Source organism: Cetorhinus maximus, chromosome 2 (assembly GCF_964194155.1).
Source record: "Cetorhinus maximus chromosome 2, sCetMax3.hap1.1, whole genome shotgun sequence".
Lineage (NCBI taxonomy): Eukaryota > Metazoa > Chordata > Chondrichthyes > Lamniformes > Cetorhinidae > Cetorhinus > Cetorhinus maximus.
Window position 1 is genome coordinate 99,746,258 of NC_135880.1, and position 144,179 is coordinate 99,890,436.

At 42.6% G+C, this 144,179-nt stretch overlaps 1 protein-coding gene and 1 long non-coding RNA gene across 2 annotated transcripts; both read left to right on the forward strand.

The window, feature by feature from the left end:
* Positions 1-22,935: 22,935 nt before the first annotated feature.
* cep78 (centrosomal protein 78) lies at positions 22,936-90,163 on the forward strand. The gene is made up of 16 exons (XM_078567532.1): positions 22,936-23,159; positions 27,108-27,373; positions 29,250-29,425; positions 32,946-33,018; positions 33,107-33,210; positions 33,359-33,533; positions 42,133-42,246; positions 53,574-53,638; positions 58,462-58,570; positions 66,671-66,800; positions 70,666-70,708; positions 73,141-73,287; positions 77,257-77,334; positions 83,460-83,626; positions 87,156-87,312; positions 89,470-90,163. The coding sequence occupies exons 2-16, from the start codon at positions 27,121-27,123 to the stop codon at positions 89,806-89,808; spliced, it is 2,130 nt and encodes a 709-aa protein (XP_078423658.1). The 5' UTR covers positions 22,936-23,159; positions 27,108-27,120; the 3' UTR covers positions 89,809-90,163.
* A 321-nt stretch (positions 90,164-90,484) lies between these two features.
* LOC144696273 (uncharacterized) lies at positions 90,485-98,685 on the forward strand. The gene is made up of 3 exons (XR_013580145.1): positions 90,485-90,591; positions 95,074-95,220; positions 95,414-98,685. It is a non-coding gene; the product is annotated as an uncharacterized LOC144696273 (long non-coding RNA).
* The last annotated feature ends 45,494 nt before the right edge of the window (positions 98,686-144,179 follow it).

Genomic DNA, 144,179 nt, shown 5'->3' on the forward strand with positions numbered 1-144,179 from the left:
ACCAGAGGACAAGCTTCCATCGGCATTCTGTCTAGTAGTCAACAGAGAGCATTCTTTTCCATTCTGCTTACAACAGCTGTTGATCTCCCTTCTTCCTGTCTGGGACTCTCTCTATCACTCTCTAGTGAAATTGCCTGGGAGTCTGTAAATCTACACAACATATGAACATATGAATTAGGAGCAGGAGTAGGCCACTCGGCCCCTTGAGCCTGCTCCGCCATTCAATAAGATCATGATTGATCTGAATGTAACCTCAATTCCACATTCTTGCCTACCTCTGATAACCTTTCACCCCCTTGTTAATTAAGAATCTATCTAGCCCTGCCTTAAAAATATTCAAAGACTCTGCTTCCACTGCCTTTTGAGGAAGAGAGTTCCAAAGACTAACAACACTCTGAGAGAAAAAAATTCCCCTCATCTGTCTTAAATGAGTGATCCCTTATTTTTAAACAGCGACCCCTAGTTCTAGATTCTTCCACAAGAAGAAACATTCTCTCCACATCCATCCTGTCAAGACCCCTCAGAATCTTAAAGGTTTCAATTAAGTCACCTCTCACTCTTCTAAATTCCAGTGGATACAAGCCTAGCCTGTCCATCCTTTCCTCAAGCCAAGCCACCCATTCCTGTTAGTATTAGTCTAATAAACCTTTCCTGAACTGCTTCTAATGCATTTACATCTTTCTTTAAATAAGGAGACCAGTACCGCCCGGCGAACACAATATTCTGCCCATAGTGTACCAAAGCAGGGAGGTTATGGCGAACCTTTATAAAACACTGATTCAGCCCCAACTGAAGTATTGTGTCCAATTCTGGACACCCTACTTTTGGAAGGATGTGAAGGCATTAGAGAGAGTGCAGAAAAGGTTTGCATGAATGGTTTCAAGAACGAGGGATTTCAATTACGAGGATAAATTAAAGAAACAGGGGCTGTTCTTTTTTAGGGAAGAGAATGTTGAGAGGAACTTTTATAGATATGTTCGAAGTCATGAGGAGTCTGGACAGAGAATATAGGGAGAAACTGTTTCCATTTGCAGAAGGGTCAAGAACCAGAGGACATAGGTTTAAGGTGAAAGGCAAAAGAGCCAGAAGTGATATGAGGAAAAACCTTTTTAAATCGTTGAGTGGTTAGGGTTTGCAAATCACTGGCTGAAAGTGTGGTGGAGACAGGTTCAATCCCTTTCAAAAAATATCTGAAGAGAAAATAATTTGCAGTGCTGTGGAGAAAAGATGGGTATGGGAATTAACTGAGTTGCTCTTCTAGAGAGCAGCACAGACATGATGGGCTAAATGGCCTCCTTCAGTGCTGTAACCTTTCTATTATTCTAGTTATAGTATCACTTATGTGTGCATGAGAAGTTGTTTGGGTGTAAAATGGCTCAAAAGTAGCAATATAATTCAGGAAACTACTAAGTCTATTAAAAGCCAAGAGGTGTTTGACCCAAACCACCTCTAGGAACATTGGTTTGAGATCAAACTAAGCAGTATAATTTCTTTTAGCTGCTTTTATCCAAAGACACATCAATTTTCACATGCACACTGATGACACCCACCTCTCTTGACTCCTCTGTTGTGGCTAAGTTGTCAGACTCCTCGTCTGATGCCCAATGCTGGATGAACAGAAATTTCCTCTGGTTAAATGTTGGGAAGACCAAAGGCATTGTTTGCGGTCCCAGCCACAAACTCCGTTCCCTAGCTACTCTTCCTGGCAACTATCTGAGTGTGAACAAGACGTTTTCAACTGTGGTATCATAACTGAATAAGAGATGGGCTCCAGACCACATGTATGTATGATCACTAAGACCACCCGTTTTCCATAATGTTTCCTGACTCCGCCTCTGTCTTAGTTCATCTGCTGCTAAAACCCTCATCCATACCTTTACCTCTAGACTTGACTATTCCAATTCACTCCTGGCCAGTCTCCTATGTTCTATAAATTTGAGATCATCCACAATTCTGATGCCCGGGTCTGAATTCACATCAAGTCCTGTTCGCTCATCACCCCAAGTCAATCATCACTGTCTTATATTGGCTCCTGATAAAGCAACACATCCATTTTAAAATTCTCATCTTTGTTTTAAAACACTCTAACTCCTGACGCTGATTGGGTGGGAAGTGCTCCCCCTCGAGTTGTGGCATCAATAAGGCAGCCATTTTCAAACCCCTTCAAGTCTCATCCCTCCATATTCCCTGTAATCTACTCCAGCCCACAACAACCCTCTGAGATATCTACAATCCTCTAATTTTGGCCTCTTGAGCATTGCAGATTTTAATCTCTCCGTGCCTTCAGCTATCAAAGCCCTGAGCTCTGCAATTCTCTCCCTAAGACTTTCCGCACCTCTACTTCCCTTTCTCCTTTAAGATTCTGCTTAAAACCTTCCTCTCTGACGGTCATCTGCCCAAAATCTCTTTATATGGTTCAGTGTCAAATTTTGCTTTATAATGCTCCTATGAAGCACCTTGGATCATCTTTCAGGTGAGATGTTAAACTGGGGCCCATCTGCCCTCTCAGGGGGGATGTAAAAGATTTCATGGCACTGTATTGAAAAAGACAAGGGAAATTAGCCCTGGTGTCCTGGCCAATATCTTTTCCTGAATCAATATCACAAAGACTATCTGATTAGTATCACATTGTTATTTATGGGTTGGCACAGTGATTAGAGCTGCTGCTTCACAGCTGCAGGGACCTGGGTTCAATCCTGACCTTGGGTGTCTGTGTGGAGTGTGCATGTTCTCCCTGTGTCTGTGTGAGTTTTCTCCGGCTGCTCCTGTTTCCTCCCACTATCAAAAGATGTGCTGGTTAGATGGATTGACTATGGTAAATTGCCCCTCAGTGTGTGTGTGTGCGTGTGTGCCCTGTGTTGGACCTGTGTCCTGTCCTGGGTGTACCCTGCCTCGTGCCCATTGCCAGTCAGGATAGACTCCGACTCCCTGCAACCCTGAATTGGATGAAACGGTTCTGGAAAAATGAGTGAGTGCTATTTGTGGGAGCTTGCTGTGCACAAATTGGCTACCACATTTCCTACATTATCACAGTCATTACACCTCAAAAGTATCTCATTGAATGTATAGGATTCTGGAACATCTTGTGATCATGAAAATCTCTATAGAAATGCAGGTCATAGAGTCATTTATGGGATAAAAGAAGGCCATTTGGCTCACCAAGTCCATGCCAGTTTCCTGTGGAACAATTCAGTCAGTTCCATTCCCCCGCTCGATCCCTGTAGCCCTGCAAATTAATTTCTTGCAAGTGCCCACCTAATTTCCTTTTGAAATCATTGATTGTTTCTGCATCCACCACCCTCATGGGCAGCGAGTTCCAGGTCATTCTGTATCAAAAGGTTCTTCCTCATATTCCCTCCACACATCTTGCCCAAAATCTTAAATCTGTGTCCTCTAGTCCTTGTATAATCAGCTAATATGAAGAAATTTTCTTTGTCTACCTTATCTAAGATTATTTGCACAATCTTGCACACCTCTAATAATTCTCCCCTCAATCTCCTTTGCTCCAAGGAGAACAACCCCAGCCTTTTCAACCTAACCTTGTAGCTAAACCCCCTCAACCCTAGAACAATGCTGGTAAATCTCCTCTCCACCCTCTCAAGGATCTTTACATCTTACCTAAAGTGTGGTGAGCAGAACTGGATGCAAAACTCTAGTTGGGGCCTAATCAGAAAGTCTTGTTGTTTTTAAAATTATGCTATATAAATACAGCTGTTATTGTTGATTTAGGTTGTGACTCTTGTAATTTCCGATAAATATTTCCTGCTATCATTTTGAGTATTTAACTGGTGATTCATCCTGTTGCTGTTTGTGGGAATATTCTATGTGGAAAATGGTTGCTAAATTGCATAGATAATAGCAGTTATTGCATTTAAAAATAATTCATTCTTTGTGAATAACTTTGAGATGTACTAATACTCCATATAAATACAAGTTGTTTTTTTCTTTTTTTTTCACCCAACATTTTGCACTCTCGCACTCTGTTGAAAGATATGTTTACCCATTAAATATGATGTTTAGAATCAAGGAATGATACAGCAATGAAAGAGGCCACTTGATACATTGCACCTGTGCCAGTTCTTTGGTAAAACTGTCCAATTATTCTCAGTCCCTTGCTCTTCAAATAGAGCAGTGGTCCTAATACGGACTTCTGGGCAACACCATCAAATATTTCCCTCCAGTCTGGGAAAAACATTTTGTCACTACACTCTGCTTTCTTCCCCTTAGCCACTTTCATACCCAGGCTGCCACAGTCCCTTTAACCCCGTGGTTTTTAATTCTGCTAACAAGCCGAGTATGTGGTACCTTGTCAATTTACTTATGAAAGTCCATATACGCAACATCAAACTCATTACACTCTTCAGCCTTATTAATAGCATGGATAGAAATAAATAGGTTTCATCTAATAGCCAATAGGGAGATGTGGTTGCAGAGTGACTGAATTTAGGAACTGGATATTCCAGGATACATTACTTTGAAGGATTTGGGGACACATACTGGGTATCCCTGATAAAAATGGTGGGATAAAGACAATAGAGGGAAAAGTTCTTAGCTCAGAAAGTCCAGATGTAGAATTAGTTATGGTGGAACTAAGAAAAAGCAAGGGGCAGAACACATTAACAGAAACAGAAATACCTGGAAAAACTCAGCAGGTCTGGCAGCATCGGCAGAGAAGAGTACAGTTGACATTTCGAGTCCTCATGACCCTTCAACAGAACTAAGTAAAATTAGGAAAGGGGTGAAATACAAGCTGGTTTAATTGGGGGGGGGGGGGGGGGGGGGGGGGAGGGGGGTGTTGTTGGGACAAGCAGCCAGTGATAGGTGGAGATAACCAAAAGCTGTCACAGACAAAAGAACAAAGAGGTGTTGAAGGTGGTGATATTATCTAAAAGAATGTGCTAATTAAGAGTAGAAAACAAGACAGATAAGGTATTAATAACTCTAGTGGGGGTGGGGGAATACTAAAAGGTAGAAATAAACAATGGTGGAAATACATTTAAAAATAATGGAAATAGGTGGGAAAAGAAAAAATCTATATAAATTATTGGAAAAAACAAAAAGGAGGGGGAAGAAACGGGAAGGGGGTAGGGATGGAGGAGAGAGTTCAAGATCTATTTGTAGATAGAGCTATTTGTACCTTCTCTGTCTTGTTCATGGAATGTATTCAAGATAATTTTCTAGCTCAGTATGCCAAGGAATCAACTAAAGAACAGGCTTTTTTAGATCTAGTGTTATGCAGTGAGAAAGGCTTAGTGAATAATCATGTAGCAAAGGAGCCTCTGGGAAGAGTGATCAGAATATGCTCTGTCAGCTGTGGCTCATTTGGAAGCACTATCTCTTCTGAGTCACAAGATTGTGGGTTTAAGTCCCACTCCACAGACTTAGGACAACAATCTAGGCTGACACTCCAGTGCAGTACTTAACGTGTGCTACACTGTTGAAGATGCTGTCTTTTGGATGAAACGTTAAAGTGAGGTCCAGTCTACTTCTTAATGTGGGTGTATGAAATCCTGTGGCACTATCCTGAAGAATTGTCCTGATTAATATTTATCCCTCAATCAGCATCACAAGTAAACAGTTTAACTGGTCATTATCACATTGCTGTTTGTGGAACTTGTTCTTCAGTAATTGGCTGCTACATTTCCTACATTATGTGCGATTACACTTCAAAAGCACTTAATTGGCTATAAAGCACTTTGGGATGTTCTGAGATTGTGAAAAATTCTATATAAACGTAAATTCTTTATTTCTAGAATTTTATATTGCATTTGAGAGTGATTAAGTCTGAAACTAGGGTCTTAAATCTAAACAAAGCATCCGTAGGTATGATGAGCAAGTTGAATAAAGTAGATTGGGAAATTAGATTAAAGGATATGATGGTAGACAAGCAATAAAGAATTACTTAATAATTTCCAACAAATATGCATTCCCTTAAGAAATAAAAATCCGATGGGAAAAGTGGTCCAATTGTGGCTAAGAAGAGAATTTAAAGATATTACTAGATTAAGGGAAAAGGCTTAAAATATTGTCAAAAAGGTCATAATCCTGAAGATTGGGAGGATTTTAGAATTCACCAAAGAATAAATAGGAAATTGATAAAGAAGGAGAAAAAGGAATATAAGAATATTGTAGCAGGATACAGAAAAACAGAAAAAAGCTTCCAGAGGTTTGTAAAAATGAGATTCGTGAAAATAATGTAGGTTCCTTAGAGGCAGAGACAGGGGAAATTATAATGTGCAATAATGAAATCTCACACATGAAAAAATATTTTGCATCTGCCTTCATGTTAGAAGGCATAAAAAAATTCCCGAAATAGTGGAGAACCAAGGGTCAAGTGAGACTGAGGAACTTAAAAGAGATCAATATTAGTAAAGAAATATAACTGGGGAAATCAGTGAGACTAAAAGTCAGTAAGCTCCTGAACTTGATGGCCCTGTCCTACAGTTGTAAGAGAGATGATTACGGTGATGGTGGATGCATTGGTTTTGATGTTCTAGAATTTCCCTAAATTCAAGAATTATTTAAAAGGATTGGAAGATAGCAAGCATAGCCCTGCTATTCAAGAAAGCATAGAGACAGTAAAGAGCCAGTTAACCTGGCATCCGTATGAGGAACAATTGCTAGAATCGATTATTAGGTTTGTGCTAACTGGGTACTTAGAAAATCATAGCATGATTGGGCAGAGTTAACATGGATTTATGAATGGCTATTCATGTTTGACAAATCTATTAGAGTTTTTTAAGGTTGTAACTAGCAGGGTAGATAAGGGGGAACCAATGGATGTAGTGTATTTGGATTATCAAAATGCATTCAATAACGTGCCACGTAAGAAGTTATTACACAAAATTAACACTCGTGATATTGGGTAATGGACAGAAAATAGGGAGTCATTTTCAGGTTGGCAGGCTGTAACTACTGGGATATCGCAAGGATCAATGCTTGAGGCTCAGCTATTTACAATCTATATCAATGACTTAGATAAGGGTTCAAGTGTAATGCATCCAAGTTTATTAATGATACAAGTACTCACAGAAAGTATGAAAAATATAGCTGGATAAGACTGTTGACCTATTGTGTGATAGAGCATGTTTACTATTTTGCACCTTGACCTGAGAAAGCATGCATGATTTTGTAAAATTTAATAACTTTAAATTATTTTATTAAAAAATGTGACATTTTGTAATGGTTATATCTTTTCATGGGCCCAACATTTTCAGAATCATAGAATAATACAGCAGTTTTTTGGGGGCTTGGGGTAAGGGGAGAAAACACAAAGGGATAACTAATGGTTTTTAAGATGTGTCAATGACCTGAAACATTAAATATTGCTGAAAAAAGAGCCATGTCTAAGCTTTCCGTGTCCTGATGAGTGCAAGATGAAAAGCTTAGGCATGTCTTTTTTTTCAGCAAGTTCTGTACTACCAAACAACTATTTGAAATATTATAACTGTTCCTCCTTCCACAGATGCTGCTGGACCTGTTGAGTATTTCCAGCATCTTCTTTTAATATTTAAGACTTCCAGAATCCACTGTATTTAGCTTTTATAATAGTGCATTTGTTGATTTAAAAATTGAAATGAGAGCTACACTGATGGCATTTTCATACAAATTTATCATTGTAATAGCACACTCTTTTGGCCATTTGTGTATGTATGTATATACAGTCAAATTGAAATAAACTAGTTTCATTTAGGTACTTTGAACTCCATGTGCTACACACAGTCTCTTTTCTGTCCTGCAAAGATATCACAGTCTGGTGATGAGGATGGGATTCAAACCCAAGCATACAAAGTATATTGGATCACCAGGTATTATTGTGTGACTGGGAGAGTATAGTCATGACCAAGAGTCTTTTGGTGCATATATGGAGTGACTAGAGATGTATTTTACTGCTAAAAATATCATCGATATCCCTGGCAGTTAATCAGCAGCGGAGGAAAAGGATAAGTGCGACATTTCTGACTAAAGCAGGCCCAGAAGTGTATGAAACATTCAAGAATTTGCTCACCCATGATAAGCCAAAATACGTGCTGCTGTCAAACATTTTGTGTAAGCTTGGGCAGCACTACAGTTCCAAGCTATTGGAGATTTCTGAAAGTTATTGGTTTGGAACCAGAAACCAGTTTCCCAGTGAGGACAGTGAAGACTTTGTCAGGGCTTTGAAAAAGCTGTCCATCCATCGTAATTTTGGAGAATTTCAAAAGGGAGCATTGCAGGATAGATTGTGTGCAGTTTAAAAAGTGAATGCATTCTCAGTAAGATGCTGACATTGCCAAAGATAACTTTCGCCATAGCTTGCTCAACAGCATTGTCTATGCATATGGACAAATCTGGCTCAAGAGAATTTAGAGTTAAGAATTCAGTTTAGAGTTCAGCAGCCTGTTGTCTACTGAAATAAATAAGCTGCAGCTGAATAAGCAGAAGCTCCTAACAGCAGCAGCTGGTAGTAAGAGAGGTACTGAAAATTCCTGTTACCGGTGCTTAGACAGACATTGGCCAAAGAATTATCAATTTGTGAAGATAGAGTGCTACAGCTACAAGAAGAATGGTCGTCTTGCCAAGGCATGTTGAAAGAATGTAAATGGAGAAAATGCTGGCTGGAGGAAACCACAGTCACTGTCTAGTGTTGTTGACCAACACCAGGTCAATGAGGGGCCAGTTGAGACCCACACAATCCGAAACACAAGGTTGTCCAGTGGAAATTTACAGGGCATCATAATCTATGTGGTATTGGATGGACCTCCAGTAAACATGAAGGTTGGCACAGGTGCATTAGACAGCCGGATTCCTGAATCGCTATAGCGTCAAAAGTTGAGTCAGCATTAACTGGAGAAATCACACATAGAATTATGAAGTTATGGAGGAGAGAAAATTCCCATAATGGGAAGTGTGTTAGTTCCAATCACATACAAGGAGCAAATTGCATAATTGTCTATCATTGTCGTGAAGAGTGAAAAACCAGCCTTACTAGGAAGAAACTGGTTAGCATCATTTAAGTTAAACTGGAATGAGCTTTTTCACATAGAATCAAAATTCATAATGCAAGATGATGTGATCGCAAAGTACCCTCAGGTCTTTCGTGAAACTGGCAAACCGATTCCAGGATATAAGGCTAATGTGTGTGTCCAGAGGACCACAAGACCAGATTATTGCAAGTGTCGTCCAGTACCCTATGCTCTAAATGGGAAAATAAAGCAAGAACTGAAAAGACTTAAGACTGAGAATATTATCTCTAAAGTAAAACAGAGTAATTGGGCTACTCCCATGGAATATGTGGGGATTGTAAGGTAATTGTAAATCAAGTACTGGAATGTAATCCACCTGATACTTTGCCAAACATGGAGGGCCTGTTCATATTGTTGTCAGATCAGATTTTTTCAAAGTTAGGCCTGACAAACACCTATCTGCAACTTCAGTTAGATGATAATTGACTATTAATACACAAATGGATCTTTTTCAGTTTCATAGGCTGCCATTTGATGTTTCTTCAGTCTCTGGAATTTACTAACGCGTAATGAACCAAACTTTGCAAGGAATTCAGGGAGTAGTGTGCTATTTGGATGACATACTTATTTCAGCTCCAAACAGGCAGACTCATGATGACAGGCTGAAAAAGGTGCTCCTGTGTTTGAAAAAGCATGGAGTTTGGGTGAAGGCACACAAATGTGAAATGTTTTGAAAATGTTCTGTTAAGTATTTGGGTCACAGGGTAGACAAAGATGGTCTACATCCTACCTAGAGTAAGGTTCAAGCAATAAGAAATGCTCCACACCCTCAGAAATCTTTGAGTTCAGATCTTTTTTGGACTTAGTAAATAACTATGGTAAATTCGTAGCAAATTTGGCAACCTCATTGCATCCATTGAATGAACTCTTGAGGAAGGGTGTTCCATGGAATTGGACAAAGGATTGTGACAAAGTATTCCAGTTGTGTAAAGATCTTGGTACTGTGCTTGTACATTACGATGTGTTCAAAATGGTTGTGCTAGCATGTGATGCCTCTCCATGTAGAGTAGGTGCTGCGATCTCTCATGTACTGGATCATGGTGAGGAGAGATCGATTACATTTGCCTCATCATGTACCCTCAGTGCCAGTGAGCTTATTTGTACTCGGATAGGACAGGAAGCATTGTCTTTCATTTTTGGAGTAAGAAGATTTTATAAATACTTGTACAGTTGTAGTTTCATGATCGAAACTGATCATAAGCCACTGACAGCTATTTGAATCCGCAGTCTCCAGTACCCACTATAGCTGCAGCCCGAATGCAGAGATAGGCTTTGATTTTGTCTGCTTATCAGTACGACGCTATAAGGTACAGACAATCAGAAGGTCATTGTAATGTTGATGCAATGTCTAGATTACTAGCTCCCTCAGACATAGATCCCAACAGGGAAAATGTATTTTTATTTTCAGCGTAGGTGAGTTGCCAGTCACAGCAGATGACATTGGTAGAACAACTTGTAGGACCCTGTATTGGCAAGGGTCAATAGGAACACAGGAGCAGTAGTAGACCATCTGGCCCTTTGAGCCTGTTCCACCATTCAATAAGATCATGGCTGATCTGGTTGTGGTCTCAGCTCCACTTTCCTGTCTGCTCCCCCAGATCCCTTGCCTAACAAAAATCTGCCTAACTCAAAAAAATTCAAAGATAAATTCAAAATAAATTCAAAGACCCAGCCTCCAATACTTTCTGGGGAAGAGAATTCCACACACCTACAACCATCTGGATGAAAATGTTTCTCACCTCTGTCTGAAATGGGGGACCTCTTGTTTTTAAACCATGTTCCCTAGTTTTAATCTTGCCCACAAAAGCAAACATCCTCTGGATATCCAGCCTATCAAGTCCCCTCAGGATCTTATATGTTTCAATAAGATCACCTCTCATTCTTTTAAATTCCAATGGGCGTAGGCTCAACCTGTTCAACCTTTCTCACTTCATTCCAGGAATGAGTCAAGCGAACCTTCTCTGTACTGCTTCTAAAGCAATTATATCTTTTCTTAAATAAGGAGATCAAAACTGTACACAGTATTCCAAATGCGGTTTCATCAAGGCCCTGTACAGTTGTAGTAAAATTTCCCTATTTATATATTTAATTCCTCTTGCAATAAACGCCAACATTCCATTTGCCTTCCTAATCACTTGCTGTATGTTGTAAGTTTTAAAAGTGGTGTTTTGATAAATTAGACCTGTTTTATTTTAGTTTTGCATGGCTTAATACTGGAACACAAATTGCTCTTTTAAACTGTTTGTGTTCGACAGAGGTATAACCATCAGGCAAGGACTCAAATGCAATTTAATAAATAGTATCAAAGTTTATTGATTATAAGCAAATTTTAAACAACACTACAATCATCAATCAATCAAAAACTTATCAATCAACTACAGACTAAATAATCAACTTACACAATGAACTAAAACTTATCAGCTAACTAACAGAGGAAGAATATAGGAAAAGTATATTTATCAATTAAACTGTATCAAGTCCACGCTTTCAAATAGGTGATCAATCCAAGAGAAGAAGAATCACAACTTCAACTCCTCGCACTGGCAGAGAAACCTTCACTGTCTCCAAGAAGCACTACACCTTCCTGGGATTTCCACTGGCATGGAAGCCATCGCTGAACCAGTCCCAGCACTAATTACACTCAATGCTCAACTGCCTCCAAAGTGCCAAACAGTTTCTTCCACAATAGATGTACATAAAGATGGTTCCCATAACCCCTTAAATATGCTTAAAAGATGTTGTAAGCCCACCTTAGCAAAGTTGTTGGAAACGGCTAATTGGTCTATAATTTGCCAATAATGTGAGAAGAGTTAACTGCATTGGTTCTAGCTAATTAGGCATAATTGTCTTAAAGTTAGAACAATGCCTTCCTTTAAGCTATGTCTCTTATCTTGATGTCTTTACAGGAGTCCCATTCTTTAAGGTAGACTCAACTGTCAAAGACAGTTTGTGTTCCTGATAGGGAGGAAGTCCAAGACTTCTGGCATTTCTTTCTCAGCTGTTACAGCACTTTAATTCTCTTATAAGAAATGTTAATAGCAAAATACAGAAAATAACATAAACCAACTTCTAATTAACTTCTGATTATTAATTACTTATCCTTCAATTACTAGAGTAATTAAAGTACTTCATTCTAATGAAATCATCTGTTGCTAGTCAGTGACTGCTTCGTAATACTGTTTTGGGTTAGTTTGTTGTAAAAGATTAACAACATCAACATGGCTTCTTTTTCTGTTCACACAATGTTAGTATAAAATGGCCAAGTTAAGCAAGCACACAAAATCCTACTAAAATAAAATCTAAAACCTTGGCAAGCTTACAAGATGCATACTAATTTTATGTGATTCATGTACCAGGACGCCGAGATCCCTCTGTAACTGACTTCTACAATCTTTCTCCACTTAAATAATATGTTTTTCTATTCTACTTGCCAAAGTGAACAAGTTCACATTTACCCATGTTATATTCCATCTGTCAAATTTTTGTGCACTTAACCTGTTTATATCCCTTTGCAGACTCTCTACCACCTCTTGACAACTATACAACTACATTGCAAATGGGTGGCCAACACAGAAACTGGATTTATAAATCGGGCCTTTTTTTATGCATAAGAATGAGTTGTCTGTTGATAAAGTTGCTTTATGTGGGGAGCCAGAGTTGTAATTCCTGAAAGGTACAGATCACAATTGCTATATGATCTTCATGATCAACACTTAAGGAAGAATTTTCTGGTTGGTTAGCGGGGGCCGGGCCCGCTTGCCGACGCGTAAAATGACACGCGTGCGCCCCAACATCGCCGCGTGTCATTTAGAATGTCAGTTCAGCAGGCACGCAGCCAAGTCGTACGCGCACCCGCCGAACTGTCAAAGGCCTATTAAGGCTATTAAGAAAGTAATTCAAGTTGTTAAGAATACTGCCCGTCCAACCTTAAGGTTGGCAGGCAGGTGAAGAGCCCAGGCGGCCTTCACATTTTTCATGAAACCTCATCCATGGGCGGGATGAGGTTTCATGAAGGGTTTATTAAATAAAATTTTTTGAAAAAATTAATGGACATCTCAGCTCATGTGACAGTTTCACATGAGGGGACATGTCCTTAATTTTTTTTTTTTACCTTTCTTCAATGTTTCATAACTTAAACTAATCTCCTTGAGGCACCTCTGTGCCTCAGGGAGATTTCTGCACTCTTTCATGTGCACAAACCCCCCTGATGGGGGGCAATTTCTGCCCTTAGGGATAAGCTTGACAAAGAGTCTAGTGACAAGCTCTTTGGTGGCCAGGGTTAGATAAGGATATAGAAGACACAATGAAACGGTGTAGAGCATGTCAAGCTGTAGAAAAGAAGCCACCATTGGTACTTATGCAACCATGGAAGTGGCCAGCTAGAGTGTAGCAAAGGCTGCACGTATATTGTTCAGTATTTTAAGGGCAATAGCTATTCATTGTGATGGATAGCCATTGGAAGTGGGTTGACAGATTTCCGAAGAATTGAACATCTAACAAAACTCTAAATATTTTGCGTAGTTTGTTTGCTGCTTATGGATTGCCAGAGGAAATTGTGTCTGACAAAGGACTTCAGTTTTGTTCAGAAGAGTTTTCAAATGTCATGAGAATGAATGGGATAAAACACACTGGAGTTCCACCGTATCATTCTGCTTCAAATGGAGCAGCAGAGGCACAGTACAAATTATTAAGCACACTTTTGTTAAACAATTGCCAGATACAAATTGGAAGAAATGTCAGATGTAATTGAATCACAAATTGGTGAAATTTTTGTTTATTTATCATAACAAACCTCACACTACAATTGGCGGAACACCAGCTGACTTGTTTCTTGGAAGACAGCCTAGAACAAGGTTTTCATCACTGAAGCCACTTTTAACATAGTCAGTAGAAGAGAAACAATCCAGGCAGAAAGAAGAGTCATGATATTGGTCGAGTGAGAGAAAGAAGTCTGGAGTTGAACCAGAATGTTAAGGTGAAATAACATCATCATGGTTGAAATGGTTACCAGGAAATTACTGTGAAAATATATGATCCTTGCACATATTTGGTCAAGATGTTTGGTAGTGGAAAGGTTAGGTTTGTACGGGTTCAGAAAGACATATCTGATGAAGGAGAAAATTTAATTGAAGGTTAAGGTCAGAATCAGTCTTTGTTGGAGAAAATCTCTTCTCAGATTCACACCAAAATGGGTCAAGGTCCTTCCCCAAGTTCTGGAAGCTTGGGTTTAGAAAGGATGTATCCTCTTCAGAATAGGAAACCAGTTAAGTTGGATTTATAATTAAATGAAAAATAAGGAATGTACATAAGTTGTATGGAATTTGAACTTTTTACCTCTTTCATTAAGGTACTTTGCGCACCATATGCTGCACACAGTCTGTTTTCTGTCCTGAAAGATATCACAATTACGTGTATGGTAAGTGTTGGATCATGTGGATCCTCGTCGCTAGTTTGTTGCCGAGTTGGTACTATTGATGGAGTTGATCAGCAGACGCTTCTTAGGTGGAAACTTTTAGTTTATTTACAAAGGTACTCAGCAGCAACTAAACATGTGCTTTCACTTCAAATTCTATCTCTGCACTGTTAACTACTGAGGTAGCCTATGCTATTCTCCAAAACAAAAACAGAATTACCTGGAAAAACTCAGCAGGTCTAGCAGCATCGGTGGAGAAGAAAAGAGTTGACGTTTTGAGTCCAATGACCCTTCAACAGAACTCAATTCTCCCATTGGATACTAAGATCATGTGATTTTCCTTAATAGCATTCTTCTTAAAGGTATATTACACATCAGATAGAACCATAATTACCACATCCCTCCCCCTTTACTTGGAAATACATTTTATATTTACAGGTACAATTTTTTCTCAAGATAGCAAAATATTTACACCGATAAGTAATTTACAAATTCATTCTTTCTGGTGTTTCCTTATGAGTGTAGATTGTCTCAGCTCTACAACTTCAGATGCCTTGTCAGGAACCTCCTTTTCCAGAGTTGCCTGCACATCAGGTGCTTCAGTGGGCACCTGCAAATCTGTATCCTCTGCTCTTGCAGGAACATCAAATATGTCTGTACTGGGCTGATTTCTCTCAACAAGAAACACTGACCCAGTCATGAACACTGATGGAATCATTTCTTGGTGCATTGTTTTTCTCTTCCTTAGATGATTCACATGTCTCCATATGACTACCTCCAGGTAGTAAGATAGAGGTCCAGTCACTGCACTTATTTAACCCGGTAGCCACTTTGGTTCTTCTCCAAAGTTCTTCACTATACTGTCTTTCCAACGGTAAATTTCCTCTCACGACCATGCCAGTCGTGTCCAGTTTTCTGACTTCCCTGACTCCTTTCCACCTTCCCCCTAAGTTTAGCATTAGTAAGCTCAATCTCGTCAATAACTCCCGCAGGTGTGACACCTGTTGTAATGTGTGGGGTGGTCCTATAATGGAAAAGAAAGCGTACTAGCTTAGTTGCTAAGGAATCTCCAATTAGCTTCTTCATGCCTGCCTTGAATGTTTATCTGCCCTTTTGGCCAGTCCATTTTAGGAAAGGTGGTATGAAGTTTTTACATGAGTGATACCATTGAGGCTGATAAACTGCTGAAACTCAGCACTCGTAAACGCTGTTATCAGAAACGACTACTTCTAGTAGTCTGTTAATGGCAAAACTTTGATGTAACTTCTCAATTGTAGCAGATGATGTTGGTGACTTCACCTCATATATGCCCATCTATTTTGAGTGGGCATCAACAATGAGCAGAAACATTGACTATGTGGGACCTTTCATGGGAACAATGTGTAACCGCACCCATGATCTTCCTGGCCACTCCCAAAGGTGTAACGTAGCTGTTGAAGGTAACTTTTTCAGTTGCTGACATTCTTCACTAAACTCTCTATTTTGCCATCCATCCCAGGCCACCATAGGTAGCTCCAAGCTATGGTCGGGATATTCCTGAATATGATTGTGTAGTTCAATTAACAATGGCTCTCTTCCCTTTGGAGGTACTATCGCTCATACTCCCCACAATAAGATGCTATCCTGGCTGGTTATTTCATGTCTTCTGTTGAAGTATGGTTTCATTTCATCAGATACAGTTTCTTGTGACCAACTATGAAGCACTTGTTCTCGTACTTTAGATAGGACTGGGTCCCGACTTGTCCAGTCACTGATTTGTCCAGCGCATATCGGTGAGGAATTTAAGAAATTTAACAGTGAAACAAGTTCTTGTGGAACTGGGACTTTCTCATAATTTCTTGTAAAGGCAAACGACTAAGTGCATCAGTGTTTGCAATTTGACTGCCAGGCCTATGTATGAAAGTATATTTGTATGCTGCCAGGGTTAAAGCCCATCGTTGTATTCTTGCCAAGGTTATGGGTGGTATAGCCTTGTCCCTGCTGAACAATCCTAGCAATGGCTTGTGGTCTGAAATGATAGCTAAATGGCAGCCTTGAATATACTGGTGAAATTTCTTGACACCAAAGATGATTGACAGGCCCTTTTTTTCTATCTGCGAGTATCCCTTTTCCGCTGTGGTGAGCATTCTTGATACGTATCCTATAGGCCGTTCCATGCCAATGTCCGTCCAATGGGAATGCACTGCTCCTATTCTGTAGGGGGATGCGTCACATGTCAACACAAATTCTTTTCTCTGGTCATAATGTACTAATAGGTTGGATGAGTGCAACAATTGTTTGACCTTTATGAAAGCTTCTTTCTGGGCTGCCTCCCAAGACCAACATTGGTTCTTTTTGAGTAGATAATGTAGGGGTACCAGTTCTGTAGATAAATTAGGTAAGAACTGCCCATAATTGATAATTCCTATGAATGATTTGAACTCTGAGGTGTTCTTTGGTGCAGGTGCTTCTCTTGTGGCTCTCACTTTCTCCTCAACCGGGTGGAGGCCCTGTGAATCTACCCGGTGACCCAAATAGACTATCTCTCTCGCTTGGAACATGCACTTTTCTTTTTTTGAATGCACTCCAGCCCACAGGAAACGTTTTAAGACTCCTTCTAAGTTTGCCAAATGCTCTTTCTCAGTGAATCCTGTCACCAAAACATCGTCTAAATAGGCTACAACCTGGGGCGGTCCCTGCAGTAAACTTTCCATTGTTCTCTGGAAGATAGCACAAGCTCAGGAGACACCGGGAGGCAATTGAGTATATTGATACAACCCTTTATGGATATTAATTGTGAAGAATTCCTGGGAGGTATTATCTAACTCTAATTGTTTATAAGCATGATTCATATCAAGCTTCGTTTAGGTGGTTCCACCTGCCAGCTTGGCATACAGGTCTTCGATTTTTGGTATGGGGTGTCTGTCTAGCTTAGCTACTTTATTAGCCGTCAATTTGTAGTTTCCACAAATTTGGATGCTTTGGATGGGGACTATGGGTGCTGCCCATTCTGAGAACTGCACAGGTTGTATAATGCCCAGTTTTTCTCACAGTGCATAAGGTACTGGTCTCGCCTTCATGAACCAGGGGTTGCCTCTGGATCCACATTAATTTTTGTATGCAGCCCCTGGTCTTCCCGATTTTGTCCTTGAGGACTGTGGCATACTTTCGTAGTAGCTCTGGTAATCCACTTGCTCTCAACTGGAAAATTTCAGCCCATTCTAACTTAATCTCCTTTAGCCAGTTTCATCCCAGGAGGCTTGGCTTCTCACCTGCTAACACCAACAAGGGTAGCTTTACTGATTGACTCCCATAATGGACAGTTACTCTACTTATGTCTTTGACTTGGATGTCTTCACCAGCATATGTTTTTAATTGGGCAGTTGTTTCTTCTAAATTTAATTGATGTTCACCATTATTCAGATATCTGAAGGTATGTTCCCCAATTACTGTTGTGGAAGCTCTTGTGTCCACTTCCATTCTAACAGGTCTACCATTCACTTTCACTGTTACATACATTAGTTCTGTCTTTCCAACCTTCAAATTAAACGAGTAAATATCTGAATTTGTTGCTTCAGGCTCTTCTACATTGTAGATCTCACTGGGCTTTTTCTTTGTTTAAAAGCCTGCCTGACTCTTTCCTTGCACTGTCTCATTATGTGTCCATTTCTATGACAATAAAAGCTTCCTATTTTTTTAAACTGCCAATTGTTAATAGACTGATTGTTTCCAGCTCTACTGAAATTATTCAATATTTTCACTGCTAAGTCATTTTTTTTCTCATTTTCCAGCCGTTTCCTTCTTCTTAGAAGAGTCTCGCATTTCCGCGCCCTTTTCGGCTGGGGCTTCCTGCATGATGTGGAGGACGGAGCCATTTTGCGCGCCCTGTATGGCTTTTGAATCTCTTACTGAGCTTTCCATTGCCAGTGCTATCTCTCGTGCCTTCTTGAAATCCAAATTCACTTTGGACAACAATCTTTTCTGAAGCGTGTCCTTATACACACCACACACTAAACGATTTCTGAGCATGTTGTTTAGGGATGTACCAAACTCACAAATGTTCCGTTAACTGCTTCAAACTTGCCAAGTAGCATGCCACTGTCTCCCCGTGGGCTCTATTTCTTGAGTTAAACTTGAACGTTTGCATCATTACTGAGGGCTTTAGTTGATAATGACCCTTCACGAGGTCCACCAATTCATCAACATTTTTCAAATCTGGGGCACTGGGTGCCATCAAACTTTGAATCAAGCTGTAGGTTTTATTCCCACATTTACTTAAGAGAATCGCATGCCTCTTCTCTTCCCTCGCAATCTTATTTGCTTAGAAAAAGAACGTAAGACATTCAATCTAATGAGCCCAATCATCCATTACTGGATCGAAAGGATCAATTTTTCCAAATTGCAACATTCTGAGGAGTTATTTTGTCCATTTGAATGGAACTTCTATCACAATTACTGTATGAGGTCCAGTGCCGATTTTGTTTCTCTTGATTTCTTCTGCTAAACTTGTTTTTTCCTCGTTGCCAGTTTGCTGGATCCTCATTGGCAGTTTGTTGTGAGTGGTGGTGGAGTTGGTACTATTGATAGAGTTGATCAGCAGACGCTTCTTAGCTGGAAGCATTTAGTTTATTTACAAAGGTACTCAGCTGGAACTAAACATGTGCTTTCACTTCAAACTCCATCTCTGCACTACTTACTACAAAGGGAGCCCACGCTATTCTCCTATTGGATATGAAGATCATATGATCTTCCTCAATAGCATTCATCTTAAAGATATATTACACATTAGATAAAACCACAATAACCTCGTTAGAATTATGTATTTTTGTCTGTGTTAACTTTTAAGTAGTTATTTGGTCTAAAGTACCAACTTGATATTTTTAAATAAGGAAAAGTAAACAACTTTATTTTATAATTTTAAACTAATAACCCATATTACTTAGACCGGAGGAAATAGTCTTTCTTTCCCTGTTCACTCATTCCAATTCACAAGGAAGCATAAAACAGCTAACATGGATTACCAAAACAAAAACAGAATTACCTGGAAAAACTCAGCAGGTCTGGCAGCATCGGTGGAGAAGAGTTGACGTTTCGAGTCCTCATGACCCTTCGGCAGAACTGAAGTATAGTTAGGAGAGAGGTGAAATATAAGCTGGTCTAAGGTGGGGAGCGGGGGGAGAGAGAAGTTGAGGGTGGGGTGGTTGTGAGGACAAGCAAGCAGTGATAGGAGCAGATAATCAAAAGATGTCACAGACAAAAGGATCAAAGAGGTGTTGAAGGTGGTGATATTATCTAAGAAAAGTGCTAATTAAGAATGGATGGCAGGATACTCAAGGTACAGCTCTAGTGGGGGTGGGGTGGAAAGACTAACAAGGTATTAGTTGTAGATTTAAAAATAATGGAAATAGGTGGGAAAAGAAGAATCTATATAAATTATTGAAAAGAAAAAGGGAGGGGGAAGAAACGGGGTGGGGATGGAGGGAGGGGGAGTTTAAGATCTAAAGTTGTTGAATTCAATATTCAGCCCGGAAGGCTGTAAAGTGCCTAAATCGCCTCATCCGACGCCTCAACAAGAAACTTTTTCTCTTTCTCTCAAGTGCTAAGGAACGCAAGCTCCAACAACTCATCGACACCAACACCCATCTGGGACCCTCCACCCCTACTTGTCCCTCCGTCCCCACTCCATCTTCCAATCCCAGCCCCAGCCGCATATTCACTATACCTCCTGACCTTCCCCTCTCCGATGCTGAACATTCAGTGCTCAGCAAAGGACTTAGTTTCATACCCTTACGCCCTCATCTCAATGAATTTCGGGCTCGGCATGATGCTGAACTCTTCTTCCGCTGTCTTCGTCTCTGTGCTCACTTCTTTGGGCAGGAGTCCTCTCCTCGTTCAACGGATCCTTTTACCCACCTCCAATATTCTCCCTCCACCTGGACCCCTCTCTCTGGATTCTTACCTTCTCTTGATCTTTTCATTGAGAACTGTCAGCGTGACATTAGCCGTCTCAATTTCTCTGCTCCTCTCACCCATTCTAATCTGTCTCTCTCTGAACTTACTGCACTCCGTTCTCTCAGGTCCAACCCCAACATTGCCATCAAACCCGCTGACAAGGGTGGTGCTGTTGTTGTCTGGCGCACTGACCTCTACCTCGCGGAGGCTGAGCGTCAACTCGCAGACACTTCCTCCTACCTCTTCCTGGACCATGACCCCACCACAAAACATCAAGCCATTGTTTCCAGGACTGTCACTGACCTCATTTCCTCTGGAGATCTTCCTCCCACAACTTCCAACCTGATAGTCGCCCAACCTCGGACGGCCTCCTACCTCCTACCCAAAATCCACAAACAGAACTGTCCTGGCAGACCAATCGTGTCAGCCTGTTCCTGCCCCACGGAACTCATTTCTCGTTATCTTGACTCCCTTCTCTCTCCCCTTGTCCAGTCCCTTCCCACCTACATCCGTGATTCCTCTGACACCTTACGTCACATCAACAATTTCCAGTTCCCTGGCCCCAACCGCTTCCTCTTCACCATGGATGTCCAATCCCTCTACACCTCCATCCCCCACCAGGATGGTCTGAGGGCCCTTAGCTTCTTCCTTGAACAGAGGCCCAAACAATCCCCATCCACCACTACTCTCCTCCGTCTGGCTGAACTTGTTCTCACACTGAACAATTTCTCCTTTAACTCCTCTCACTTCCTCCAAATAAAAGGTGTGGCTATGGGTACCCGCATGGGCCCCAGCTATGCCTGTCTCTTTATGGGGTATGTGGAACATTCCTTGTTCCAGTCCTACTCCGGCCCCCTCCCACAACTCTTTCTCCGGTACATCGATGATTACTTCGGTGCTGCTTCATGCTCTCGTCGGGACCTGGAAAAATTTATTAATTTTGCTTCCAATCTCCATCCCTCTATCATTTTCACATGGTCCATCTCTGACACTTATCTTCCCTTCCTTGACCTCTCTGTCTCAATTTCTGATGATAGACTGTCCACCAATATCCATTACAAGCCTACCGACTCCCACAGCTACCTCGACTACAGCTCCTCACACCCCGCTTCCTGTAAGAACTCCATCCCATTCTCTCAGTTCCTTCGCCTCCGTCGCATCTGTTCTGATGACGCTACCTTCAAAAACAGCTCCACTGACATGTCCTCCTTCTTCCTTAACCGAGGTTTTCCACCCACGGTCGTTGACAGGGCCCTCAACCGTGTCCGGCTCATATCCCGCGCATCCGCCCTCACGCCTTCTCCTTCCTCCCAGAAACATGATAGACAGAAACATGTCCTCACTTATCACCCCACCAGCCTCTGCATTCAAAGGATCATCCTCCGCCATTTCCGCCAACTCCAGCATGATGCCACCACCAAACACATCTTCCCTTCACCCCCCCTGGTGGCATTCCGTAGGGATCGTTCCCTCCGGGACACCCTGGTCCACTCCTCCATCACCCCCTACTCCTCAACCCCCACCTATGGCACCTCCCCATGCCCACGCAGAAGATGCAACACCTGCCCCTTCACTTCCTCTCTCCTCACCGTCCAAGGGCCCAAACACTCCTTTCAAGTGAAGCAGCATTTCACTTGCATTTCCCCTAACTTAGTCTACTGCATTCGTTGCTCCCAATGCGGTCTCCTCTACATTGGAGAGACCAAACGCAAACTGGGTGACCGCTTTGCAGAACACCTGCGGTCTGTCCGCAAGAAAGACCCAAACCTCCCTGTCGCTTGCCATTTTAACACTCCACCCTGCTCTCTTGCCCACATGTCTGTCCTTGGCTTGCTGCATTGTTCCAGTGAAGCCCAACGCAAACTGGAGGAACAGCACCTCATCTTCCGACTAGGCACTTTACAGCCTTCCGGGCTGAATATTGAATTCAACAACTTTAGATCTTAAACTCCCCCTCCCCCCATCCCCACCCCGTTTCTTCCCCCTCTCTTTTTTTTCCCAATAATTTATATAGATTCTTCTTTTCCCACCTATTTCCATTATTTTTAAATCTACAACTAATACCTTGTTAGTCTTTCCACCCCACCCCCACTAGAGCTGTACCTTGAGTATCCTGCCATCCATTCTTAATTAGCACTTTTCTTAGATAATATCACCACCTTCAACACCTTTGATCCTTTTGTCTGTGACATCTTTTGATTATCTGCTCCTATCACTGCTTGCTTATCCCTACAACCACCCCACCCTCAACTTCTCTCTCCCTCCGCCCCCCACCTTAGACCAGCTTATATTTCACCTCTCTCCTAACTATACTTCAGTTCTACCAAAGGGTCATGAGGACTCGAAACGTCAACTCTTTTCTTCTCCACCGATGCTGCCAGACCTGCTGAGTTTTTCCAGGTAATTCTGTTTTTGATTTGGATTTCCCGCATTCGCAGTAATTTTTAGCTTTTTGTTTTTAACATGGATTACCAATAGCTGCCGTAAGGTGGGACAAACGAGAGTACGAGCAAAAACTGATCAACAGTTTTAGAAAAACGCAGATGCGGATGACCAGGAACAGCCCCCGTGCCCTGCTTCGGATTTGACCAAAGCTATTATGTGTGATAAACAACTCCAAATGCTTTAGGACACAATGAGCTATTTCCTTTCAGGCTGGGCTGAACTGGGCCGCCATGTTGAGCGACGGCAGTTGGAGCCGGCGGGAGGGTGCGCGCGAGCTGGCCGGGCAGCGCAGTCTCAGTCTCACAGTCCGGGCCAGCGGCTGGCGGAGGAACGGCAAAAAATAACCGGCCTCCGGACACGAATGGGTAGGTATTTGTGTAATTTAACGATCTGTTCCCAGCAGGGAGGGGAGTCTGGTTTCTTGCCATAATGTGGAATTAGAGGTCGGTGGCGAGCGCGAAGTTTGAGCCCCAGAATGACCCGGGCGGCTGCTTTTTTTAGGCAACTAGGACAACCCCTCGCAGTTCCCTCATGGGGGACAATAACAGGATGAAATTGTTAGTGTTTAATGGACTGGTCATTCAGAGGCAGGAGTACAGGTCTCATCATGACACCACCACCACCCCTCACCCCACCAGCCCTACGACCCTCTCATCCCCCGACGCCCGACCCTCTCATCCCCCGACGCCCGACCCTCTCATCCCCCGACGCCCGACCCTCTCGATCGCCCCCCCACCCCCCCTCTCGATCGCCCCCCCACCCCCCCTCTCGATCGCCCCCCCCCCACCCCCCCTCTCGATCGCCCCCCCCCCACCCCCCCTCTCGATCGCCCCCCCCACCCCCCTCTCGATCGCCCCCCCCACCCCCCCTCTCGATCGCCCCCACCCCCCCCTCTCGATCGCCCCCACCCCCCCCTCTCGATCGCCCCCACCCCCCCCCTCGATCGCCCCCACCCCCCACCCCCCCTCTCGATCGCCCCCACCCCCCCCCTCGATCGCCCCCACCCCCCCACCCCCCCTCTTGATCGCCCCCACCCCCCATCTCGATCTCTCTCGTCCGCTCTGCCCCCGACCCTCTCGTCCGCTCCACCCCCAACCCACTCGGGGGCCGCCCCCGACCCGCTCGGTGCCCCCCCCCCCCCCCCCGTCCCGCTCAGGGGTCCCCCCCGTCCCCGACCCGCTCGGGGGCCCGTCCCCGACCCGCTCGTCCACCTCGATCCCCTCCACCCTCGACCCTCTCGCCCCGCCCCTGACCCGCTCAGGGGCCCGCCCCCGACCCGCTCGGGGGCCCCCGTCCCCGACCCGCTCGGGGGCCCGTCCCCGACCCGCTCGTCCACCTCAATCCCCTCCACCCTCGACCCTCTCGCCCCGCCCCTGACCCTCTCGCCCCCGCCCCCGACCCTCTTGCCCCCCCACCCCCGACCCTCTCGCCCCCCCGCCCCCGACCCTCTCGCCCCCCCGCCCCCGACCCTCTTGCCTCTTGCCCCCCGCCAACGACCCTCTTGCCTCTTGCCCCCCGCCAACGACCCTCTCACCCCCCCCCCACCCGCCCCCGAGCCTCTCACTGCCACCCCCCACCCGCCCCTGTGCCTCGCCCCGCTCCTGGCCTGGCCCTCGATTCTCACCCCCCACCCCCTCACGCCCCCAGATAGTTACAACGATCGATTTAGATGAGAAAAGATGGGTGGACTTTCAAGCAGAGGATTAGCACCCCTCCCACTCCCCTCTTGGCTGACGCTCCGTCCGCCCCCTCTCCGCCCACTTATCCTTCATCCCCACTGTTGTCCATGACCAAGTGATGCAGATTGGCACGTTTTATGGTCCAGCCCTATGTGCTGACGGAACGCACTAAAGCTTGGGGCAGCTGCCACGAAGGTGCAATGGGGAAAGCCAATCGTCGTAAAGGCCTGTCTGCCTTAGTGCACTGAGAGGCTGGGAACTGTGTAGAACCCTAGTGCTTTATTCCTGACACGCAATGTATATAGTGAATATCATGTTTATTGCAAATGTATTGAGACATCTCAGAGTGCAACATACTCTTTGGAGAGTTGAATTTTATTGCACTTTCAATCTTGTCTGATTTGAAATGTTTTGGAATGTACATTAATAAATGTTATAAATTAAGCGTCATTGAGTCACATGCGAGCCTGACTAATGTTAAATTGGTTGCTAGTGTAATTCTGAGCACACTTGGGATTGTTCAGCAAGTATTTTCCAATTGTGGAATCACCGAGCATCAGACATTATGCTCTGCATTTTGCGAGCAGAGCTGATTGAGTATGGTCATTACTCAGCCTATTGAGAAACAGTTGGAGAGACGTGCTGTTTGCTATGATCTGCTGGTTGTTGGGATATATGCCCTGCGTACCTGGCATCGCACTGGTACTGAAATTCATATATCACGTTACTCATTTTGGGGGAGGTGGTGACATAGTGGTATTGTCACTGGACTAGTAATCCAGAGACCCAGGGTTCGATTCCCACCACAGTAGATGGTGGAAATTTGAACCCAATAAAAAATCTGGGATTAAAAAGTCTAATGATGTCAATTGATGTAAAAATCTATTTGGTTCACTAATGTCCTTTAGGGAAGGAAATCTGCAGTCCCTTACCTGGTTTGGCCTACATGTGTTTCCAGACCTGCAGCAATGTGGCTGACTCTGAAATGCCCTCTGAAATGGCCTAACAAGCCACTAAGTTCTCAAGGTCATTTGGGATAGGCAATAAATGTCACCGTAGCCAGCCACACCCCCATCCCATGAACGAAATAATTGAAAAAAATTTATGTGGTTGGCAGCACGTCTTTTTTATCCTGTTAGTGGAAAATAGCACAGTAGCAGTGTGAAATGGCTAGCTTCACCTTTAGGCCCTTTCATGAATTTTAATGATACACAGTGAACAATGATCTGATCAGGTAGTCACTATCCTGCAGGGTGGCTTTGATGCACCCTATTTCGGTGTAAAGATTGCATTGTGAGCAAATGGCTTGGGGCCATATTTAGAGATTGCTGATAAGGAATCCCAACGTGTATATTGACCAATGAAGGCAGGCTTGCGGTAGACAGCAGCAGAGAACCCATTAGTGGATTTCTCAACTAGCACGTCGAGGAAAGGGAGCTTACCAGACTGCTGCATTTCAAAGGTGAATTTGAGCATAAGATGGTGCACATTAAGGTGTTAGGAAATTCTTATATACAGCCAGAGATTCAAATATAGTAAACATATCTTCTATATATTGGAAATAGGCAAGGGGGAGGAGGTTGGGGTCATTCCATTGAAAACATGTTTCTCATGGAAATTGACGAAAATGTTAGTGAGAGCTGGGCTCAGAGGGATCCCATGACAACACCATTTATGCAGCAGCAACATGAGTGACATTTTCCACGAACAGGATGCTGCCGTCAAGCAAAAAAAGTTCTGCCTGCCACACAAATGGCTAATGCGGTATATGAATTTCAGTGTCGGAGCAATGCCAGCTACATAGGCCATACTTCCCAATGACTGGCAGATCATAGCAAACAGCACATCCCATTGTCTGTTGCGAACAGCCAGAGTACTGACCGCACTCAACCAGCCTGTGCTTGGAAAATTCAGAATATGATATCTATCGTTAGATGTGATTCTGCAATTGGACAGCACTTAATGAACAGTCCTGCATGTGCTAAGAATTGCACTAACAACCAATTCAAGATTTATCAGCCGGGCTCGCAATGTGGCTCACTTACATATGCTAGAACAACATATTTTCATAGGGCCCTATTCTAGCAGGAAGAACATGTCCAGACATTGCGTCTTTTTTGAATTAAACAAAAGCATGGGGAATAGAAACTCCTTGATGCATTCTCCATGGCAATGCTCGACCAATCGGAGTTGACTTGCCAAATGCTCAGCACTGTTTTCTTGTGTAGTATAAATTGTTTCTTCATTTGAAATTTGAAATTCCTGCGTCTGTCCTGATGAGAGCAAGATGAAAAGCTTCAACTGCATGACTCTTTTTTCAGCAGTTAAAGACCTTGTGACCAGAAAGGCAGGCACTATGGTAGCAGAATCAAGTATTTTGGGCTGAAGTCTTTAGTTGAAAATGAAAGTTAATAATCAGCATCTTATTAACATTTTTCTTTTTATTTATCATAAATTTTATTTATAGTTTAAAAAATAGTTTATCATTTGCATGTAAAGGACTCTAAAGAAGTGAGGTACAGATTTTTAACGTTCTGGTCCCTTGCTTCACATCAGTTTCTTTCTTTTGGTGCTTGGGAGAGTGTGAAGATTCTTGAAATAGTTAAAATTTTTTTCCCCTCACTCTTCTTCCAGGGTCTCACATTAAATGATTGAATCAACTCACCTACGTCAGCGAGGGCCAATGGACTTTGAAGCACATTATGAACACCTGTGTGCTCTTCGTGACCTGGTTCCATTAAAAGCTGTGAAGGCAAACTTAAATCAAGGAGTTTTGGATATTAACGGTGATTGGATCAAGCCATCAGAGTGGGCACCGATTCTCAGCTCCATTAGCATTAACAAGAATTTAACTTTCCTTGCAGTTAGAAGCTACTACCAGCCTGGTCTTGGAGAAACAGGTAAGATATCGGATTAGTTTGAGGCAGTTGGCTTTAGAGTTGAGAAATAATAATGAAATAATATAGAGGAGCATCTCTATATCTTCCCTATCAAACCCCTCCATAAGTTTAAAGATTTATTTCAAGTCATCTCTCAGCTTGCCCTTTTTGAGAGAAAAGAGCCAAAACCTGCTTAGTCTTTCACATAACCTTTCAGTTCTGGCAGCATCCTTGTAAATCTTTTTTGCATCTATTCCAGTGCCTCTATATCCTTTTTGTAATATGGAGACCAAAACTGACCACTTCATTGTGGTCTAACCAAAATTCTATGTAAGTTTAAAGTCATTTCTCTACTTTTCATTTCAATTTGTTTTGAAATGAACCCCATTGTTTTGTTTGCATTTTTAATAGGTTTGTTAACCTGCAGTGCCACCTTTAGTGATTTACGAATGTACCTCTAGACCCCTTTGTTCCTCTAGCCCATTCAAACTCTTATTTTCCAAAGAGTATGTGGCCTCCTTTTTGCTCCTACCAAAGTGCACCACCTCTCACTTAGCTATATTGAAATTAATTTGCTGTGTCTTGTAGGTACCAGAATTGAAGCAGTGTTAACAGAAACCTGAAATTTGTGGCTGTACATATCAGGAAAGGATTAACTGGCTGAACCTCCTCTCATGAAAAACGAATGCTGAGGGGTGACCCAATAGGGGTCTTTAAAATTACAAAAGGTTTTGATAAAATGGATACAGAGTTTCCTCTTGTGGGGAAGAACATAACTATAGGCCATCAATATAAGGAAGTCATGAAATCAAATGGGGAATTCACAATAAACTTCTTTACCTAAAGAGTGGTGAGAATGTGGAACTAGCTACCTCAGATAATGGTTGAAACATATGGTATTTAAGGGAAAGCTAGACATGCATTTGAGGGAAAAGGCAATAGATGGTTACAATGATCGATTTAGATGAGAAAAGATGGATGGACTTTCAAGCAGAGCATAAACACTGGCATGGACTGGTTGGGCCGAATGGCCTGTTTCTGTGCTGTATACCCTATGTAAAGATAGTGTTGACCTAGTCAAGGAAAAGGCTGCTTAGAAAAATGACCAAAATCAAATATATTTTAAAGTTTTAATGTAAAACTATAACTTAATGTATTGCATGCTGGGAAGTGAAAGTCTGGTCTGTATATTAAAATTAGAGATGACATGAATTATTCAGGATCATTGAAGGAATCACTGAAGACTGGGAAAGTACCATTAGTTTGGAAAAACGTGGAGGTAGTGCCCATTTTAAAAAAGATGACAAAACAGACTCATTCTACTACATGGGGTACTTAAGATGCATGGTATAGATGCATTTAAGAGGAAGCTGGATTAGCACGTGCAGGAGAAAGGAAAGAATAATATGCGATAGAGTGAGATGAAGTAGTTAGTCTGAGAGGAGGCTCATGTGGAGCATAAACACCGTTGTAGACCAGTTAGGCTGAATGGTCTGCTTTTGTGGTAGTTAAAGAGAACTTTTATCCCGTGTAAAATAATGGGATTGAATACCAAGAAAATGGAAAATTATCTGTACAAAAATAACCTATTACATAGGTTTTAGAGGATTCTTGCTTGACCAACCTCTGATGCTAGCCAAAAGACATGTTGTCTCTAGGTTCTCACATGAGATTTGACAAAATTCCGTGTGAAAGGCTTGAAGATAGTGGGTTAAAGTCCCACCGTAGGACTTCACCCATGGAAGGTGGGCTTCCCTGGTTCAGGAAGCCTGATGGGTAAAAGGAGACTAGAAGTACTGGACCCTTGGGCTAATTATATTCATAGAGCTGGTTGCAGGCAAATTACATGTAAACATTTGTGTTTTAGGACTCCTTTTCTTGTTTCTGTTTTCCAAAGGGAGTGAAAGATGTAAACAGCACTTCAGAAAACGGACACCAGCTATCCGGTCAAAAGACTTTACAATTCAACTCTGCAAGTCTGTTAGAGATTCTCTAAGTGTTTCCAGTGCTCTAAAAACTTTGGAGTTACAAGGATTACCTTTGAGGCACAGAGATCTTATAGCATTAACAAAGGTGAGAAAGCATCAACTGCAAGGCTGCTTTACCAGGGAAAAACGTAGCATCTGTTAATTACCTGTTGCAGTCTGTTCAAGAGCATTCTTAACATAAATGATATACCTGCTACTTTGTTCATAAAATTATAGAAACTTACAGCGCAGAAGGAAACCATTTGACCCAGTGTGCCTTTGTTGTCTCTTTGAAAGAAAGGTCCTGATTCCCACTTTTTTCTGTAACTCTGTAAGTTCCTTACCCTCACCTGTTGACTCTGTTTTAAAATTATTTATGTAATCTGCTTCCAGTGTTCCAGATCTTGACAGTTCTCTGACTGGGAAGAAAAATCTCATCTCCCCTCTAGATCTTTCGCCAGTGATTTTAATTCTGTGACTTGTGGTTATCGATTCACTCACCAGAGGGAATAATTTTTCTCTATCTTTTTGTCAAGGCCTCATCTTGACAATATCTGTAAGATCATCTCTTGATCTTCTCTGTTCCTTGGCAAACAGGTATAACTTTTTCAACCTCTCCACGTAACTGACTTCGCTGATCCCTGGTAGCATCTTGGCAAACTCCCTCGTACCCTTTCTCGGGCCATTACATCTTGCTTTACATCTTACATCTTGACCATAATTGTTCACAATCTTCTATCTGAGGCTTCAGCAGTAATCTAGCACGATCTCTTTGATTTTATATTTTATTCCCCTCTTTATAAATCCAGATAACCCATGTGCTTTTTTGAACCACCTTTATCAACTTTCCCTGTCACCTTTAAAGATTTGTGTGTATGGGCACCCAAGTTTCTCTGCTTATCTACATCTTTCAAAATTGTGCTATTTACAGCATACTTTCTTTTCATATTACTCCTTCCAAACTGGATCACTTCACAGTTCTTTTCATTGAACTTCACCTGCTATGCACATTTCACCATTGTGTCTGTCGTCCTAGAGGCCCTATCATAGAATCATAAGCATAGTTACAGCACAGAAGGCAGTCATTTGGCTCGTCATGCCTGTGCTGGCTCTCTGAAGGAGCAATTCACCTAGAGCCACCTATCAGGAAGAGCAAGGATCCTAACACTGATCCCTGGCCAACTCCACCATAAACCTTCTTCCAGTCCGAAAAACAATCGTTCAATACTACCGTTTCTTGTCACTCAGTCAATCTCGTATCCATGTTGCTGCTGCCCTTTTTATTCCATGAGCTCTAACTATGCTCACAAGCCTGTTATGTGGTATTGTATCAAATGCCTTTTGGAATTCCTTGTACACCTCACTGACCCTCTGCTGCCTCATCAGAAAGCCAGGCAGGTTAATTGAATACGGTTTGCCCTTAACAAATCCGTGCTGGCTTTCCTTAATTAACCTGTATTTGCTCAAGTGACTACTTATTATTTTGCCAAGTTTTGTATCATCTGCAAACTTAATAATGCTGCTCCCTACATTGAGTCTATGTCATTTGTAAAAATTGGAGCATTATGGACCTAAAACTGATCCTTGGGGAACAGCACAGGAAACCACCTCCACAGTCAGAAAAATATCCATCCATCACCACCCATCAATGTGTCAATTTTATATCCATACTGCCACTTTCTTCTTAATGCCGTGAGTTTCAATCTTAATAAGCCTCTTGTGTGGCACTTTGTCAAATATCTTCTGTAACTCCATATATAAATATCTGTATCTTAACTCCATCCACCAGCCTTAGCTCCACATCCCTTCAAAACCCTTGTCCAGCAAAAAAAAACTTTCAATTTCAGATTAAAAATTATTAATCGAGCTAGCATCTGCTTTTTCTGGGAGAGTGTTCCACACTTCTTCCACCCTTTGTGTGAGGAGAACACTTTTTCAACATCTCCCTGGAATGGCCGTGTTCTGATTTTAAGCTTACGTCTCCTTGCCCTAGACTCCCCAACCAATGGAAAAGTTTCTCTCTATCTACCCTATCAAAATCCGAAAAACCTTGGCTTGGCTCAGTTAGCTAAAAGTCCGAATAGAGTGATTGTGAAGCAGTAATTTTATTGAAAGGCTTCAAGATGTTGTGTGCCACGTAATTGAAGCTCAAAAAGCTGCCTTCTGACATTAAAACAAAATCAGAGTGTTAAAAGTTAGCCCTGGACGCACTTGATGCAATACACATCTTTTCAGTGACTTCTTTGGACTGCTGATGCCTCTGCCAATTAGTGTGCTCCAAGTCATTGAAATTCAGACCAAAATATCAAGAATTATAATGTGCTCTTGCTGATAAACTCATTTGATTTGCTCAACCAGTTAGAACAGAATGTTCACTGCTTATATTTTCTCTTTGATCTGTGTTGAGGTTGCTGATTTTGGCAGGGACAATGGTATAGGTGTTGCTCAGGCCTCACTACCCTTGGGTTGGCAAGGGGAAACCAACTATTTTTTCTGTTCTTTTTACCTATCTATTGAAACCTTTGTTCTTTGTACCTACCCATTGAAACCCTTTGCTCTTTGTGCCTCTCTATCTGTTGAAATTACCTGTGTGTGGATATTAGATGAAGACATTTTAACCCAGCTCTATTGAATGCCAGTGACTTTTACTGCTAAGGCTGATGTATGAATAATAGTCCCTTGAGTTAGATGCTAGAGAGTGCCTATGGAACTATGTTCCTGCCAGTAGTCTATGGAAGGTATTGTAGGCCCACCCTTGACATGAGGAAGTTGGGGGGGGGTCAAATTGATAAAAATATGAAATGCATCTGATTTGGGGACAGCTAGGTAACTCCGTTCTACAGAGCTAGGTCATTGATTTTAATATTTAAATAAGGCTGCGTTCCTCAAATCTTGAGAGCCATTTGAATTTAACAACAGTGGCCGGGTTTACCATGTCTTGAGAAACCTGGCAGCTGAATGGGGGTGGAAGCTGTCAGCTCCAGCACTTACTTGCCAGTTCTAGTGCTGCTTGTGGACCAGGAGGAGCAGGCATACTTCTCCATGCCCCTTGAGAAAACTTTCTACTACTGCCTCGCCTTCTACCTCGCTGTCGTCTTCTCTGCTCCGGGCCCTGCCATCTCACCCTCCCTCCCTGCTGTCTCTCCCACCTCCTTCACACTTGCTGCATTCTGAGCCCTTCCCTCAAGCCTACTGATCCCTGAGCCTTTTGATTGCTAGTTTCCTTCCCAGCAGTCCCTGGCTGCTACCTTGTAATACAGGCTTTCTTGCCTGGCCAATGGCTGCTGGGCAGGAAACAGAATTAAAAAGGTGTGACATCTTGCTGCTAAATTTAGTGGAATGTCCTTCTTCCCAGCTCTTGCTTCCTCCTTGCCTTCCTGTTCATACTGGGGCCAAAGACTTCAAAAAGTCAGAAGAATGCCCAACTAAAATAAAAAAAATGAAATTTAATAACTAGGTTTATCAAAGGGTAATTGATAGTTGATACAAAGGAGGAAATTGGTCAGTATGAATACTTCTCAAACTTAGGTCTGTCAACCACAGAATGTTAATGTGCTTTGAATATAATATTCATCCATAATTGCATTTTGGTGTATTAATTGTAAATGTCATGTGTAATTCTTTAGGGTTTATCCAGGGCAAAAACACTGCAGAACCTTTCATTAGCTTATTGTCCAATAGGAGATGAAGGACTGAAAAGTAAGTTACTGTTTCCACCAGAATTTTTTAATAGGTAGTTCATAATGTTAAGTAATCACATTTTGTAAAATCTAATTTTTTTCTTTAGTCATCTGCGAGAGTGTGAAGAATTCTGCAACCATCAAAACAGTTAACTTCACAGGCTGTAATTTAACATGGCGTGGAGCAGAGCACATGACCAACATTATCAAGGCAGGTTTTTATTACTGTTCCTTGCTTCAGAGGTGCTTTTTTACAGTATAAAATCACAAATATAGTAAGCAATTCAACATAAAAGTTTGTTTTGTATGGCAATTATAAACTAATTTAATACTAGGTCATGTGCTTCTGTTTTATACAGCATCAAGCAACAAAAAGACACAGTCAAGTCTGGGCAGAGAGCCTTCGTTACAGGCGTCCTGATCTAGATTGTATGACTGGTTTGCGTCGCATAACCATGAATTGTAATACATTGATCGGTGATATTGGAGCTACTGCCTTTGCAGATGCCCTCAAAGATGACCTTTGGCTTAAAGGTATGTTGAGTTGAAAGTTATTTCTGTTTTTGATTTTTATATGAATTTTAAATGTAAAGGTATGAATTTGTTTTGGTTTGAAAAGAAAACTGATATAGGATAAACATACTCTTGTTTACTCCTATCCACCGTAACTCATCAGTGATGCTCAGTCGGTTTTGAAATGTAACAATGGTAACCCAATGGATCAGTGGCTTGAATGATGCAGATTAAGAAGTTCCTAGAATTGATCTTCAGTCTGCTATATTTGCTGATATTAACTGGCTTGCAGTTGAGTCAAGAGCCTCTGTATAAGGGGGATGGAAAATCAGCTGTGTTCCAGCTTCTGATTCCTAACTTGGCTGTGCGGATATCAAATTAATATGGGATTTGGCTCTCCTACACACACAAGATGAACTGATCCCCAGTTGGCAATTTAGCAAGAAAACAAAATGACTTGTTTTGCTATGTTGCCCTATTTTCATGAAATAGAAACTCCAAATGTTTAAATTGATTTCCAACTTGTGCTACTCTTACTTCTAATCTTTCTTTGTTGACAGGGCTGAGAAAGATTATGTTTATCCTTGAATCAGTCCTGGGTGGTAGCGTACACAGCAAGCTCTGCAAAGTAAGAGACGCAACAGCTCTAGAGCAGACCATTAACAAATCAAATGCTATTAGTGTGACTATACAGAACAGCCGTGTATTAAAGGGAATCCTTTTTCAAGTAAATCCTTTGCCAGAAAATTGTTATATATGTAAGGCTTTTGTGTGGAGTCTGTAAATTATAATAGTTTTGAATATCTCATTCTAAATAGTTCTCAGATTTCAAGGGCCACACCACCCCCATTCACCCCAGAAACGCTGACTAATGGGGAAAATCAGAGTTTGAATTTTGAAGTTGCTCGTGAGCCCTACTCATTGTAAAGTGGTATTGGTGGAGGCCTGCCTACTACTTAACCTACTGCGAGTATGTGGCCCGAGGGAAATCAAAAGGAGAAAAGATTTGCAATCCAGGAAAGCTGAAACAATACAAAAACAAACAGAAATATCTGGAAAAACTCAGCAGATCTGGCAGCATTGGTGGAGAAGAGCACAGTTGATGTTTCGAGTCCTCATGACCCTTCAACAGAACTAAGTAAAAATAGGAAAGGGGTGAAATATAAGCTGGTTTAAGGGGTGGGGGGTGGTGGGGGGGGTTGTTGGGACAAGAAGCCAGTAATAGGTGGAGATAACCAAAAGATGTCACAGACAAAAGGACAAAGAGGTGTTGAAGGTGGTGATATTATCTAAAGGAATGTGCTAATTAAGAGTAGAGAGCAGGACAAACAAGGTACAGATAGAAACAAAAAGCTAAAGGCTACTGCGGATGCTGGAAATCCAAAACAAAAACAAAATTACCTGGAAAAACTCAGCAGGTCCGGCAGCATCGGTGGAGAAGAAAACAGTTGAGGTTTCGAGTCCTCATGACCCTTCGGCAGAACTGAAGTATAGTTAGGAGAGAGGTGAAATATAAGCTGGTCTAAGGTGGGGGGCGGGGGGAGAGAGAAGTTGAGGGTGGGGTGGTTGTAGGGATAAGCAAGCAGTGATAGGAGCAGATAATCAAAAGATGTCACAGACAAAAGGATCAAAGAGGTGTTGAAGGTGGTGATATCTAAGAAAAGTGCTAATTAAGAATGGATGGCAGGATACTCAAGGTACAGCTCTAGTGGGGGTGGGGTGGAAAGACTAACAAGGTATTAGTTGTAGATTTAAAAATAATGGAAATAGGTGGGAAAAGAAGAATCTATATAAATTATTGAAAAAAAAGGGGGAGGGGGAAGAAACAGGGTGGGGATTGGGGGAGGGGGAGTTTAAGATCTAAAGTTGTTGAATTCAGTATTTAGCCCGGAAGGCTGTAAAGTGCCTAGTCGGAAGATGAGGTGCTGTTCCTCCAGTTTGCGCTGAGCTTCACTGGAACAATGCAGCAAGCCAAGGACAGACATGTGGGCAAGAGAACAGGGTGGAGTGTTAAAATGGCAAGCGACAGGGAGGTTTGGGTCTTTCTTGTGGACAGACCGCAGGTGTTCTGCAAAGCGGTCGCCCAGTTTGCGTTTGGTCTCCAATGTAGAGGAGACTGCATTGGGAGCAACGAATGCAGTAGACTAAGTTAGGGGAAATGCAAGTGAAATGCTGCTTCACTTGAAAGGAGTGTTTGGGCCTTTGGACGGTGAGGAGAGAGGAAGTGAAGGGGCAGGTGTTGCATCTTCTGCGTGGGCATGGGGAGGTGCCATAGGTGGGGGTTGAGGAGTAGGGGGTGATGGAGGAGTGGACCAGGGTGTCCCGGAGGGAACGATCCCTACGGAATGCCGTCAGGGGGGGTGAAGGGAAGATGTGTTTGGTGGTGGCATCATGCTGGAGTTGGCGGAAATGGCGGAGGATGATCCTTTGAATGCGGAGGCTGGTGGGGTGATAAGTGAGGACAAGGGGGACCCTATCATGTTTCTGGGAGGGAGGAAAAGGCATGAGGGCGGATGCGCGGGATATGAGCCGGACACGGTTGAGGGCCCTGTCAACGACCGTGGGTGGAAAACCTCGGTTAAGGAACAAGGAGGACATGTCAGAGGAGCTGTTTTTGAAGGTAGCATCATCAGAACAGATGCGACGGAGGCGACAGATAGCTCTAGTGGGGGGTGGGGTGAAGGAATACCTAAAAGGTAGAGATAAACAATGGGTGGAAATACATTTAAAAATAATGGAAATAGGTAAGCTGAAACAATACTATGGTATCCTGTAAAAACAATACATCAATTAGCATCTGTGGAGAGAATAGGTATGTTAACATTATGAATTAGACTAGCCATCAAAACTGGAAAAGATATCAGATAAGCAGGATATATAATGGAATGGGGCCCAGGGAAGCGGAAAGGAAACGCATACACATGTTCTCACTTGCACATAGCAGAATGATCTGTTAAGTATGGGCGAAGTGATATTAACATCAGAAATAGGCAAAATGAGATAAATTAAAGACATTTATGAGATACAGAATGTATGAAGAACTAAGACAAGGTGCAGGTGAAGAATATAACCAACCACCAGCATTGTTTTCCGTTGGAGGGTACTCATCCCAAGCGCCAACCTGAAATGTCAATGCATATGCCACACATTATAATCAATATTAAGATCAGAGGGCTGCAAAATGCCAAGTAGAATGTTACGGCTTTATTGGTATGACGATAATGTGACTCTTTAAAAAAAACTATATTTTTAAAGTCTACATTTTAAAAAAAACTGAATATCATGTTGGCTCCTGAGAAACTACTTTATCTCACAAAGAGGGCAAAGGTACCTTTTCTGATATTGACTCAATGTTTGTCAGACCAGGAGATAAACAAAACTCCACTGACACCTTTCATTATAAAAATACAAATTTGCTTTTTCAAGAAACGAAAGGTTTCGGTGTACTGAAACCACAGGCAGGAGAAGAATCAATCTGGCTAATGGGATTACCCCAATACCTTATTTGGATCATGACTCGACGATGATGTGAGGTCACATGATTCAGTGACCATCTTTGCTCCCTGCTAATAGATATTAACAAGCTCAAACTGACTTCATAGAGTGGTACCTTTACCGAGCCACAACTTCATTGAGCGAGACCAACAAGCAAAGCCATCGGACTGCTGTAACCAACTAGGCTGTTAAAGAGCCACACCATAGTACCTTGAAAGAGAAAGAAAGAACATCTCTCTCCACTACCCTGGTCCAGTTTTTAAGCCTATCTGAGAAACCAGCCTCTGGCAGATCAACTTTAGGAGCCATCTCAGCTGCTGAGATATATCTGCAATTTCAAAGCCTTCACCTCAGATATCATCATAACGTGACTACGAAACAAGAGGTCTGCACTAAAACAGAAGCAGAGTTAAATTCCGTTTCTAGAACTATTGATTTTATTTTTGCCTGTAACTAATTTTTTTGTGTGTGTGTGTGAGAGAGTCTCCATGAGATGTCATTATTTTATTACCCTCCAGGGCAAAGGATGTAGAAAAATAAACTAACCTTTTCAAATATAAGTTTGCTGCTGGGTTACTTAAAACTAACTTAATCTCTCTGAGGGTAGGAAATACACACACATCCACATACAACTATATTTGATCACAGGCGATAAAAGGTAACACCTTAAAAATTGTGTATGAAACATTGGGCAGAATTTAGCCCTCGATTGGCGGGCGGGCCCCACTGGCTCGGCGGCGGGCGGGCAGCCGAACTCCGCCATTGAAACGGGCCTCGCCATCATTTTGAGCGGGCGGGCCATTAAGGCCCGCCCAGCGGGAAGTGCTATGCGCTTCCTGTGCCGGGCGGGGGGAGGGATTCCCCAACTGTCAAAGTGCGCTCTTTCGCGCATGCATGCGAAAGAACGCACTGCTCTCTGAGACTAAGTGCTGTCTTAGGGAGAGCGCTGAAAGTTTAATAAACCTAAAAAATAGCAAAAAATAAAAAATTATTAACGTGTCCCCCTCATGTGACAATGTTACACGAGATGGGACATGTTAATAAATATTACATAAAGTTTATTAAAGTTTTTAAAAATTAACATGAAACCTCATCCTGCCAGTGGGTGAGGTTTCATGTTTTTTCAGAAGCCCGCTGGGGCTCCTGGCCTGCCCGCCAGCCTTAAGATTGGACGGGCAGGTCCTTTAATTGGGTTAATTATCCTATCAATGGCCATTGACAGGTTGGTGGGCAGACAGCTGATTTCGCTGTCCGCCCCCCCTTCCTGAATATTTAAATGGGGTGGGATGACGTCATGGGTTCCTCCCCACATCATTCCGCGTCATTTTCGTGTCGGCGAGCGGGCCCAGCCCCCAACTCGCCGACGTAAAAATTCTGGCCATTAATTTAACTGTTCTCCCCACAGATACTAACTGAGCTGCTTAAGTATTTCCAATGTTTTCTGTTTTCTGTTTCTGCTTGATTTCCAGCTTCTGCACTTTTTGTTTGCTTTTTGATCACAATTCTTCACCCCAGCACTAAGACAGCTGAAAATATCCTGCAGCACAAGTCAGAATTATTTTTGTTGGGCAGTACTCACAGTATGAGAAGTTCATTGTGCAAAATGTTCACTGTTAGTTTAATGACCGGAAACAAAGTAGTGGTGAGCAGTTGTTTTGTGGACTGGAGTAATGGTGTTCCACAGGGGTCAGTACCAAGACCATGCTTTTTTGGTGTCTATAGATACTAATTACTTAAATTTGGGTGCACAAGATACAATTTCAAAATTTGCAGATGACATAAAAGTTGGAAATATTGGGAACTATAAGGAGGTTAGTGATAGACTTGAATTGTACATAGGCTGGTGGAATAGGCAGACATGTGGCAGATAAAATTTAGTGTAGAGCATTATGAAGATATACATATTGGTAGGAAGTATGAGTAGAAGCAATATAAAATCAGCTGCAGTATCAAAGCACCCACAGCAATCTCTACACAGCTCAGCACCCCCACACACCTGCCCCCGTGATGCAATTCACCCTCTTCCAACAATGTTTACCACCCCCCCCCCATCCCTGATAATTCTCACCATCCCACCAGATAATTCTATGCCCGCTCCGCTGAAAATGTTTACCATGCCCCCCCATCCCATCCCTGCCCCACCACACCACAACTCAGGAATCCCTGGCTCTTGTCTGGCAGGTGTTGGAAGAGTCGGCATTGTTGGGGAGGGGGGTGGGGTAGAGCATTTCTCGGGTGAGTGGGGGGTGGTATGCAATGTTGCTGGGTGAGGTGAAGTGAGTTTCAGGAGGCGTGGGGAGGATGGGCATTATTGGTATGTGAGGGAAGGGTGAGCATCGTCAGGATGCGAGATGAGGGGGAATATTGTCAGGGCAGTGAGGAGAGCATAGTCTGTGGGAGATGAGGGGGAATATGTGCATAGTCGGGGTGGTGAGGGGATGTGAGCATTGCCTGGTGGTGAGGGGGTGCAAGCATTGCTGAGCGGCGAGGGGGTGCGAGCATTAGAATTGTAGAAAATAGGAGCCGGAGTAGGTTATTCGGCCCTTTGAGCCTGCTCTGCCATTCACTATGATCCTGGCTGATTCTCTGTCTCAATGCCGTACTCCTGTACTCTCCCCGTATCCCTTCGTACCTTTAGAGTCCAGAAATCTGTCTGTTTCCTTCTTAAATATACTCAGTGACTTGGCCTCCACAGCCTTCTATGGCAGAGAATTCCATAGGTTCACCACACTGAGTGAAGAAGTTTCTGCTCATCTCAGTCCTAAATGGTCTACTTTGTATCCTGAGATTGTGACCCCTTGTTCTAGACCCCCCAGTCAGAGGCAACATCATCCCTGCATCCAGTCTGTCCATCCCTGTCAGAATTTTATATGTTTCAATGGGATCCCCTCTCATTCTTCTAAACTCCTGTGAATTCAGGCCTAGTTGGCCCAATCTCCCCCCATATGACAATCCTGCTGTCCCAGGAATCAGTCTGGTGAACCTTTGCTGCACTTTCACTATGGCAAGTATATCGTTTCTGAGGTAAGGAGACCAAAGCTGCACACAATACTCCAGGTGTGGTCTCACCAAGGCCATATACAGCTGCTGTAAGACATCCTTGTTCTTGTACTCAAGTCCTCTCGCAATGAAGGCTAACATACCATTTGCAGCCTTAACTGCTTGCTGCATTGTAGAGTGGCAAAGGGGTGCGAGCATTGTCGAGTAGTGAGAGGGGGGTGTGATAAGCATTGCCAAGTGGAGGTTGAGCGCTGTTGTGAGTGACAGGGACGCTTTAAAAACTCTGCAAGTCAGTGAATTGAAGGCAGACCTTAAGGGGCATATCTTTGGTTCATGATGGAAAAGGGGGTGTAATGTCACTTCACTTACACTTCGCCACTAGGCCTCCCACTCTGCCTGAAGCTGGAGCTGGAACCATCGGTGGAGAGGCAGGTTGAGCTGAGCAATTTTTGTAATGGGATGGTGGGGTGCTGCTGACTGCAAGGTTTGGGTCATTTTTTTCAAGCAGCAAGCCGATAGAATCTGAACTACACAGCCTGAGAGTGGTGGAGGTAGATTCATCATGGCTTTCAAAAGGGAATTGGATAAGCATCTGAAGATTTTTTTTAAAATGCACGGCTATAGGGAAAGTGTGGGGCACTGGGACTAGCTGAATTGTTCTTGAAGGAACTTATTAAAAAGCAATTAACATGTTGAAAGTTATAAATTTAAGTTCCTTGTACACCCTGCTGCACCTGTATGACATCTATGGTAGATGGCTGTTCTCACCACCTCTGTTATTGCTTGCCACATGTGCATAATTTTATAATAAACTGTTTTGGCTTAATATACTGCTTCTGGTGTTGAAGTGTTCTACACTTTGTCTCAAGGTACATATTTGGACTTGTGTGTGCAAATAATAAATGACAGTAGAGGTAATGCATGACCTTAATATATTTTTATCTCCCAAAAGGTCTTCTGTATGGTACTGTACCATATAGTGGACTCATGATTAAGGTCAGAACATATGGAATTAGGGGACAGGTAGCAGGATGAATAGCACCATGGCTACAAAGCAAAAAGCAGTTTAGGGATTAAAGGTAGTTAATCAGACTGGCAAAAGATGGTAAGAGATGTTCGACAAGGATCAGCGCTGGGGCTACTGCTGTTCATTTACATAAAAGATTTAGACCTGGGAATCAGAAATACAATTTAAAAATTTGCGCAATGCATCAAGCTGTGGATTGTAGTTCATTCAGAGGAGGACTGATAAAATTTGGAAGGCATTACTAAAGTTGAAAGAATAATTATGTAATTACCAAATGAACTAGAATAAAGGTAAGTGTGAGATGGTACATTTCGGAGAATGCATACTCCTTGGAAAATAAGTGTCTAAGCGAAGGGGAGTAGAGTGATTTGAGGTTTAGATGCACAAGCAAATGAAACACTGGAATTCATTTCTAGAGTAATAGAACTGAAAAGCAGGAAAGTTATCCTAAATCTGTATAAAACCTTTAGATTACACTTAGAGTATTGTGAACAGTTCTGGTTTCCATATTATAAAAAAGGATAGAGAAGCATTGGAGAAGATGCAAAAAAGATTCACAAGAATGAAAGGTATAATATCTCAGTACTTGTATGAGGAAAGAACAAACAGTCTGGGGCTCTCCAGAAAAGGGACTGAAAGATGACCTGATAGAGATCTTCAACATTGTTAAAGAGTTTGATAGTGTAAATGGAGAGAAGATGATTTCACTTGTAGCTGAGACCAGAACTCGGGACCATAAATATAAGATAGTTATTTAGAAATCTAACAGTCAATTCAGGAGACCAGTTAGAATGTATAACATACTGCCACAAGGAGTAGTTGAGGCAAGTAGCATAAATGCATTTAAGGGAAAGTGAGGTAAGTACATGAGAAAGAAATGGAATTGAAGGATATGTTAATGGGACAGATGAAGAAGGGTGGGAGGAGGCTTTTGTGGAGTATAATCACAAAACGTGGACCTGTTGGACCAATTCGTCTATTTCTGCATGTTGTAAATACTATGCAAATGTTACCTGGAGTTGGGAAGAGTTAATACTACTATTGTTGCTTGATATTTGATATGAAATGAATTCATTGAAATTCTGTTTCTTATTACAGCCCTTGATTTGCAGCAGTGTGGAATTTCTGATAAAGGAGCCAAAGCTTTGCTTGATATCTTGCAGACCAGTAGTATGCTAATTGTTTTGGATGTTAGAAAAAACCCATTAATTGGTGAGTTTGATATCAGAAATTACATTGCTGAAACTGTGTGTTTGTATAATTTTTTTCAAGTGTTTTAAAAATTAATTTTTTCATGTGCCTGAATGTCGTCTCACATTTGGCCATAGTGAAAATAAGGTAACACAGTTGAGGACAAATGCTATACTATTTTACTGGCATTCAGATATCTTGGCATAATTTGTAAATTTAGTGCAGTGTAGAATCTCTTTTACTTTTATTTTAAACTTCTCTCAAAAAATTAAACTGTATCACTCATTACATTTTGAATTTTTTCCCAACATTCTTTATGCTGGCTAATTGAAAACTCCTGTGAACCGCAACTTAGACCTTGTACTTAAAATGAACAAGTTTATGTGCTGCAGGACTAACAATTGCCATTTTGCAAAATGTTTTACACTCAGATGTACTGGACATCCATCCAGATCAATTTAATAAGTGAAAAACACCATGCAGCTAGACCAGGTAGTACAGACTAAAGTTACAAAATTTTGTTCAGAAGCAGGATGAATCAGCAGTTTAAGGGTAACACATGGTACAAGGGTAACTTGTACCAATATTTTAAACTATTTTCCAAAATTAACGTAAGTTAACATTTCAAAATGCTTGTATTGTTTTTTTCAGTATCCTTTAACTGATCAATGTAGTTTGGCACCACAGCTCTCCAAATATCTACCTCACTGCTGTGGAAATATGCTTAGACTGTGTAATTTTTAAAAATTGTTTGTGGTATGTGGATGATGTTGGCAGAGAAGAATTTAATTACTGTCTGTTCTTAGCTGCTCTGAGAACATGGTGGACCTTCTTGAACCAGTGCAGTCCTTGTGATATAGTGTTCCCGTGATAGAGTTAGATGGGGGAATACAGGATTTTGAACTCGTGATGTTGAAGGAATGAAGGCTTATGTCCAGGTCACAATGATTTGTTACATGAAGGTAATGATGTTTTTATGGTAATGCCTCTTTAGTTATTGCCATTGATAGAGATTACAAAGCTTGAAGATGCAGTGGAGCTAATTTTGGTGAGTTACTGCAGTACACCCTGTAGATGACATGTACTGCTGCCACAGTGATGGGAATCAAGAGGTGTTTTTTCTGTTGCCCCTTGCTTCATTACCTCAACTCTGACTTACCTTCTGTCGATTCCCTTGTAAGCCCATCTGCTCCTTTGTGAGGGCAGACTGTAAGGGGCTGGAGGCTGACTGTCTGCCTTAAGCCTCTTTTAGTTTCCTTCCTCACTCGCCTCCCTCATTGGCTTTGATGCCTCGCCTAGGTTATACCTTGCTCCCCATCCTCAACCAAGCATCCTCTGATCGATCTCATCCCACCACATCTTTGCAGCTGAGTATTCCTGGTTGTAACCACAATCTTTCTTATTACTTGTTGTGATATGTACATCAGTCCCACAGCCTGTGAAAAGCTGTGAAATAAGTAACTGGCTTCCAAATTGCTTATGTTAGAACATAAGAAATAGGATTTGACCCCCACGAGCCTGATTAGTGCCATTCGGTAATGGCTGATCTTATCAGGGCTTCAACCCCACTTTGCTGCTTCCTCCTTCCTGCTCCCCCCCCCACTACCCCCCAATCCCCAACCCATGATTTTCTTGTAGATCAACAATCTAACTCAGCCTTGAATATATTTAATGACCCAGCCTTCACTGCTCTTTGGGACAGAGAATTCCAAACATTAATGATCCTCTGAAGGAAGACATTCCTCTCCACCTCCATTTTAAATGGGAGATTCCTTATTTTGAAACTGTGCCCCTAGTTCTAGATTCCCCAATGACTAGAAATATCCTCTCAGCATCTACCTTGTTAAGCCCGTTCACAAGGTGTGGCATGGAGTCATACCTAGCACAAAGGAAGATGGTTGTGGTTGTTGGAGGTCAATCATCTTAACTCCAGCTCATCACAGCAAGAGTTCCTCATGGTAGTGTCCTTGGCCCAGCCATCTTCAGTTGCTTCGTCAACGACCTTCTCTCCATCATAATGTCAGAATGGGGATGATCACTGATGTTTGCACAATGTTTAGCACCACTCTACACTCCTCAGATACTGAAGCAGTCCATGTCCACATGCAACAAGACCTGGGCAATACCCAGTCTTGGGCTGACAAGTGGCAAGTAACCTTCGCACCACACGAGTCAGGCAATGACCATCTCCAGCAAGAGAGAATCTAACCACTGCCCCTTGACATTCAATGGCATTACCATTGCTGAATCCCTCACTATCAACATCCTGGGGGTTACCATTGACCAGAAACTGATCTGGACAAGCCACATAAGTACTGTGGCTACAAGAGCAAGTCAGAGGCTAGGAATCCTGTGGCAATTAACTCATCTCCTGACTCCCCAAAGCCTGTACATCTACAAGGCACAAGTAGGGTTGCGATGGAATACCCTCCACTTGCCTGGATGAGTGCAGCTCCCACAACACTCAAGAAGCTTGACACCATCCAGGATGAAGCTTGACACCATCCAGGACAAAGCAGCCTGCTTGATTGGCACCCCATCCACAAACATTCATCCCCTCCAGCAGTGATGCAGAGTGGCAGCTGTGTGTACCATCTACAAGATGCACTGCAGGAACTCCAAGGCTCCTTAGAACAGCATCTTACAAATGCATGACCGCTACCATGAAGAAGGACAAGGACAGCAGACAGCTGGGAACACCACTACCTGGAAGTTCCACTCCAAGCCACACACCATCCTGACTTGTAAATATATTGCTGTTCCTTCACTGTCGCTAGGTTAAAATTCTGGAACTTGCTCCCTAACAGCACTGTGGGTGCTACACCACATGGACTGCAGCAGTTCAAGAAGGCAGCTCACACCACCTTCTCAAGGCAATTAGGGATGGGCAATAAATGTTGGCCTACATCCCATGAATGAATAAAAAAAAATCTTATATTTCAGGAAGATCACCTCTCATTCTTCTAAACTCCAATGAGTATGGGCCCAACCTGCACAGCCATTCTTCATAAGGCAACCCCAGGAACCAACCCTAGTGAACCTTCTCTGAACTGCCTCCAATGCAAGTATATCCTTCCTTAAATAATGAAATCAAAACTGTACACAGTACTCTAGATGTGGTTTCACCAATACTGTGTAGAGTTATAGCAAGATTTCCCTACTTTTAGACTCCATCCCCCTTTCAATAAAGGCCAACGTTCCATTTGCCTTCATAATTACAAGAAATTGGCATGAAGGTGCAGAAAGTGGTTAATGTACAAGGACACCTAAACCCCTCTGTACTGCACCATTTTGTAGTCTCTCTCTATTTAATCTGCTTTTTTATTCTTCCTACCAAACTGAAGAACCTCACATTTTCCCACAATATACTCCATCTGCCAAATTTTTGTCCATTTCCTTAACCTATCTATATCACTTTGCAGAATTTGTGCCATCCTCATAGCTTGCTTCCCTACCTATTTTTTATCATCAAATTTGACTACAATATATTCTCTCCCTTCACCCAAGTCATTAATATTGATTATAGGTGGTTGAGGCCCCAGCACTGATCCCTATGCACCCCACTAGTTACAGTTTGCCAACCTGAAAATGATCCGTCTTCCTTAATTTCTGCTGCCTGTTAGTTAACCAATCCTCTATCCATGCTAATATATTACCTCCAACATCATGAGCTCTTATCTTCTGTAGTAACCTTTTATGTGGCACCTTATTGAATGACTTTTAGAAATCCAGATACACTACATCTACTGGTTCCCCTTTATCCATCCAGTTTGTTGCATCCTCAAAGAACTCTAATAAATTTGTCGAACATAATTTCTCTTTCATAAAACCATGTTGACTCTGTATAATTGTATTATGATTTTCTAAATATCCTTCTCTGACTTCCTTAATCATGGATTCCAGCATTTTCCCAATGGCAGATGTTATAGTTTCCTACTTTTTGTCTCTCTCCTCTCTTGAATGAATTTGTGGTTTTCCAAATTGCTGGGACCTTAGCAGAATCTAGGAAATTTTGGAAAATTACAACCAATGCATCCACTATCTTTTTATTTGTTAATTCATGGGATGTGAGCTTTGCTGGCCGGGCCAGCATTTATTGCCCATCCTTAGTTGCCCTTGAGAAGGTGGTGGTGAGCTGCCTTCTTGAACCACTGAAGTCCATGTGGTATAGGTACACCCACAGTGCTGTTAGGAAGGGAGTTCCAGGATTTTGACCCAGTGACAGTGAAGGAATGGCAATATATTTCCAAGTCAGGATGGTGTACTTTCAGGTGGTGGTGTTCCCATCTATCCTATCTGCTGCCTTTGTCCTTCTAGGCGGTAGTGGTTGTGGGTTTGGAAGGTGCTGTCTAAGGAGCCATGTAGATTCCTGTAGTGCATCTTGTAGATGGTACACACTGCTGCTACTGTGCGTCGGTAGTGGAGGGAGCAAAGGTTTGTGGATGTGGTGCCAATTAAGCGGACTGCTTTGTCCTGGACAGTGCCCAGCTTCTTCAGTGTTGTGGGAGCTGCACTCATCCAGGCAAGTGGGAAGTATTCCACCACATTCCTGACTTGCGTCTTGTAGATGATGTACAGGCTTTGGGGAGTCAGGAAATGAGTTACTTGTCGCAGGATTCCTAGCCTCTGACCTGGTCTTGTAGCCACAGTATTTATATGGCTAGTCCAGTTCAGTTTCTGGTCAATGGCAACCCCCAGGATGTTGATAGTGGGGGATTCAGTGATGGTAATGCCATTGAACATCAAGAGGCGATGGTTGGAGATCCTCTTGTTGGAGATGGTCATTGCTGACACTTGTATGGCGCAAATGTTACTGGCCACTTGTCAGCCCAAGCCTGGATATTGTCCAGGTCTTGCTGCATTTGGACATGGACTGCTTCAGTATCTGAGGAGTCGCGAATGGTGCTGAACATTGTGCAATCATCAATGGAGCTGAGATGACTGACCTCCAACAACCACAACCATCTTCCTGGCGGAGAGTTTTCCCCCTGATTCCCATTGATTCCAGTTTTGCCCGGGCTCCTTGATGCCACACACTGTCAAATGCTGCCTTGATGTAAAGGGCAGTCACTTTCACCTCACCTCGTGAGTTCAGCTCTTTTTTGTCCACATTTGAAACAAGGCTGTAATGAGGCCAGGAGCTGAGTGGCCCTGCTGGAACCCGAACTTGGCATCAGTGAGCAGGTTATTGCTAAGCAAATGCCGCTTGATAGCACTGTTAATGACCCCTTCCATTACTGATCCTCTTTCGAGTTATCAACAGTCATAGATTGCAACTCTGTCGAGTACAATCACAGTTCTTGGTTTTCCGGGAGTGGGACATGAACCCACAACCCTCTGATTCAAAGGCGAGGGTGCTATGAACTGAGCCACAGCTGATGATGGAATGTAGACTGATAGGTAGTAATTGACCGGGTTGGATTTGTCCTGCTTTTTATGTACAGGACATACCTGGGCAATTTCCCACATAGCCGGGTAGATGCCAGTTTTGTAGCTGTACTGGAGCAGCTGGGCTGTAGGAGTGCGGCAAGTTCTGGAGCACAAGTCTTCAGTACTATTGCCGGAATATTGTGAGGACCCATAGCCTTTGCAGTATCCAGTGCCTTCAGCCGTTTCTTGATATCATGTAGAGTGAATTGAATTATCTCTGCAGCCACTTCTTTTAAGACCTTAGGATGCAGGCCATTAGGTTCAGGGGCCTGATCAACCTTTAGTCTCATTAGTTTTCCTAGTTCCTTGTTATACTACACAATATAGTGATATAAATAGTAACGATAGGCTGGTCACTTTAACATCAGTGGTTGTTAAGGTTTTAAAAACAATAATCGAGGGGAAAAAAATCAACAGGCACTTGAAAGGGTTTGAGTTAATTAAGGAGAGGTAGCATGGATTTGTAAAAGGCAGATTGCGCTTGACTAATCTCATTGAATTTTTTGAAGTAGCGGAGAAGGTTGATGAAGGGAAATGGATGTTGTCTCTAAGGATTTTAAAAAAGCATTTGGCAAAGTACCACATAAAAGGCTGGTTAACAAAATTGAGGCTCATGGAATTTTTTTTTTATTCGTTCATGGGATGTGGGCGTCGCTAACACAGCATTTATTGCCCATCCCAAGTTGCCCTTGTTCAGAGGGCATTTAAGAGTCAACCACATTGCTGTGGATCTGGAGTCACATGTAGGCCAGACCAGGTAATGACGGCAGATTTCCTGCCCTAATGGACATTAGTGAACCAGATGGGTTTTTATGACAATTGTGAATGGTTTCACAGTCATCATTAGACTTTTAATTCCAGATTTTTATTGGATTCAAATTCCACCATCTGCAGTGGTGGGATTCGAACCTGGATCCCCAGAGCATTACCCCTTGGTTTCCGGATTACCAGTCTAGTGACAATACCATTACGTCACCGCAATGTCAGCTTGGATAAAAATTGGCTGAAGGACAGAAACTAGGGCAGTTCTTCCAAAACTACATCCCATTCTGACCCAATTTTAATGCTTTTAAATTACTGTGACCCCCAAAATGAAAGCAGGGTGGGCGGGAAGGGGACAGGGAGTTGTGAGAACAGGGATGGGGTGGTGGGGTGGGTGGGTGAGGGGGAATTGCGATACCATTTTGAAGGCTCTAAGCTTTGCCTGGATTGATCCCCAGAAACTGAGAGAGTATTCTTCTGCCTTCTCTGTGATATCAAAGCCCCTCGTTTATTCAGTAACTTAAAAGTTGATATGGCAATACTGTAACAATCCCCTGCTCCTCCTCATAACTACCCAACCCCCTACTTGCTGCTTGTGTCCCACTCCCGACCATCCCACTTGCCACTTCCATCTCCCGAACCCTCACTTTGAGCGAGGGCACGGAAGGGGGCCAGTGAGATGAGAGCGAGGCAGCAAGTGTGACGGTCAGGGAGGGAAACGGTGAGTGAGAGGGTGGTGGCGAACGGACCGCAGGAAAGACATATGGCCCAAGGGCTGTGTAATGAATAACACTGGATCAAAGTCAAGGCAGAAAAATGGAGGCTGACTGCAGATCTCTCAATAACCAGCCAGAGTCTCACCACAGAGCATGCCGGGAGTTGTAGCAACTCGTTGCAAGGATTCCATTAAGGCCGAGTTTCGACTCCATAGCCATCATTGCTGCCTTGGAGGAGGGGGAACTCGTAGGAGCATAAGGCTTAGGAGCAGGAGTAGGCCATTTGGCCCTTCGAGACTGCTCTGCCATTCCATAAGATCATGGCTGATCTGGTTGTGGTCGTAACTCCACTTTCCACGTCTCTATCCCAGTTGCTTGGTCCCGTGATCTCAGTGGTGGTTGTGCTCCATGGTTTGGGAACCCCTGAACTAGGGAGTCTTGGTAAATGGTTATTTTTCAGATTGTAGGATGGCCGACAGTTGTGTTTCCCCAAGGGTCAGTGCTAGGACCACTGCTTTTTTTTGACATACATAAATTACTTAGATATTAGAATACAGAGCAAAATTTCAATATTTGATGATGACTCCAAACTTGAAGATGTGGCTGGCAGTGAGCAAGATACTAATTGATTACGATAGTGCAGTCCGTGCCCATATGCAGCAAGACCTGGACAACGTTAAGGCTTGGGCTGATAAGTGGCAAGTAACATTTGCAACACACAGGCAGTGACCATCTCTAAGAGAGAGACCAATCATCTCCTCTTGACATTCAATGGCATTACCATCGCTGAAGCCCCCACTATCAACATTCTGCGAGTTAACATTGACCAGAAACTGAACTGGACCAGCCATATAAATGTTATGGCTATGAGAGCATGTCATGGGCAGGGAATTCTGTGGAAAGTAACTTACCTCTTGACTCCCCAAAGCCTGTCCACCATCTGAAAGGCACAAGTCAGGAGTGTGATGGAAAACTCTCCATTTGCCTGGATGAGTGCAGCTCCAACAACATTCAAGAAGCTTGACACCATCAGGACAAAGCAGCCCACTTGATTGGTACCCTGTCCACCACCATAAACATTTATTTCTTCTACCATTGACGCACAGTTGCAGCAGTGTGTACCATCTACAAGATGCACTAAGGCAACCAAGACTCCTTCGACAGCACCTTCTAAACTGTGACCTCTACCACCTAGAAGGACAAGGGCAGCAGATGATGCATGGGAACAACTAGCACCTGGAAGTTCCCATCCACGCCACACACCATCCTGTCTTGGAAATGTATTGCCATTCCTTCACTGTCGCTGGGTCATAATTCTGGAACTTCTTCCCTAACAGTACTGTGGGTGTACCTATACCACATGGACTGCAGTGGTTCAAGAAGCTAGCCCACCACCATCTTCTTGAGGGCAATTAGGGATGGGTAATAAAAATGCTGGCCTAGCTAGTGACGCCCACGTGAAAGATTGAAAAAAATAAGGCATAGGCTAGCAGAATGGGCAGGCAAATGGCATTGGGATTTAATACAGAGAAGCGTAAGGTGTGATGCATTTTGGCAGAAGGAATACAGTGAGGCAAGATAGACTAAATGGCACAGTTCTAAAGAGTGTATAGGGACGGTGGAACCTGGGGTTTCGAATGCATAGATCTTTATAGGTGTCAGCACGAATTGAGAGCAGTTAGCAAAGCATATTTGATCTTGGGCTTCATAAATAGAGATATTGAGTACAAAAGCAGAGAAGTTATGCTGAACCTTTATAAAGCTCTGATGAGACCACAACTGGAGTAATGCATCCAGTTCTGGTCACCACATTTTAGGAAGGATGTGAGGATCCTTGAGAGGCTGCAGAGGAAATTTACCAGAATGGTTCCAGGGATGGAGGAGTTCAGATATAAGGTTAGGTTGGAGAACCTTGTGGTGTTCTCCTCAGACCAAAGAGATTGAGTGGAGATTTGATAGAGGCGGACAAGATTATAACAGGTTTTGGTCAGGTAGACAATGCAAAGCTTTTCCTATTAGCTGGTACAATGACTGAGCAACACAGATTTAAGGTTTTGGGCAAGAGATGCAGAGGGGATGTGAGGAAGAACATTTTTTTATGAAGAGAGTGATAATGACCTGGAACTCAGTGTCGAGAGTGATGGAAGTAGACATGTTTAATGATTTCAAAAGGAAATTGGATGGGCACTTGAGGGAAATAAACTTTCAGGACTACAGGGATAGAACGAGGGATGGAATTTTGGATTTCTCTCCAAAGAGTCAGCATGGACTTGATTAGCCAAATGGCCAACTGTTCCATTTCATGGCTCTGTTACAGATGACCTTGGAAGCAATTGGGGGAGGGGTGTAAATTTGCATGGGGTTGGATTGGCACCGACCTCTGATGTCGTCACGTTGGGTCCTTGTTTTACCAATGGTAGGTAACAAGTCAAGTGCGAATGGTGTGTCCTTCTGAAAAAATGGCAGTTGAGGGCTTGTTAAGCTGATGGAAGACCCAGTTGAACGGCTTTTTACATGCCTGTTTGAATTTTACAGAGTGCTCAAGGGCCACTGAATGTTTGAGCCCTGGCAGGGAATTAATGGTGGCGACAGGGTGGCAGCTGAGGTTATTGCTGCAACAATGAGGTCAGGCAGATCGCCTTCACATGAAGGTGAGTGCTGCCAGAATGATTTGTGTCGAGGAGGAGGAGTTAATGTGCGAGCCCTTTAGGGATTGAACTTCCATTGTGCCATCTAGCTCCTGGCACACGGTCAGTTGAGCTGGGCCTGAGAGAGAGGGTGGAGTGGGTAGCGTTGAGGAAGCAACTGGCAGAGTTGCAATTCAGACTAGCAGTGCCCAATTGCTATGGGCACTGTCTATTTGAGAGGTGAGTCCTCCAGTGAGGAGAACCCAGAGATGCACGCACAGCAGGGGTAATTATGTTGGAGGGTGGTTTTGAATTGTGGAAGATCCACCAGGTGGGCAACCAGGTCCAGGAGATTGGTGTCAATGCATTCGCCTCTTGAATCCACTAAGTCTTCGCCTCGATGAAGCTGCTAGATTACTTGACAGAGGATACCTAATCGGCAAGAGTTAAGAAAGTGAGAGCTAAGAAGGAGTTAAGACAGGAGTTAAGTCAAGAACCTGAATGACAGTGAGGCTCACAACCTTCTTTGGGTAGGTTGGTGGCCATTTTGACTCAGGAAACTTTAAACTCCCCACACGACTCAAACCCGCTCTTATTCTTTAGTTTATAACTCCCCCATAGAATTCTAAAGCTCACCAGTATCTTCACTGGGCAATTAGGGCTGGGTGATAAAATTGCAGTCTTACTAACATTGCCGACATCTGGAGAACAATTTTCTAAAATGGTATGAAAGGTCTAATTAAGAGATGAATGGCCTGAAGAGGAGCCTGTGGATGGAGCTGTGAAACGGTGTTTGCAGGTACAGCTGCGCTACCTGAAATTGTGACTCCGTAAAGTAGGCAATTGCAAATGTTCATGCATATACAGTTTAATTTAAAAACAATTCTAGCAGTGTTCAAAATACATGGTGTGGGTGGGAACAGCACTGTATACTTACTTCCAGTCTGAGAAAAGGCCATTCATCAATACTTTCTGCTTTCTGTCCCATAGTCAATTTTGTATTGATGCTACCATGGTGCCTTTAATCCCATGGGCTTTAATTTTGTGTACAGGTCTATAATGTACTTTTTCGAATGCCTTTTGAAAGTCTAAGTATGCAACACTAACTGCACTATCCTCATCAACGCTCTCCATTACTGCTTCAAAGAATTCAGTCAGTTTACTCACACATGATTTGCCTTTAACAAATCTGTGTTGGCTTTCCATACTGTCCAAGTACCAGTTAATTTTGTCCCAGATTATTGGCTGTAAAAGTAAGGCTGCATAGCCTGCAATTGTTGGGTTTATTTTTTTCCTCATTTTTGAACAAGGGTTTAACACTTGCAATACTCGAGTCCTCTCGTAGTACCCCCCATGTCTAAGGAGGATTGGAAGATTGTGCCAAATTTCAGAAGGTATTAATATTACTGGAATTATACCTATGAAGATCTGTATGTTTCAATGAAAAAAGTAGGTAAATTTACAGAAATGGGGAAAAAGGTGTTGCTTTTAGGCTGCAGTAGGACCATGCAAGAATCAGGTCCAGGGCTATCTGTGAGCAATGCCATATAAATCCCTAAATATGTATTAGCTAGAAAATGGTTCAGGCATTCTAGTACATTATAGTAAACTCATGGATTTGATCTCTGGGCCTGGATTTTCTTGCCTCCATCATTTCACTTTACAACACATTTGTTTTTCACTCATTTTATGAGAATATCTGATTGTATGTTTGATAATATTGCTCTGATTCTTCTCAGAATAACTTGTGTTAAATTGAGTTCAAATTTGTAAAGTTCATATAATTTCTACTACAGGTTTTTATTCCCTCTAGATCGGTCCTTGACAAAATCCATTATTGAAAGAATACTTCTGAAAGCAAATGGAGTGAATTCTGAGGTAACAACTGCTTTTACCTAGCATAAGGATAATCTAATACCGTTTTTAGCAGGGGAGGTTTAAGTTGGATTCTTGTATAACATCATCACAATTGCAGCTTAGCAGTCTTGCATAGTATATCAAATTAAACATGTTTATCATTAGAGGCACTCTTTGGAATGTTCTCACACTGCACCGTAGAGTAGTGGGGCATTACCTGAGCCGGTAACACCTATGCTCGGTCATGCCTTCATGACTGATACGATATGAGGCCAGGAAGATTCCAGTTTTAAAACTATCAATTTGTTGTATAAAATTGGCGTGCGAGGCAAAAAATAACAGGAGGTTGGGTTGGGAGTGAAGCACAATTATTTACAAAATGCCTCCTCACTGAACCACCTTCAATAATATTAAAAGCCTTACATCTAGTGTGCATTTCCTGTTTGCCTCACTTCTGTACAATTCTTATGTAATTCATTTATCACCAATTGTAGTCATGTTAAAAAAGTCAAACTTGAGGTTTCTGTGTATTTTATTTATACAGTTTTCTTTATTACTTTCATACTTCTTGAGGTTAACTTGCACTATAATGCAGTGTCATTTGCTTTCTCTTGTATTCCTGTCCCCCACTCCCAGACCTATTGGAGGTCCTCCATGGTTCTGTTTCCACGGTCCCAATTCTCAATGTTCCCATGGAATCTGCCATCTTCACCTAACCTAGGGGTTGCTAAGTCAGTTGTTCTCACTCTTTTGATTGAAAGACCCCTTTTCAAATTGATTAATAATCACGGATCATTCCTCCCCAACCCCACACCTAATCTAAATTGTAATGTTATATGATACTCAGAATTTGAAAGTGCTGCATGTAAAGAGTGTTTTAATAACGCCTTTGCAAAAACAAGTAATGACTTAGAGTAGCAATTTAAGAACAATTTCACTGATGTAGACAGTGATGAGATAGACCAGAGAAATCTGAGATGAAAGTGTGACTCTACTAACATGCTAGTGTATTTTAAAAATATTGTCCATGGGATGTGGGCGCCGCTGGCAAAGCCAACATTTATTGCCCATCTCTAATTACCTTTGATAGTGGTGGTGCACCATCTGCTTGAACCACTGAAGTCCATGTGTAGGTACGCACACAGTGCTGTTGTGTTGGGAGTTCCATGATTTTGACCCAGCAAAGATGAAGCAATGGGCTTCCAAGTCAGGATGCTGTGTGACTAGGAGGGTATCGTACTGGTGTTCCAGTGTGCTTGCTTTCCTTTCAGCAAGTCAAACTGACAGCTTTTTCCGAATTACAAGAACAAAACCAACAAGAGATTAGTATAAATACAAAATGCTGTAAATACTCAGGCCTGAAAGCATTGTAATAACACTTGTTCATTGCATGAGTCCAAATTGAATACACTCTAGTATCACAGCACTAGCTGGCCTCCCACCTCCCATCGAAGGTAAATGTGTCACTTGCTGCCGAAAACCAGGGCAGCCAGGGTACCCATCACCATGAACAAAGCTGAGACTTCGGTAGTGGGCATTTTATTATCTACTCAGCGAGACTAACACTAACTACTGTTAATTAATACAAAACAGCAGACATGCTTTTTTTTTAATATTCCTGCTTTCTCCCTTGTTTTGTTTTCTCTCTCTCACCTGCTGGAGGGATTATTTTGCGAATCCCCTGGAAAGTCTTTAGGAACCAGAGTTTGAGAACAGCTTAACCTAAGTAATCATTAAAACCGCCTATTTCCACCTCGGTAACATAGCCCAACTGCTCTCCTGCCTTAGCTCGTCTGTTGCTGAAACCCTGATCCCTGCCTTTGTAATCTCTAGACCTGACTGTTTCTGGCTGGCCTTCCATGTTCTAACCTCAAACTCTGCTACCTGTGTCCTGACTTGTACCAAGTCTTGTTAGTCCATTACCCGTGCTCGCTGACCTATACTGGCTCTTAGTTCAGCAACGCCTCCATTTTAAAATTCTCAACCTTGTTTTCAAATTTTTCCATGGCTTTACCCTTCTCCCATCGCTAATCTTCTCTTGTCCTCTTAGCCTTGGATAGACTCATAGATGTTTAAAGCACAGAAAAAGGCCATTTGGCCCATCATGTCTGCGCCGGTCAACAAGATCTGACAACACTAATCCCATTTTCTAGCACTTGGCCCATAGCCCTGGAGGCTATGGCAATGCAAGTGAATATCTAAATACCCCTTAAACATTAGGAGAGTTTCTGACTCGACCACCATTTCAGGCAGTGAGTTCCAGACTCCTGCCACCCTCTGGGTGGAAAAAATTCTCCACAACTCCCCTCTTAGCCTTCTACCTCTTACCTTAAATCTATGCCCCCTGGTTATTGACCCCTCTACTAATGGAAAAAGTGCCTTCCTATCCATCTTATCTATGCTCCTCATAATCTTATACAGCTCTATCCGGCCCCCTCTCAACCTTCGCTGCTCCAAGGAAAACAACCCCACCCTATCCAATTTTTCCTCATAGCTCAGACCCTCCAGCCCAGGCAGCACCCTCGTAAATCTCCTCTGCACCCTCTCCAGTGCAATCACATCCTTCCTATAATATGGTGACCAGAACTGCACACAGTACTCCAGTTGTGGCCTAACCAGCGTTTTATACAATTCCAGCATAACTCCCTGCTCTTGTATTCTGTGCCTCGGTAATAAAAGCAAGTGTCCCATATGCCTTTTTAACCAGTTTATCTACCTGCTCTACTACCCTCAGGGATCTGTGGGTATGCATACCAAGGCCCCTCTGAACTTCAGTCTTTTCCAGGGTCATACCTTTCATAGTGTAATCCCTTGCCTTGTTAGCCCTCCCCAAATGCATTACCTCACACTTTTCTGGGTTGAATTCCATTTGCCACTGCCCTGCCCACCTGACCAGTCCTCTGATATCCTCCTGCAGTTTATGGCTATCCTCCTCACTATTTACCACCCTACCAATTTTGGTGTCATCCACGAACTTCTTGATCTCCCCCCCCCCCCATTCCCCCCCCCCCCCCCTTACATTTAAGTCCAAACCATTTATGTACACCACAAAAAGCAAGGGCCCCAGCACTGAGCCCTGCGGAATCCCACTGGAAACAGATTTCCAGCCACAGAAACATCCCTCTACCATCTCTCTCTGCTTCCTGCCTCTCAGCCAATTTTGGCTCTTAATTTCTTAACTAGTCTGCCATGAGGGACCTTATCAAAAGCCTTGCTAAAGACCATGTAGATATCTGCGCTGCTCAAATTCTGGCCTCTTGAACATCCCAGATTTTAATGGCTCCACCATTGGCAGCTGTGTAACTGAAAACTAAACTTATTTTTATTATAAATTGATCTCTCTGTGTTTATTGGCAATTTAGATGATGCACAGTTCAGTACCAGGGATGGGAAATTTCCACTTTTTGGCGAAATTTTGACTTTTTGATTGTGGAATTCTGCATTTTGAAATGTTTTTCCGACCACTGCCTCCCCCTCTCCTTAGTTATGGCAGGGGTGTATTTAAAATATAATATGCCTTCAACGTTTTTAAAAAGAACACAACGCGACTCTGAACTTAAGAACGCAACAACAGAAAGGGAACAGACTTGCTATTGATTCTGACAAAGGGGAACGTGTGTGCAGTGTAACCCCCCCCAACCCACCGCCCCCGCCCACCTATGCAATGTGTTGATGTGTGATTTTTGTCAGACGCAGTGCCAGAACACGAGCTGCCAGGTGAGGAAGATGCAAACATCACAAAGCGTGGATTCAGGGGACAGGTCCAGGCTTGAATATGGGCCAGAGTGCGAGATAGCCAGATGAGATACCTATAACCATGACAGTAGGTGGCTAGCAACTGAGCAGAGGTACAGCTGGGCAGCTTTTATTTCCCCTTTCCCCTTGTCGGTAGCACCTACTTTCCAGGTTAGATTTACCCTGGTCAGACTTCTTTTTCCTCTCTCCAGTATCACCCCAAACTGCCTGTAGGCAACGACTGACGAGAGCTCCCGTTCAGCATTTCTCTCTGTCTCTCTTTGAGCTCTGAAGAATATTGAATTTGAAATGTTAACTCTGTTTCTCTCCACAGATGCTGCCACACCTGCTGAATTTTTCCAGAACTTTGTTTTTATATTATATAAAATGAAAGTTTAATGCCGTGAGAGGTGTTGTTATTGGGAACTGGAAAGGTTTCCTTTTTTGGGGTGCTCAGTAGAAGGTTTTTTTCCTATTGTTTGGAGGGAGGGAGTTTGTTTTACAGAAATCTCAGCTTTTACTTATATTGTGTCTTTAATATAGAAAACTGTTCCAGATGCTTTGCGTAGGCATATATCAGACAGAAATAGATGGCAAAACAAAGGAGATGGTAGGAGGGGTGACAAAAGCTTGGCTAAAGAGATGGATTTCAAATTGTACATTAAAGAATGGGTGAGTGGTGGAGGCATTCAGAGAGAGAATTCCAGATTGTGGGGTAAACAGCTGAAGGCATGGCCACCAGTGGTGGTGTGAAAGGAGAGGTGACTGACGAAAGGTCAGTCAGAGGAGCAGATTTGGGAGGAGTTGTAGGGTTGGAGGATGTTGTAGAGATAGGGAGGGGATTCAAACATGAGTATGAGAATTTTACATTAGGAGAATGGGGGACCGGTAGCAAACATAGGTCTGTCAGCAAGGACAAGGCAAATATGTGAGCAGGACTTCAGGGTGGAAGTACTCTCTTTGTACTATTGTATTTTTTAAATAAGAAAAAAAAATGCACCTTTCTCCAGTAGTGAAACTAAATCAGTAAAAAACATTTTACTTTTGTAACTGCTGTAGATAATGTCAACATTTAATGTGATTTTTGTCTTTCTTTTACAAACCTCAAGTACAAATGGCTGACACTAACATCGTCTAGAGATCCTGCTAAACAAAAGCAAAGAAGAAAAACTATAAAGTTGGGACATGGTTTGAAAGGAAAAGCTACTATTCGTATAGGTAATGATGCCTGTTTTCCACGAATAAAAATGTGGATTTGCAGAAGAATTTTTTCTGTAATTATGAGTGCACTATAATTAGATGGTTAAATTGTCAAGTCCAAACTAAAACTGCGTCATCATTGTATATTAAACAATGGTCTGTTTCTTGTTTAAAAAGTTGTATTTTGATAAGCTTAACACAATAGTAAAATTTCAGACAAATGGAGTCTGTACTAGTGCCAGCTTTTCATTGGAGCTATTTGCTGCAAATGCATTTTTCCCAATACACATTAATATTTTTCCTTTTCAAGTATCTATCCAGTGTCATCTTAAATGCTATAATTGACTTGGACCTTAGGAGATGTACTTTTCACCTTTCATGCAGCTCCAATATCTATTCTGTAATCAGGTGTCCAAAGCTACAAACAGTACTTCGTGTGTGTGTGTACTTAAACTCTCAACATTTTGACTCAGAAGTGTGCGTGTCTATGTGAGTAATTGAACTCACAGCATTTTGACTCAGAAAAGAGTGCTATCATTGAGCCCTGGCTTAGACTTCTAAATATATAAAGCACATAAGACATAGTAGCACGAGTAGGCCATACAGCCCCACAGCCTGCTCAGCCATTCAATAAATTCCTGGCTGAACATTCCCACCCTATAGATTTTGGTCTGGAAGTCAATCTCAGTCTTAAATATACTCAAGAGCTACAACTAAACATCCACACCGCTCTGGGATAGAGGATGGAAAAGAAATGTCTCCTTATCTTGTTCCTAAATGGTTGACCTTTATCCTGAGACTATAGCCCCTAGCTCTAGACTCTCTAGCAAAGGGAAATATGCTCTTAGCTCTGGGTGAGCTTTGTATTCACTCAGCCTACTGCCTGGCTGAAGGACACTGAAGATGAAAAATCAGCCCCAACCTTTCCCAGAAGAAAAACCTAAATAACAGGCAATAAGGCTGGTGTGACTAGTGCATTGTATGCTATATTTGGTAGTGTGGACATTTCTTTGGGGGTAGACTCATAACTAGTGCAAACCTCACTAAACCCACCAGTAATATATAAAAGACTTCCACACCAGATTTAAAAGATGGAATTTAATGCCCACCCCCTTAAGAGGGAATATAATTGTTCAGAGAAGGTTCATGCAGCTGATTCTAGGATTATCTTTTGAGGAAAAGTTGAGCAGGTTGGGCCAAAACCCATTGTAGTTTAGATGAATGAGAGGCAGTCTTATTAAAATATAAAATCATGAGAGGATGCTGAGAGGATGTTTCCCCTTGTGAGGGAGTCTAACACGAAGGGACACTTAAAAAATTTGGAGTCTCCCATTTAAGACAGAGATGAGAAGACATTTTTTCTCACAAAGAATCATAGGATGTCATTAAGTCTGTTGAATTCTCTCCCCAGAGAGCAGTGGAGGCTGGGTCAGTTAATATATTCAAAGCTGACTTAGACTTCTGTTCAACAAGAGAGTCAAGGGTTAATGGGGGACAAACAGGAAAGTGGAGTTGAGGCTATAATCAGATCAGCCATGATCTTATCGAATGGCCGAATGGCTTACGTCTGCTCCTAACTCTTGTGTTCTTGTTCCCCCTTGGCAATTTCTAATTAGAGGGGGCAAAACGGCAGGCCCCGTGGAGTGGAGGGTAAAGCCCTCTGGTTGGTGGGGCGAGGGGGGGTCAGGTGCAGGCGTGGCAGATGGGGACCCCGTCCTTAAGGGCCTCATCCTGCTGCCACTGGTATTACCGAGAGACGCGAGAGTTTTTCCAGTATGTTGCAACTCTTGCAACAGTAAATCCATTTTTAGCTACCCAATAACGAAATGAACGTTAGGAATACTGTGCCATCCTGTCACTTGTCCACAAACTCCATTTGGGTGGCTCCACATTGTAGCATGTTTTGTTGGAACGAATGATCTCGTGGTGTCCCCTGTTAGACCATAAGACGCAGGGGCAGAAGTAGGCCAAGCGGCCCATCGAGTCTGCTTCACGTTTGAATGATATCATGGCTGATCTGATAATCCTCAACTCCACTTTCCTGCCTTTTCACCATAACCCTTGATTCCCTTACTGATTAATAACCTGTCTATCTCAGCCTTGAAAATACTTAACGACCCAGCCTCTACAACCCTCTGCGGTAAAAAATTCCTCTGATTGACTACTCTCTGAGAGAAGAAATTCCTCCTCATCTCTGTTTTAAGTGGGCGCCCCCTTACTCTGAGATTATACCCTCTGGTCCTAGACTCTCCCACAAAGGGAAACAGCCTCTCAGCATCTATGCACATTTAAGCTTTAAACATTTTTTGCCTTGCTGCTAACAACACAGCAAGGACAGCATCTCGGACTTTGGTGAACAATGGGACAAACAGAGTATTTCCTTCATTTGTAGAATTTATTTGACTTTCACATTCTCCATAGAATGGGGTGCATGAACTTGAAACTGTCTTAACAGAAACACATGAATACGTCGAACAAGATTTTCTTGCCTTGCCAGGAACCAGATCAGTGGAGCCATTTTCCTGGAGGTGGCTTGTTAATTGGTCGCCTTGAAGCTCGCCATTTTATTAAGAGTTGGCAGCTCTAGAGCCTCGACAGCCCCACTGGGAAAGATGGATGTTTCTGAAGCATGTATGAGAACTGAGGTCTCAAGATGGAATACCCTCAGAGTGGAAAAAAAATTGATTCCTTTGGGGGGAGTGGGGGTGCGGAGAGGAGGTGGCAGGCCCCGTGGAATGGAAGGTAAAGCCTTCTGGTTGGTGGGGTGGGGCTGTGGAGAATTGAGAACTAAAAAGAGGAAGGACTGAGATCAAGGGTAAATTAGAGTGAGTGAATTCAATGTCAAACCAGGTACATAAAGAGAAATAGAGAAAGATTGGATTGAGAGAGAAAAAAATACGAAGGAGAAAGGGGAAAATTATTCTAAAATTTGACAATTTTCTACATCCTTATGTAGCATTAGGCTAACCAGTGGCAAACAATGTGGTGTGCACTTATGGTAATTATTCAAATAAACTGACTTTGGGAATTTTCAGGCAATCTACTTAATGTTCTTTGGTCAGCTTTGCAATAGACATGACATATTTATCCAGTTTCCTGAATTTGTCATATTAGCTCTATAATCTCAGAAAAAGGATGCTGAAATACAATAACAAGATATAACAATCAGTAATAGAGGTGTACAAATTATGACCAGGTGAGAAGGAATGAACTGGCTGCCTTCTATTCAGCCTACTTGGTTGGTCACAACAAATGTTTCTTTTTCACAAGAATATGCCTTTTCCGAATCCAAATATATTTAACTAATTATGCAGTGAGCAATAAAGAGCCAATCAAACAAGCTTTTCTTGAGTTAAATGAAGTGAAAATTTATTAACTACTAAATCAGAGGGGGGAAAAAAATAAAAACGCGACATCACACAAACACAGGTATCAGAAATAGGGGAAGTTAGAGTCCAATAAAAAAAAGTTTAAAAATACACGTTTAAGTGTCCTTTGCCCTTGAGGTGTAGAATGTTAAATGTACTGGACAATTTGGATTAGTTGGCTTCGTGGATGCTGTCAGATGTAGAAGATGTTGCATTTATTACAAGATCTCTGTTCGCTGGTGGGCTTCTAGTAAAGTTGTCTCCTGAACTGGTTAAACACTTTTTCCAAAAAGAGTGGGGAGAGAGAGAGCTTTCAGCCTTGCAGTCCCTCTGCAGTGTCTGTAGTCTGGCCTATTATACTTCACCCATTGTGTACTTTCAAGGGTTTCAGTTGGGTCTCTCTGTCAGCCATTGTTCCAAAGACCAGCATTTAGCGATGTGGGAAGTCAGGGACACTTAGTGTGCAGGGTGACCACTTGTGCAGAAAGTGTATCCAGCTGCAGCTACTCGAAATCCACGTTTTGGAGCTGGAGCTGTGGCTGGAGTCACTGTGGCACATCCTCAAGGCTGAGATCTTCGTGGATATCATGTGCAGTGAGGTGGTCACACTGCGGGTAAAGAGTGCACAAGCAGAAAGGGAATGGGTGACCGCCAGACAGAGTAAAAGCTTGGCAGGTAAAGCAGGAATCCCCTGGGTCCATCTCCCTCTCTAACAGATTTCCTGTTTTGGATACTGCTTGGGGAAATGGCTTCCCAGGGGAATGCAGCAAGAACCAAGTCCGTAACACTGCGAATGGCTCAGCTGCACAGGGTGGGAGAAAAAAGAGTGGGAGAGCAATAGCGATTGGCAATTCTTAGTAAGGGGAACAGATACACGTTTCTGCGGCTGCAACATGATACCAGGATGGTATGTTGCCTCCCTGGTGCCAGGGTCAAGGATGTCACTGAGCAGCTGCAGGGCATTCTGAAGGGGGAGGGTGAACAACCAGAGGTCGTGGTCCATATTGGTACCAACGACATCGGTAAAAAGAGGGATGTGGTCCTGAACACAGAATATAGGGAACTAGGAAATAAATTAAAAAGCAGGACCTCAAAAGTAGTAATCTCAGGATCTCTCTTAGTGCCATGTGTCGTGAGATCAGGCATAGGAGAATAGACCAGATGAATGCATGGCTGAAGAGATGGTTTAGGAGGGAGGGATTTAGATTCCTGAGGCATTGCAACCAATTCTGGGATAGATGGGACCTGTGCAAGATTGACAGGTTGCATCCCAGTGGGACTGGGACCTATATCCTCTCAGGGGTACTTGCTAGTACTGTGGGGGAGCCTTTCGACTAGAGTGGCAAGGGGATGGGAACCTGAGCGGGGAAACAAAGATAGAAATGAAAGACAGAAAAGTAGAAAGCAGAAGGTAGACAAATTAACAGCGCAAAATATGTAAACGGGTACGATATGATTGTGATTATGGAGAGATAGCTGCAGAGTGACCAAGGCTGGGAACTGAATATCCAAGGGTACTCAGTATTTAGGAAGGACAGGCAAAAAGGAAAAGGTGGGGTGGCGTTGTTAGTTAAGGATGAAATTAGTGCAATAGTGAGAAAGGATATTGGCTCAGAAAATCTAGATATAGAATCAGTCTGGGTGGAGCTAAGAAGCAACAAGGGGTGGAAAACATTAGTGGGAGTTGTCTGTAGGCCTCCAAAAAGTAGTGCTAAGGTAGGGGACAGCACTAAACAGGAAATTAGAGATATATGTAATAAGGATGCTACAGTAATCATGGGTGACTTCAATCTACGTGTAGACTGGGCAAATCAAATTAGCAATAATACTGTGGCAGATGAATTCCTGGAGTATGTATGGGGTTTTTTAGACCAGTACGTCGAGGTACCAACTAGGGAACAGGCTATCCTAGATTTGGTATTGTGTAATGAGAAGGGGTTAATAATCTTTTTGTGCCGGGCCCTTTAGGGAACAATGATCATAACATGATAGAATCCTTCATTAGGATGGAAAGTGAAGTAGTTTATGAAAGACAGAGGGATTGTGAGGCAGGGGACTTACGGTGGTTCAATTGACCCCGTCATCCACAGGAATCACCTTTTCCAAGACAAAGTTACTGGTGAAGCTGATGATCTCTGTAGAGTCATTGCTTTGCACCGGTGTCAGAGAAGCTGAAATGAGAAGGTGAAGGAGGGAGATACACTAGATGCCAGTGTCAGAGGATTCTAGGGCTCTAGAAGGAATGCAAGGTTTGAAACTATCGCAGAGCTAGGGTGGAGTGGTGATGTGCAACATGCTTAAGATTTAGATTTTAAATTCAGAAGAAAAAATACATCTGCAACTAAACTGCCATACATGATTGCACATATAAAAAAAGAGACATATGGCTAGTACCATCATTGCACTGTATAATGTCCCTTTTGTTCCTCAGTTAGCCGATATATATGTACAAATGCAAGTTAATGTAAAGGGCTGAAAGTGCAACAAGGAGAAAAACAATAGCTATTTTCTGATGTGTCTCTAAAATATGTGTTTGATTCTCAGACTATATAGAGAATTAGAGGTACTTGATGTGTATCTTGCACAAATGCATATTTATCAAATTTGATAACTTCTCTTACTTTTAGAAAACAAATTCCGTTAGTGCTTAATTTTGTAGTTATCTATTTTATGTTCCTGATTGTGGAATACAATTTCTGAAATTGTGTATCTAAAAACATATTGGGCCAGAACTTCCAAGAAGTGGCAATCACAGTCGGTTACACAGTTAATGCAACTACACATTTCACGCCCAACCTTTCCACTCGGAAAAGCGCAGTGCAATGGGTTCACAAAGCCTTCAGCCTAGGGCAACAGAGCCAGATGAAAATAAGCCATGCCCCTTTTTTACAGTACTTTTCCTGGGTAACTATTCTGCTAAAACAGTCAAAACCATCTGAAGTCTCTGATTTAAATCGGAGTGTCAGTTGGTTCCTAGTGCAAGGTAATTGCCCATCAGAAGCTTGAACTCCCCAGGCAACTCCCATGCAGTCCTTGCATGGGGACTTTCCAATGAGTTCCCCAGCGCATCTGGGATGCTCCCCATGTACAATCCTGCCTCCCACCCACTGGTGATGGTAAGTTACGGGCAATTAAAAAGTTACAAACTGAAGTTGTTGGTCCATGTGGAAAGCAACGTGCTCACTAAATTGATGATTCAGTTCCACTCTAGACACATATATTAGGCAACAGTACAGCCTTTTATACATCTAGAATCTGTGTATGAATGGCTGTAAACTGATGCATGCTCTTATTATTTTTCAAAGCTTAATATTACTGAAGTTATTTTCATTTCTTTCAATGCTGCAGTTATATGGAGGTGTTGTGGTAAGAAAATAGTCTTTGGTGATAATTGTTGCAATAGCAGCATTCTCTTCAAATAATAAATTGTTGATTGTATTTTAGCAGTTGAATGAATTATTACTATAACCTATTGAACAATCCTATTTGCTAAAATTTCCCTTCCTCATTGAGACAGCAATGTCCTGACTACAGCGCAGCAAAGTATCTAAGATAAACCTATTGTGAACTTACAATAGTAGGACAATGTTCAGTTGACAGTTATCTGATCAGAGGTTCCTTTGTTTGCTGCTGTATCTGTTGTTCTGAAACTGAGTTTTATTTGTTTCTTTTCTGGCTGGTTGACAACTATGAGAGATAGTTAAGAGAGATGCCTCAATGTATGCATGTGCAGAATGGTCTCCCAGAAGTTAGGAATTTAAATATCCATAGAATGGTTCGATAAGAAACCTTGCTGTCTGAATATTTAAACTGTGGCCAGGTAGATTTGCAAAGTATCCAGAGGGATCTGTTGAGCAATTTGTGCACCAGCTTTTCATCCCTGGATTTACATTCTCATATAGCATCAAAGTGAAACAGCGTGAGATGTCTTTCTCTAGAGAGCTTCACACTGCTTCATTCCAAAGTCCAGACTTATATAGTTAGTGCAGCCTTTGTTTGAAGTGATAATTTAACCACACCAGCAGTAAATTTACAGTGTATACACACCCTGAAATAAGGACAGCATTTTCTAAGCTCAAGGTATGTTTCATAATTGGCTACTAGACAGTATTGCCGAGCACAAAGGGGAAACAATTCTCCCTGCTTTGAAATATTCCAGCAATACAAATTTGCCCAATATAATCTTGTTAAATTATGTTTTGTGTAGGAAATTTTGTTAAATAGCATTAATCTTTATATCATTTGATATGAATCATTTTATGAATGTAAATTTCTTTTGGTTTATACTTATTGGTTGAAGATTCAAATGCAGGGCAATATTTAAGTAATTGTAGGGAAAATAATTCATATCGAAATTACATGGTGCTTCTATATTTGAATACAGACACAAAGGGAAAGGTGCAGAGGAGCAAAATAGTAAACACATTTACAAAAGAATGGGCTTAAAGTTTTACTATATATAAATGCACAGATTAAATCATCGTCTAGATTAATAAAACTGTCCCTTTTTCCCTTTTGGAATAGAGTCAGAATGTAGGACCAAATCCAGCCACAGGTGATCCCAGAATTAGGGTACAATATTTTAGTCCCATCTCCAACACATCTTCATTTTGTGTTTAGCTTCCCTTTGGGAGTACAGGATTACTGGACGGATAAATTTAAATTGTTTCCATACTGATATTGTTTTGTTAGGCATGCCAATAAAATGCAATCATTGGATTAATAGTGAATGTCTATTCTGCTGGTCTAGGTACAAGGAAGTTTACAGAGAAGGATAAGAAAAGTGCTCCTGTTTCTTCAGATCTTATCCCAGAACCACTGCCACCAGGTGCAGAGGGATATGTACCATGGCGTACTGCTGCACGTGCTAACCGATTCAGGTAACCTATTTTCTTCTGAATGTACCTTTATTTTTATGGCTTTTGTTCCCTTGTATTGAATCCTCCCAGTGGAAATCTCTAAGATTCATCAGATTAGGTGACCTTTGATACATCCATGGGCTCTGTTAGTGCTTGGTTGTATATAGGCTATTGATGGTGCTGAAGTGTGGTGACTGAATTATGCAAATTTGATTTGTCTCATCTTTTCTCTCTCCTCCCTTCAACCATCAACCCAACCATCTGAATCTTTAAAAAAAATTATGCCTAACTCAAGACATATTACTAAGACTTGGAGCTCTTCTCAGTTTGGGCAACCAGTATCGGCAGGGTGGGAAATGTATGTGAAGCCAGAAGCAGAACTCTGGGGGTTGTTGTAAAGCTGGAGGAATAAGGCCTTGAAAGATTTGAAGCATGAGGATGAGAATTTTTAATTTGGAGGCATTAATGATCAGGGAGCCAATGTAGATCATCGAGGACAATGGTACTGAGTGAATGGATCTTGGTGCTGAATAGGATAAAGGCAACAAATTTTGAATGAGCTGAAGTTTAAGAAGGTGAAGGAATGGCGGCCAGCCAGAAGAACACTTGGATAGTGAATCCTGGAGGTGACAAATGCTGTCTGATTCAACTTGAAATAGTGGCCAGGAGTTTGTGGTGAGCATTGAAGGCCATGACTTCACAGTCACTCCCATTTATTATCTGTAATTTAGTGCACAAACATAAAGTTGTTCTTTGTCTTTTGAAGTTGTACCTGTTTTTATTTATGTGGTTTTGTTTGCAAAATTTAAGTATGTTTACTGCTGTTGTATTTTTTCATAGTAAGCTCCAATTCTGAAGACATTAACTTTCTGCTAGGGTATAATTCCACCGCTGCTTGTCATTCTCAAAAACCTCAACCATGCTTTCATGTATGGTATCATTGTTGGAAGGTGGTTTGGCTATAAGGCCCAGTACAGAAAGCCTTTCTTTTTCTCACCTGATAATCAAACACAAATTTAAAGCAGGGTTTGCTGAGTGGTAATTGAGATTGGGAATCCTAATCAATTTCCCCCTCTCGATCCCAGGGTAATGGACAATTTGTAGCACCTCTAAAGTTACCTTGAGTGGTTCATGCTAATTCAGCACAGTTTGAGATTCAAATCTGAAATTTCCTGTCCATATGGCTCACTACTTACTGGATAAACTTGCTGAGCCATTGGTTGAGCTCTGTTATATTTCTTTTGCTACATGCATTCAAATTCAGTAAAACATAATTCAACGTTTACCGACTTTTGCTGTGTGCATGGTGACTTAGCAAGTTTTATTTAACTTGAGAGAAAAAATTGTGCCCCACTCTTTCTCCTCCCCCAGTAAATTATTTTATACGGTTAGTATCATAGTTTGCCATTCAGTTGCCCTGTGTTATATGAGTATTAATAGCAAGACTTGATCATACATTGGGAAAAAACTTTGCTGTAAGTGATTCATGATACTCTGTCAGAAATATTTATCAAAGCTTATGTTTTAAGTTTGAATAGTAATAAGTCATTAAGTTTAGAATTATGTCACATAATTTATTTTCAGTTATTTAAAAAGACTTTTGCAGATGAAGGAAAAATGTAGTCTCCTGCTAAGGTGTACAGACTTGGTCCCAGGCTCAGTTCCTGGCCTGTGTTTAATTAGCTGATCTCATCAGGGCAGCACTTAAGGTTTTAAAACCATCCACAGCATTTTGGGAAAGGATTAAAAGATTACTGCAGATATGCATGTCTCTGGACTTCAGGTAGGAATGGTGTAAGGCTTAATTGTAAAGTTACTGACAGCTCAGTTGGTTGCTGAGGTTTGCTTTCAAGGCTTATTTATGAAGATAGATAGGAAAGTAAGTTGTGAAGAGAACATTAGGAGTCTCCAAACAGGACATTAAGTGAGTGGGCAAAAATTTGGAAGATGGAGTATTACGTGGGAAAATGTGAACTTGTCGACTTTGACAGGAAAAATAGAAAAGCAGTTTACTATTTTAATGGAGAGAGATTGTAGAAGTGAGATACAGAGTGTCGTGGTACATGAATCACAAAAGTGCAGATACAGCAGTTGATTAGGAAGGTGTATTGGCACAGTGGATGGTAAATGCCGAGCTGTTCAAATCCCAAAGGGAAACTTGAAATAGCTGCCACAACTGTTTTGCAATTTTTATTTTTATTTCGAGATGCCTTGAATTCAGTAGTAGTAAGACCACCGAATCTTAGAGGTTTTTTTACAAAACTAAATTAAATATTTATTAATAACATAAATGATTTTAAGCACATACATAGGTTTACAGGTTACCACTATAACTCCTAGCTCCCCTAATTAATCTAGCTCCCAGTTACACCTCCATTAAGGCAACAGTAAAACAACATAGATATCAATAGACCCAGGCAAAGTGCACAATACCCTGGACAGTGATATTTAAAATTAATCATCTTAGCTTTGGTTCCGAGAGACAGTGGCTTGGTACATAGAGGTTGGCAGCTTTTCACATTTGTTAGATCTTAGAATATCTTCTTCCTTACACATAATCTAATCTCCTTTATACATGTTTCTCCCTTTTTAATGTACATCCCATTGTTCTAATATATCTTTGCAACTTTTTTTTCCCATAATATAAATCTTTCATTGTACTCATATTATCAGTAATCTTTGGGAAAAATAAACACACTGTTTGGCTTAGCATCTGTTGGGTAGGTGTAACACCTTACCATCTCTTTGAAATTCACGACTCTGGTTAATCTAAAAATGCAAATGTTCTTCACACCTCACATTCTAAAATTTCAGCCATGTTTATGTATTTAGCATTTCAAACCTAGCTTCCTTTCTAATACATCAAAGCACTCAGACCAGCTGTCTGTAATTCATTTAAAACCCACAAACACACACCTACACACAGACAAACTAAGCTAAACCCTACTATTAACCTACCTTTACAATAAATTAAAATAATATTATGAAAATTATTATATTTTCATGACAAAGGCAAATGGAATGTTGTCATTTATTGCAAGGGGAATGGAATGTAAAGGTAGGGATGTTTTGCTGCAGTTGTACAGGGCATTGATGAGACCACACCTGGACTACCATGTACAGTTTTGGTCTCCTTATTTAAGAAAGGATATAAATGTATTAGAAACAGTTCAGAGAAGGTTCACTCAACTGAAATCTGGGCTGTGGAGCAGTGGGGAGGGGTGGTGGGGTGCAGCATTATCTAATGAGGAAAAGTTGGACAGACTGGGCTGTAACCAGTGGAGTTCAGAGGAATAAGAGGTGATCTTATTGAAACATATAAGGTCCTGAGGGGACTTGACAGGATGGATGCTGAAAGGATGTTTCCCTTTGTGGGAGAGACTAGAACTAAGGGGCATAGCTTTAAATGGGGGACCCCTTATTTTTAGACAGATGAGAAGAAATTTTTTTGCTCAGAGGGCCGTGAGTCTTTGGAATCCTCTTCCCCAAAGAGAAGTGGAGAATTGAATATTTTTAAGGCATGGGAAATAGATTCTTGACGAACAAGCCCGCTATTGGGAGTAGGTGGAATGTACAGTTAAGATCACAGTCAGATCAGCCATGACCTTATTGAATAGCGGAGCAGGCCCAAGGGGCCTAATGGCCTGCTCCTGCTCCTAGTTGGTATGTTCGTTTCTGTGTTTGTAAGAATTGCTGCTTGGGTGAAGTACTACCAGCTTGCTAGTTTCCATGGCTGGAAGAGCTAGTAATCATTAGTGTCTTCAGGAGAAATGGGGATTTTTCGTTATTGACGTAATTAATCTGAAATTTGATGTGGTAAGTAGGTTTGTTTGTCAATCAGCTCACAGGATTGGTAATTGATAGCTACTTTTTTTCTTGTTAACAGGAGTATTCATCTAAGTTCACCACATCAAAATAGAAACGTTCAGGTAAAGGCACAACAGTAAATTATAGCTGTTCTTGTATTCTGCGCATATATTATAAAGCTGCTTGACTTTCTATTGTGTCCCAAGCAGTAATTTTATGTTGTGATCAAAATCAACAAAACAAACCATAGCAAACAATGTGTTGCAACTCATATGCATGATGCCACTGAAACATGGGTATTTTCATCAGTAACACTATTTTTTGTGTGCAAAAGATCAATGTACAAATTATTATTGGATCACGATGAACAGCATTCTGAAGAATGTGTTTGATTTCAACAGCAACTCAAATTTATATAGTGCCTTTAATGTAGAAAAAATGTCCCAAGCTGTTTAGAGAGGAGTAAGGAAAATGATTATGAAGTTGAGATGGGCAAAGGTCACCACCAGTGGTGGGCAATGGAAGGAGTGGATGCAAAACAGACCAAAGTTAGAGGAATGGTGGGTGGTAAGGCGGTTGTAGGGCTAGAGGAAATTACAGAAATAAGGAAGAGTAAGGTCATGAAGGCATATTAAACACACAAATTACAACTCTGAAACAGACTTTTTAGCCCAACCCATCCATGTTGGTTTTTAACGTCTGTGTGGACAGAAGCCCTAATCTCATGTACCTGCTCCAATTCCCATATCCTTCATTTCCTCTTAACTATTTTTTCTGTTCTTGTATAATCCCTCCAGTTCTTCTGTGCATTCTGGCATCTTAACAAATTATGATTTTCTGGTTCTAAAGGCCTCCTATTCACAATGAACACGCAGTCCAACACACCTCCATTCCCCACCAGGACAGCCTGTAGGCCATCTACTTCTTCCTTGAACAGCAGCCTAACCAGTCCTCATCCAGCACCACCATCACCCTTGAACATCTTGCCCTTAAACTCCATTCATTTCCCCCAGATATAAAATGTCACAATGGGACCCTTAAATGATCTTAACTGTGCCTAGCTTTTTGTAGGATATATTGAACACTATTTATTCCAACTCTTTGCGCACCTCCCTGACTCTTTTTATTTGTTTCATCGGTGACTGTGTCAGCCATACTTTCTGCCCTTGTAATTAATTTTGCTTTAGATTTCTACCCTCACTCTTGCATTTACATGCTCCATTATGACTCTTGCCTTCCTTTGCTTAACTACCTCTGTTTCTGGGCATAGACTATTCACTGAAATATATAGTAAAGCTTGTTGACTCCCATAGCTACCTTGATTATACTTCCTTCCATCCTGCTTTCTGTAAGGATTCTCATTTCCTTCTCCCAGTTTCCCCACATCTTCCACATGAGAGTTTCTGAAATGTTATTCTTCCCAGCCGAGATTCCCCTCAACTATAATTGACAGTGTTCTTAGCTCTATTTCTTCATTTCCAGAAGCAAAACAGGGCCCCCCTTGTCCCACTTTCTACCCCATTAGGCTTCACATTTGACAGGCCATTTTTGCCACCTCAACCTCAATCTGTCACCAAATACATCTTTCCCTCCCTTTCAGCAATCTAAAGGGATTGTTTTCTCAATGACTCCTAATACCTGCACTGCTTTTCCACCCTCTCATGCAAGCACAGGCTAACACACTTTCCTGATGAGACTGCAAATTACTTGTAGTTCGTCCAGCTTAATATGCTGTATTTGCTGCAGTCTTCTTTACTTTATTCAGTTTGAATTTCCTCTGTGTTATTAACCCTAGATGTGCCATATGTCTTTTGTTGTGTGATTTTAATTTTAACCTCTAATCATCAAATGATTGGCTTTAATTGTTTCACTTTTACGCCTCAAACCATTATTTTAATTATTGTTTTGAACATGATAAAAAGGATAAATATGATCCATCATCTTTTCAACTTTTCCAGCAGTTTCTAGTTTGCTTTGAGCTCTTACCAAGTAAAATGTTGCCTTGGTACTAGGAACAAGCAGCATGAAGTAATTTGAGTCGGGTATAGCCACTCAGATATAGAGCAAAATTTGCTTTACTCTGTATCTGAATATTCCTTAGCTTCAACCTTGGATGTTAACAACCAGCAGAGAAGTTTCATCAATTTGGATTGGATTTGAACTAAAGTTGTAAGGAGGATTGTGTGTTAATCTGTCACACCATTCTGTACTGTAAGTTGACATTTCTTAAAGTATAACTTGTTTCTTTAACATTTCACTCACCAGGCCAAGATGAAGTGTTGAAGCAAAACATTTGAAAATTAAAAAGCTTGTGTATTAAATTTTCCTACCTTAACCAATTTCAAATGATGGGACTGGGTGATATAGTAAGTAAACTGTGTCATCCTTCCACTTCTGATACCTGAGTTTAAATCCACCTAGACTGATGGAACAAAATTGTTCTAAAATAGAAGACCAGAATTTAGGTCCTCTTTCATTACCACCTGTACTCTAGTGATCTATATATAATTACTTGATAAATATTTATATTGAATTGTCAATATTTTGAGTGCAGGCTAGTAGCCCAGTGATGGTAACATTGGAGAGTGCATCATCTTCAGAAACTGAAGAGCTAATCTGTACTCCTAAGGCAGAGACGCAGATGAATGTAATGGAAGATTCATATGAGGCAATCACAGTAAAGCAGTACAAACACTTAAAGGTAATGCTGCGTGTGAAAACAAGGATTTAACCATTAATGCATTTGAGCATAAACTTTCCTTTGTTGGTTTTAAAATTAGTATTTTTATTGAATGCAAGGAACATTTATCAATCTGATTTATGTAATCTAGTAAATTTATGTAATATAGAATGTTGATAATGTCTAGAAATATACAGAGAATTCATTATTCACTAAAAATTGGTGCCCAACATGTTTTGAATTTTTGTTCGGAGAGCAATTCCGTAGCTCTTAAATGTTCATATTTATATTCACTTATTGTAATAGTTGTGGAGATTAAAACTTCTCGGTAGATCAGCTGCTTTGTATGCTTGTTTTAGATCTTTTTGATAAAATTGCTACATACTGCAGATTAGGATACTAAAGTTAAATCATTTTAGCCTTTCATTTTGTTAAATCAGATTGCAAAAATGTAGGATCATAGAACTAAAGTGACTGGCAGCAGGAGTCTTTTAGGCACCAACGAGTTGTCCATTCCTCCCTTTTATGTTTATGTCTTGAAGGCGCTGACTCGTGTTATGACACCCGTTTCCCAGTTGATTGCCTTCTAGTATATCACCCAAGTAACTTGGTAGATGCTTGGCATCCACAAATGTGCACCTTGCAGCGGGGGTCACTGGATAGCGATTTAGGATTTTGAATTTTAGCTCATTTTCTCTGCTCAAAACCAAAGCTCACTGAGGCCAATTTTAGTGCCTTACCTGTCATTCTGGCTGAGAGCAAGTAAAACATTACATATAACAAACTTCAAGAGGATTTTAAAATTGAGGGCAAATATTTTGAAAAACAGTGCATTGGCTGATGAGGCATCAAAGCAAGTCAGCTAGGCCAGATAATGGCATGTGGAATTTGGTATAGGAGCTGTTTTGTGGTGTTCCACCTGAGTTTATATGGGGAAAACTAGATAAGCTGGCAAGCAGCGCAATGGAGAAACCAAACTTTGAGGTGACAAAGGTATGAATGATAAGTAGATGGTTTTAGTAATGGATCAGATTTGGGATTTGAATCTCAACTCAGGATTGAATGGGAAACAGAACTTGTATTAATTTAAGTCTGAGAATCAACAGGGAAGGCAAATGGAATCACTGACTAAGGTGAGCCTTTTCTGCTCTGAGCTGAAGAGCTTTTGTCTTCCTGATTGAGAGGAAAGAGATTCTGGTTTGTTAGGGTTTTTTCTGATGGGTAGTCAGACAACACAAAAACAATTGTGGAATTGATGCCATCAGTACATATGGAATGTAACACCATGTTTTTAAATGATAATGCTTGTTAGGACAGCTTGCTAATGAGGAATAAAAGAGTCTGAAAATGGACTTGGGAATTAAGCCTTGATTCTATGACCTCCATGATTATGTTCAATACACAAGAAAACCGGTATGTCAATGTCTACCTTCAGGTAACATTTTTGCCTTCACTATCAACGCTTGAGGGAACTCGAGCATTTCATTTAAGCACCTGAATTTTCATAAGACCATAAGACCTAGGAGCGGAGTAAGCCATTCAGCCTTCTGTTGAGTCTGCTCCACCATTCAATGAGATCATGGCTGATCTGATAACCCTCAACTCCACTTTCCTGCTTTGTTCCCATAATCCTTGATTCCCTCACTGATGAAAAATCTGTCTATCTCAGACTTGAATATACTTAACGACCCAGCCTCTATTGTCGTCTGTGGTAAAGAATTCCACAGATTGACTACCCACTGACAGAAGAAATTCCCCCTCACTTCTGTTTTAGTGGGTGCCTCCTTACTCTGAGATTATGCCCTCTGGCCCTAGACTCTCCCACAAGGGGAAACAACCTCTCAGCATCTACCCTGTGAAGCCCCCTAAGAATCTTATATGTTTCAGTAAGGTCTGTATTCATTCGTCTAAACTCCAATGAATACAGACCCAACCGACCCTGCTTCTCCTCACAAGAAAATCCCTCCATACCTGGGATCAACCTAGGGAACCTTCGCTGGACTGCCTCCAATGCCAGTATATCTTTCCTTAGATCAGGGGACCAAAATTGTTCACAGTATTCTGGTCTAACTAGCGCTTTGTACAGTTTTAGCAAGACTTCCCTATTTTTATACTCTGTTCCCTTTGAAATAAAGGCCAACATTCCATTTGCCTTCCCTATTACCTGTTGAGCTTGTATGTTAGCTTTTTGGGATTCATGCACGAGGACTCCCAAATCCCTTTGTGCTGCAGCCTTCTGCAGTCTTTCTCCATTGAAATAATATTTAGCTCCTCTGTTCTTCCTGCCAAAGTGCATAACCTCACATTTTCCCACATTATATTCCATCTGCCAAGTTTTTTCCCACTCACTTGACCTGTTCATATCCCTCTGTAGACTCGTGTCATCCTCACCACTTGCCTTCTCATCTATTTTTGTATCATCCGCAAACTTGGCGATAGTACATTCACTTCCCTCGTTTAAGTCATTAATATATATTGTAAATAATTGAGGCCCCAGCACTGATCCTTGTGGCATTCCACTAGTTACAGGCTGACATCCTGAAAATGCCCCCCTTATCCCAACTCTCTGTCTTCTATTAGTAGCCAATCCTCTATCCATGCTAATATACTACCCCCAACACCATGGGCTCTTATCTTATTAAGTACCTTATGTGCAGTACCTTATCGCAGGCCTTTTGGAAGTTCAAATATATTACATCTACTGGTTCCCCTTCATCTATCCTGTTTGTTACCACCTCAAAGAATTCTAATAAATTTGTTAGCATGATTTCCCCTTCATGAAGCCACGCTGACTCTGCTTGATTAGATTATGTATTTCTAAGTGCTGTGCTATTACATCCTTTATAATAGACTGCAACATTTCCCCAATGACAGATTTTAAGCTAACTGGCCTATAGATACTTGTTTTTTGCCTCCCTCCCTTTTTGAATAAGGGTGTTATATTGGCCATTCTCCAATCCTCCAGGACTTTTCCAGAATCTAAGGATTCTTGGAAGATTACTATCAGTGCATCCACTACCGCTGTAGCTCTTTCTTTAATATCCTAGGATGTAACCCATCAGGTCAAGGGGACTTATCAACCTTTAGCCCCATTATCTTCCCTAGTATTTTTTCTCTTGTGCTAGTTATTGTTTTTATTTCCTACCCCTAGCTTTTTTCCCTTGGTTATTTAGTATTTTTGGAATGCTATTAGTATCTTCTACCATGAAGACTGTGAAGCAAAGTATTTATTCAACTCCTCTGCCATTTCCTGGTTCCCCATTATTATTTCCCCAGCCTCATTCTCTAAGGGGCCTCTGTTCACTTTGGCCTCTCTCTTCCTTTTTATAAATTTAAAGAAGCTCTTACGGTCCCTTTTTATATTACTTGCTAGTTTACCCTCAAAGTTTATTTTCTCCCTCTTTATTATTTTTTGGTCATCTTTTGTTGGTTTTTAAAACTTTCCAAATCCTCTGGCTTACCACTATCTTTGCCACATTGTATGCTTTTCTTTCAATTTGATACTGTCCTTAACTTCCTTGGTTGGTTTATCCCTTTCCTTGAATCCTTCTTCCTCACTGGGTTATATCCTGGCTGAGAGTTGCGAACTATTTTCTTAAACGTCTGCCATTGCTCTGCCCTCATTCCATTGTAATTACCCTTATTTAAGTTTAACACAGTTGTTTCTCACTCTCAAACTGAATGCTAAATTATACCATATTATGGTCACTGATTCCTAGGGGATTCGTTACTTTGAGATCATTTATTAAACCTGCCTCATTACACATTACCAGATCCAAAATAGCCTGATCGCTGGTTGGATTCACAACATATTGTTCTAAGAAACTGTCCTCTTCCATTGATGATTGATGTCTTCCAAACAAAAATCAATTAATCTCAGCTGTTAGATTTTGGTAACTTTATTCGTATGAATTCCTTGAGCTTTATAAACATGATCCAGAGCACTCTAGCTCAGCAATAATCTGTTTCTATTTCTAAATTTTGTTTCAGGTGGAACTAGAAGAATGTCGACTGAGACTTGAAGAAGAAATGAGAGCACGGACAAAGGCTGATGCTCGCTTGATGGAGGTAATGGGGAAGCCAAGCCTTTTTTTCCTACTTTATCCTGGTCTTCCTGTAGATTACCTTGCAATTCGTTTATGTTCATTTTGTTGAAGTATGATAAAAGACTGGAATTTTTAAATTAATTTTTTCCTTTAGTGTTATTACATCATTAATTTGCCATGTGAGGCTGTGTATAAAGAGCGAATGAACATGGTGAGCAATTGAGTGTCACCAAAAGTGAGTGCAGCTTCTGTACTTATGGCACTTGCTAGCTTCATATGTTCCACATTTCTTCAGGCTACAGCTGTGCAATGAACCTTTTTTTTAAACTAATATAATCAGGGTTAGGCCACAATTGGAAGAGTGCCTTATTAATATTCAGTCATTAGTTCAAGTTTTTAATCTCCTTTTTCTGCATTTAAATCCACTATTAATTATAATTTTGCAAAAAAACTGAAACATGCTTTTCGCTTTAGTTCCAGAATACACTACATAATAGTAGAAAATGGAAACTTTTTTTATTTAAGCTTCATTAGCTTACAAATAAAATTATTTTACAATCCTTAACAATTAGCTTATCTATCCATATTTCCAGCATTGTACTACCAGTTTACTCTATTGCATCAACTATCATCATAAATTAGAAGACCTGAGTTTGTAAATGGGATGCTATAAACTGATTACACTTCCTCTCTTGTTTGATGGCACATTTTAGTCATCCATTAAATAGTTAAAGAGGAAAAGAGCTCTTCCAGTCTATTTGATACTTTTGTTGTGTTTTATTTTAAGTGGCATCTTGTGTCATTTGCAAAGTTCACATATATGAACAAATCATCATGCAATGCATAAATAATATTGGCAAACTCGTGGTTGTATTGATGTATACAGCTAGGTAGTACTATTCCACAAGATTTGAGGCCATTTCTTAGTGAATATAGTAGTTCTGTTTATTAGAAGTACACTGCAGGCTGGATTTTTGATTGACAGAGTTGGTTCTTGATTAATGTAAGTAAGAGGGATCAAGCAACAGGAATTTTTTACTTACAATATTAACTAAATAACCCACAAGTGATGGTTACAAGTGCCTCACTTCTTGACTGAAGGTATTTAACTTGTCTGACTATTGATTGTGCTTTTATGTTATTTTGGGTAGGGAGCACAGAGAGAACAATAATAATTGTGTTGCATTTTTTAAAGTTTGAAAGATCATAGAATTATGTAGTATATACTGCACAGGGGCAGACCATTTGACCCAACTAGTTTGTGCTGGTACTTCTCAGCCTCTCAGCATATCTTTCTATTCTCATTTTTTTCATGTACCAATAGGAACAGGAGTAGGCCATTTAGTCCCTCAAGCCTGTTCTGCCATTTAATGAGATCATGGCTGATCTGTGACCTATACCCATATCCCGTGAGGCCTTTGGTTCATAAAAAAATCTTGAGTATTGCTGAAAAGAGAGACTTTTTTTTGTTGAAGCTTTTTGTCTTGCACTCATCAGAACAATTTGCAGGAAAATGGCAATGTCAGGGGAAACAACAAATTTATACTGTATGAAAAGAGAGTATTGATTGGTTGGCCAGTGGACTCTGATTGGTAGAGGTGTTGCATGGAGAATGCGCCAGGCGATGGTGACTGAGAGCTAACTGCCAAGCATCGTTTGAAATTTAAACCAGCAGCTTTACTCTGATTGGTCAAAACATTGCCCTGGGGAATAATCCAGAGAATGGCTGTCACTTACTGTGTTTAGCTGAAACCAGTGCAATGTGTGTACATGTTCTTTCTGTTTGCAAAGAACAGAGCCCAGTGTATTAATATATGTAGCTTCCAGTACAAGCAAATGCGCCACATTGCGAGCCTGACTGACAATCTTAAATTGGTTGTCAGTATAATTCTTAACACACTGAGGATTATTTAATAAATGTTGTCCAAACGTGGAATCACATCGAATGTTGGACACTCTTTTGAGTTTTGCAAGCACGGGCTGGTTGGGTATGGTCTGTACCTTGCCCATTGCAAACAGCGGAAGAAACATGCTGTTTTACGATCCGTCAGTCTTTGGGACTTGCACTTTACATACTTAGCATCACACTGGCTCTAAAATTCATATACCACATTACTCATTTGTGTGAAAGGCAGAATGTCTTTTTGGCTTGATGGCAGCATCCTGTTAGTGGTGAATACCACTCGAGTTTCTACTGCATATTAACAGCATGAAACAGCTAATTGAGCAACACCTGAGAAATCTTGCCCTTCCAGGGTTATCTGAGGTAGACATGGCACTTTTCAGGGCCAAAAGTGACAATCTTGGGGCCATTCATTTGTAGGATATACAGTGCGAAATGACCTGATCGGGGTAGCCGCTATCCTATGGGATGTCTTTGATGCGCTCTATTTTAGCATCAAGTTTGCATGGTGATCAACTGGCTCGGGCTCTATTCATGAGGTTGCCGATATGGCCAATCTTATATGCGGAACTATTAAGAATCCCAACGCGTATATTGACCAATGAAGGTAGGCTTGTGGTAGACCGTGGTAGAGAACTCCCTGGCAGATTTCTCAACTATTTTGTCAAGGAAAGGGGGTTCATTTGACTGCTCCATTTCAAAGGTGAATTTGAGCGCAGGATGGAGCCCATTAAGACATGCAAGGAAATTATTACATGCAGTTGCAGATTTAAATAAAGCAAACATATCATCGACATATTGGAAATATGCAAGAGGTAGGTGGTTAGGTATCATTTCATCAAATACACGTTTCTCATGGAACCTAACAAAGATGTTTGCGAAAGCTTGACTTAGAGGGGATCCCATGGCAACACCGTCTATTTGAGCAAACATGGTGTCATTAAAACTGAACTCAACTCTGCGAGTTGCTGAATTCATAAGCTCAATTAAACTGATTCACGCAATGGTGGCGGGTCTAGATCGCCATGATATAGTGCTGCAGCGCAAATATCTATAACTCCTTTAAATGGAACATTGGTGAATAGGCTAGCTATGTCAAATGAGCACATGGGCACAGCATTGCTATCGATGTGCAAGTCCTGTATGGTCTTCCCAAATGTGAAGGAATCCTTCACTGTGTGTCCGGAAAGCTTGCTAAAAACTGGTTGCAACAATTTGCCCAGCCATTTGGCCAATTTATGTTTTGCAAAACCAGACATAGATAGGATAGGGTGTAAAGGGACATCACTTTTGTGTGTCTTGGGTAGCCCATACATACACAACACAGCGAGCCGTGAGGACGAACCCTCTCATATATATCACGCGGCGGCTCATCGCTCTTACACTAGTCCGTGGCAACGCCTCTATCAATCAGAGTCCACTTACCAACCAGTCAGCACTCTTTTCATACTCAGCTCTGTAGTCCTGCCACATCCAGTCGTGAATGGTGGTGGACAATTAAACAACTCATTGGAGGAGGAGGCTCCACAAATATCCCCATCCTCAATGGTGGAGGAGCCCAGCAAATCTGTGCAAAAGATAAGGCTGAAGCATTTGCAGGAGTCTTCAGCCAGAAATGCCGAGTGGATGATCCATCTTTGCCTCCTCCAGAGGTCCACAGCATCACAGATGCCAGTCTTCAGCCAATTCATTTCACTCCACTTGATATCAGGAAACGGCTGGAGGCACTGGATACTGCAAAGGCTATGGGTCCTGACAATATTCCGGCAATAGTACTGAAGACTTGTGCTCCAGAACTTGCCTTGCTCCTAGCCAAGCTGTTCCAGTACATCTACAACACTGGCATCTACCCGGCTATGTGGAAAATTGCCCAGTTATGTCCTGTACACAAAAAGCAGGACAAATCCAAATCGGCCAATTACTGCCCCATCAATCTTCTCTCCATCATCAGTAAAGTAAAGGAAGGGGTCATCAACAGTGCTGTCAAGTGGCACTTGCTTAGCAATAACCCGCTCATTGATGTCCAGTTTGGGTTCTGCCAGGACCACTCAGCTCCTGACCTCATTACAGCCCTGGTTTAAACATGGACAAATGAGCTGAGCTCCAGAGGAGACGTGAGAGTGACTGCCCTTGACATCAAGGCCGCATTTGACAGAGTGTGGCATCAAGGAGCCCTAGCAAAACTGGAGTCAATGGGAATCAGGGGGAAAACTCTCCGCTGATTGGAGTTTTACCTAGCACAAAGGAAGATGGTTTTGGTTATTGAAGGTCAGTCATCTCAGCTCCAGGACATCTCCGCAGGAGTTCCTCAGGGTAGTGCCCTCGGCCCAACTATCTTCAGCTGCTTCATCAATGACCTTCCTTCCGTCATAAGGTCAGAAGTGGGGATGTTCGCTGATGATTGCATAATGTTCAGCACCATTCGCGACTCCTCAGATACTGAAGCAGTCCATGACCAAATGCAGTAAGACCTGGACAGTATCCAGGCTTGGGCTGACAAGTGGCAAGTAACATTCACGCCACACAAGTGTGAGGCAATGACGATCTCCAACAAGAAAGAATCCAACTATTGCCCCTTGATGTTCAATGGCATTACCATCAGTCAACCCCCACTATCAACATCCTGGGGGTTACATTGACCAGAAACTGAACTGGACTAGCCATATGAATACTATGGCTACAAGAGCAGGTCAGAGGCTAGGAATCGTGTGATGAGTAACTCACCTCCTGACTTCCCAAAGCCTGTCCACCATCTACAAGGCACAAGTCAGGAGTGTGATGGAATATTCCCTACTTGCCTGGATGAGTGCAGCTCCCACAACACTCAAGAAGCTTGACACTATCCAAGACAAAGCAGCATGCTTGATTGGCACCACATCCACAAATAATCACTCCCCTCCCACCACCACCGATGCACAGAGTAGCAGTGTGTACCATCTACAAGATGCATTACAGGAATTCACCAAGGCTTCTTTGACAGCACCTTCCAAATCCACGACCACTACCATCTAGAAGGACAAGGGTAGCAGATAGATGGGAACACCATCACCTGGAAGTTCCCCTCCAAGTCACTCGCCATCCTGACTTGGAAATATATTGCCATTCCTTCACTGTCGCTGGGTCAAAATCCTGGAATCCCCTTCCTGATAGCATTGTGGGTGTACCTACACCTCATGGACTGCAACAGTTCAAGATGTCAGCTCACCATCATCTTCTCAAGAGCAATGAGGGATGGGCAATAAATGCTGGCCTAGCCAGCGAAGCCCACATCCTATGAATGAGTAAAAAAAAATTGTATAAATTTGTTGTTTCTCCTGACATTGGCATTTCCTTGCAAATTGTCCCGATGAGTGCTTCGATCAAAAAAAGTCTCTTTTTTTTTCAGCAATAATACTCAAGTTCTGTCTACCAAACAACTATTTTTTTTAAAAATCCATCAATCTGACATTTAGAATTAACATTTGACTTTGCATCAAGTGCTAGTTGCAGGAGAGAGTTCTGAATTTCTGCCACCCTTTGCATGAGAAGTGTTTCCTAACTTCACTTCTGAAAGGCCTGGTTCTATTTTTTTTAGGATCTATGCACTAGTCCTAGACTCCCCAAAGACTCATCTAGATTCCGTTCGATAGAATATAGGCTATTTGCCTCAACCACTTCCTGCAGTGGTGAGTGAGTTCCACATTCAAATCATACTCAGTGAATAAATTTCTCCTTAATTTTCCATTAGATTTATTAATCTTGTATTTATGGCATCTAGTTTTGGAATTTTCCACAAGCAGAAACATTCTCTCCACATCTACACTGTCCACAACTTCATAATTTTAAAGACCTCCAATAGGTCACTTCTAAGTTTTTTTTAAAAGAAAATAGTCTCAAACTCTTCAATCTTTCAAGATTGGTTTAAAATTACTTTTTAATATCTACAAGAAAACATTTGATGTTCAGTGCAATGTAGATTTTATAACAGCAGGATATTTTATGACCACTGGAAATGCTGCTTGACAATCCACACTCTGTTTTAAGGTTTTAGCTTAGTGTTTTGTTGCAATGTAGACGTGGCTACCTTTTACCATGTGATACAAGATCTAGTCCCCTATAAAGTAAGTTTATGTTGTTGACTTTGCTTAAACTTCAACAGGGAAATAAGTAAAGGATTGATATTAACAGTATGTATCAGAAAATAGAACAATGTGTTCTAAGCATTCATTACAAAATAGTTTTTGTATTTTGCTTACCTTTGGTAGCTTGAGGTTGAGAATACCCGACTTCGGAACATCAATCTATCTCTCTCTGATGCTCTGCATACACAGTCAACAACAAGCACCATTCTTGAGGATGAAGGTGTGCTAGAAAGCATTGAAGCCTCTTTCCAGAAATTTCATGCCTTTTTAGATCTATTAAAGGATGCTGGGTAAGCTGTAGTGCATTTCTCGTCATTTCCTTGCTGATTTATAAAGGTTGCTTGTATTTAAAATACTGTAGGCTGTCATATGACCAACAATCATATTTGCTCTGGATATGCATTTACAGTATAATTTCAATCATTCGTTAATTGTCAACAACTCGAATCATCTATGCCTACAGTAACATTACCCAATAGATTGATTGACACAGAGGCCGAATGCCTGGCTAACCTTACTGATGACACTTTACAAGGGCAATGTTCTTATATGCAGGATGAAGACCAATTAAATGCTGATTGAGTAACTGCAGTTGTTGCATTCTGACCTCATACATTTATTTAACATCTATTAGACTTTAGCTCATGTGATGATGGATGTTATTTTAAAAAATATTTTTGGGAATATGGTGAATTCTGTAAAGAAGGCTGCGTGTGTGTCTCTGTCTGTCTGTGTGCACCTGTCTGAGCGTGCGCCTGTCTGAGTATGTGTTTGTGTGCGAGAACTAAGAGATAAAAGGGTAAAGGTATTAGGTTCATGCATTTGTAGTGAGAGGTTATGGTGAGGTTGGATTTACAAGTAAATAGGTTGGGTTTGAAATTTGTATTATGAGACAAGTGGAGACTTGGTTTTTCAGCTGTTGAATTTCAAAGGGTAGGTTAGAAGTGACAAGGACCTTCTACACCTTACAAAGATTTCATAGGTAAATGGGAAGGTATATTAAATTTTATTGACCCAAAAATAGAGGCAATAAGAAAACATAGCAGATTTTTATATTTGGAGAAGTTGAGTTCAAAGAGGTGTGAGGACAATGGACTTTAAGATGAAAGGGGAAAAGGATATTTAAGGAAAGGTATTTAGCTGAGTTGTGGCTGTGAGGGAGAAACCACTGAAGACAGCTTCTGTGTGCTGGAATGCTGAAAAGCTGTGAAGGATTTAAATCTGAAGCAGCCATCCAGTTTCAACCTAGAAAAGTTTTTGTTTTCAGAAATCAGTCTGTTTCTGAGGAGTTGTGTGGTATACCTTTTTTAAAGTGACATTGAGCAATATTACTGGATTTTTATAGTTAAAATCTATAAGGGAGTTGTTGCCAAGAAGGTAGTTTACTTGTATGTTTTAGCTAAGTGGATTTTTGAGGGGGTGGGGGGTTGTCCTGTAAGATTTTTTTAACTGTGCAACTTTAATCTTAAATGATTAAGTTTATTTTTCTTTTTAATAAATCATTTATTGTTTAAAAATTCTGAAGATGTTACTGGAGTTCTATGCTTTTGGGGTCAGTAGCATTTTCTCCTCATTTTCAAAAGCCTTTTTTGTATTATGATCAGTAAGATAGGTTTCCCTCTGGAATCTGGCATGCTCAGCAAATAACATCTGGTGTGGTCATAACACTCATCTCCCCCTTAGTGGCAGAACAGTGCATTGTAAATTACAAGGTATCCTTATAATTAGTGATAACAACACTTGGGAACTTCACTAATAAATACAGAACATGGGTACATTTGTTTCAAGTGCAAGTAAATATTTGAAGGGAAAAAAAATTCAGTGCTTGGTACTTTATGGCCTAGAGCCTGAAATTAACAGGTCTTTTTCAATCTCCACAGTTTTATCAGCAAACAATAATTTAACCCTCATTAATTGAAAACTATAGAAGATATACAAAGTAATCTTTATGAAAAAGAAACCAATATAATGCTGTGTTTCTGTCCCGAAGCCAGAGCTGATTCATATTTTTTAGTCTCCACAGTTCCTTCATCAAACAGCCTTTAAAAGCTGTTTGACTTGAAATCCAAATATCCAATCACCTCAAACCCTGCTTTACCTGAATCAATAAGCATTAAACAATTCACTCTCTGTGAACGTAGCTCTAACAAAAGTCCTTTAGTGGTTATTTTGTTTCCTCACGCCAGATGTAAAATTTATTACAATCAAAAGAAACCTGAAAACTTACTTAAAAACAACACATTCCATCTTTTAGTATTGAAGTGAACTTTTGCCTTCAAAGGCCTCGCTTCTCTCCAGTTACATGGGCTTGCATCCTAACCTTTCCCTACAGATAATAGAGCTGTAAGTTCAGGTTTCCATGTGTGCAACCTGGCAGTCCTTTAACACCATCCCTTTGCTGCACATTTGTGACTTTTCAATCCTCCACACACTAAGCACTTGCTAATACTTCACAATTTGTGGAAAGTGTGGTAATGGTAATGAACTTCTATTTTCTGGTGTTAGTTCACTTCCAACCTCTAATGATGTAGCAGTGGACAAGTAACTGCTGTTACATTACAAATAAAATTACATCTCCAGCTCTTTATATTTTATCTCAGTAATTATATCACAGCCGGAATGAAGAAGGAAAAATGCAATCAAAACCATTGGTGGGCAAGCAGACTGATGTGTTTTCATTCTTTGGGTTTGTTCAAGAAAAGCTGGGTGACATAATCGAAAAGCACAGCGTCAGTTTATCCATGTGTGCTGATGACACCCAACGCTACCTCACCACCACTTCTCTAGGTTCCTCCACTTGCTGAATTATCAGATTGTTTATCCACCATCCAGTACTGGGATGAGTAGAAATTTCCACCAATTAAATATTGGACGGACTGAAGCCATTCTTTTTGGTCCCCACTAGAAACTCTGTTCCCTAGCTACTGACTCCGTCCCTCTCCTTGGCAGCAATCTGATTCTAATCCAGTCTGTTCGCAGCCATGGTATCATATTTGATCCCGACAGGAGCTTCTGACCACATTTTCATGGCATCACTAAGACCGCCTATTTCCACCTCCCTAACATTGCCTGTCCTCTCCCTTGTCTCAACTCATCTGCTGAAACCCTCATTCATATCATTGTTACCTCTAGACTTGACTACTCTAATGTACTCCTGGCTGGTTTCCCACAGTTTCCCCTCCATAAACTTGAGATCATCCAAAACTCTACCACCCTTGTCTTAACTCGTACCAAGTTCGGTCCAACTGTTCCTCTGTGCTTGCTGACCTACACTGGTTAAGCAATGTCTTGATTTTAAAATTCTTATCCTTCTTTTCAAATGTTTTTATTGCCTTGCGCTGCCTACCTCTGTAATCTTCTCTAGCCCACAACCCTCTGATTTCTGTTCTCATCTAATTCTGGCTTCTTGAGCATCCCCGATTTTAATCACTCCACCGTTGGTGGCCACGCCTTCAGTTGCCTCAACCCTAAGCCCTGGACTTCTCTTCCTTCACCTCTCTATCTCTTTTGTTTTACCCTTTAAGACACTCCTTAAAACCTATCACTTTGACCAAATTTTTGGTCATCTGTCCTAAAATCTTCTCATGTGACTCAGTGTCTTATTTTGTTTTATAATTCTCCTGTGAAGCACCTTGGGATATTTTATTAAGTTAAAGGTCCTATAAGCTGTTGAGCAAGGAAAACATTATTGGGTCCGAGTGGTATCACACGTGCGGTTGGTGTTTTGCCCTGATATCCCTCTAGCCACAGAAGAATAGCTTTTGTACTTTAAGTTGTATTGTACTTCATCTCAACATTATATATGTAAATATTTTGCAGTCTTGGGAAATTGGCCACCATAGCTGGAATAGACCAATCAGACTTTGGTCTTGTGGGACAACCTCAGTTGTCATCCACAATTGGAAAGGATAAGAAAGAACAAGGAGCTGAATCAATCAAAGACAAAATACCACCAGAAGCACCACAGGTTATGCAGGTGAATAAAGTTAACATTTTTTAAAGAAAGAACTTGTAATTGCATTGTACCTTTTATGTCCTCAGATGCCCGAAAGTGCTTCAAAGTGAATTAATTACATTCTGGAGGCAAACAGCACCCAATTTGTGCACAGCAAGATCTCTCAAACAACAATAAAATAAATTACCATTTAATCTGTTCTGGTGGTGTTGGTTGAAGGACACCTTTTAGTTTGGATAAATATTTAACCTATGAATAGATGGAGAAAACAATAGAGGACGTAATAAACTTGTCTGGTAGCTGCTACCTATAAGTTGATCAAATATGCATTTTTGCAAAAACAAATTAAATCCTGTTATTTATTATTGGTCTCTCATTTATTTAGGCAATTAAATAATCTTGTGACTAATGTTGGTATTTAACTAACTGTTACGTAATTGATTGTCAGAGTATTGTCACATTACTTCATTGATAAACTCCATCTATTGATGTAAATCCATCTATAACAACAAAGCAACAAACCTAAACATGCCTTGGTTTGGTACTTTTCTGTTAAAGTTAATTTGCAATAAATCTTCATATTAGATTCTCTTAAGGAGCCTGAATTACTTTGCAGAGAGATTAGACTGAATATTAGGGACCAGAACTTAGTCTCATTAAAGATTTGTTAGAGAATACCTTTTTTTCCATATTCAGTCTGTTAGCTGCATTGGCTTATGTGTCTCTGGTATTTCATAACAAAATTGAAATGTTCTAAGCAAGAGTTCTGTAACTCTGCAGAGTTTTAAAAGTATTCTTTTTAAAAAGAAAAGTAAAACACCTTATTTTCGAAACTGAACTACATGATTTCCTGTTGTGACAGCCTATGACTCCATGATAACCAACATGCAGATAAAAAGAAAAAGTAAATGGTTCGTTCATGGGATGTTGGCATCCCTGGCTAGGCCAGTATTTATTGCCCATCCCTCCTTAGGCTCCTTAGAGCAGAGAAAATTAAGGGGAGATTTATAAAGTTGTTCAAAGTTATAAAGGGTTTTAGTAAAGTAAATAAAGGGAAATGATTTCAATTAGTAGGAGGGTCAGTATCAGAAGACAAGATTTAAGATAATTGACAAAAGAACCAGTGGGGGAGATGAGGAGAAGGCTCTTTCGAAGATCAGGCATTAGGACAAATTACCTGGTTTTGTGCTGTACTTTTCTGTGGAAATCTGAAAATCCCTGAAAATGCTGTAAAATGTGCAAGCACATGTATAAAGAAAAAAATTGAATTTCTTCTGTAGTTTTCTCTACCAATATTTTCCTTCACTTTTCAGTTTCACAGGTGGCTGCTACCCTTATGTATCTTACACATGTGGTTGTTATTCAAGTATAAACTGTAACAGTAAATATGAGTGGGCTAGTTTACCAAAGAAGCTTTACACCCGAGTTTGATTGACAAAAGCATATAGGTGGTTTGACAGTAATTAGAATCACAGTCAATGATATATTTTCCTTTCACTCAACCAGAAGCAGTGAACTCAGTTGTAGTTCCCTCTTAACTAAGTTGAGTGTAAGGATGGATCTTCGTGGTTTGTATGCCTTTGCTACTCTGGTGGAGTCAATTGGAGTGTGTCTATTAATGTTAACTTGTCTTTTCTCATCCTGTCACTGTTCAAGAAGTTACTTATCTGATGTGAATTTTCAGCATTTTCTGTTTTTGTTACCTAAATTGATGTGTTAACTTCAACTGTCATCAACAAACATTTGGATTAATTGAGGCATTTTTCACTAATGCATCCTCCACTAATGAATGGATCACTTTTCACAGAGCACTGAGCAAATAAATCAGGTTTGGATTGCAGTGGTATTTTAATCATATATTTCTTCTAAGTACAGATCTACAACAAAACTGACAATAACAACAACATTCTATAGGTCAAGCAAGGTGGGGGAATGTTGGGAAGGGAAGTGGGGTTTTGGAATTCAGTATTATTTAGATATTATTTAAACTCAGACAAGAGTCAAGACATGACTTGAATTTCTATTGTAAATATTCAGACACTATCATAAAAATACATCTGTGTTGTGTTTGTACATGATGTAGAAGTACAGATGTGTATGCCACCACAAAAAGTAACTTGTAACAAATTGCTTTTTTCATTTTTTTGTTATTCTGATATGTTATTATTTTCACTTTAGCTTTTTGCTGGAGATCAGGCCTTTCTGAAAAGATCTGAACCTGCACGAATCTCCAATGGTTCCACCACAAGTCCATCTGTTCAACTTGAAAATCAATCAATTGAACTTAAGCCCAAAAATTTACAATGTAGTCATCTGAACTCTGAGAATAAATTTCCAAAATCCGAAGAAGCCGTTGGCTCTAATGAAGATAAAACAAGCAAGCAACATTTCTCAGGGAGGAATGGCGAACCCCAAGAATATGCAGCGGCTCATGTTTCAGAAAAATTGCTGAGCCTTTCGAAAGGTGACCAGCCCATTGCTTCAGACACAGTTGACACACAGCCAAAAGAGTCATAAAAATCAAAAAATTAAAGGCATCTTTTTACAAGAGAAATAAAAAAGCAAATGAAATTCTTGTTACAGTTGGAAATGATGGCTCTTTGTCCCCATTAAGAGGGAATAGAAATTAACAAAAGACTGATGATGAAAATTTTATAAAACAGAATCTGATATCCTCAAATGTTCATTCTATTAACAGATTGCATAATGAGTCAGATGAGGGTTTTTAAATGTTACATGTACTCTTCTGTTTTGGAATACAGAAGTAATGTTGCACTGTGAAAGACTTGTAACATTTAGTGAATTTGTCACATATAGGAGATTTTGTCTTTTTTTTATGCTGGCTAATAAAATCATAAGTCATACTCTTAAATTTGCAGGTCATATAAAGTTTTTGAGTATCTCACCTATTGTGAAGATCCAAAAACATCTGACACAGGACACCTGAAATTCCTTGAAATTCTTCTGGCTGTGCAGCTGGCCTGATGTTGACTCTGTCCCAAATCCTGGGAATAGGATCATTAGCAAGGGTGAATGGAAAACCAGGTGTTATCAAATCAACAAGGAAGTGAGGGTGGGCTGTTTGACCAGAAAATAATTCAAATCTTCAAAACACTGATTGTTTTCCCACTTTCCTTAATGGCAGTCCACTGGCATCCTGCTGAAGTACTTTCTGTGGGATAGAAGAGGAGCTGGAAATGACAGGATTTCTAACAAGATATCATCTCTCCCCACCTCATGCCTGACTGCCTTTTGGAACACATTATCTGAGAAAATGGGATAAAGAATCAACAGAACTAGGTCCCACTCCAAATTCTCCATCCACCCAGCATATTCCATTTCCTAGACCCAGGAATTTCGCCTTTCTTGCCAAGCTTCAAACATGGTTTTGTACATAATACATTGTATTAATACTCAGTATTGATAAAATCAGAGCTTGTACTTGTAGAAACATAGAATGGTTACAGCACAGAAGAAGGCCATTTGGCCTATCGAATCTATTACACTGCTCCTATTCTCCCATACTTTCCCCGTAGCCTGCAAATTTTTCCCTTCAGTACTTATCCAATGCCCTTTTGAATCTGCCTCCACCATCCCTTGAAGCAGTGCATTCCAAAACCACTTGCTGCATCACAGAATTGTTATGGCACAGAAGGAGGCCATTTGGCCCACCATGTCTGCACCAGCTCTCCAAATGAGCATTATGACTTAGTGTTATTCTCCTGCCTTTCCCCCTATCCTTGTACGTTGTTTCTATTCAAATAATCATCTGATGCCCTCTTGAATGCCCCGATTGAACCTGCCTCCACCACCAGATAGAGCATTCCATACTCAACCACTCGCTGAGTGAAAAAGTTTTTTCTCACATCACATCTGCATCTTTTACAATCATTTTAAATCTGTGCCCTATCGTTCTCGATCCTTTTACAATAAGGAGCACTTTCTCCCATATCTACTCTGTCCAGCCCCCTCATGATTTTGAGCAGTTCTGTCAAATCTCCTCTTAGTCTTCTCTCCAAGGAGAACAGTCCCAACCTCTCCAATCTACCTTCATAACTGAAGTTTCTCATCCCTGGAACCTCTTCTGCACTCTCTCCAATGCATTCACAACCTGCCTATAGTGTGGTGCCCAGAACTGTGCACAATACTCCAGCTGAAGTCTAACTAGTATCTTATATCAGCTCAGCATAACCTCCTTGCTCTTGTACCCTATGTCCCTATTGATAAAGCCTAGGATACTGTATGCTTTACTAATTGCTCTCTCCACCTATCCTGCCACCTTCAATGTTCTATGCACATATACACTCAGGTCCCTCTGCTCCTGCAGCCCCTTAAGAATTGTACCCCTTATTTTATATTGTCTCTCCATGTTCTTCCTACCAAAATATATCACCTCACACTTCTCCACATTGAACTTCATCTGCCACCTATCCACTCCACCAACTTGTCTATGTCCCTTTGAAGTTCTATATTGTCCTCGTCACAGTTTACAATGCTTCCAAGTTTTGTATCATCTGCAAACTTTGAAATTGTCCTCTGCACACCAAGATCTAGATCATTAATATATATCAGGAAAAGCAAGGGTCCCAATACCGACCCCTGGGGAACTCCATTACAATCCCTCCTCCAGCCCGAAAAATATCCATTGACCATTACCCGCTGTTTCTTATTACTCAGTCAATTTTGTACCAACGTTGCTATTGTCCCTTTTATTCCATGAGCTATAACTTCTCACAAGTCTGTTGTGTAGCACTGTATCGAATGCCTTTTGAAAGCCCATGTACACCACATCAACAGCATTACGCTCATCTACCCTTTCTGTTGCCCCTTCAAAAACTCCCAAGTTGGTTAAACATGATTTACCCTTTCGAAATCTATGCTGGCTCTTCCTAATCAATCCACGTTTTTCCATGTGACTACTAATTCTATCCCGAATAATTGTTTCTAGAAGCTTCCCCACCACTGAAGTTAAACTGATTGGTCTGTAATTCCTTACAACCTTTTTTGAACAAGGACGCAATGTTTGCAATTCTCCAGTCCTCCGGCACCTCCTGAGAGTCTAGGGAAGATTGAAAGATTATGGCCAGTGTCCCTGCAATTTCATCCCTTCAATATCCTTGGATGCACCTCAGCCGGTCCCAGTGCATTATCAACCTTAAGTACCCACAGTTTATCCAACACTCCCTCCTTATAAATTTTGAATCCTTCTAGTGACAGAGTTTCCTCCTCTGTCACCGTGGCTTCGGTAACATCTGCTTCCTTGGTAAAGACAGATGCAAAGTATTCATTTAACACCTCAACCATGCCCCCTGCATCACGTGTAAATCCCCTTTTTGGTCCCTAATCAGCCCTACTCCTCCTTTTACTCTCTTACTATTTATGTGTCGATAGATGACTTTGGGATTCCCCTTTGTGTTGGCTGTCAGTCTTTTTCTCATAATCCCTCTTTGCTTCTCTTATTTGCTTCTTCACCTCCCCTCTGAACCTGCGGTATTCTGCTTGGTTCTCAATTGTATTTTCTACCTGATAGCTGTCATAAGCACACTTTTTCTTTATCTTAATTTCTATCTCCTTTTTCACCTGGGGAGCTCTGGATTTGTTTGCCCTACCTTTCCCTTTTGAGGGAATATACTTTGACTGTGCCCGAACCATTTCTTCTTTGAAGGTAGCCCATTGTTCAGCTACAGTTTTTGCCGCCAACGTTTGGTTCCAGTCTATTCGGCCCAGCTCCGTTCTTGTCCCATTGAAGTCAGCTCTCCCCCAGTTAATTATTCTTACTGGATTGCACATTGTTTTTTTTAACCATCATCCTAAACTTTATGATATGATGATCACTGTCTCCTAAATGTTCCCTCACTGGCACTTGATCTACTTGGCCCACCTCATTTCCAAGAACCAGGTCCAACAGTGCATCCTTTCTTGTTGGACTGGACATATACTGCTGTAGAATATTCTCCTGAACACAATCTAGGTGCTCTTTCCCCTCTCTTCCCTTTACACTACCACTGTCCCAGTCTGCAGTCAGGTAATTAAAGTCGCCCATTATAATTACTCGGTAATGTTTGCCTCTCTCTGTACTTTCCCTGCAGATTTGTTCCTCTGTGTCCTTCCCACTAGTTGGCAGTCTATAGCCTACAATGAGCAACGTAATTACATCCTTTTTGTTCCTTAGCTCTAGCCAAATTGATTCTGTCCTTGAACCCTCTGGGACATCCTCTTTTTCCAGCATTGCAATGCTCTCTTAACCAATACCACCACCCCTCCTTTTCTTCCTGCCCTATCTTTCCTGAACACCTTGTGCCCAGGGAATACTTAACACTGAGTGCTGCCCTTGAGCGAGGTTTGCTGTTGCCATAACATCATATTTCCAGATGACAATCTGCATCTGTAACTCCCCAATCTTATTTACTGTACTTTGTGCATTCACATACATGCACAGTGACACTGATTTAATGACTTTCTCCCTTACTCCGACTCCACCTATTAACTTAGTATTTTCTATTCTAGTGCTATCTGTCTCTCCCAGTATTTTGTGCACCCTGGTATTCCTCTCTAATACTCTCCTGGTTCCCACACCCCTGTTGAGTTAGTTTAAAGCCCTCCCAACAGCACTAGCAAAACACCCTGCAAGGAACTCAGTCCTGGCTCTGTTCAGATGCAATCCATTTGGCTTGTACAGGCGCTATCTTCCCCAGAGCCAGTCCCAGGAATCTAAAGCCCGCCCCCCTGCACCATCTTTCCAGCCATGCATTTATCTGCCTTATCCTCATATTTCTGTACTCACTTGCACGTGGCACTGGGAGTAATCTGAAGATTACGACATTTGAGGTCCTTCTTGCTAATTTTCGATCTAGCTCCATAAATGTTGATTGCAGGACCACATCCCCCTTCCTATCTAAAAAAAGTTTCTTCATGTTACCGTTGTTTCTTCTGCGAATCACAAATCCGTGACCTCTGGTTCAACCCCCCTTCCCGTTGGGAACAGTTTCCCTTTACAGACTACCTAGCCCGTCATGATTTTGAATACTTCTATCAAATCTCCTCTTAACCTTCTCTTCCCTCAGGAGAACAATCCAGGTTCTCCAGTCTTTCCACATAACTGAAATACTTCATCCAAAGAATTAATCTTGTAAATCTTGTTTGCACCCTTTGCAATGCCTTCACATATTTCCTAGAATACACTGCCCAGAATTGGATACAATACTCCAATTGAGGCCGAATCATTGTTTTATAAAGGTTCATCATGACTTCCTTTCTTTTGTAGTCTATGCCTCTATTTATAAAGCCCAGGATCCTGTATGTCTTTACTAACCACTTTCTCAACCTCCCACCTTCAATGATTTACTTACATATACCCAGAGGTCTCTGTTCCTAAGCCCCTTTTGTTTATAATGCCATCCCTTATTCCTCCTACTTTACACTTCTCTGCATTAGATTACATCTGCCATGTTTCCACCCATTCCGCCAGTCTGTATATGTCCTCTTGAAGTCTATCACTATGCTCCTCACAGTTTACAATGCTTCAAATTTTGTGTCATCTGCATATTTATAAATTCAAACTCAATCACTCACTTCCTCCCTTCACAAAATTTTAGTTTTACCATATTATAGCCAACTACCTCTTCCCTTTCCCAGGGGTAGATGGAGCCACACCTTTTTACCATAGCCTAATTGCACTATTTATTGTACTTTAATGTGTATGCAAAAAAGTGTTGCCCACTCTTAAATTTTTATTTTCCTTTCCCTCTTCTCCCATCACTCTCATCTTCTCAGCTTGAACAGCTGCTTGAAAGATTGAAAAGTTGTGGACTGGCGGAAGCCCCGCTAACCCCCTAATCCTAACCAGATAGGGGCAGGACGCCTTGGAGCTGGAGAGGCGCCGCGCACCTCGGTCAACCGGCCGTGGAGAGGCTGGGGTGTCAGACGAAGGTGAGAGTTTCAGATGGTGCAAACATTCTTGTGTAGTCTTATCATTGATGGGAGCCTCAAAACTGGATTCCCCATTGATCATTGAAAGACGATGGCACCGTGTTTCAGATCTCCATTGTCTCACCAGGGTGCTTAGCGTGCACCATAACAGTGTGATGACTTAAACTAATGACATGTCGTTGTTCTCCCTTAGGTTTACCATCGCGTACCCAATCGCAGGACCTCAAAGACCCACTCCTGACGCCAGAGGACCAACAGGCTCCAGATGCACTTGCATCACACTCGCTCTGTGAACCAAGCATCAGTGCGGACACCAGTATCTTAGTGGGCGTTAGATCTTTGGCTAAAATGTTGATGCACAGCCATGAGGGCACTTCACACTCTCTTGAGGAGCAGGCAGAGGCAGAGAGTGCCCAAGGCACTGACAGTCGGAGGACTGCTGGAAATCAGGACGATGCTCAGTCGAAGGCAGATGATGAGCCACTGGAGTCGTTCATTAGGTGGCAGATGCTAGATGTCCAGTGAGATGTATGGGAGGATCTGACGGAGATCCATGAGGGTATATGTGTCATGGTCTCCATTATGGAAGAGTCCATGCGGAGCATGAGCACTGCGTTGACCCTCAGGGCCAAGTGCACTGCCTCCTCCATTGAGAGAGTGGTGACTCTCATGGAGAGGCAGCTCCAGGAACAAAATCAGGGGTTCCTAGGGTTGTGCTCGGACCTGCAAGCCCTCACACAGGCACTGACTTCAGGTGTTCAGTGTTCGTGTGGGAGATGGTTGAGGCACCCAGTATTCCAGCTAGGTGCCCGCCCATCAATGGTGAACAGGGAAGTCCAGAGCGACCTCACATTGGTGCGTGAGCTGCCTGTCTTCTTTGCGGGCTGCTCTCGGCACACTGGAAGATGGCAGCAGCTCCTCCGCTCCTCTGCCAGTGACCGTGGCATCAGATGAGGCTGCAGTGACTGGGGAGATGCCAGCCGTGGAACTGGCCACTCCCTCCCAGGCGGGGCCAGCACAGGCTCCACGGGCCAGAGGACACCTGCCACGGTCATCAACGCCAACAAGACAGCAGGGTCAGCAGGCTGCCTCCAATGCCAGTGCCAGCGAGGGGGGAGCACCAAGATGTAGCACCGGTAAACGTAAGTTTAAAGCACCATGAGCAGAAAAGGGACTAGTCACGGCTGAACTTCTGTTTTGTTTATTTTAACTGGCCTGGGGCTGAAGAGCAGATGAGGTTCTGTTAATTTGTTTTGACTGTCAACATGAAATAAATTTTCTTCGTCGTAATGGCCAGAGTATGCTTCACCTTTCTTATTTCCTGTGGTGCAGGGTACACCAGTGTGTAATGCTGGGCATGGTGGCTGGAAACTTTATTGCACAGGCACTGGGTGGACTTTGGGTTCAAAGGAAAGGGTCATTCCAGACATCCGGGATGAAAGCAGCAGCCCTGGCATGAGGTTGTAGTACTTAATTGGCAGCCTAGCTGAAGGAATGTTGGACCAAGGCGTCCCAGGCGTCTCTGTCTCCATGGAGATTACAGAGGTTTGCCTCCACGCCCTTAGCATTCTCCTCACTGTGCTCCTCTTCTGACTCACTGCTGGATTCATCATCTGTGGCCTGTGCAGCTATGTCAATATCCTCTTCCTCCAGTGGGTCTCCCCTTGCCAGTGCCAGATTGTGGAGAGTGCAGCATGCGACCCCTGTCAGTGACACCTGCCCTGGGAGGTATTGTAATGCTCCCCCTGAGTGGTCTGGGCATTGGAAGTGGATCTTCAGAAGACCTATGGTCCTCTATCACCACCCTTATGGAGGCTTGGCTCCTGTTGTACCGCTGCTCTGCCTCTGTTCTTGGATGGCGGAGAGGTATCATAAGCCACCTTTTCAGGGGATAGCCCTTGTCACCCAGCAGCCATCCATCCAGTCGGGCTGGAGCACTGAAGAGCCTTGGCACCTGGGAGTGTCTCAGAATGTAAGCATCATGGGAGCTGCCAGGGTACTTTGCACAGATTTGCAGAATCTGCATCCTATGGTCACACACTATCTGCACATTCACAGAGTGGAATCCCTTCCTGTTAACAAAGGCTGACCCGCTGGCGCCTTGATGGCCACGTGTGCAGTCGATTGCACCCTGGACACGGGGGAACCCAGCAATCGCTGCAAAGCCTCTGGCTCGCTCAGCATGGCTGGCCTCATCTGAACAGAAATGAATGAAAGTCAATACCTGCCTGAACAGAGCTTCTGTCACCAGCTTGACACAACTCTGGACAGCTGATTGGGAGACTCCACACAGATCCCCTACCAACCCCTGGAAAGAGCCGGAGGCATAGAAGTTGAGGGCTGCTGTGACCTTCAGAGCCACTGGCATGGGGTGTCCGCCTGCACAGTCACAGCTGATCTCAGCTGACAGATCTGACAATCATCTGACAGATGGAGGTCACTGTCTCCCTGGAGAGGCGGAACCTCCTTTAGCATTACACTGTGGACATATTAGGGTAGCTGCATCGCTGCCAGTAAACCCTGGCAACAGGATAGTGGTGTCTCCTGTGGCTCCTTATGCCTTGGACTACCTGCTGGCCCTGCACCCCCTGTGCCTGTGCCTCTCCTCCCACAGTCCACTCCCCTGGAAGCTGCCTGGCCTCCTCTCCCTTCTGCCCCTCTCTTCCTCCTCAGAGGAGGTGCTTCCAGTGGAGACCATAATCCCCATTACCAGGGTAACAGAAGGCTGTCTGATACCTGGAAGGGTCCACATGGTCTGAATTTTCCGGGGTCCTTGGAGATACCAGGGCATTCAGAAATGATGCCTGGAAATGCTAAAACTTGAAGCCTCGAGCAGAGATGAAGCTGCCATATACCAATAAGTCACCAGCAACAAAATATCTACCAAACTCCTCACTACTCACACTGGCAATGCTGCTGACCCTTTTTATCCCGCCAGTGGATGAGATTTTTGAAATTGTTGGCTGGCCGCCTGCCCGTTTTGCCCGTGTGACGAGTGTGAAATCACACGGGCAATGAAAAATTGGCGTCAATTGACTTTTAATGGCCTTAACTGGCTTCTTAATTAATGGTGGGCATGGCTCCAGCAACCACGCACGCCCACCAAGTGAAATATTGTGCATGTGCGCAATGACATTGGGACACTCACCTGACATCATCGCACACTATTTTACACTTGAGCGTGTTGGGCGCGCGCCCGCACGCCGAGTGAAAAATTCCACCCTATAACTGAATCAAATTTATTGTCAGAACTAGAATGATAACAGAAACATAAAGAAGAATAGCAAGCATGGTTCTTAACTTTCACTAGGATATTATTTCTGAGATTGTATTATTTCAAGGCTCGTGGTCCTTTTTGCAAGCATTAGCCTGAGTTTTGATGAAGCTGAAGATGGTACACTCTCCAGTCCCGCAACGACCACAGAGACTCAGGCTTCCTTTTAACTGGTTTTATTCAAGCATATGCAAGGGAACTGCAATCATTCCTGAGAATGAAGACCCAGCTCCCAGATTTATTACATTTGATTACTTTTGTACTTTTTCTTATCATAATACATTTGAGTACAGTTGAATACATCCAATCGGTAACCGACACACTGGTCCCATGCTAACTCTATCCTATTGAGTATATAAACATGTGATTTTGCTAACCAATTATACTAAAGGATGTATACATAACTATATTATCCAATCAAAATTAAAACATGTACGCAAAGACCTTGGTTCTCACAACTCAAGACTGTGTTTCATCAAAGCCCCCTCTTTGTCCCTTGTTCATCTTCCCATATCTATGCTAAAACCATCTGCCCTTTCCCTATGCGAGAGGGGAGTACACTTAATCTAATTTATGTCATACTTTTGTCTCCAGTCTGACTCTCAAGGTTGTGCAATGTTCATCATGTAATCTTCAACTCTTAATATGTTTAGCAGCCATGCCTGCTTGGAGATTTATGGGGTTTTTCAGTAAATTCTTACTATATTCTCTTTTAGCATTTTTAATTTCCCCCTAACAAAGCAAAGCACAGCTCTAAGTACCTTTGGGTTGTTTCTCGCCACAATGACTCAATGTATGGTTTTGAAATGAATTATTAAAATAAGCTCAAGAACTAGTGAAAGGTTCATATTTATTCCCAGTTTCCAGATACAGAACTGTCAAGCAAAATAACAATGGTAGCACACCATGTTATAAAGCAGCAAGAATACAAAAAGCAGCAGTAATACAAAAGCAGTGCTAATACATTGTGCACCTACCCCTTCCTATGAATGTGTAGTCTTTCCTTAGTTGAACAATCATCAAATCAAAGTAGCTGGTCTGCTTTCCCGTTGACAGCATAGCATTTCTCAGATGGTGATTTTGAGAAGAAAGGTTGCTTTCATTTTAATATAAGCCAGTTCAGAAAGATAATTTGTCTTTCTCTTTCTAAGTAATTCACAAATAAAGAAAAAAGTACAAACCACAATCTTGTAATTTTAAACAAGATGTTTCTCAGTCATGGTGATTAAAGATTGACTCTAGAACGTGCATCCGTCTGTTTGGATCCAACAACTCTAACACGTCCCTGGTGATTTTTAGTATCCATGACTCAACTTAGTATTATAATGTGTATGATACATTATAATGTATATATAATATAATATATACACACACAGCTATAAAATATTTAAAACAAATGATTAGAGAGTTGTACCTTTGCTCTGAAAAAGCTGTTAGTAATGTAATTTGTTTTTATCAGAATATTTGACACCTCTTGATTCTATTTGACAAAATTCAACTGCACTAATGCAGTTTAATATTTAGCATCTAACACCAAATTAATCATGCCTTGTTTTATGAATGTCCCTTTATTCAACCTTTTGTTATGTTGACAAAAAGGAAGAAAATTACATTTATTGATGTATGCTGCTGCTTCTATTAACTGAGCACGCATGTCCAAAAATCAAATTGCTGTCTGATCTGAACATTGCTTTAACTTGCAAAAATGTTGGTTTTACATCACGAGGGAGTAAATAATACTAATTGTTATTAAATACAGATAATTTTGATTTGTTACTTTTAGTGAATTGACTTACTGCAATAACGGTTCTCTTATCCATTGTAACTTCAGTAGATATTTGGCAAAGCCCCATGAAAATTCATTTTCAGCATATTTATTTGTCAATTTATAAGATAATGTTTTAGATAGTTGTTTACCATCATATTATCAATGTGAATGTTTCTTTTTATGGGCACAGCAATGAATTTGTCAAAAATGCTGGCATAATATTCTGCTTTTAGGTATCAAGCTGTATTCATATGGTTGTTTTCAAATCAAACAAGGAGGTTTTAGTATCAGTGCATTCTTATTTATTGTAATCAAGATTACAGCTGTGATAACTTCACTTTTGTGTTTTCCAATTTAATCCTGTCATTTAGTACTAAATTTTGTTTGTTTTGGAAGCATTCACAGAAAATCTGAGACATTTCTTGTTAAAGGTTTGATTAACACCTTTTTCTTATTCTTGTTCTATTTTGACGGTAAACAACTGATACATTTGAAAATAAGGGAAAATACTGTGTATGCTGGAAACCTGAAATAAAAACAGAAAATGCTGGAAATACTCAGCAGGTCTAGATGCAGCTGTGGAGAGAGAAATAGTTAATGGCCTAGATCTAGTTGTCCCAATAGCATTCAGTGCTGAAAAGTTTGCCACTATCGAGGGCCGCAACAGCACGGCAACTTCGGAGGAGCTGATTTAGGCTCAATCTGGAAATTGTGGTGCGCCTGAAACGGCTTAGGGAGCCCATGCGAATGGTCCTGCCGAGACCTGTCAGCATGTAAACATGGACTGATTGCCCTGTACTTACACTTGTATTTGCATTGCATTATTTAGGGCTCCACCTAGCAGGTGTACAGCCTGCTCAGAGGCACAGCCCTTTAAATCAGCAGTCGTGTCAAAATATTCCCACACCCCTGACACTCACTGGCCCCTGCTCTGCACTCCTGCAACTGCAACCCGCCTCCCAATTCCATCATAGCACTGCCGGCTCTGCTTCCTTCCACCCTCGAATTGCAGTTATGAATGTATATTTGTAAATTTAGATACCACAGAGACTGATTGAAAGACTTAACCAACAATTACATACTTCAATCAAAAGCACCCTGTCCTCAATCACAATTTGTTGTACTTAACCAGGATTTTTAAAAATCGTACAGACAATCATATTAAATAAAATAATTGGTAATTATGTCACATAGATATTGTACATTTTTTTTCTTAAAAACAATGAAATAGATTATTCACTTACTTCCCCACCCCCGGCTCCCACTCCCGCATCCCTGGCTACACTCCACGCTGGCTACTCAGTCTTGCCGATAGCGTCGGGGGGTGGGGGCAGCTGGAAAAGCCATTAAAATCATGACACTTGCTTGCCAATGAGCTGAATGCTCATTTCAAGAGTACGCCTCTGTATCTCCATGATCACAAGATCTGGGCCAATGTTTCAGGTCAAGTACCTTTCATTAGAACATGAGAAAAGGCCATTGACACGAAACATTAACTGTGTTTCTCTCTCCACAGATGCGGTCGGCCTATAAGACCAAAAGACATAGAAGCAGAAATTAGGCCATTCGGCCCATCGAGTCTGCTCCGCCATTCAGTCATGGCTGATAAGTTTCTCAACCCCATTCTCCCGCCTTCTCCCCGTAACCTTTGATCCCCTTACCAATCAAGAACCTATCTCTCTCGGTCTTAAATACAATCAATGACCTGGCCTCCACAGCCTTCTGTGGCAATGAATTCCATAGATTCACCACTCTCTGGCTAAAGAAGTTTCTCCTCATCTCTGTTCTAAAAGGTCTTCCCTTTACTCTGCGGCTGTGCCCTCGGGTCCTAGTCTCTCCTACTAATGGAAACATCTTCCGCACGTCCACTCTATCCAGGCCTTTCAGTATTCTGTAAGTTTCAATCAGATCCCCCCCTTATCCTTCTAAACTCCATTGAGTATAGACCCAGAGTCCTCAAACGTTCCTCATATGTTAAGCCTTTCATTCCTGGGATCATTCTCGTGAACCTCCTCTGGACCCTCTCCAGGGCTAGCATATCCTTCCTGAGATATGGGGCCCAAAATTGCTCACAATATTCTAAATGTGGTCTGACCAGAGCCTTATAAAGCCTCAGCAGCACATCCCTGCTTTTATATTCTAGTCCTCTCGAAATAAATGCCAACATTGCATTTGCCTTCCTAACTACCACATCAACCTGCAAGTTAACCTTAAGAGAATCCTGGACTAGGACTCCCAAGTCCCTTTGCACTCCAGATTTCTGAATTCTCTCCCCATTTAGAAAATAGTCTATGCCTCTATTCTTCCTACCAAAGTGCATGACCTCACACTTGCCCATGTTGTATTCCATCTGCCACTTCTTTGCCCATTCTCCTGACCTATCCAAATCCTTCTGCAGCCTCCCCGCCTCCTCAATACTACTGTCCCTCCACCTATCTTTGTATCATCTGCAAACTTAGCCAGGATGCCCTCAGTTCCTTCATCTAGATCATTAATGTATAAAGTGAAAAGTTGTGGTCCCAACACTGACCCCTGCGGAACTCCACTAGTCACCGGCCGCCATCCTGAGAAGGACCCCCTTATCCCCATTCTCTGCCTCCTGCCAGACAGCCAATCTTCGATCCATGCTAGTACCTTGCCTCTAACACCATGGGCTCTTATCTTACTGAGCAGCCTCCTGTGCGGCACCTTTTCAAAGGCCTTCTGGAAGTCCAAGTAGATAACATCCATTGGCTCTCCTTTGTCTTACCTAATCGTTACCTCCTCAAAGAATTCTAACAGATTTGTCAGGCATGACCTCCCCTTGATGAAACCATGCTGACTTTGCCCGATTTTACCATGCACTTCCAGGTATTCTGAAATCTCATTCTTAGTAATGGACTCTAAAATCTTACCAACGACCGACTTCAGGCTAATTGGCCTGTAATTTCCCGTCTTTTGCCTCACTCCCTTCTTAAACAGGGGGGTTACATTAGTGATTTTCCAGTCCCCTGGGACCCTTTCTGACTCCAGTGATTCCTGAAAGATCACCACTAACGCCTTCACTATCTCTTCAGCTATCTCCTTCAGAACTCTGGGGTGTAATCCATCTGGTCCAGGTGATTTATCCACCTTCAGACCTTTCAGTTTTCCGAGCACCTTCTCCTTGGTAATGGCCACCATACTCACCTCTGCCCCCCGACTGAAGGCTGTGCTGTGTTACTTTGGATAATTGGTTATAGGTTACAGAACAGATGCAAAGGCTCATGCCACTTGCACTAAAGCTATCTCGGAGTATTGGTAAAATGTTGCACATAAAAGAATGTTCTCACTAGCTATACCTTCCTTTAATAGCATTACAAGTGAAAAAGGCTGGAATTAGAAAAGAGATTATTTGTTAATGAAGCCATTGTTTATTGCTGTTTTCCTTGAAACTAGTGCCATTGTGAATACAGATATTTAACCTCAGCACATACATAAGACCATAGGATGTAGGAGCAGAAGTAGGCCATTCAGCCCATCGAGACTGCTCTGCCATTCAGTGAGATCATGGTTGCTCTGATAATCCTCAACTCTATTTTCCTGCCTTTTCCCCATAACCCTTGATTCCCTTACTGATTAAAAATCTGTCTACCTCAGCTGTGAATATACCTACACAGTACTGCTTTGAGCTTTAAGCAAAATCAAAGCACTTAGTTGAGCAGTCAATTTCACCTGACCACACCTGTGTGAAACCTAGTCACTGGGGCAGGTTGGTTTAATGGCTGTGAATAGAATGGTTTCTATGTATTTTGTGCTTTGACGTACATACATTGGTCCATGGAGCATTTTTCAGACTGTGTGTTTACACAACGTGAACTCAGACTACAAATTTCCATAGGAATGTCTGGCAGTAGTGCAGTTCTATATGATGAATTTTTATAATTACATATATTCGTTGAAGTCAAAGTAAGCAAGACCAGATATCTAATACAGCAAATGACAAAGCTACGTGCATCAAGAGTGGAATTATTTATTGTCATGTAACTGGCTACCATCTTAGCTGTTAGCATTTGTGTTAAGTTTTACTGTATATAAAAAAGAAACAAAGATAATGGTCCAGATTTTGCATTGGGAAATGTGAACTTACTGAGTTCTTTGGCTGCAGTGAGAATTTCAACAACTCTGTGCAGCATGGTTCACCAATGAAAGGGTCAGCGAGGAATTGCAGTCAGGTGCATTCCAAATGAAGCCACGTCCCTAATGGCATCACAAGCTGAAGGCATGTCTGTTGAGGTCAGTCTTCAGCTCAGAGGTAGTTGGGTGTTTTATAAATACTTTTAGACACTTCTTAAAATGTTTTTAAACTTTTAAATATCTTTAAACACTTCAACAAACTTTGACTGCCCCTGGCAAACACCTGGACAAATTGCCTTGGTTTAAACAGGAGTGAGTCCATAATGGACTTTGCAACTTTTTTATTATTCATTCACGGGGTGTGGGCTTCACTGGCTGGGGCAGCATTTATTGCCCATCCCTAGTTGCTCTTGAGAAGGTTGTGGCGAGCTGCCTTCTTGAACTGCTGCAGCCCATGTGGTGTAGGTACACCCACAGGGTTGTTAGGAAAGGAGTTCCAGGATTTTGACCCAGTGACTGTGAAGGAACGGCGATATATTTCCAAGTCAGGATGGTGTGTGACTTGGAGGCAAACTTCCAGGTGGTGGTGTTCCCATCTATTTGCTGCTCTTGACCTTCCAAATGGTAGTGATCGTGGGTTTGGACGGTGCTGCCTAAGGAGCCTTGGTGAATTCCTGCAATGCATCTTGTAGATGGTACACACTGCTGTTACTGCATGTCAGTGGTGGAGGGAGTGAATGTTTAGATGGGGTGCCAATCAAGCGGACTGCTTTCTCCTGGACGGTGACAAGCTTCTTGAGTGTTGTGGGAGCTGCACTCATCCAGGCAACTAGGGAGTATTCCATCACACTCCTGACTTGTGCCTTGTAGATGGTGGACAACATTGGGGAGTCAGGGGGTGAGTTACTCATCGCAGGATTCCAGCCTCTGACCTGCTCTTGCAGCCACAGTATTTATATGGCTAGTCCAGTTCAGTTTCTGGTCAATGGTAACCCCCAGGATGTTGCTAGTGGGGAATTCAGTGATGGTAATGCGTTTGAACATCATGGGGCAATGATTAGATTCTCTCTTGTTGGAGATGGTCATTGTCTGGCACTTGTGTGGCATGAATGTTACTTGACACTTGTCAGCCCAAGCCTGGATATTGTCCAGGTCTTGCTGCATTTGGGCATGGACTGCTTCAGTATCCAAGGAGTGCCGAATGGTGCTGAATATTGTGCAATCATCAGCGAACATCCCCACTTCTGACCTTATGATAGAAGAAAAGTAATTGATGAAGCAGCTGAAGACGGCTGGGCCGAGGACACTACCCTAAGGAACTCCTGCAGTGATGTCCTGGAGCTGAGATGACTGACCTCCAACAACCACAACCATCTTCCTTTGTGCTAGGTATGACTCCAAACAGTGGAGAGATTGCCTCCTGATTCCCATTGACTCCAGTTTTGCTAGGGCTCCTTGATGCCACATTTGGTCTAATGCAGCCTTGATGTCAAGGGCAGTCACTCTCGCCTCACTTCAGGAGCTCAGCTCTTTTGTCCATGTTTGAACCAGGGCTGTAATGAGGTCAGGAGCTAAATGGCCCTGGCAGAACACAAACTGGGCATCAGTGAGGAGGTTATTCTAAACAAGTGCCACTTGATAGCATTGTTGATGACCCCTTCCATTACTTTACTGATGATGGAGAGTAGACTGAAGGGGCGGTAATTGGTCGTGTTGGCTTTTTGTGTACAGGACATACCTGGGCAATTTTCCACATAGCCGGGTAGATGCCAGTGTTGTAGCTGTGCTGGAACAGCTTGGCTAGGGGCGTGGCAAGTTCTGGAGCACAAGTCTTCAGTACTATTGCTGGAATATAATCAGGGCCCATAGCCTTTGCAGTATCCAGTGCCTTCAGCCGTTTCTTGACATCACGTGGAGTGAATCGAATTGGCTGAAGACTGGCATCTGTGAGCTGGGGACCTCCGGAGGAAGCCGAGATGGATCACCCACTCGGCACTTCTGGCTGAAGATTGTAGCAAATGCTTCAGCCTTATCTTTTGCACTGACGTGCTGTGCTCTCCCATCATTGAAGATGGGGATATTTGTTGAGCCTCCTCCTCCAGTGCGTTGTTTAATTGTCCACTTAAATTTCATCAGAGAAAAGAGGCAAACTATTTCTATAAATTATAAATTCTATATTTATTTATGTTCTATAAGTATTGAGAGGCAAAATATTCAAGGGTAGTCAGCTTTAAATACCTGAGTCATTCTGATCAGAAATTCTGATGCAATTATGCCAGGTTCACATGGGCATTGAGCACACTAGATGTCTTGTGAGGGAAACCCTATACTGACCAAGGATTGGCTGTGATATAGAGAAGATTGTGAGGATGTGCGAGGCATGTCAGGCACACCAGCCAAGCCAACACAAGGAATCATTGATACCTCACAAGATTCCAACACATCCATGGATCAGAATTGCTACACATCTATTTACTGTCTATGGTGATGATTTTCTATTATTGATGGAATATTTTTCCAAGTTTCTGATTATTTGCCAACTACACAATACATCAACAGCAGCTGTTGCCATTACACTCAGTACCGTTTTCAATATGTTTGGGACGCCACAAGAAATTGTCTCAGGCAGTGGTCCTCAATGCACAGGCAAACCATTTTGATACATGGGCAAAGTGGAGCATTGATCACATTACACCATCTCCACACTATCGTCAAACAGCCTAGTGGAGTGAATGTCTCATACTACTAAGTCCTTGATTATTAAATGCCAAGAAATGAAGCAGAATTTCCAAGTCGCAATGCTACATCTAAGGGTAGCACCATTGAGTGCAAGTTTACCCTCACCAGCTAAGCTCATATTTGGAGGCAAGTCTGAACGACTCTTCTAAGCCAACACCTGCCCAAGTTTACAGTTGTATAAGATGAGCCACTGGAAAAATGGGAGGATGAAGGATATGCATGACCGACATGCAGGTAGAGAATTGCCAAGTTTGACCATAGGTTTAAAAAGGACAGGCCCTACATCTGACAGAGAGAACCTGGTTTTTCAGCGGAATAGCCAAGGTCTGTCAAGAGCCAAGATCATATGAAATGCTGACACCAGATGGAGCAGCATTGCACAGAAATTGATGTCAACTCAGGGAGATGTCCAATAATGCAACACCCAGCAATCCTTCAAGAATAGAACATATTCAAAGGTGAGATCTGAACATAGCATTGTGGAAGGTCATGGTGAAAACAGCCAGCGCGATGTTGTTGCGCAAGAAAGCAACAGGCCTACAAATCAAAACCACCTTGATAACAGTCAGAGATCTCAAAGAAGTTTCACTGTGACCAGGTCGGGTCATATTGGCAAACCACCTTTTCAAAGACTTATAAATTTGTAAAGTTGTGAGCTCACAATGCACAAAAGTTTTGCTTTAATGTAAATAGTGTTATGATATCTTATTACTATCAGTTTATATCTTAGCTTTAAACAAAGGGGGCATGTTGTAATATGTCTTTAAATGGGTATGTCCATACATCATAATGTGTATACATCATCAGACAGGATATTATGTCAACTGTCATGTGACACAGTAATTGGAATGTGTTAGTAAGAGCTCTCCAGCAATGTGCATATTAGCGTAATTATTACTGTAATCTTTGAATAAAGAGCTCACAATATTGTTTAACAGTCCTACTTGAGTGATTGGTGAGTTTGTATTTGAAGGATAGAAGGAAAATGAAGAGTAATTTCATGGGTTTGGAAGGTGCTGCCTAAGGAGGCTTGATGAGTTGCAAAAGTGCATCTTGTACATGGTACACACTGCTACATTGGCGCATTGATGGTGGAGGGGGTACCGATCAAGTGGGCTGCTTTGGCCTGGATGATGTCGAGCTTCTTGAGTATTGTTGGAGCTGCACTCATCCAGGCAAGTGGAATGTATTTCATCATATTCCTGACTTGTGTCGTGAAGATGGTGGACAGGCTTTGGGGGTCAGGTGGTGAGTTATTCATTGCAAAATTCCCAGCTTCTGCCCCGCTCTTGTAGCCATAGTATTTATATGGCTGGCTGGGTAAGTTTCTGGTCAATGATAACACCCAGGATGTTGATGGTAGGCTATTCAGTGATGGTAATGCCATTCAATGTCAAGGTGAGATGGTCGGATTCTCTCTTGTTGGAGATGGTCATTGCCTGACATTTGTTTGGTGAAAATGTTTCTTACCATTTATCAGCCCAGGCCTGAATGTTGTCCAGATCTTGCTGCAAATGTACATGGACTGCTTCAGTATCTGAAGAGTCGTGAATGGTACTACATACTGTGCAACCATCAGCGATCATCCCCACTTCTGACCTTAAGATGAAAGGAAGGTCATTCATGAATTAACTGAAGATGGTTGGTCCTAGGAATGGTCTTTGTTGCCAGACAAATGTTCAAGAAAAATGTTGAGAACAACATTAGGAACTCTTTATTGTAGTAATCGACCTGACCAAAGCATTTGACTCAGTAGATTGCGAGGCTCTGTGAATTGTGCTCCACTGATTTGGATGTTCAAGAAACTTCGTCACAATCCTGTAATTGCTTCCTGGTGATATGACTGCAACTGTCTTGAGTGCAAGATCTGATACAAATGCCTTCAAAATCTGGACTACAGTCAGGCAAGGCTGTATGATAGCCCCCATATGATTTACAATCTACCTGACAGTGGCTATTCACCTCATCAAAGATCAGTGGCCCTCTACTGTCAGTATTAAATACCGTCTAGATGGAAAGTTCTTTAACTTCAGTCACCTTCATGCCAAAACTAAACTGACCACTATAGACATACATGACCTACCATTTGTGGATGACTGCAGTGTCATTGCCCACTCTGCATCAGATATGCAAAACACTCTTCAATTCTGCATCATTGAATGTTGCCAAAATTAACTCATATAATATATCAACCTACAAATATTCCACCTTCCAAAAATGTTGAAGGAGAAATTCTGGAATACGTTGAGCACTTCCCAATACACCTGGCAGCCGCCTCTCTCAAAAAGCCACCATTGATGGAGATCCAACACTGGATCAGCTGTGCCAGCTCAGCCTTCTGCAAACTACAGCAGTGAGCGTTTGACAACAAAGACCTCTGCAAGTCAACAAAAGTCCTCGTGCACATAGCAGTTGTCTTCACTACATTCCTATACTGAAGTGAGACCTGGATTATGTATCAGTGACACACAAGAGTGTAAGAGAAATTCCACCAGCAATGCCTCTGCGGCATCCTCTGGATTCGATGGAAGGAACAAATGCTAATGTCCTTGAAGACAACTCCACAAGCATTCATGCAAAACTATAACAAAATCAACTTTGATGGTCTGAACACTTAGTACAGATGGCTGAAAACCCTTTCTCCCACCAGGTCCTGTTCTGTCAATGCTCAAATGGCCAATGTTCCAGTGGAGGACAGAAAAAAGCTTCAAAGACACTCCACAACTCTCCCTGAAGCATGGCAGCATTGACCTTGTTGACTGGGAGGATCTTGCTACCAATGGTTCAGAACAGCAACAACTTGCCCATCCAGTTGCATCACACTTTAAGTTACAACATCTTAATGATGAGGCAGAATGGCAACAAAGAAGGAAAGAAAAGGATGCAAATCCTGCACCCTGGATCCCACTACCTCGTGAGAAGTCCTGCCCCATGTGTCCAAAGATTTGCAGGTTGAGAATCAATCTGTTCACTCATACGAAGACTCATGGCAGAAACTTGTGACCCTGAGTAGATGTCATCCTTGAATCAAGGGGCAACTGACGATGACAATCCTGAGGAACTCCTGCAGCAATGCACTGGTCCTGTGATGATTGGTCTCCAATGAGAACAACATCTTCCTTTGTGATAGGTATGAATCCAACCAGTGGAGTGTTTTCCTCCTGAATCCCATTGGCTTCAATTTTACTTGGGCTGTTTGATGTCACACGGTGAAATGCTGCCTTGATATCAAGGGCATTCAGTCTCACCTCACCTCTTGAGTTCAGCTTTTTTGTCCATGTTTGGACCAAGGCTGTAATGAGATCAGGTGCCAAGTGGCCTGGGTGGAACCCAAACTGAACGTCAGTGAGGAGGTTATTGATCACCTTCCATCACTTTGCTGTTGATCAGAGTTGACTGATGGGTTGGTAATTGGCTGTCATGGATTTGTCTTGCTTTTAGTAGTCAGGTCATAACTGGGCAATTTTCCACATTGGCGGAAAAATATCAAAGTTGTAGCTGCATTGGAACAGCTTGGCTGGGGACCCAACTAGTTCTTGAACATAAATCTTCAGTTACCACTGCAAGGATGTTGTCAAATATGCCTTTGCTGTATTCAATGCGTAATTCAGCCATTTATTTATATCACGCAGAGTGAATCAAATTGACTGGCATCTGTGAGGTTAGGGATCGCAAGATCGATCATCCACTTGACACTTCTGGAGATGATTGCAAATGCTTCAGCCTTATCTTTTGCACTGATATGCTGGGCTCCTCATCATTGAGGATGGGGATATTTGTGCTCAGTTTTTCAGGTTTTATTTCTCATCCCTCTCATTGGATTGAAATTAAAGAAGTTAGGGCAATGCTTGTAAGTCCTGGCTAGAGTAAATCTAATATATCTGGCCCATTGTGTTTCACCTTAAAATTGTGCTGATCTCTCACTGCAGATTCTACTGTGAAATATATGCCGCAGAGCCAGGTTTTTGCCAAGAACATGTTTCCCAGTCACAACATTGTAAATGTGGGGCTGGTAAATCCTTCTACAAATTTTCGCACAAATGAAGATATTCAGTCACCATATCCATCAACTAGGTTTTGAAGTTTTAGATATGGGCAAAGTGGGAACTGAGCCTTCTCTTGCTGGAGGATCTTTCCAGACCTCCTCATTTCTGCCTAGATTTAGCATCACGGTCAACTGCCAAGTTTTTTGGAAGGTACATTGCTGGAGGGTGGTATTTGGGGTTGTCACCGCCTCAACTCTTACTAGATTTTCATAGAATGTACATCAACTTGTGGACAATTGTGAACATAAGCCCATCACTCTAGTGTATTACTGCTCCAGTGTTTTAAGCAGCACAGTACTGATCAGCTCCATCGTACAAGAAGTTCAATATACATTGTTGAATTTAAAGTGATTCACAACTGTACTATATATACCAAAGTTGGCTATTGAGCCTTAAACAGTTTGCACCATTGTTTATGTTCCACACGAGCCTCCCCAGCCTCTTCATCAAATCTTCCTCTTCCTTTCTTCCTCATGTTTTTATCTGGCTTTCCCTACCTATTTAAGAGCTGGATACTAGCCTCAGAACCCATACAGTAAGATTGAGGATCTCTGAAGGAGCCAAATTTTGAATATCCATACACTGGCTTGTTGGTTTTGCAGCAGTATGGCAATCTGATTAACTGGATACAATCAGGGGATGGTAACACAGTGGTAATGTTACTGGACCAGTCATCCAGAGGCCTGGACTGATTCTCTGAAGACATGAGTTCAAATCTCACCACAGCAGCTGCAGGAATTTAAATTCAGTTAAATAAATCTGGAATAAAAAGCTGGTTTTGTTAATGGTGACCATGAAACTGCCAAATAGCCATAAAACCCATTTAGTTCACTAATGTCCTTTAGAGAAGGCAACGTGCCACCCTTACCAGTCTGGCCTGTATGTGGTTCTAGTTTTACAGGAATGTGATTAACTGCCCTTGGAAATGTCCTATAGGAAGGCAATTAGTTGTATCAAAAGTTAAATAGCACTGTGGGTTTACCGACACCACATGGACTGCAGCAGTTGATGAAGGCAGCTTACCCACCACCTTCATAAGGGCAATTTGGGATGGGCAATAAATACTTCACATTGAGGGTACCCTCCATCGTGTTGTGTGGCACTACCACCATGTTAAATGGGATAGATTTCAAACAGATCTAGCAACTCAAGGCTGGACATCCATGAGGCGCTGTGGGCCATCAGCAGCAGCAGAATTGTACTCGAACACAATATGTAACCTCATGTCCCGGCATATCGCCCACTCTACCATTAAGGGGATCAACTCTGGTTCAATGAACAGCGCAGGAGGGCATGCCAGGAGCAGCACCAGGCATCCCTAAAAATGAGGTGTCAACCTGGTGAAGCTATAACACAAGACTACTTGCATGCAAACAGCATAAGCAGCAAGTGATAGACAGAGCTAAGCAATCCCGCAACCAACGGATCAGATATAAGCTCTGCAGTCCTGCTACATCCAGTCGTGAATGGTGGTGGACAATTAAACAACTTACTGGAGGAGGAGGCTCCACAAATATCCCCATTGTCAATGATGGAGGAGCCCAGCACATCAGTGCAAAAGATAAGGCTGAAGCATTCGCAACAATCTTCAGCCAAAAGTGCCGAGTAGATGATCCATCTCGGCTTCCTCCGGAGGTCCCCACTCACAGATGCCAGGCTTCAGCCAATTTGATTCACTCCACGTGATGTCAAGAAACAGCTGAAGGCACTGGATACTTCAAAGGCTATGGGCCCTGATTATATTCCAGCAATAGTACTGAATACTTGTGCTTCAGAACTTGCCATGCCCCTAGCCAAGCTGTTCCAGTACAGCTACAACACTGGCATCTACCCGGCTAAGTGGAAAATTGCCCAGGTACACAAAAAGCAGGACAATTACCGCCCCATCAGTCTACTTTCGATCTTCAGTAAAGTAATGGAAGGGGTAATCAACAGTGCTATGAAACGGCACATGCTTAACAATAACCTGCTCACTGAAGCCCAGTTCACATTGCGCCAGGGCCACTCAGCTCCTGACCTCATCACAGCCTTGATTCAAACATGGACAAAAGAGCTGAACTCCCGAGGTGAGGTCAGACTGACTGCCCTTGACATCAAGGCAGCATTTGACCGAGTGTGGCATCAAGGAGCCCTAGCAAAACTGGAGTCCATGGGAATCAGGGGGAAAACTCTCTGCTGGTTGGAGTCATACCTAGCACAAAGGAAGATGGTTGTAGTTGTTGGAGGTTAGTCATCTCAGCTCCAGGACATTACTGCAGGAGTTCCTCAGGGTAGTGTCCTCGGCCCAACCATCTTCAGCTGCTTCATCAATGACCTTCCTTCTGTCATTAGGTCAGAAGTGGGGATGTTCACTGATGATTGCACAATGTTCAGCACCATTCGTGACTCCTCAGATACTGAAGCAGTCCATGCCCAAATGCAGCAAGACCTGAACATTATCCAGGCTTGGGCTGACAAGTGGCAAGTAATATTTGTGCCACACAAGTGTCAGGCAATGATCATTTCACAGAATCACAGAATCACACAGTGCAGAAGAGGCCCTTCGGCCCATCGAGTCTGCACCGACACGTGAGAAACACTTGACCTACCTACCTAATCCCATTTACCACTACATGACCCATAGCCTTGAATGTTATGATGTGCCAAGTGCTCATCCAGGTACTTTTTAAAGGATGTGAGGCAACCCGCCTCCACCACCCTCCCAGGCAGCGCATTCCAGACTGTCACCACCCTCTGGGTAAAAAGGTTTTTCCTCACATCCCCCCTAAACCTCCTGCCCCTCACCTTCAACTTGTGTCCCCTCATGACTGACTCTTCAACTAAGGGGAACAGCTGCTCCCTATCCACCCTGTCCATGCCCCTCATAATCTTGTACACCTCGATCAGGTTGCCCTCAGGTTCTCTGCTCCAACGAAAACAGCCCAAGTCTATCCAACCTCTCTTCATAACTTAAATGTTTCATCCCAGGCAACATCCCGGTGAATCTCCTCTGCACCCCCTCTAGTACAATCACATCCTTCCTATAATGTGGCGACCAGAACTGCACACAGTACTCCAGCCATGGCCTCACCAAGGCTCTATACAACTCCAACATGATTTCCCTATTTTTGTAATCTATGCCTCGATTGATAAAGGCAAGTGTCCCATATGCCTTTTTCAGCACCCCACTAACATGCCCCTCTGCCTTCAGAGATCTATGGACACATACGCCAAGGTCCCTTTGTTCCTCAGAACTTCCTCATGCCATGCCGTTCATTGAATACTTCCTTGTCAAATTACTCCTTTTCAGGGTTAAATTCCATCTGCCACTTATCTGCCCATTTGACCATCCCGTCTATATCTTCCTGTAGCCCAAGACACTCAACCTCACTGTTAACCACCCAGCCAATCTTTGTGTCATCTGCAAACTTACTAATCCTACCCCCACATAGTCATCTATGTCGTTTATATAAATCACAAATAATAGAGGACCCAGCACAGACCCCTGTGGTACGCCACTGGACACTGGCTTCCAGTCAATAAAGCACCCTTCTGTCATCACCCTCTGCCTCCTACAACTAAGCCAATTTTGAATCCACCTTAACAAATTACCCTGTATCCCATGTGCATTTGCCTTCTTTATAAGTCTCCCATATGGGACCTTGTCAAAGGATTTGCTGAAATCCATATAAACTACATCAACTGCACTACCCTCATCTATGCACCTGGTCACCTCCTCAAAAAATTCAATCAAATTTGTTAGGCATGACCTCCCTCTGACAAAGCCATGCTGACTATCCCTGATCAAACCTTGCCTCTCCAAGTGGATATAGATTCTCTCCTTCAGAATTTTCTCCAATAGTTTCCCTACCACTGACATGAGACTCACTGGCCTGTGGTTCCCTGGCTTATCTCTACATCCCTTCTTAAATAGCTGAACCACGTTAGCTGTTCTCCAGTCCTCTGGCACCTCCCCCGTGGCCAGAGAGGAATTAAAAATTTGGGTCAGAGCCTCTGCGATCTCCTCCCTTGCCTCCCTCAGCAGTCTGGGACACAAATCATCCGGACCTGGAGATTTGTCCACTTTTAAGCCTGCCAACACCTCCAATACCTTGTCACTCCCTATATCAATTTGCTTAAGAACCTCGCAGTCTCTCTCCCTGAGTTCCATACTTTCATCCTCATTCTCTTGGGTGAAGACGGATGTGAAGTCTTCGTTCAACACTCTACCAATGTCCTCTGGCTCCATCCATAGATTGTCCCCTTGGTCCCTACTCTTTCCCTGGTTATCATCTTCCCATTGATATATTTATAGAATATCTTGGGATTTTCCCTACTTTTACCAGCCAGAGCTTTCTCATATTCTCTCTTTGCTGTCCTAATTGCTTTCTGAAGCTCCACCCTGCACTTTCTGTACTCCACTAATGCCTCCACTGATTTGCTTCCCCTGTACCTGCTAAAAGCCTCTCTTTTCCTTCTCATCGTATCCTGAATATCTCTGGTCATCCATGGTTCTCTGGGCTTGTTACTCCTTCCTATCACCCTAGAGGGAATATGTTGAGACTGTACCCTCCCCATTTCCTTTTTGAATGCGCCCCACTGTTCCTCTGTAGATTTCCCCACAAGTAGCTGTTCTCAGTTTACCTTGGCCAGATCCTGCCTTATTTTACTAAAATCCGTTCTCCCCCAATCCAAAACATTTTTTTGCAACTTGTCCCTTTCTTTGTCCATCACAAGCTTAAATTGTACCATAACAAAAATAAAAATAAAAATACCTGGAAAAACTGAGCAGGTCTGACAGCATCTGCGGAGAGGAACACAGTTAACGTTTTGAGTCCATATGACTCTTCAACAGAACTATTGTACCATGTTGTGGTCGCTATCACTAAAATGCTCCCCCACCACTGCCTCTGCTATCTGTTCGGCTTCATTCCCCAGAATTAGGTCCAGCACTGCACTGTCCCTTGTTGGGCCATCTACATTTTGACCTAAAATGTTCCTCTATACACATTTCAAGAAATCTACTCCATCCAAGCCCTTAACACTATCTCTATCCCAATTAATGTTGGGAAAGTTGAAATCACCTAATATAATTACCCTATTGTTATTGTTTTTACACACCTCCACAAATTGTGCACAGATTTGCTCCTCAATTTTCCGCTGACTATCTGGGGGTCTATAATAAACACCTAACAATGTGGCTGCCCCTTTTTTATTCCTAAGCCCTACCCACAAAGCTTCATTTGATGCCCCCTCCAAGGTATCATCTCTCCTTACTGCAGTAACTGATTCCTTAACTAATAATGCAATGCCTCCTCCTCTTTTACCCCCTCCCCTGTCTCGCCTGAAGATTCTATATCCCGGAATGTTGAGCTGCCAATCCTGCCCCTCTGACAACCACGTCTCAGTGATGGCTACTATGTCACAATTCCACATGCCAATCCTCACCCTTAACTCATCTGTTTTACCTGTAATACACCTGGCATTAAAGTAGAGGCCATCCAGCCTTGCCTTACTCCCTTGAAACTTAATGCAGCTGCACTCCCTCTGACTTGGTTGTTTTACTGTATTATGTTGTGTCCCTATTCTGCTAACATTGTGTCCCCTCCCCCTGCCGAATTAGTTTAAACTCCTGCCAACAGCACTAGCAAACCCGCCCGCAAGGATGTTAGTCCCGCTCTGGTTCAGATGTAGACCTTCCCGCTTGTACAGGTCCCACCTTCCCCAGAAACGGTCCCAGTAATCCAGGAATCTAAAACTCTCCCTCCTGCACCAACTCTTAAGCCATGTACTCACCTGTGCTATTCTCCTATTTCTGAGCTCGCTAGCACGTGGCACTGGGAGTAATCCAGAGATTAAAACCCGAGAGGTCTTGCTTTTTAGCCTACTGCCTAACTCCCTGAATTCTTGTTGCAAGACCTCATCCATCTTTCTACCTATGCCATTGATACCAACATGTACCATAACCTCTGCCTTATCACCCTCCCCCTTCAGGATGCCCTGCAGCCGTTCAGTGACATCCTGGACCCTGGCACCAGGGAGGCAACACAACACCCTGGAGTCACGTTGACGGCCACAGTAGTGCCTATCTGTTCCCCTGACTATAGAATCCCTTATTGCTATTGCTTTTCCTCTCTTCCTCCCCTCCTGTACAGACAGGCTGTTTGTGGTGCCAGAAGCTTGGCTCTGTCCGCACTCCCTGGAGGAGCCAGCACCCTCATCAGCCTTCAAAATTGTATACCGATTTGCGAACGAGACCCCAAGGGACTCCTGAACTACCTGCCTGTTTCTCTTGGACTGCCTGGTGGTCACCCATTCCCCTACTTCCTCAAGTCCCTTCAGCTGCGATGTGACCACCTCTCTAAACGTGCTATCCACAATGCTTTCAGACTTGCGGATGCTCCACAGTATCCCCAGCTGCCGTTCCAGCTCTGAAACCCGAGCTTCCAGGAGCTGCAGCTGGACACACTACCTGCACACATGCTGGTCCCAGGCATTGGAAATGTTCCCAGCTTCCCACATGGAGCATGAGGAGCACACCACGGCTTTGAGCTCTCCTGCCATGACTTATCCCTTTAAATTAAACCTTTTAAATCAATTAGTCTGGGGCCCTTCTTTCCTGATCCTCATTACTGCAGAATATACAAACTAGAAACCACAAAATGACCTTAAACTATAAGCGATCAAAGTAGTAAATACTTACCCGACCTTAACCACTGCTTACTAGTCATTCCTTTCCCTTTTGGCCTCTCAGTTCAATTCCCACTGTGCACCAAATTGCCATTACCCGCACTCACTCTGGCTGTGTCTTACTCAGGATGAGGTCTCTCCCCTGTTCGTGTGCAAGCGTACTCCAACAAGAGAGAATCCAACCATCGCACCTTAATTTTCAATGGCATTACCATCACTGAATCCCCCACTATCAATATCCTAGGGGTTACTATTGACCAGAAACTGAACTGTACTAGCCATATAAATACTGTGACTATAAGAGCAGGTTAGAGGCTAGGAATCGTGTGACGAATAATTCACTTCCTGACTCCCCAACGCTGTCCACCATCTACAAGGCACAAGTCAGGAGTGTGATGGAATACTCCCTAGTTGCCTGGATGAGTGCAGCTCCCACAACACTCAAGAAGCTTGTCACCATTCAGGAAAAAGCAGCCCACTTGACTGGCACCATAGCCACAAACATTCACTCCCTCCACCACTGACGCAACAGTAGCAGCAGTGTGTATCATCTACAAGATGCACTGCAGGAACTCATCAAGGCTCCTGAGACAGCACCTTCCAAACCCACGACCACTACCATCTAGAAGGACAAGGGCAGCAGATAGATGGGAACATCACCACCTGGAAGTTCCCCTCCAAGTCACTCACCATCCTGACTTGGAAATATATCGCCATTCCCTCACTGTCGCTGGGTCAAAATCCTGCAGAAACTCCCTAACAGCACTGTTGGTGTACCAGCACCACATGGACTACAGCGGTTCAAGAAGGCTGCTCACCACCACCTTCTCAAGGGCAACTGGGGATGGGCAATAACCAAAAACAGAAAATACTGGAAAACTCAGCAGCTCTAGCAGCATCTGTGGAGAGGGAAAAAAAAACAGGGCAATAAATGCTGGCCCAGCCAGCGAAGACCATATCCCATGAATGAATAAAAAAAACTTGCCTTTCTGGTGAGATGCACTGTTTTTAAAAAATCTGCAAATCACTTCATACCTGCCCTGGGCATTTTATCTCCTTGACCTTATCTGTATGTCAAGTCATAGAGTAATTTACAGCACATAAGAATGCTATTCGGCCCATCGAGTCTATGCACTGGTGGAGCAACCCAGTCAGTCCCACTTCCTCATTCAGTCCCGTGGCCTTGCAAGTTTACTTCCTTGAAGTCCCCATCCAATTTCCTTTTGAAATCCTTGATTGTCTCTCCATCCCTCATGGACAGCGAGTTCCTGGTCATTACCATTGCTGCATAAAAAATGCTCCTCACATTCCCCTTGCATCTCTTGCCCAAAGTCTTAAATCTGTATTCCATAGTCCTTGTATAATCAGCTAATGGGAAGAGTGTTTCCTTGTCTATGAGCTTGTCATAATCTTGTAAACCTCTATCAAATCTCCCTGCAATCAATCTCCTTTGCTCCAAGGAGGACAACTCCAGCCTTTTCAACCAAACCTTGTAACTGAACCATCTCTCCTCAACCCCCATTCCTGGAACCTTCCTAGTAAATCTCCCCTGCACCCTCTCAATGTCAGTGGTCAGCATCCTGCTCAAAATGGACATCGAGTGGCAGTTGTCCAGCAGACAGGAATTGATGCTTGACCAGCCAGAGGCCATCAATGACAACAAAGGAAAGCTTGCTGGCATGTGGGTAAATGATGAGGATGGGGGTCAGGGCGGGTGGGTGCGGGGGAGTGGGTGGGGAACTGGGGAAGGGGTGGTTGTGATTTTTCTTCTGGGGCCTGGAGGGGTGATCCAGCTCCTGGCACCAGAAATGAAAGAGTATGACTTATCTCTTATTGACAATATCTATTAGAATCTAATCAAGCATTCTTTTAAAGTGCCTCCTTGCAGCAGAACTCAATGTGATGGATAGTTTCAGGATGCAAGTCTCTTGGTAGCTCTGGGTTTTTTTGTGCTGGGCCATGATCTTGCAATTGTTGGAACCACATTTAATATTGCAGTGACTGCATAGTCATGTCTACTTTCTAGTGCATCCTACAGCATTTGAGTGAGGTGGCTGAGTGGGCCAGATATGTTGTCCTGACAGATAGTTTACTCATCCATGTCAAATCGTAGCATAGCCATTCTACTGAGCACTTTGCAATGGTCAGTGATTCTGAATGATAGCTGACCACTGGGCTGTTACATGGTCTGTGAAGCTCTCTTCAAGCTTCCCTCAATTAATCCTCTAACATGTTAAGTCCAGATAAAGAGAGACTCATATATGTTGAAGGTCAAGACCTTACTGACCAAGTTAAATATTCAGATGAAAAGCTACTAAAGGCCTTCAAACTTAATTCATTGGGCACTTAGTTGCAGATTGTTCTGGAGTTCTCCTCTTTGATATGGTGGATTGCAGGTCTGTTGAGTGCTCAAGTGATATTGCACAGATTCAGGTAATGGGTTCCTCCATTTACATAGGCAGGCTTGACAGGGTACTTTGTAGAGTTCAAAAAGCATCTTTTTTGCTCTAATAATAGACTTGTGTGCAAATCCCTGCAGTTTTTATCCCTGAGCTTGGCATCTGAGGGGCCTGGCACACGGACAACGTATTTCTGCTTTTCACTTATTCATTGCTGGCCTTTCTCTGAGTGCATGTATCTATGGTTGTGCTTGTGCACATTGAGTGATGCAGGATACTGTGAATTGTTGGGTTGACACCTGCTTCTGGATCTCTGGGCATCTATAATTGCTGCAAGACACCGCTTGAAACACCATTTATACAGCATTTACAAGGAGTGATTTAGCACTCCCAGTGGGAAGCACTGTTTGCATGTGTTGGTTTATTTGGCATGAGGGAGATAGAAATATTGTATTAAATTTTTGGTTAATTAAACTACTTAATATAATTACAAATGATTTTTGATTGATATTTCCATCTTGTAACCTAATTAGTTAAAAAAAAAAGATGTCAGGGCAGATGATGTGTTGCAGCTGTAGCATGTGGAAGCTGGTGCACAATTCTATGATCCATTGCATCTACATCTGCAGGAAGTGTCTACAGCTCAAAGAACTTCGGCTCAGAGCTTGTGAGCTAGAGTCCAAGTTTTGGACGTTGAAATGCATCAGGGAGGGGGAAGTTACCTGGATACTTTGTTCCAGGAGACAGTCACACCCCTTAAGTTAGGTGCTTCAAATTTAGTCTGTGGTTAGGGACAGGAGTGTGTGACTGCAAATGAGCAAGTTATGGGGATCCAGAAGGTAGCAATGAAGGAACCTCAGCCCTTGCACTTGTCGAACAAGCTTGATGTTCTTACAGCTTGTGTGGATGAGATAAGGGACCACAGGGAGGATGAGCAAACTGGCCACAGGACCACGGTGCAAGGGGCCATTCACGTGGTGGGGGGGAGTTAAAAGGATTATAGTAGTAGTCTGGGAAAGTAGAGATACTGTTCTCTGCAACAGACATTGTGAGTTCTGAAGGGTGTACTGCCTGCCCAGTGCCAGAGTTACAGATATCTCCTCAGGGTTGGAGAAGAACTTGGAGTGTGAGGGGAAGGGTCCAGTTGTCATGTTGCACGTGGGTACCAATGACGTAAGTAAGACTAGGAAATAGGTTCTGCTGAGGGAGTATGAGCAGCTAGGAGCTAAGTTATAAGGCAGACCACAAAGGTAACTAACTCTGGATTACTACCTGAGCCACGAGCAAATTGACATAAGGTAAATAAGATCAAAGAGTCGAATACGAGGCTCAGAGCTTGGTGGGAGAGAAATAGGTTTCAATTCATGGGGCACTGGCATCTTTACTGGGGAAAGAGTTAGTTGGGGTGGGTGGGGGGGGAGGGGGGGTGTGCTGTGTTCACTTGATGGGAGATTTGGAAAGTTAAAGAGAAAGGTCAAGGCAATAATGCAGGGTAGCGATATGGTAATGATAACCAGAGTGTGACAGGAAGTCAAGAAGCAAACAAGCATAAGGATGTATTGGCAAATAGAGTCAGATAAGGGAAAAAAGGTAAAAAGACAGAATTAAAAGCTCCTTATCTGAATGCCTACAACATTCAGAACAAGATGGATAAATTGATAGCACAAATAGAAATAAATGGGTATGTTACAACCATTATAGAGATGTGGTTACAAGGTGACCAAGGCTAGGACCTGAATATTCAAGCGTATTTGACATTTCAGAAATGCAGGAATAAAGGAAAAGGAAGTGAATAGCTTTGTTAATAATGGATGAGATTGGTACAGTAATGAGAAATGATCCTGGTTCAGAAGATCAAGACATAGAATTAGTTAGCTGGAGATAAGAAATAACAAAGGAAGGAGCAAAGATGACAAAAAAAATAATGAAGAGGGAAAAATTAGAGCATGAGTGAAAACTAGCAAGAAATATAAAAACAGACAATAACAGCTCCTTCTGGTATATAAAAAGGAAAATAGTAGCGAGAGCAAGCGCTGGTCCCTTAGATGGTGAGACTGGGGATGTAATAATGGGAAACAATGAAATGGCAGGGACTTGGAACAAGTAAAAAGCAAAATACTGTAGATGCTGGAAACAGAAAAACAGAAAATGCTGGAAAAACCCAACAAATCTGGCAGCATTTGTGGAGTACGAAACAGAGTTAACATTTTGAGTCCATATGACTTTTCTTCAGGGCGTTGAGATCTGTCTTCACAGTAGAAGCCACAAAAAACACACCCTAAGAATCGTAGAAAATCAAGAGGCAAAAAGGAGAGAGGAAATTACAACAATCACAGTAACTAGAGAAAAATTATTGGGAAAACTAATGGGACTAAAAGCTTACAAGTCCAGCGTACCTGCATCCTAGGGTCTTAAAATAAGTGGAAGCAGAGATTGTGGATGCATTGCGGTAATCTTCCAAAGTTCACCAGATTCTGGAAAGATTCTACCAAATTCAAAAAAGGAGGGAAACAGAAAGCCAGAAACCTTGTGCCAGTTAGTTTAACATCTGTCATTGGGGGAATGTTAATATGCATTATTAAGGAAGTAGTAGCAGGATATTTAGAAAATCATAATACAATCAGGTAGAGTTAACATGGTTTTGTGAAAGTGAAATCGTGTTTGACAAATTTATTAGAATTCTTTGAGAATGTAATAAGTGGGGTGGATACAGGCGAACCAGTAGATGTGGTGTATTTAGATTTCCAAAAGGTATTCAATAAGGTGCCACATACAAGGTTACTATACAAGGGCTCATGTTTTGGGGGTGAAATGTTAGTATGGATTAAGGATTGGCTAACAGGAAACATTGCATCAGGACAAATGGGTCACTTCCAATTTGGCAAACTGTAACTACTGGAGTACCACAGGGATCAGTGCTGGAGCCTCAACTATTTACGATCTATATTAATACCTTAGCATTAATGACTGAATTGTAGCCAAATATGCTGATGACACAAGGATAACTAGGAAGGCAAGTTATGAGGAGGGTACAAAGAGTCTGCAAAGTGCTATGGATAGGCTATGTGAGTTGACAAAAAAATTTGGCAGATGGTGTTCAATGTGGGAAAATGTGGGGTTGTCCACTTTGGCAGGAAGAATAGAAAAGTAGAATATTATTTATGGAGAGAGAATGCAGAATGCTACGGTACAGAGAGGTCTGGGTATCCTCATACACGAATCACAAAAAGTTAGCATGCTGGTACAGCAATTAATTAGAAAGGCAAATGGAATGTTGGCCTTTATTGCATGAGGGATGGAGTATAAAAGTCAGAAAGTCTTGCTATAACTGTACTGGTAATTGGTGCGACCACGTCTAGAGCATTGTGTGCCATTTTGGTCTCCTTGCTTAAGGTGGGAGGATATACAAACATTGGGGGCAGTTCAGAAAAGGTTCACTAGGCTCCTGGGATGAAGGGGCTGACTTATGAGGAAAGGTTGAGCAAGTTAGGCCTATGCTGATTTGAATTTAGAAGAACGTGAGGTGATCTTATTGAAACACTTAAGATTCTGATGGGGCTAGTTAGGATTGATCTGAAAGGATGTTTCCCCTTTTGGGGAATCTAGAACCAGGGAGCACAGTTTAAAAATAAGATGTTCCCTATTGTTGGGTTCCTCCAAAACGGAAAAGAAACCCAAACACTGTACATATTTAAAAATGTTATCTTTATTGCTACTTTTTATTTTTAAACTGAACTTTTTCTCCTGAATAAAAGAATTCCTTTCTCAGTTTCAGGAATGTCACACTGCGTTATGCCTCGGAGCTACTGACAGACAACCTGGGACTGGTCAGACCAATTTCAAAGGGAGCTACAGGAAGGCCATTTACATTTGATAAGCCAACCTGGCTAGTGGAGTCAGTGACCTAGTGAGGCAATGACTTCCCAAACGACATAACTGGCACCCGTTTCAACCCATAATGGCTGAGATCTTACCAGTCCTGAAAACAAAGCCAATTCTAGATGTTGGATAAGAGTCTCTTTTGAAGTATTGTGGAGAAGACTCTGGCCAGCTTAATATTACCTTTCTGGGTTGCACACCCAGTTTGTTGTATTACCATCCGACTGGCAACCCACAAAGAAGTCGGCTCTGTCCAGACATGACAAGCCCATCTAACCTGACTGTGCTGGAAGATTTCATACCATTGCCAACAGAACTGACTCAATCTCAGCGTGCCTACTTCATCTTCTCATAGACTCATAGACGCCTACAGCACAGAAGGAGGCCATTTGGCCCATAGTGTCCATGCTGGTCAACAAAGATCTGACTACACTAATCCCATTTTCCAGCACTTGACTCATAGCCCTGGAGGCTATGGCAATGCAAGTGAATACCTAAATACTTCTTAAATGTTACGAGGATTTCTGATTCAACCACCATTTCAGGCAGTGAGTTCCAGACTCCCACCCTCTGGATGAAAAAATTTCCCCTCAACTCCCCTCTTAGCCTTCTACTTCTTACCTTAAATCTATGCCCCCCTGGTTATTGACCAGTCTAGAAATGGAAAAAATGCCTTCCTATTCAGCCTATCTATGCCCCTCATAATCCTATACACCTCCATCGTGTCCCCTCTTAACCTTCGCTGCTCCAAGGAAAACAACCCCAGCCTACCCAATCTTTCCTCATAGCTCAGACCCTTCAGCCCAGGCAGCATCCTAGTAAATTTCCTCTGCACCCTCTCCAGTGCATTCACATCCTTCCTATAATGTGGTGACCAGAACTGCACACAGTACTCCAGTTGTGGCCTAACCAGCGTTTTATACAGTTCCAGCATAAGCTCACTGCTTTTGTATTCTATGCCTCAGCTAATAAAGGCAAGTATCCCATATGCCTTCTTAACCACCTTATCTACCTGCCCTGCTACCTTCAGGGATCTGTGGATATGCACACCAAGGTCCCTCTGATCTTCAGTACTTTCCAGGGTGCTACCATTCATAGAGTAATCCCTTACCTTGTTAGCCCTCCCCAAGCACATTACCTCACACTTTTCCAGATTGAATTCCATTTGACACTGCTCTGCCCACCTGACCAGTCCACTGATATCCTCCTGCAGTTTACGGCTATCCTCCTCAATATTTATCACCCTCCAATTTTCGTGTCATCCACGAACTTCTTGATCATGCCCCCTACATTTAAGTCCAAATCATTTATGTACACACAAACAGCAAGGATCCCAGCACCGAGCCCTGCGGGACCCCACTGGAAACAGATTTCCAGTCACAGAAACACCCCTCTACCATCACCCTCTGCTTTCTGCCTCTCAGCCAATTTTGCATTCCAACATGCCACTTTGCCTTGGATCCCATGGGCTCTTACTTTCTTGACAAGTCTGCCATGAGAGACCTTATCATAAGCCTTGCTAAAGCCCATGTAGACCACATCAAATGCATCACCCTCATCAACACTCCTGGTTACCTCCTCAAAAAATGTGATCAAATTTGTCAAATATGACCTTCCTTTAACAAATCCATGCTGACTATCCCTGATTATTCCGTGTCTCTCCAAGCGCAGGTATATTCTGTCCCTCAGAATTCTTTCCAGTAACTTCCCCACCACCGAGGTTAGGCTGACTGGCCTGTAATTTCCTGGTCTATCCCTTTCTCCCTTTTTTAATAATGGGACACATCAACAGTCCTCTGGCACCTCACCTGTGGCCAGAGAGGATTTGAAAATTACTGCCAGGGCCCCTGGTATTTCTTCCCTTGCCTCCTCAACAGCCTGTGATACATTTCATCTAGGCCTGCCAATTTATCCATTTTTAAGGCCGCTAAACCCGCTAGTACCTCCTCTCGTTGTTAATTTCCTCTAATATTTCACAGTACTCCACCCTGATATCGACATCTGCGTCGTCCTTTTCCATTGTAAAGACCAAAGCAAAGTGTTCATTGAGGACTGCACCCACGTCTTCCGCATCCACACACAGATTACCTCTGTTGGGAATACAGTAAGAATTTATTGAAAGGGAATTACTTAGAATTTCCAGGCAGCCAGTGCCATCAAGCACATTAACAATTAAGGGTTACCAGATGAACTTTGCACACCCTTAGGGCCTGCAATCAGCTGAAAGACCCTGGGAACCAGACTGGAAACGGAGGATGAAAATAAGATAGATTAAGTGTGCTCTTCAACAGATAAGGAAAGGACAGATGGTCCCTACTTAGGTAGGGGGAGAAGGCTCTGCCTGGGTGAAGGGGGATGTATGTACCTAGAATGTACACCTATATGCTGACAAGATTGGAATCTGAACAATGTTCTTGTACATGATCAGTGATGTATAAGTAAGCTGTATACTTGTAATTTGCTACAGTGCTACCTCAAGCTGCTTTGAGGTGGTTCTCTCCTTGCAATTGCTAGAATAAACGATCGTGACCTGTACCTGAGCCTCCTGTGGTTCGTTTGTCAAAGGTACGACAACACCTCTATGGTCCCTAGTTGGCCCTAATCTTTCCCTAGTTATTTTCTTGCTTTTTACATAGTTTAAAAACCCCTTTGGGTTTTCCTTTATTTACCCACCAATGCTTTCTCATGCACTCTCTTAGCTTTCCTAATTTCCTTTTTAAGTTCTCCTCAGCATTTCTTATACTCCTCTGAAGACTCTGCCATATTGAGCCCTCAGTATCTACCACAATTTTCTCTTTTTTTCTTAATCCTAACCTTTATGTCCCTTGACATCCAGGGTTCTCCAGACTTGGTTCTCCCCCTTTGTCTTTACGGGAACATATTTGCTCTGTACTCTTGTTATTTCCTCCTTGAATGACTCCCACTGCTCTGACACAGTTTATATGCAAGTAGCTACTCCAAGTCCACTTCAGCCAAATTGTATCTCATCTTAGTAAAATTAGCCTTTTCCCAGTTTAGAACTTTTATTCCCATCCCAACCTTATCCGTTTCCATAACTATTCTAAATCTAACTGAGTTATGACCACTAACTCCAAAATGCTCCCCTACTGATATGCCTTCCACCTGCCTGGGCTTATTTCTGAATATTAGGTACAGAAGTGCCCACTCCCTTGTTGGGCTTTCTACGTACTGGCTAAAAAAAGTTCTCCTGGATGCACCTTAAGAATTTTGCTCCCTCCCTACCTTACACACTAAAACTATCCCAGTTAATATTTGGGTAGTTAAAATCCCCTATTACTGCCCTCTTATTCTTACACTTCTCTGAAATTTGATTACATATTTGATCTTCTATCTCTCCCTGACTGTTTGGGGGCCTACAGTACACACCCAACAGTGTATTTGCCCCTTTTGTGTTTTTTACTTCCACCCATATGGCTTCATTTGATGATCTTTCCAAGATATCATCCCTCCTCACTGCTATAATTGATTCCTTGATCAATATTGCAACCCCCAATCCTCCTCTATCCCCCTCTCTATCTCGTCTGAATACCCTATAACCAGGAATGTTGAGCTGCCAATCCTGCCCTTTTAGCCAAGTCTTGGTCATAGCTATGATATCATACTCCCACATGCCTATCTGTGCCCTCAGCTCGTCTGTCTTATTCCTCAGGTTCCTAACATTAAAATATATTCCATTTAGCCTTGCTAAACTCACTTCTTTCTTATCTAGCCTATGTTTCCTCTGCCTTCCAAACTCACTTGCTAGTGTTATAACTTCTAATTTCATCTCAGCTTTTCTCCCCTTGGAACTACTTTTCAGGATCAAGCCAATTTAGTTTAAATCTACCCCAAAACCATTGGCAAACCTCCCCACGAGGATGTTGGTCCCGTTCATGTCCAGATGTAACCCCTCCAACTTGTACAGGTCCCACCTCCCCCAGAAACAGTCCCAATGCCCCAGGGGTCTAAAGCCCTCCTTCCTGCACCATCTCTCCAGTCACGCATTCATCTGCTCTATGCCTCTGTTCCTATACTCGCTACTGTGTGGTACCAGGAGTAATCCGGAGATTATTATCTTTGAAGTCCTGCTTTTCAATTTCCTACCTAACTCCCAAAGTCTGCTTGCAGGGCCTCCTGTCTCTTTCTTCCTATGTCATTGGTCCCAACATGGACCACGAACTGTGGCTGCTCACCACCCCCCCTTCAGAATGTCCTGCAGCCATTCTGTAACATCCTTGTCCCAAGCACCCGAGAGGCAACATACAATCCTGGAGTCACGTCTACAGTCACAGAAGCGCCTGTCTACTCCCCTCACCAACGAATTCCCTACCACTATTGTCCTTCCACACTTCTTCCTCCTGCCCTGAGCAGCTAGACCATCAACAGTGCCATGGCCTTTGCTCTGGTTAGTCTCCACAGAAGAACTGTCACTCTCACCGCTTTCCAAGGACGAAAAATGGTTTGAGAGCGAGATGCACTCAGGGGATTCCTTCACTACCTGCCTGGTCCCCTTCTTCTGTCTGGCAATCACCCATTCCCTCTCTGCTTGCACTTGCTTAAGCTGCAGGGTGACCACATCCTAAAACATGCTTTCCACGAACCTCTCAGCCTCGTGAATGCACCATAGTGCCCCCAGCTGCCGCTCAAGCTCCAAAACCCAGAACTCGAGTTGCACCAGCCAGAGGCACCCCCTGCACACATGGTCATCCAGACCGTGAGGAGCATCTAGGATTTCCCACATAGCACAGGATGTGCAAATCATGGAACTGAGCTCCCCAGACATATCATAACTAAATAGAATATGGACCCTTGCTTTTATTTTACCCTTACTCCTACTTGATTATAGACTAGATGCTAGATCCTCTAGATAGACTAGATCCTCTAGGTGCTGCTGACTGCCTGTCCCTGAGTCCTCCTCTCACATTCTCCTCTTGTCACTTTAGTAACATCAACACCATCTGAAAAGTGAATCTTATAACAGCGGGCTCCAGCAACCGAACTCGAAACACCGACGTGAAAGAATTCCTCACTGGAGTCTGACTTTGGGACTCTGGAACTCACTTGAACCAATATTCAGTTTTCTTTGTGGTCCTTGTACTGTAAACCTCCTTTTCTCTATCCCCCCCTTTACTGTGTGCATGTGGAGTGGGACATTGTGGACATTCCTTTTGCGGATTTTGAAGGCGTGCAATGAACCAAACTTCTGAGTTGATCTTAACTCGAGTTCGCAGTGGATTATCACTAAAATTGGATCACACAAAAATCGAAGGGTTGGGTAAAAATATGCCACCACTTATTCTTTAAAACAAGCTAATTCAAAAAACATCTTCTGTCTATGGACAGGTGGTAAGAGGAAATTAATGCTGTTTGAACTGACCCCTCACTCCTGCTCGAACACTATTTAATAATGTGATGAGGAAAAATTTCTTCTCTTAGAGGGTTGTTAGCCTTTGTAATTCTCTGAGTCATTGGCTGAGCCAATTAATATATTCAAGGCTGAGTTAGACAGGTTTTTGATCTACAAGGGAGTCAAGGATTATGGGGGGCAGGTAGGAAACTGGAGTTAAAGCCACTGAGTTAAGGCCATCAGATCAGCCATGATCTTACTGAATGGAGGAGCAGGGTCAAAGGGCCAAATGGGCTACTCTTGCTCCTATTTCTTATATTCTAATGTTCTAAATAGGGGCCAGAAATTTTCCGTCGGCGAGTTGGGGGTGGGGTCCACTCGCCGACGCGAAAATAACACTGGATGACGTCAGGGGGAACCCTCGACGTCATCCCGCCCCATTTAAATATTCAGGAAGGCGGGGGGACAGCGCGATCAGCTGTCCACCCACCGACCTGTCAATGGCCAATTGAGGCCATTGACAGGATAATTAAGACAATTAAAGGCCCTGCCTGTCCAACCTTAAGGCTGGCGGGCAGGCCAGGAGCCCCAGCGGGCTTCTGATAAACCATGAAACCTCATCCACTGGCGGGATGAGGTTCCATGTCTGTTTTAAAAAACTTTAATAATATTTAGTCATATTTTAATAAAACTTTAGTCATATTTACTAACATGTCCCATCTTGGGGGACATGTTAATAATTTTTTTTTCTGTTTTTAAACTTTGAAGCACTGTCAGTGATCTCCCTGCGACAGCACTTAGTCTCAGGGAGATGTGTGCTCTTTCGCGCGCATGCGTGAAAGAGCGTACTCTGACAGTTGGGGAATCCCTTCCCCCCTGCACAGGAAGCGCATAGCACTTCCCGTCGGGCAGCCCGCTGGGCGGGCCTTAATTGGCCCACCCACTCAAAATGGTGGCGGGGCCCGCTTTGGTGGTGGTGATTGGCTGCCCGCACGCTGCCGAGCCGGTGGGGCTTGCCCGCCCATCAAAGGAAAAATTCTGCCCAGGGTTTACAATGCATTTTTGACAAGTATGGGTAACTCACCAGGAGGTTGGGGGCATAAGGTGTTATACTGCTATACATAATGTGTGCCTGTGTGCCAATGAGTCCTCTGCAATTTTTCTAAGGCTAGAAATCCTTTCACACATTTTTTCCCACAATCTTTAGATCTGGGATCCAGCATTCATTCTTTCTGCCACTAGCTCCCATGCATTGCAGGCAGGAATTTGCCTTCAGTCCCAGAGACAGAACCCTCCTTTGTTGCACATTATTAAAAAAATTATTCACAAGGAAATCATAAACTTAGTCATAAGCTTATCCATTCCATCATGTACTTTCAGGCTCTTTGGCCTTATAATCAATCCTTAAGTTTTGGTCCCAACTTCAAATAAGCCTGTTCCAAACTGTAAAAAGTAACATTCCAGAATCAGGGAATTGTGCAAAATGTGTGAACTACAATTCTTAGGGACCACTACAAGACCTGCTGTCCAGCATAACACATGAGCATTTATAATATATTTAACCTAGCTTCCCTTCAGAAGGCCATGAAGATGCTACTTGATCGCTGATGGTCTGCATTTGACTAAATTCCTATCACAGAAAGGCAGTGATGTTAGAAATGCACCGCTGCACTTTCACTAACAGCTACTGCCGGTAGCTGATGGTGGACTAATTTGATGCCAGTGCTATCATTTTGGATCTCAATGCTTCAGCTAATGTCCTCTCTTATCCTCAAACACCTGTTCAGCAGTTGGAAGTGTCTGCCTATCTGTGCTATTTAAAGGGATCACCAACTACTTACAGGTTAGTTTTTAATTGATTTCCCTGGCTATTGTAACAATTCTACAAGTGTTTGGTCATTTCTGTAGTTGTTTCAAGTTGAAAAAATCTACAGGGAGTGGCAGGTGCTGAAGGACTTTTTGCTGACTTTAAGCTTCTTCACAAATCAGTTGCTGTCAGACTGGATGCTTTTGTAGGAATTCTCCTTTCAATACAGCTGAATGAGAGAATAAGCAGAGGTCACACAGAGCAAGACAAGCTGTTGGAAGAGGGAGGAGAATGATGGGGAGAAGAGGCCTCAGCAGGAAGCCATATCCAGTTAGTGTGTCCAGGGAGAAATTCTCCTACCTAAATCTCAGCACGGAACAACGTGTGCAATGCCTGTACTTCAATCAGATGTCCTCACTTAAACCTGCCATGTGCTGCAGCCACAATTATAACCTCAGAGGAGGGCAAGGATCGCAATCACAGAACCACAGAATGGCTATGAAGATTACAGTGGTGGTGAACTTTTATGCATCATCTCCATCCAGGCTGGAAATTGTGATTTTGTAATATCTCACAGTGCCATCCACTGTTGTGTAAGGAAAGGTGTGTGAAATTGATGTTATTTTAAAAAATATTTTTGAGGAATATTGTGTATTCTATGAAGAAGGCTGTTTGTGTGTATGTATGATTTAACTAAGCTGGGAAGAGATTATTAGGCGACAGGTTGCCTGGGGGGGTTAAAAACATGCAAAGGATAGAGGTGTTAGGTTTGAGGTACAAGTAAATAGGTTGCATCTAACATTTGCATTTTTCAATAAGTTGAGAGCTTATTTTAATATCAAAGGGAAGTCAGAGGAGACTAGAAACACATTTGCACCTTGCAGGAGTTCCTTAGGTAAGTAGAAGTGGTGATAGTATATTTTATTGACTTGAAAGCAAAGATAAGATGGAAACATGAAATAATATATTTGGAAAAATTTGCAATTCAAAGAGGTGTAAAAATAATGGAACCTGAGATGAAAGGGGGAAAAGGGTATTTTAGAGTCACTATAGCTGGGAGCTATGGCTTCTGTTGAGCTGGAGCTGAGTTGGGAGCTGTGGCTTTAGGCTGGGAGAAGTTGCAAGTTTGAATCAGCCATTCAGTCAAGCCAGAAAGATCTTGGGCTGGAAAAAGCAGTTTTATTCTGAAGTTTGGATTTCTATAGCAGAGTGGAAGAGAGTCACAGGTCACGTGGTATATCTTTATTAAATCTATAGCAGTTTGCCTTGGGTTATATTACTGGATTTTTATAGGTAAACATCTATAAGGGAGTGGTGCCCAGAAGGTGTTTAATTGTAGGACTGACCAAGTAGTTAGACTTTTTTGGGGAATGTGTTGTAAGGCTAACCTTAATTGGGCAACTGTAATCTTGTATGTGCTTAAATTTTCTTTTATTCTTGTTAATAAAACTTTTTCTTTTAATCTTTAAAATCCCAAAAGTGTTACAGGACTAATTGCTGCTGAGATCATAACATCTTCTTCTTGTTTTCAGAATGCAAAAAAAGGGTGCCAAGTTTCCCTCCGGGCTTTTGTTTGTGCAATAATTAACATTAGCTGTGTTCATAACAGAGTTCCTGAGGCTCTCTACTCAATGAGAGTTAAGTACATTTAATTTTCCCTCACAAGAGATAAACAGGTTGAATGAACACACAGCTTTGCTAGAATTCAGTCTGTTCCATCATGTAAGGTGTCAAAGACTGCATGCTCAGCACTTTGGAGCCACTGCCACTCCCCTGAGCTGCACCTCAGCAATCCTAGTAATCTGTTGGAGAACAAATTGCTGGAATACTGTGACAGCCTCCAAGTTCCCTGGCACAGTGTAATCCACAGCCATAGTGGCAGCTGTCTAAGCTTACATAGCAGAAGGATAATCTTGTATGACAGCAGTCTGAGCTTCCCTGCAGCACTCAAGCAGTGGGTGACTGTTGCTTGTACTGCATTGGGAAGTGTAGCTTCAGCCATCAGACACTGCATCATGGTTGGCTCACCACTTCCACAATGGAAAGGATGGGCTCCAAACTCTGTGCAAAGCCCTGTGCTAAGCTCAGTATCTCAGTATCTTTACAGTGCAGAAGGAGGTCATTTGGTCCATTGAGTCTGCACTGGCTCTCTGAAAGAGCATTCCACCTAGACCCACTCCCCTGCCTTATCTCCGTAACCTTGCACATTCTCTCTTTTCAGGTAGCAATCCAATTCCCTTTTGAATACTTTGATCAAACTGCCTCCACCACACTTTCAGGAAGTTTGTTCCAGACTCCAACCACTCTCTGGGTGAAAAGATTTTCCCTCACATCACTTCTACTCCATTTGCCCATTATTTTGAATCTGTGCCCTCTAGTTCTTGATGTTCTCTTGAGTGGGAACAGTTTCTCACTATTTACCTTGTCCATACCCCTCAGGATCTTGAATACCTCTATTAAGTATCCTCTCGCCTTCTTTACTCCAAGGGAAACAGTCTAAACCTCTCCAATCTATCCTCATAGGTACAGTTCTTCATTCCGGGAATCATTCTTGTGAATTTCCTCTGTACTCTCTCCAATGCCTTCACATCCTTCCTCAAGTATGGTGTCCAGAACGGGATGCATTACTCCAGATGAGGCCTAACTTGTGTCTTATACAAGTTCAACATGACCCCCTTACTCTTGTGCTCAATGCCCCTATTAATAAAGCCTAAGATACTATATGCTTTATTAGCTGTCCTGACAACAAGCTGATGCTGGTTGTTTCAATGCTCCTTGACACTGATCGCAGGTTTTCTGGCAGGCTTTCCAATACATTAGACATTTTGTTCTGTATACTTCTCAGTGTTCTTCTGTAGCCTGGTCTACCTGACTGCCTCTGTGGCAGAACATTGTAGGACATCTCTCTTAACTTTTCACCTCCAGCACCAAGGCCTCCAGAACAGCTCCAATAATCATGGCCTGTTCCTTCCATTTCCCTGTTCCTTGCTGTTTCCCAGGTTATATTGATTAGCAAATTATAATTTTGGGCCCCTTGCTGATACATTCAGCCAATAACCAGTGCAGTTATCCCAGGCCACATGCAGCATTCATTCAAATAAACAGGGTTGCACAGTTGGTGAGCTGCCTGCATTACATCGAATGGGTGAAGGCTAAATAATATGCTGAAGGCATATTGGAATCCCAGCGCTCACGTTCAGGGGCTAGCCACCCTGGTATCTGTGCCAGTGCTAAATACTGATGAAATAATTGTTTCACAAGTGCCTGCGGATGGTTATGGCCTTCTCATCTTGCAAAGGACCTAAATGAAATGAAAAGGAGTTAGATTTGCAATGTGTCCCCCAACAATGACTTACAAGACCATAAGACCATAAGACATAGGAGCAGAAATTAGGCCATTCGGCCCATCGAGTCTGCTCCGCCATTCAATCATGGCTGATAAGTTTCTCAACCCCATTCTCCCGCCTTCTCCCCTTAATCTTTGATCCCCTTACCAATCAAGAACCTATCTATCTCGGTCTTAAATACACTCAATGACCTGGCCTCTACAGCATTCTGTGGCAATGAATTCCATAGATTCACCACTCTCTGGCTAAAGAAGTTTCTCCTCATCTCTGTTCTAAAAGGTCTTCCATTTACTCTGAGGCTTTGCCCTCAGGTCCTAGTCTCTCCTACTAATGGAAACATCTTCCCCACAACAGGCAACATGATACTACTGTACTGTATCATCTAAATGTGACAAATACAGGCCTTGCTGTAAGAATTTGTCAAGGCAGTGACAATATGAATGATCATAATAGCTGGAGGATACTTGCTGGATGTCACAATACAACTCTGAATTCATCCTCCCTGTTGCACACTACAGCTTCCCTTGCTTGAGCTGACATCACCAGTCCTTTTTCTCTCCTGCATCCCAATTCCAATGGCAGTGAAAGTTACCATCACCCTGAACCTTTTTGCCTTGGGCTCTTTCCTACAGCTGGTATGAATATGAATAGCACCATTCAATCTGCAGTGCATTATTGCATGAAGCGGGTGATAGACGCCTTGTTTGCCAGAGCAAGCAAGTACATCAGTTTCCCCATGGACAACAAAGAACAACAGGATGGAGCCCTAGGTTTTTGTAGCATAGAATTTCCTTAAATTCAGAGTATCCTTATTATTCCCTGCAGCCAGGAATTCTCCATACCTGTATTGCAAATATTTTATTCCATCAATGTTCAGCTTGTATATTTAAATCAACCAGTTAGAAGCCATAGAAAGAAACATAGGAATTTACAACATAGAAGGAGCCCTTTGGCCCATCATGTCCGCACTGGCCGACAAGTAGTCACCCAACTTAATCCCACTTTCCAGCTCTTGATCCGTAGCTTTGTCCGTTACAGTAACTCAAGCCCATATTCATGTACTTTTTAAATTTACTAGGATTTCTACTTCTACCATCCTTTCAGGCAGTGAATTCCATGTTATTCCTTATTGCATTCTCCATGACAATATCCATGAAACAGGCTTTCTGGTAAGTATAAATCAGAAGACGACATAAGCGTTTATTTACGTAACATCCTGAAATGTAAAGACAATGAAAGCACTCACTCCATCAAACACAGAAGCATGATAAGATGAATTCTAGAAACAAAGCATGCACTGAGGTTATTACCAGAATAACAAAAAGCGAATCACATGTTTAAATTAGTCCTTTAAGATGCAAACGTTGCAGGTCTAATAGGTTCTCTCTTGTGAAACATTGAAGATAAATGGAGAATGAGAGTCTCTGGACTTTCCCCATGAAGTTATGGCTGAGCTTCTGCAGAGACGAATCTTGCAGGTGAAGACAAATTCACTCCTCCCTCAATATCTGGGGAGACTGTTTGTTTTTGGGAGGGTTCCTTTCTTCTTGTTGGAGGATGGTCCCTCTTGTGTCCTGCCGGTCTCCAGACTGACTTGCCCCTGGCTAGTCCTAGGAATAATATGTTATTGCTAGTAAGCTTCAATCATGTGACCATATGATCAATGCTTCCACTGTCTACACCAATACAAAGTTAGAAGCCATTGCTACACAATAGAGGATGAATGGTGCCACTTTCACCTGCTTGTGATAAACTAGTTTCTTCATATCTCTCTTCGTTAAATTTCGAGCTCAGAGATTTTAGGTGACTACTGAATTTGAGTTTCTGTGAATATGCGTAAAATAGGAGCTGTAAATTCACAAGTGTTTTCGTCTCCAGAATGCCTTTTCAAAGGAGGATACTCCACTAATGGTCATTTGCATTTTAATGACTTTCCAGAGACATGGGGCAGAATTTTCCCGTTGGCCTGCAGGAGCAGGCCCTACACGCCGACGCGTAAAATGACGCACGGTGACGTAGGGTGAATGTCCTGATGTTACCGCGCGCCATCGCAATATTTTGGTGGGCGGATGCATGATGACCTCCGATGTGCGCCCGCCATTAATTAATGGGCCACTTAAGGCCCTTGAGGCACCAATTGACGGTGATTTTTTTTGGGCCCATATGATCTTCAGGTCGTTGCATGGGTGCAACGGGCAGGCGGGTAGGACACATTTGTATAAACCTCATCCACGGGCGGGATAAGAGGGCTCAGTGGGGTCACGAATGTGCTCAGTCAGATATTTAATTTGGAAAGTTACTGATCTTGCCTGTGTGGGCAGAAATACTTCAAAACTCATACCAGCTGCTTGGACAGGACTCACAACCTTCAGGTCAGGACTCTACAGTGAAGATCCTTTTTGGGACCTACAGGTTTCAAGAAGCCTTCTCTTAGACAGGGAATGGGAGTTGTGCACTCCACTGGAGGCACCTCCTCTGAGGAGGGAGGGCCAGAAGGGGGAGGAGGCCAGGAGTGCACATTCAGCCTCTAGGGGAGCCACCTTGGGGAGGAGAGGCATAGGCACAAGGGACGCAGGGCCAAGAGGAAGTCCAAGGCAGAAGGAGCTGCAGAATACACCACTGTCCTGCTGACAGGGTATACAGGCGGTGAAACAGCTACCTCAATATGTCAGAGCCAGAGGCTTCGTGGCCATTGCTGGCTTCCCCCGTGTCCAGGGTGCAATAGACTGCACACATGTGGCCATCAAGGCAACAGCAGGTGAGCCCGGTGCCTTTGTCAACAGGAAGGGCTTCCACTCCATGAACATGCAGATAGTGTGTGATCACAGGATGCTGATTCTGCAAGTCTGTGCAAGGTACCCAGGCAGCTCCCATGACATCTACATCTTCAGACACTCCCAGGTGCCAGGATGGATGGCTTGATGGATGGCTGCTGGGTGACAAGGGCCATCCCCTCAGAAGGTAGCTCATGACGCCTCTCCGCCATCCAAGAACAGAAGCTGAGCAGTGCTACAATAGGAGCCACGCCTGCACAAGGGCTGTGGTGGAGAGAGCCATCGGTCTTCTCAAGATGCGCTCCCGATGCCTGGACCGCTCAGGGGGCGCACTCCAGTACCCCCCAGATCGTGTGTCGCTGATAGTGGTTGCATGCTGCACTCTCCACAATCTTGCACTGGAAAGGGGGGACGCAGTGGACGATGAAGACGTTGACACAGTGGCTGTGGCTGCACACGATGAACCCAGCAGTGAGTCCGAGGATGAGCATGCACAGGGAAATGCTGAGGGGGTAAACGCTGACCCGGGCATACTCCAGGGAGGCCGGGACACCCGGGAGGCTTTAATCCAATGAACCTTCAACTAGAACAGCACAGATGGACCTCCAATAAAAGCCTGTGCTGCAGGCTCCATACTTGATACCTGAGAGTTAAAGCTGCCTGGATAGGAACATTAACTAAGGGCCTTGTCAATAAAGCTCAATCCTGCTCGAACCTGGAAATGATCACCAACTGGGCTGGCCCTCCGCCAGTCCTCACCCGCTCAGCGGCATTATGAACATTCTTCTCCTGAAAAGGAGAGAAGAGCATTGATTAATGCTACTTGTACCTGGAAGCTCTTCGCCGCCATCTCACCCCAACCAGAGTGGGATATTGCAGGGCCCCAGTGCCTCCTCACCCCACAACTGCCGCACACACAAAGATGCCAGGCCTGCCCCCCACTTTGGCCAAATGCAGCCCGCATCACATTTGGCACCACACGGTCCAACCTTGCAAAACAAGGAGGTGCAAGCACATGGAACGCAAAGGGCAGCAGATTGATCGGTGCCACACCACCTGGAAGCTCCCCTCCCAGCATGTCAGCACCCTGACTTTGACATATTTTGCAGTTCCAGCACTGCGCCTAGGTGCAGATCCTCCAGGTTGCCCCCAAAACAGTAATGTGGGTGTCCCTGTACCACATGCTGCGGATGCAGAACCCATCTCTTCACCACCCTCTCAGGGTAACCTTGGCTTGGCCAATATCTGTTGGCCCACTTAGCAAAGGACACATGCCTTCAATGATTCACTGCATTAACTGCACTCAGAGTTGGTGGGGGGTGCGGCCAGGAAGGAATGACAATGTCAACATGGTACTCATCCTTCCAGAGTGCAAATAGTCGTTGAAACGCTTGCGGCACTGGATCCAGGTGCGCCGCACCACGTCATGTGAACTCACTATCTCCGCCACCTCCTCCCAGGCATGTTTGGTCATGTGGGGGGGCCTCCTCCTCCCGTTCCTGGGAATGAGGAGCTCCCGCCGTGCTGCCACCGCCTCGAGGTTGTCTGAGAAATGAGGGGCACTGTGCCCCTCTTCCCTACCCTCCTGCCTGACCTGTTCACCAGCAGCACTCTGGGCAGCCTTTCTGCTGGCCATGATTCACAGCCTTTGCAAGGCTGCAGGAGCCCTTTTAAACAGGCCACCGGGTTGCCATTGGACCCGGCGGTCATAGCAGTCCTGCCGCCGCCCGCCCACTCCCGCTGTCCTCGGGAGCTGCGATTCACACTGGGCGGGCCTTAATTGGCCTGCCAGCATAAAATGGTGGCGCGGAACTGATCGCGGGCGGTGATCGGGTCCACGCCCGCTCCCGCACGACAGGCAGAAAATTCTGCCCTCGAGTTAGTTCATGTGTGCAGAAATCACAAAAGCTTACCTGACCCTCTGGACACCATCTAGGAACAAGGAATATTGTCCATATGCCATGCTTTTTTTTAAAAAGGTAAAAATGTTCATTATCCCCTTAAATTCACAGGACTGTGACGTCAGCATGACAAGCGCAAGATAAAAAGCTTTGGCAACATGTTTCTCTTTTCAGCAATATAAAGTTAGATTCACATCTTCATAACAACTTGGTATCGAACCTTGGTTAGATTACATTTGGAGTGGTGGTACAGTTCAATTTATCATTTTGTAAAAAATATATACAGACAGTAGAGAGAGTACAAAAAAAGATATACAGGGATGATACCAGAATTGTGAAGTTATATCTGTCAGAAGAGGATGAACAGACTGTGTCTTTTTTCATTATAATGATAGAGTTAGATGGAGAAGGAGAGGAGGCTTAGGTGGAACATAATGTCAGCATGCACTTGTTGGGTAGAAATTCTGTGCTGTATATTCCATGTAATTCTACGCAACATATTATCAAGCAGCCTTTGCTACCATCTGGTACGGAGCTGCTGATGTATTGAAATGTGTGTGTCAGCAACTGTGAGTAAATTGGATGAATGCAAGGGAAGGGTAGACGTTGTATAAATCCTGAGCTGAGCCATGCCTCCTGAATCTTCAGCTCCTGTCTTCTCTTCCAAGTCTCATCCATGTAAAGGATCTGCTACATAAATCAAGATGCCCCCTTTCCATGTGGGGACATCTACCTCCTGATATGTGTTACCTTTTCATAAAGGAGCATAAACATACATGGATACATGACATCAGCAACACAAAATCTCCCTATTCCCTTGTGAAGATTCTCCCTGTGGGTATTGCTAAAAAGAAAGTTGCTGCCTGTGGAATATTCTGTACAGCTTTTTTGCTGAAGAAGGTTTTGCTCAGCAAGGTAGCTGCCGAAACGGGCGCAAGGCGTCGACATGGGAACCCACAGGAAGTTAAGAAATAGATGGGCAAGAAAAAAAAGCTTATGTTAGCAATAGCTGGTATAAATAAGCTGACACTACAGGATTTTACTTTGCTGTTTGTGGTAAGGTCATGGAATTTTTTTTTGTGACACTGCACCCTTATCTCCTAGTGCTACTTAATACCATCTCCCACTTTGTGGCAAACTCTTCACCTCATGTTCTTAGAAACTTGACAGCTGTCTCAGGGAAATGTTTGATCCCTCCTGACCTGCACTTCCTATTGCTCTCTGCTTCCCCCTAAACTACAGCCAGGCATGTCAGCCAATCCCAAGCAATGCCTCTTCAAGCTGTTGTAGGCCTTTTGAATTCCTCCCTATTTTGGTGGCTGCCCAATATCTGGTGCTTTGTACACTTGCTGCATACTCATTGCATGCTTATGACCAAAATCTGGAAATATGGACAGGTTCAGTCCTTTGGACTTGGCAACATTTGACCACTGCACTGTTGGAGTCCACTTAGGTATGTACAAATAATCACCCAGAGAATTCTCACATAATCGTCCTCAGGCTCATGGGCTCATGGGAATTCCTATTCTATGGCTTCAACTGCAGCCAAGAGCTGTCCAATGTATTCCCCCTGTGGAAACAGTAAAAGCTTTGTAAGAACTGCTGGCTGGCCCAATTTTCCTTCTAGCAGCCAACAACGCCTTATTTACTATGTAATGGCTTCATGTTTGGTGATCTGATTCGATTGTGGGGGGGGCGGGGGGTATGGTCAAAATTTGTCTTGATAGGATGGTCTTATTGTTTGCACGCATATGGCAAGTAGCTGCACCATTACAGGCACTTCCCAGGCACCCGACTGTCATCTGCTATCTTCTGCTGATCAGGGGGGAGTGTTGCAATTCCCTCAACCCCATTGCTAAAGTGGCTGATAACAAAAACAATATTTTTTTATCTGCCAAGACTTTGTGGGCTCAGGCCTCAGTCGCAATCAATATAGGCCCCACAGCCACCACATTCTTCATCCACAAAACCTCTGAAAGATCTGGCATAGTTCCCAGTTGCACCTCTCCATCATCAACAATCTTGTTTGCGATGGGCAGAGGTTCCTCGCTCAAAAAAGGATATTGCAAACTCCCATGCTAGGTTTGGACTGAGCTTACCTGTTTGGTAATCTTCCAACACACTCCTGCTGGAATCATAGCCGGAATTTGCTGGAAAAGAGAGCTTTTGGTCTCTAGTTTTTGTGGTGTGATTGTTTAAAATTTTGACCAGGCCATTTAGGGAGTATCCATGGTAATGTGGTCGTTAAGTTCAATTTTAGCTATTTTAATTCAATTAGGGTTGCTTTCTCAATTCACTAGACGCTGATTTTTCTTTTCAAGAGGCAGCTTAAAACATAAATGCTGCAAACAAAGATTAGCTTGTCTGCCACTTGTATGCTTTCCGAATGACTTGCATTAAAATCATGTGAACTGCCATTTTTAATTAAATATTGTAGTAGCATTAAGAACTTTGCTGGCAAAGAAGGCTTTTCCAGATTTAATTTGTGCAGAGTTTTACAATCTTAAGTATTCTAGTTAAAAGTGAGCCTAACAACGTCTAGCCAATGCTGGGATTGGTAAATGGCACCTATTCAATTAACACTTTCACTTTACATTGAAGCATACTTTTAGGTTTATCCTTGGCTCACCTTAGCATCCTGCCTTTCAACTAATGGTTTTCCACCTCTACCCCTTCCCAAAAAAACCTGTATAAATCAATAGCTATTTACATATCTTCAACAATTTAAAAACTCTTTTTTCTGAGTCAATACTTCTCCAGAAAGTCAAATAATTCTATGTAATAATTTCATTATTCAACCATTATGTTTGCATGTAACATAGCCTTTAAAATATCTTAGACTCAATTATTGTTTTATTTACTTATTATCAGCAGACAGCCTTTAGAGGTAAATGTTGTAAGAGATTTTAGTTAAATAGATTAGCCATTCTTACATGGAAACACTGGATCATTCCAAAATAATATTCAGATTGAAGCCAGCAATGGAGATTGGTGTAATGTAGAGTATAATAACATTGCGAACAGTTTCAAAGATTACATTCTGAAACTGGATATAAAATGTTTGTCACTTTACAGGTATTAAGCATTGTTTCCAGTTTTTAATGGTCTTTCTCCCTGTTTTGTCCTCACCTGGATGCAATAGCGTGGAGTCGTGTAGACTTGCATAGACACTGGCATCAGTTACTGCCAAATATTATGAGTTCTCTTCTCTTTGAAATGTAAAGAAATGAAAATCACTTATTCTATTTCAAAAGACTATCAAACTAAGGAGCTAGCTGCAGCAAAGAGAAAACTGGTGGCAATAATTCACCGCATCTTAACATATTCTCTCCCTTTGAACTCATTGATTGTTTGGCTCTGCTGGCTGAATTTGTTCCTCCTTATGATCTGGCTGCAGTTGCCCCTTCTGTCATACTGGCTGTTGGCTGAAACTTCATTATTTTGCAATAATCCAACTAAAACCCTATTTTACGCAATTTAAAATAAGTTAGGGAAGAGATAGCAGAAAAACTATTACATATATATCTAAAAATTCATTTGAAAAGGAAATAGTGCCAGAGGACAGGTGAACAGCTAATGTTATTTTACGAACAAGTCCAGGGAATGATAGACCAATTATATCAATCTCATTGGTAGGAGAGATATTGGCCAGGATTTTGCAGTTGTAATGACAATGAAGCTATCAGCTTTCAGAGCCATTGGACAGCATTGTCTATAGCTCTGTTGGCGGGTTTAATGGCGGGCGGGGGATGGGGGTGAATTTGGCGGGAGGTCTAAAAATCGGTTTCATGCCAGCGTGAAATGACAGTGGGATCTTCCACTGCTGCCCGCCATGGATGGGTCGCAATTCCTGCCACAGGCCAATGTGAACCGATTTGCAAATTGCTAATGGAATGCAGATGAAGGCCTGACTGGAATCTTCACCCCTCCCCCGGTCAGTTGAGGGTGCTGGGGAAAGAGGGTATCAGAGTAGTCTTTCAAGGCATTAGACGGAATGGAGCTGGAGGGTGGGAAGGGCCATGGTGAGCTGTGGGTGCAAGGGGTCTTCTGCAGGTGAAGGGCCATGGGTGGGCGGAGTTGAAGTGTGGAGAGGTTCGCAGGGAGGGGTTGATGGAGTCGATGCTGGACTCTTGGGGTGAAAACTGAGGGTAATCTTGGTAGGAGGGAATGGTGAGGGTTAAATGAGGCAGAGGGAGCCAGTAGGGTGGGAGGGTGAGGGTGCAATGTCATGTGAAGGGGCGCTGGGTGTTGTTAGTGGCGATGCGGAGATGGACGCAGATTTGGGGGGTGGGCAGGGTGAAGTCGGGCAAGTCAGTGGTAACGGAGGCGGGATTCTCGGGGAGAAAGGGGACTTCAACGTTTCTTTTGACATTGCCAAAGGTAATGGGAGAGGATGGAAGGGTAATGGAACGGAGGTCGAAAGTAACACCAGGGGTGGTCAATGGTTATGCAGGATATGGTGTGGGTGGCTGGGGGAGCGGTGAAGTTGCAGGAGTGAAGGTAAAATGTTACTACCACCATTGCCGGGCTGGTCGCAAGTATGCAGAGCCTCGTGGTGGAGATCTTGAAATGCTGCATGGGAATTAGGTCATAGGGTAGGGGGGTGTGGTGTTGCTGAGATGCTCATTTCAGCTGGACAACTGATGGGGAACCCAAGCATTAGTATTTGCAGTGCTAGGGCCCTGGGACACAGAATAGTTTGAAGGGTAAAGGCTCAGTGTGCGAGGGGCAGTGCTTACAGGTGGATCGCGAGGGCCCTGGCACGTACCTTTGCCTCCCTGCAGATGCCTCATTCCAAGGGATGGGGTGTCCGTGGAAAGATGGGGGTGGGTGAACGCTAAGCCTTAAGGATTACAGCTGAATCACAGAATTTTAATGGCACAGAAGGAGGCCATTCGGTCCATCATGTCTGCA

Coding starts and splice junctions, on each gene's coding strand:
- cep78 (XM_078567532.1), top strand. CDS start 27,121: ATGATTGAATCAACTCACCTACGTCAGCGAGGGCCAATGGACTTTGAA. Junction 33,019..33,106: donor AGGAGATGAAGGACTGAAAA/GTAAGTTACTGT, acceptor TTTTTTCTTTAG/TCATCTGCGAGAGTGTGAAG. Junction 83,627..87,155: donor GATCTATTAAAGGATGCTGG/GTAAGCTGTAGT, acceptor AATATTTTGCAG/TCTTGGGAAATTGGCCACCA.